The sequence below is a fragment of the Vigna unguiculata genome, chromosome 8 (assembly GCF_004118075.2).
Source record: "Vigna unguiculata cultivar IT97K-499-35 chromosome 8, ASM411807v1, whole genome shotgun sequence".
Classification (NCBI taxonomy): domain Eukaryota; kingdom Viridiplantae; phylum Streptophyta; class Magnoliopsida; order Fabales; family Fabaceae; genus Vigna; species Vigna unguiculata.
Genome location: NC_040286.1, coordinates 30,764,442 through 30,908,620, shown reverse-complemented (window position 1 = coordinate 30,908,620; position 144,179 = coordinate 30,764,442). Strand labels below are relative to the sequence as shown.

General features: G+C 30.0%; 9 protein-coding genes, 1 long non-coding RNA gene, 3 other non-coding genes and 1 pseudogene across 19 annotated transcripts in view; 9 read left to right on the top strand and 5 right to left on the bottom strand.

Moving 5' to 3' along the window:
- Positions 1-4,708, bottom strand: part of LOC114193853 (probable LRR receptor-like serine/threonine-protein kinase At1g06840) — an 11,693-nt gene extending 6,985 nt beyond the window's left edge. Inside the window, exons 1-8 of the mRNA XM_028083813.1 lie at positions 4,621-4,708; positions 4,256-4,438; positions 1,562-1,712; positions 1,375-1,446; positions 1,158-1,229; positions 859-1,002; positions 660-731; positions 472-543 (exon numbers count right to left, since the gene is read on the bottom strand). Coding sequence (XP_027939614.1) covers positions 472-543; positions 660-731; positions 859-1,002; positions 1,158-1,229; positions 1,375-1,446; positions 1,562-1,712; positions 4,256-4,364 — 692 coding nt within the window. The 5' untranslated portion in view covers positions 4,365-4,438; positions 4,621-4,708. The remainder of the gene's footprint in view (positions 1-471; positions 544-659; positions 732-858; positions 1,003-1,157; positions 1,230-1,374; positions 1,447-1,561; positions 1,713-4,255; positions 4,439-4,620) is intronic.
- A 13,136-nt stretch (positions 4,709-17,844) lies between these two features.
- LOC114194154 (disease resistance protein At4g27190-like) lies at positions 17,845-23,002 on the top strand. 2 transcript variants are annotated; one of them, XR_003606347.1, is made up of 4 exons: positions 17,845-20,943; positions 21,298-22,090; positions 22,263-22,407; positions 22,792-23,002. XR_003606347.1 is itself a non-coding variant. In XM_028084243.1 (3 exons), the coding sequence occupies exons 1-3, from the start codon at positions 17,845-17,847 to the stop codon at positions 22,800-22,802; spliced, it is 3,903 nt and encodes a 1,300-aa protein (XP_027940044.1). In that variant the 3' UTR covers positions 22,803-23,002. The 2 variants fall into 2 exon arrangements, 1 of the variants encoding a protein (XP_027940044.1); XM_028084243.1 differs by lacking the exon at positions 22,263-22,407.
- A 262-nt stretch (positions 23,003-23,264) lies between these two features.
- LOC114194155 (probable LRR receptor-like serine/threonine-protein kinase At1g06840) lies at positions 23,265-27,167 on the bottom strand. Its single transcript, XM_028084244.1, has 11 exons — positions 27,124-27,167; positions 26,933-27,004; positions 26,724-26,810; positions 26,444-26,512; positions 25,764-26,245; positions 25,295-25,453; positions 24,809-25,092; positions 24,536-24,587; positions 24,127-24,377; positions 23,911-24,045; positions 23,265-23,808 (listed from the first exon to the last, which is right to left on the bottom strand). Exons 1-11 carry the CDS (start codon positions 27,132-27,134, stop codon positions 23,461-23,463), a joined length of 1,950 nt encoding a protein of 649 aa, XP_027940045.1. The 5' UTR covers positions 27,135-27,167; the 3' UTR covers positions 23,265-23,460.
- Positions 27,168-40,290: 13,123 nt separating this feature from the next.
- On the top strand, positions 40,291-40,378 carry LOC114195697. The gene has a single exon (XR_003606531.1). It is a non-coding gene; the product is annotated as a small nucleolar RNA snoR114 (small nucleolar RNA).
- A 9,313-nt stretch (positions 40,379-49,691) lies between these two features.
- Positions 49,692-55,047, top strand: LOC114194153 (disease resistance protein At4g27190-like). Of its 2 annotated transcripts, XR_003606346.1 has the most exons (4): positions 49,692-52,805; positions 53,290-54,082; positions 54,255-54,400; positions 54,795-55,047. XR_003606346.1 is itself a non-coding variant. In XM_028084242.1 (3 exons), exons 1-3 carry the CDS (start codon positions 49,698-49,700, stop codon positions 54,803-54,805), a joined length of 3,912 nt encoding a protein of 1,303 aa, XP_027940043.1. In that variant the 5' UTR covers positions 49,692-49,697; the 3' UTR covers positions 54,806-55,047. The 2 variants fall into 2 exon arrangements, 1 of the variants encoding a protein (XP_027940043.1); XM_028084242.1 differs by lacking the exon at positions 54,255-54,400.
- A 1,550-nt stretch (positions 55,048-56,597) lies between these two features.
- Positions 56,598-59,314, bottom strand: LOC114195098 (probable LRR receptor-like serine/threonine-protein kinase At1g06840). Its single transcript, XM_028085493.1, has 7 exons — positions 59,129-59,314; positions 58,477-58,544; positions 57,615-57,686; positions 57,375-57,446; positions 56,996-57,139; positions 56,785-56,856; positions 56,598-56,679 (listed from the first exon to the last, which is right to left on the bottom strand). The coding sequence occupies exons 1-7, from the start codon at positions 59,312-59,314 to the stop codon at positions 56,598-56,600; spliced, it is 696 nt and encodes a 231-aa protein (XP_027941294.1).
- A 7,899-nt stretch (positions 59,315-67,213) lies between these two features.
- LOC114195097 lies at positions 67,214-70,984 on the top strand (annotated as a pseudogene).
- Positions 70,985-84,159: 13,175 nt separating this feature from the next.
- On the top strand, positions 84,160-84,230 carry TRNAG-GCC. The gene has a single exon. It is a non-coding gene; the product is annotated as a tRNA-Gly (tRNA).
- A 10-nt stretch (positions 84,231-84,240) lies between these two features.
- LOC114195696 lies at positions 84,241-84,328 on the top strand. The gene has a single exon (XR_003606530.1). It is a non-coding gene; the product is annotated as a small nucleolar RNA snoR114 (small nucleolar RNA).
- Positions 84,329-87,719: 3,391 nt separating this feature from the next.
- Positions 87,720-95,766, bottom strand: LOC114194158. The gene is made up of 3 exons (XR_003606348.1): positions 95,660-95,766; positions 89,467-89,631; positions 87,720-87,913 (listed from the first exon to the last, which is right to left on the bottom strand). It is a non-coding gene; the product is annotated as an uncharacterized LOC114194158 (long non-coding RNA).
- A 12,139-nt stretch (positions 95,767-107,905) lies between these two features.
- On the top strand, positions 107,906-115,276 carry LOC114194156 (disease resistance protein At4g27190-like). The gene is made up of 4 exons (XM_028084245.1): positions 107,906-110,627; positions 112,836-113,216; positions 113,571-114,363; positions 115,066-115,276. The coding sequence occupies exons 1-4, from the start codon at positions 107,910-107,912 to the stop codon at positions 115,074-115,076; spliced, it is 3,903 nt and encodes a 1,300-aa protein (XP_027940046.1). The 5' UTR covers positions 107,906-107,909; the 3' UTR covers positions 115,077-115,276.
- Positions 115,277-115,538: 262 nt separating this feature from the next.
- On the bottom strand, positions 115,539-123,010 carry LOC114195655 (probable LRR receptor-like serine/threonine-protein kinase At1g06840). Of its 3 annotated transcripts, none has more exons than XM_028086197.1 (21): positions 122,750-122,917; positions 122,451-122,623; positions 121,891-122,041; positions 121,360-121,431; positions 121,113-121,184; positions 120,786-120,929; positions 120,574-120,645; positions 120,397-120,468; positions 119,871-119,945; positions 119,645-119,713; positions 119,398-119,466; positions 119,207-119,278; positions 118,998-119,084; positions 118,718-118,786; positions 118,038-118,519; positions 117,569-117,727; positions 117,083-117,366; positions 116,810-116,861; positions 116,401-116,651; positions 116,185-116,319; positions 115,539-116,082 (listed from the first exon to the last, which is right to left on the bottom strand). In XM_028086197.1, the coding sequence occupies exons 1-21, from the start codon at positions 122,752-122,754 to the stop codon at positions 115,735-115,737; spliced, it is 2,913 nt and encodes a 970-aa protein (XP_027941998.1). In that variant the 5' UTR covers positions 122,755-122,917; the 3' UTR covers positions 115,539-115,734. The 3 variants fall into 3 exon arrangements, with proteins under 3 accessions (XP_027941998.1, XP_027942000.1, XP_027941999.1); XM_028086199.1 differs by having other exon boundaries at positions 115,735-116,082; positions 122,917-123,010; XM_028086198.1 differs by having other exon boundaries at positions 115,735-116,082; positions 122,734-122,908.
- Positions 123,011-140,007: 16,997 nt separating this feature from the next.
- LOC114195416 (root phototropism protein 2-like) lies at positions 140,008-142,935 on the top strand. The gene is made up of 4 exons (XM_028085882.1): positions 140,008-140,198; positions 140,316-140,385; positions 140,486-141,607; positions 142,152-142,935. Exons 1-4 carry the CDS (start codon positions 140,143-140,145, stop codon positions 142,650-142,652), a joined length of 1,749 nt encoding a protein of 582 aa, XP_027941683.1. The 5' UTR covers positions 140,008-140,142; the 3' UTR covers positions 142,653-142,935.
- Positions 142,936-143,650: 715 nt separating this feature from the next.
- LOC114194322 (zinc finger CCHC domain-containing protein 10-like) overlaps positions 143,651-144,179 on the top strand; it is a 4,082-nt gene continuing 3,553 nt past the window's right edge. For 2 of the 3 annotated variants that reach the window (XM_028084464.1, XM_028084463.1), the window contains exon 1: positions 143,651-144,179. This exon is cut by the window's right edge. In XM_028084464.1, coding sequence (XP_027940265.1) covers positions 143,833-144,179 — 347 coding nt within the window. In that variant the 5' untranslated portion in view covers positions 143,651-143,832. The other variant, XM_028084462.1, reaches the window with a different exon arrangement.

Sequence of the window (144,179 nt, the reverse complement as noted above, 5' to 3'; positions counted from 1 at the left end):
AGAAGATCCATGAAATACATTAAATAAAATGATAAAGTACATACTGATCCTAGTCAATGTAATTCTCTGCCCCCGCCCTGTTCTGCCACCCACATGAAATTGAATATTATACATCACAAGGTCAGTTTTTAAGGATTACATATTATGGATGGGAGGGAGCAGCATAACATAAATTCATGGAAATTAATATCTGAAGAATATGTTACAAAGGAAATAACTGATCCAATGGTACCTTATATTTGAAATAAGATTATATATAATTTATAGAGCCTGACATGTTAACTAATAAGGTTATATAATCAGATATAAGAAAAGAAAAGTGGAACAACCGACAGAGATTCAAACCAAGTGAAAGCAAACTGAGATGTCATCAACTTTATGAAGAACATACGTCTTATTCAACCAAAACAAAACGAAAACCAGATGAGGTTAAAGACATGCATACACCATACAACACATAATAAATCATACAGAATCTTTAAGCTTGGCATCTCAGAGAGCTCAGAGGGAAGATGTCCTGTAAAGTTGTTGTTGTCAAGAAGACTGAAAGTCCAGAAATATACATCTTGTCAAAACATATATAGGCTTGTCTGTGAACGATTAAATAAAACCAAGAAAAAATATGTGAATAACTGCAATCATGTCACCAAATAACTTACAGGTGAAGAAGGCTTCCTAAGCTGGAGAGTTGTGCTGGTATTTGCCCACTGAGTGAATTGTTGTTCATGTGACTGCTCAAGTAGGGGAAAACACTATTTTTATTGCGTTTCTTGAGAAAGAAAAACAAAGGTAGAAGAGAAACAAAAAAAATTCAGGTAACAAGTTTTTAATGTAAAGAATCATTGTAGAGAACCTTACAAATGTATAGTGGTGTTCAGTTTTGCAAATGATAAAGGTATAGGTCCTGTGATATTGTTCTGATCTATTTGCAATCGAATCAGGAATGGAAGAAACCCAAGCTCTTCTGGTAACTCACCAGTTAGTTGATTTCCATTCAGAAGTCTGCAAAATTACAGACAGAAACTAGTAATTTAACTTCAACTTACTAAGACAACACTGTTTCGTGCACTAATGTGAGTAAAAGGACTCAGAACAACTAAGGTGACAAAAACTACAGAGTTACTACCGGCCAAGAAGAAAAATTTATTTCAACTTACAACAGTTTCAAAGGATTGATAAAGCCAATTTCCTTCGGTATACTCCCAGTTATGTGATTCCACATAAAGTCCCTTCCAAGAATATAAAGTAAAAGCTTTATTATTAGAAGAAAGTAATTAGAAGCTATTATAATCTTGAAAAACTGTGAAATCTAGAAATTGCAAAATTGACAATGTTCATATGTGATTAGAAACATGAATGCAGCTACAGCCTTACAAGACTTCCAGATAAGATAAGCGTCCAATCTCTGGTGCCAAAGTTCCAGACAAGTTCATGTTCAGTAAATGCCTACAGACAGGAAAATATAAAAGTGAAAACTATTATGAATGTGTTTGAAGCAAGAAAACGAGTTAACATGGCTTATACAGAAGAATAAGTTTAGAGTGAAGAATTAAAGTGATACAGTTGTTTAACATGTAGATAGCCATCCACTAATGTTGTATCGGAGCACATAACTCCTGTCCAGTTAGATGTACATGGATCTCTGCGATCCCAGTTGCTCAAATTTCCATTAATATCTATCAAACTTCCTTTTATGATTCTTAATGCGTCAACTGCAAGATAATGCATATGAAATCATATATTGTCAATAAAAATCTATGAAAACACATTAAACATCGTGTCAAGTGATTATTCTACTCTTAAAATTTACACCTGTCTTTCTTAACATTTCTTAAATTTTTAATAGTTTTGAATTAATTATGTATATATTTTTTCAGAGGTGAAAATCTACTTGGGGAAAGTCTTGTCATACTTACCCTGTTTATTCACAGAATCTGTAGAAAGAGGGAGATGAAAAACAATTTGGAATGTTCTTTTGGATATGTTTAAAATTTTTAAGCTATGAAACAAATGGCTAAGTGCTCTTACTGAAAAGTGCACTGCAATATAATACAAAGGAAACTAACAGAGGATTCAATTAATCAATTATAAAAATTTTAAAAAATAGTAAGTAATGTTAAAATTTCTGTACATTTTATTTTCCAACTTAATTATCCTTAACACTAACCAATCATATAATGTTGTTATTTTTTAAATGTTTTTATTAATTTTAATTCTTTTACTCTCTCAACTAATGTGTATTGTTTCAATTTTATTGCTTCCTAAATGCTTTTATTATTTTTAGTTCTTTTAATCTCTCTCATTTCTTTTAGAATAGATAAAGTTAGACTCTCAAAAGCATACAATTTAAGAAACTCCGATAAATATAATTCAAAATTAAGAGTATATTTGTAAAACAAACCATTAATGAAAGAGCTAGTTTGGCTTTTTATAAAAATATCAAAACTATTAAATTATTTATTCAAATTCCATGGCATCATGTCCTTATAAGTATTTTTTTCTTTGTTTAAAATATTTTGTAATTCATAGTTTTAAACTAATTATGACCATATAATTTGAATTTGTTTATGTGATGATTAGGGATATAACATGTGCACATGTTGTTTAATATAACTACTAAATAACATGTTCATATAGATAAACTTGTAAGTTTAAGAGTTATCTGAAATTAAGAGAATCTTTTAATAATTTTCCCTACTTATTAATTTTTTATAATAAGCATTGAATTCATTTAACTAATCACCTGTCAAAAGAAATAAAGTATTAGGTTTAAAATTTTCATTAAGTCTATAAGTGAATAAAATATCATAGTTCAATTCTATAAATTGATACTTTATTGCACAAGAGTATTTTATTTTCACCTTATTACACAATTTTATTTCTATGCGCGTGAGGGCCAATCGATTTTCATATTATTAATCTGAATCCTGATAAGTGGAGACTTTTTTGTCCCCTCGTGACAGTTGACTTCACCACTCAATAAATAAACTTAACTTGACCATTATTTAATTTTAATTCTTCTAGAAAAAAATGCTCAAATAATTAATCAGTTTTAAAACTTCTGTTCATATTGATATTTCTCCTTTTCCCCCTTAAATCTCAATTTTAATGTACAAATATATGCTTATTTTCTAACTTTAACTTGAGGATTAAACCCACGCGTTCATTAGATATATTTTGTTATAAGCGTGTTATGTTTTCTTTTCTTTTCATTCTACAAAGGAGATTTTGTTTTTATGATTGAATATGTTTAGTGAGTGAATCTGAATATTACTATTTATAAAGCCATAAATAGACATGATGTTTGCGAAAACATACATGAAAATTATATTATTATTTCACTAGTGTAAACACAGGCGCTATCGCGCCTGTGTGTACACATTTTTTTGAATTATATTAATAATTGATGATGTTGTAATGTTATTAAGTTAATAAATAAAATAAAAGTATATTTATAAAAAATAAAATAAAATGTACGGAGAAAATAAGAGAAAAATAACTGTTGATGAATAGTAAGAGAAAAAAAGAAAAAGGAGATAAGTAAATAATTTTATAAAAACTTATACAAATAACCATTAATTTTTAAAAATTTAATAAATAATTAAATTATAAAGGGTAAAGTTGGAATTATGAAATGTGGACACAAAAGAGGGAATCCCCTTTATATATAGTTATAGATTAATTAAAATTTGATAAAAAAAAACATAAAATTTGGTTGATACAGTTTTTTCTTCTCTAGCATTGGGTAATTTTGAATCAATTTTCATTAATAAAGAATAAAAGAATGTTATTAGAAGAATTGTTGGTATGCATAGTTGAAGAAAATAAATCTTGTTGTAGCACACACCTTGAAACCCTACACCATATACTAAAAAAACTCATATTTCCTGCCAATTTTGTTTTGATTTTTTTTTTTGTAAAAAATACATATAAATTTTGTTATGAAAAAAAAATTGCAGAAAATTGCTACCAATTTTTTTGTAAAATATTTTGTATAAAACATTTTTCACAACAAATTTTGTAGAAAATAATTATCCACAAAAACATTACCTGCCAATTAAGATTTTTTAAAAAAATGATAAAAAAAAATCTTTTTTCACAAATTTTTATAATAAATTTATAAAAAGAATTTCATATAATATGATTTTCTAGTAATCACTTCTAGAATCGCTAATGAATCATTAAAAAGATATTAGTAGAATAGAAACTTGAAAAAATGGGGAAATTGAAAAACAGGAAAAGTAAAAAGGTATACCTTCAGTTGGATCGGTGATCAAACCAGTAGCCAATAGAAAGTAGCAGTATAAACACAAAAACAGCAGAAGAACTTCTTCACACTTACAACATCCCTTTGAAAGATACATCTTATTAGCTGAAACGGCCACAACTTATTCAATATTTTTCCCTTAATAAACTTTGCTAAGTGTTTTTTCTTGCCCTGGCAACAACAAAACCAGTTAGAGACATTCATGGATTTCTGACTCTTCTTTAGTTGAAAAGCTCAGAAGCTGTAATAAAACTAAACTAGAATTTATATGAATACCCTTTCAAGATATGTATATGTTCAAAATGACATGCACATGCAGCAGCTACAAAACCACACTGGTTTGATGGTTTTACCTTAGAACGGGAAACAGATCATAAGCTGTTGCTGGAAGAACACAACAACAGGTCAAATGAAAAATGTTTGTTATAATAACTTGCAAATAAATGTTACGAATCATGAGAAGCAACATGTGGATTATAATATAATATATAAGTGTATCAGCATTGAAAACTTCGTACAGTAGATAGTGTGGTAAAGCTAAACTTCTGACTTGGTCGCCATGGCAACGAGGAATTGTGAGTGTAGTTGTCGAAGAAGGCCATCAATTTCGTCACTGTCGCTTGCTCTTCAACAAGTAACTTGCATGAGAAAAACAGCAAAAATTAATAACGAAAAAAATTAGAAAAAGTAACACCACAGCTAATTTAATAGCTCTTCAAATTAAAAGAAGTATTCAATGTCAACTAATTTCAATTTTATAAATATTTGTATAAACTGAAATTAGTTTATAATAAGTTAGTTTCTAAAACAATCTCATAAATTTTTCTAAAATTTAATTTTTTTTGGGAGACTGAGAAAATATACTTGTCTCTTACATTAATATGCATTCTCGCTCGTTAGAAAATGTTCATTTCATTTAACCATTTATCCTATAGTTATTGAACCAATTTCTTCCAATTAATTGGAGTTTTAATTATTCCCTCTGGGCTTTCAGTACTTTTGTACGTGTAGTTTTGTTTAATTATGTTTCTCAAGTTATATATTATCGAATCACATGATTATTAATATGAAAAAAAAAACGTCAGCATGTACCAGCATATACGTACCAAGTACCAAATGAAGAGTACAAAAAGAAAATTCAATGAAAACTAAAGATATTCACTTTTCTTAAAAAAGAAAGAAAGATTTAAACAAAAGTAATCTACTTCAAGTTGACGAATATATATTTCAAATAATACATCCAATTTTCCACTTGATAATTATTATATTTATAGTTGAGACAAATCTATATTAATTAATACATATTCAATGTTTGACTTGATCCATGAAGTTATTAACTAGCTTCAAACCTGATTTAATTTAAACTAAAAAAAGGCCAATCGCACATTTTAAATGAACAAGAGGTTGGGAGGAGAATTGGCTACGAAGATGGAAGTCTTTTTGCTGAAAAACAAAGTTTATTTCTTAATGAAATCACTCATAACTGCAATGGGTTATAATTGTAACATCTCATTTAATTAATAAACGTAATTAAAAGAAACGCTACACATAAATAGTACAACAACGCAGTCCTGGGATTCTTAACACCACCTCTAAAAAACTAGGCACACCACGATGCCAACAGAAACAGTTGAAAAGTCTAACAGATGGAAGTAGAGTAATAAAACATAAAGCAATACATGGGCCATAGCCCTAAAGAAAAACCCATTAAGAAATAAGATCCAGTCCACGCGGACTATGCAGCAGAACCGTCACCTCCCTGTTGTCCACGGGTGTTCCTCGCATCTGCTCACACCAACAAGTTGATGATCATCGCAAAAGAGAGTACCACACAGCAGAACACACAATAACGAAAGTAAGTAGGGTAAGCTAGAGCACAAAAGATTCCATCCATACAATCAAATATATTTTCACAATCCCATATACACATATCAACTAAGCATGTTATGACTTTCCAAATAATACACTGAGACACGACTCGACTCATCCGGATACATATAACCTGGTCGGATTCAGCGGATGCTCGCACTTGTGGTGGATACCTCTGCTCACCCCCGAGCTATGTGTTACAAGTGTTACAATGAATCAATTTCCCTCACCACAAGGTTAGCCCTTAATGAATTTCAGGCCTCCTGCTACTCTCACCACAGGAGTCAGTCCGCTCTAGGTGAGACTAACCGACTCCTTAGAGTGTCAGGATGCAACCTTACCTTGAATCCTTACCTAGTTATACAGATGGGGCACTACCATGGACACCCACTAACAGGAGCCATTGAATTACGTCCCGACCACCGAAGCGCGACCCTGAAAGTCTCACCTAGAGACTCCAAGGAATTACGCACTGACACGGACTAAACATGCTCAACCAATCAAGAAAGATTCATCATACAGATTTATACATACATATCGCACACTAGTTCTTCATAATCCATCTCTTTCATTTTTCCAGTGAATTCATACCAACTCATCATTCTCAACCAAACATAGTGGAATCTCATCTCATGCCAATGCCGTGTCAATTTAATACCAACCACCTCATTCATTTCACATGCGAAGGTTCCCACCCAAAACCATCATTTACAATTCATGAATCACATCACTCATGCATATTTATTTGTCACATGCATTTAACACAATAATCAATATCCAACAAAGCATAAAGCATTTTAGGATTTCAGAAACAACCACACAATCACACTGCCTTGCCCAGCCCCTCGCTCAGGCTGAAGGGTATCGCTCAGGCGAGAGGCTCTTGCTCAAGCGAGCCCCCCTTCGCCTAGGCGAGGGCTCGAAAAAGGGAAACAGTAGCCCAGGCGGGATCTCGCTTAGGAGAGACCCCTCTCGCTTGGGCGAGACGCTCGCTCGTTCAAAAACTGAGCTGGTCGCCTGAGCGACCTCTCGCGTACAAAGGGTTTGGACGAGTCCCTGTCCATCTCGCCTAGGCGAGACTGGCTTGCTTGGGCGAGATTATCAGGTCTCGCCACTGTTTTCCTGCAATAGCCACCCACACCAGTCCAAAACAACATACTCAAACGTTCATAGTTAACATAACATCACATCAATCACACAACCTCGAAATGACAGCCAAACAACATGGAAAAACGGAATATAGGAGTAATCCATAGCTTCCCTACCTGTAAATGGCTAGTACGAGACCTCGACCCTAAACAGCGAAAAACGACAGCTCAAGGAGCGACTTAAGTGCTGGAAAGAAATGAGAGACAACGGGAAATGAGTTACCCAGCGTAACAGTAGCAGAACTGTGAGCACAGATGAAAGGATACTTACGTAGAGGAAGAAAGTTGGTTTGAACTTGCGTGCCTATGGTGGTACCAAACCCTAGCAGAGATTGAGAGACGGCTGCGGCTCTAGGACAAGGAACAATTTTCTGAAAAGTGAGAAGGAGAATTGGGGTTAGGGCAATTTTAGAGTTTGAATTCGTTTTGGGCCAGCCCTTGGACCCATTCGATTTGGGACAGTCCTTATAAAAATAAGGCAGCAGAAAACTAGGCCTTACAATAATCAATTGAATATTGGATAATTATGTTATTGAAATACGCGTGTATATTATATTATATTATATATATATATATATATATATATATATATATATATATATATATATATATATATATATATATATATATATATATATATATATATATATATATATATATATATATATATATATATATATATATATATATATATATATATATATATATATATATATATATATATATATCACAATTGTTGGTGCTATAAAGAGGAATTAGTTGAGAAGTTTGCATCACTCAGCCTCATCTTCGTGAAAAAAGAAAAGAAAAGGAGATACTACTTTTGTTGAAAGCATTTCATGCATGGTAACGTTTATATAATTTTTATAAACTCGTACCAAGTAAAAATGACTTTTTTTATTAGTTAAAATTAAATAATGTTTAAAATATTATAAGTTTAAATAGGAATTTTTTTATGTAAAAATGTAAAAGAATTTAAATATTTAGGTGGAATGCTTTGATAAATATTTTATATATATATATATATATATATATATAAAAGTTGTAATTACATTAAATTACTAATTTGGTTTTAAATGTAAGTGAGACTTAATTGCTTCATTTAAAAAAAATAGAAGACCAAATTGAACCAAAATAAAAAAAATAAAGGGATTAGATTGAAAACAAACAGTGTCATATAACAATAACATGACATATAGCACTGTACGGATAAGGTATCAACGTCTAATGGAAAAGACCAAATTGAATATTTTAAAAAAATTAAAGATTAAATTGAACAAATAAAAAATTATGAATTTTTTAAAAATTCGAATAAAATTAAAGGACCAAATTAGATATAAAAAAAAACTATTTTTGTTGAAAGCATTTCATGGTAACGTTTATATAATTTTTATAAACTCGTACCAAGTAAAAATGACTTTTTTTTATTAGTTAAAATTAAATCATGTTTAAAATGACTTCTGGAAGCTTATGAAGCAAGACAAGGAGCCTGCAATGGCTACCAACTTATCTTATATGTGATTAAATTTGGGTTATCCTCAACTTGAGAACACGATCAATGATGTCTTGAATGACTTTGTAATTTACCATTTTTTGCAAAGAGAAAGTAGATTATAATGGAACTCATGTAAAACAATACTTTAACTTTGGGATAAATTTCTTCGTAAATATTTTCTTTACTTAAAAGAAAATTAAACTTTTCTTATCAATTCAAATTTTCAACCTTTCAATTTTCTAAAATTTCACTGACACAATTTGATCCCAAATGTTATATGTTGACCCTGTTCATATTATATAACCTTGTGAACACTATCCTACCACAAAGAACCAAGTACAGACCTATTTTTAAAACCAAAAAAAGCTCTATTTTTAGATTATATAGTCTAGAATATAAAATTTGTATTTTAAATTGTATATTATTAAATAAGATAAATAGATTTTAGATTCTTAATTTTTGTATAGAGTTAAGTTTCATTTTAGTTCTGAACTATGAATTATTTTCGTTCTAAACTTTGGATAGCCCTAATGGATAGCCCACGCTGTTCAATCTTCAGACTAATTGATACACACCCAAACTTATCTAACTTTCCATATTGTGTTCTAAAATAAATTTTGAATGTGATTATTTTACTACTAATTTAAATCTGTTTAAACTCTCAATTAATTCTCGTTTTTGTTTAAAAATCCTCGATTAGATTTTTAAATTTTAACTTTGTCTCATATTTTTTTAAATTATATATCAATTAGGTTATTTCTATTAATATTATACTAATAATATTAAATATGTATTACATATCAGTATGTAATTTTTTCTATTTCTTTTATAAATCTTTTTAATTTTATTTGATTTAAAATTTATATATTTCAAAAATGTATATTTTTATTGAATTTATTATTTCATATTTTAATCTTATTTTTATTTAAATTTATGTTTCAAATAATTATATATAAAATTATTTGAATTATTAATTATTTGAAATATAAATTTCAAATATATTTGAAATAAATTTTAAATTTATAATTTTAACAGAAAAATTAGATACAATTCAATGTAAAATATAAATTTAATTTTATTAAAGATGCTTTTAAATAAAGTTAGTTTAAAAGTAATTTTAGAAATATTATTATAATATTTACATAAAAATATCAAGTTTAATTTCAGTATTAGTATAATATTTATATAAAATTTAAATTTGTTAAATTTGGAAAAAGACCGTATTAATTCAATTTTAATAAAAATTAAAATTAAATTGAGATTAAGTTATAATAAATACAGAAATCAAGACTAATAATAACGTAACGCTAATAATAATATTATTACTTTTAAATCGTACTAACATTATCATGTAACAAATTATTTTCTTAACATGTGACAAATTATTTATAAAAAAAATTAAAAGAAATTAAAAAAATACAAGTGACATGCTGTTAACATATTACTAACCAAAAGTGCACATTTAAAAAAATTCAAAAATAAAATTCTAATTAAGACAAATCAAAATTTGAAAATCTAATTAAGATTTTAAACAAAATCGAGAATAAATAGGAGAGTTTAATGCAATTAAATTAACGTTACAAATCCTTTTTCAGTATTGAGAATGCGTTTCTGTAATCAAACATTTTGTTCTCATTTCTTGCATATTCCTAACTTGTGCAGAGGCGAAAGCACAAACATGACAGATCTGGAAAAAGAATTTGTTGTTATTCATAAACCCAGCCAAAGTTAAGGAATGAGTTGCATCTTTATCAATTCTATACCTTACTTATAAACTCAGGAACTTCATACTTCTTTTTTTCTGCTTATATGCCATTTTTTCCCTTCTCAATTTTTTTTTCATTCTTCAAAATTACAACACCACACCTTCCAATCAATATTGTGTTTCGCAGCGAAGTTGCTCCTAAATTCTTCTTCTTCTTCTTCATATTTATCTGCACAAATCTTCAGGTAAGTTTCTCAGTTCACATCTTCAATAGATTACAATCATAAAGTTGCTTATGAAATATATTATATATTATCTTTCCTTATATTTCTTAAATTAATCTTATATCTAATTTCAATTAAAATAATATTTTAAATTAATCTTGTCTCTAATTTCAGCTAGAAAAGACTCCTAATTATTCTCATATATTATATTAAAGGTTTTAAATCTAGTTTAATCTCATAAAACTAAATTACTAAAGGGAAATTTATTTCCAATCAATGAAAAATATAAATATAAACATCAAAATTTTATAATAGTAGATAAAATTAGTGGTTTAAAATAAGATTTATAATAATTTAATTTAAAAAATTATTCTGTAACAAAGGTTATATATATGACAAATTTTCTTCAATAAGAACACTGATTTGAAATTTTATGCTGGTCAATATATTTAATATTTTAAAAAGCAAATAAATATAATTTAATACATTATAAGAATAACCTAATACAAAAAATATAATTATTTATATTTACTTAAATCAAATTGAAGCCTAAAATAATTTTCTAAATTACCTAATTTGAACTTTATAATCAAATAAGATCTCATAGAAGTGCCTAATCCATTTTTCCCCCAAAAAAACCAAATATATATGTAAACTAGGCAAATTGGCTTCAGCTGATGGCCATATCCATTTTCATCCCTTATCTAAATCAAGTACAAAAAGTATTGTAGTATCAATTTCATGAATATATAGAGATGGAAGATCAACCTACAGCCAATTAATTTAAAGAGAACTATTTTGTATCATTTTGATTAGTTTATTTAACTATTAAATATGCATTACTTATTATAATTGCTTCTCATATGATATCATATTTGATTCTCAAAATATCACTAGTTCTCCTCATTAATCGTTAATGTTTTGATACATTTATCCTATTAGTCTCACGATATAAATTAAATTGTTTCCAAGTTTATTTAATTTCCTGTGAACTGTCAAATTAAAGTGTCTCATCCAATTTCACTTTCATTCCTACCTCCAATGTTTCACATCATTATGTTGTGAAATTTTGATTTACGACTCAATTTTACTAAAAGAAATTGTGTGTTTTAATGCTCTAAAACTTTATTATTGCTTTCACTATAAATTTTATGGCGTTGGCCATCATAAAAAAGATTTTAGGCTGCAATTTGACAAGTGCATCAAATCTTCATGGATCAAAAAGTCTAAGTATCTTGTTTTTAAGGGATTTGTACAATACTAATTAATTGTGTAATTAATAACTAGACTACACAATATTTCTATAATGTGTGATGTGTCCAAGAAATAAAAGCTATGCATAAACAATTAAAACAACTTTAGAAGATAATCGACAATGACAAAATTAGGAATGATATGAAATGTTATTGTCAAGGTTAGATTTTATCGACCTCACTCTCACGCACTTAATCATTGAACTTCTCTCTATTTTAATGCCAAAGTTAACCCACAAGTTTACTAAAATCATAATCCCTTAGTAGAATGAACATAATTTTTCTTTTTAAGAGTCAATTCCTTGAACTTCTTAGCAAACAAACCTACTTTAACAACTAAGGTTTAAAGACAACTAATTAGTCAAACTCTACTGGATACAAGCTTCATTAGGTATTTTGTTCCAATACCTAATGAACCCAATACCCAACTAAGGATGATCAACTCACAACAAGAATTAAACAATGAAACAAGAATACTAATATTTAATGGATATATATATATATATATATATATATATATATATATAATCAATGCAAGATAAATGAGATTTCAATGGTTACATCTAGACATGGCAAATAAATTCGTCCCCGTGGGTATTGCTCAAACCCATCTCAGTTTTGATGGAGAATCCCCGTATTGACTGGGTATGGGTATGGAGAATCCCCGACTTTTTCTGATGGGTATGGGGATGTACATATCCCCGCCATAATACCCATCCCCGCCATATCTTCATTCTCGTTTAAATTATTAAAATATTCACAATTAATTAAGTAACCCTATATATATATATATATATATATATATATATATATTTCTATTTTTTATTTCTTTTAATTATTTGATTTGTCATGAAACTCATTCGCATCTCCAATATTTCTTTTATCTTATCATAACCTTTATGTAATTATGTTAAAATGATATATGTTAATTAAAAAAAATTTTATGCCTCACATTTGAATATTTCTATTATTTTTTAATATTTTAATTTATTATATATTTTCCTTTCACATGAGAATGTTTATACTCTCAATTTAAGGTAATATAATTTTTTTTTACTTATTATTATTATTATTATTATTAATTTTTGTTTAATTTGAAGAACTCTTTTGTTTCATTAAAATAATTTTCGTTATTTTTCAACCATTGAGTATATATGTTGATATTTAAAAAGTTTTCTTAGTTCTCTAAGATATTTTTTATCTTAATCTACCTTAATTATACATTTGATTTACTTTGTGTGATTTCTTTCGATAGTCTCTCAAATTATTTCTAAAACACACATTTGTTAGTTTTTTAATATTTTTATTTATTGTTTTTATTTTCATCATGTAGAATAATATTTTGATATATTCTATTTAATTATTTTTTAATTTATAACTCATTATTAATCATACTATAATTTTTTCACTTTAAATTATGTTTGATATTTAGGAATAGTATATGATAATAGTGACTGATTAGTCAATAACCTATATCAGTCACTATTTTTCGTCATTGGTGGTAGTAGTTGATTTATTGTCTGAATCAATGATTAAATTAGTGACTGATTCAATGATCGAATCGGTACTTGATTTAGTAACCAATTTAATTACTAATTTATTTGTAATTTAATGACATATTTTTTGGTCACTAATGATATTTCTATTTAATTTTAACCACTTCGAACATAATTTAATAATTAGTTTTCTAAGGTATTTTTCATCTTATTATACCTTAATTATACATTTGATTTTCTTTGTGCGATTTCTTTCAATAGTCTCTCAAATTATTTCTAAAACACACATTTGTTAGTTTTTTAATATTTTTATTTATTGTTTATTTTCATCATGTAGAATAATATTTCGATATATTCTATCTAATTATTTGTTATTTTATAACTCATTATTAATCATACTGTAAATTTTTCACTTTAATTTTATAAATAACTTTTATTTACTATAATATAAAAATTTAATGTAATTGCTATGAATATTTTTTTGTCACTATTCAACATATATTAAAGTTCAAAAGATACAAAATCTATGTCAAAATTTTATTATTATGTTTATTATTTGTTCTTTGTGTCATTTTGATCAAGTGATGTATTATAACTTTTATTAGTTTATAAAAAAGAGATTCATTAAAATCTTAAAAATTGAAGTAAGCAAACATTTAAAATATATTTTAATTTGAATATTTTTTTCCTTTTATATTTTTTGAAACATTTTTTTATTTTATCAACTAAGTTCATCAATGTTGTAGTTTGTAAATTTAATAAATGTTTTGGTTCTCATGAAATTTTATTTGGTATTCTCATATAAAATGTAAACAATTATAATTTATTTCAAATTATTTGATATGGAAGAAACAATTATCTTCCTAATATTGAATATTTGATAATATTATGTTTTCTTACCGTAATTTTTTTTTTTTTATAAAAATTAATATTGAAGTAGTTAGAACACGGGTATGGGTATGGCTACGAGATTATACCCATTACCCGGTGGAGATGGGAATGGGATAAAAGTTTGATACCAGTTGGATTTGGGTATGGAGATGGGAATGAATTTTTTATGCAGGGATAGGTATGAGATAGCGAAAATCGTCCCCGCCCCACCCCGTTGCCATCCCTAGTTACATCTATCCCAACAAAATGGTTTAGCTCTCTATGATAATGGAGAGCCTAAGAATACAAATTCAATAAAGGAAGAAGATGAAGGATGAAGAGATGTTCTCGAAAGCCCTATAGCAAGCAACCTACTTTTCTCCAAAAGTGTTTCGTGCTTTAAACCTCTGAAAGTTGGTTCTTTCTCGAGCAAACAAGAATAAATAAGGAAAAAGTGTCACATCAACAAAACTTGCGCCTAACGTAGTCCTCTCCCTGTTGGGCACCCAATGAAGCCCAAGTCTCAATTATGTCGACACCTCATAGCCTCCTAATGGCGCGCCCAACACCAATCATCATTGGGATTGGTTTTGCTCTCTGTTTTGGTGGCATTGGACTTATATAAAACAATGGCAATGATGGGTAAACTTTAGTTGATAATTTTAGTCCATTGGGCTTAAGCTCCCAAAAGCCTTAACATCCACACAGTATCAAGTTTTAAAAGAGTTATCCAACTATATGACCTATTGGCAAGTGCACCAAGTCAGTTGTAGTACAACCGATTGAGAATTATCGTATCCATAGGAATTTAACAAGTATATTGGTAGTTAGTTTTTTGGTTTTTGGATTTCGATAAAAAATACATATAAATATATATAGATTAAATTGAGTGAAGACAATGATTGGGTTTCATATCTTCTTCTTCTACGCCACTACTACAAATCTTGTTTATTCAATATGCAAATCATTCAATATCTTGGAAGTACTCTATGGTAGATCTATACCTATTCCTGCAATCTAGAACTTAAGGACTTCATACCCAAACCCAGTACAATTCCTCCATTCCTAGTTGAACATGTGGGAGCCTCTACCAAAAGTGTGATGGTTTGATTGGACCATAGTTTAAGACCAATCTTCCAACTCAATCCAAATTATTGAAATAAGATAAGTGATCAAGTCATCCAAGCAATAAAGCATAAATCAAACCACAAAAATTTGAATAAAAACATAAATAAATACCTAAGAAGTAGAAGTACAAATAATTAGAATTGATTATATCTAACCTCAACATGATTATAGCTACTCATAGAATGATGCAATACAATTCCAACAACATCTACACATAGGATTTGCAATAAGAGTATCTCTCTCTTGCCTCACAAACTTATTCCTAATCTACTATTACATATTTGATCCTCCACTCAATACCTAAAATGAAGACATGAGATCTTTATATATAGAAATTTTTGGGTGGTGCTCAACTAAACTTTTAGCGCTCAGGAACAAAGGTTTCCTTCTATGGAGGGTTTTCTTCTATGGAGGATTCCTAATTTACCTTCCAAGAATTACTCTACTAATAGAAAAATAAGATTAACACAAGAATATAAGGTGAAACTCCAAAAGTGGAGAAAAACCACGACCATTGTCTAATAACAAGAGAATAACACTATGTGAAAATTTGTACAACACATAAATAACTATCTGATACCCTTTGACCCCAAGTACACCCACACCCTTTAAGGAAAGAATTTGACCCAAACCATACAACACTCTTGTAAAAGAGTATAAGAAAAGTCAAATACAAGCTTAGAAGTGTTTTTGATTTAGGGTGACTAAAACCACAAACTTAGAATTCATTATATAACCACTAACACTCACTTTATAACTTATCCTAGGCAAAATATAACTTTACAATATGTATTATTTTCATTCACCCAATAGAAATTTATCAAATACTTGAGTCAGTAGCTAAAATAGGAACAATTTGGTGATAAGAGTCGAAAAACATATTCTTGATATGATAAATTACAAATAGCAGAAGATGAATTCACAAAGTTAATCATGCTCCTTTTAGTGTCAATATTGATGAGTCATATAGTTGTTACCCAACAATTTTCACTCTTATCACATGATGTAAGAAAATATATTTAATAATATTGCACAGGATCCATGAGAAAAATGTGGGATTTCACATTGCTATATTTCTCATCAAAGTTCGTAAGAATTGCATGACTTGGTTTTTGAGTTTATGATGCGAAACCTTACTCACAAGGAAACTAGAAATAAAAAATGATAGAGAAAAGTTTAGAGTAAATGTGAACTCCAAAACAAAATTTGATCAAATATACAAGATCTTAATAGGTAAAGAAAATATGTAAATTTGAAAACTCATAAAATATAGAGAAAATTTAGAAAAAAAGAGATTAAAGAGAGAGTGAGTTTTATCAACGAATATATAGTTAAAATTTTAATTTATATTCTTAAACATAACTTTAAATTTTAACATTATTATTTTAAAATATCCCTTCCACACTAAAAAACCAGGTAAGACTTACCATTAATATATAAAATGTACTAATTTTTTTAAATTTTCATTTAGTTTTAAACTATAACAGTTATATCATATTTAAATTTATGTTTAAATTTTTTTATATCCTATAATACATTACAAGAAAAACATTTGGTCTTTAATTAAAACATTTTAGAACATTTTTGTTTCTAAAACTTTTCATTTAAATTTTTTTTCCTGAAAAGTATTATCTAAATCATCACTGATGAAAATACTATATGTATTTTTCGAGACAAATGAAAATTCAAGATTTATTAGGGAAAAACACTTAAGTTTAAATTTGCTTTAATTATAAGCATCGCCATTATATTATTTTTAATTTCAAATTAACTTCTTTTCTATGATAACTAGTGAAAATCTTCAATTATTATACTATCGTCTTCGTATTTAAGTCATATCACATGAAAAAATATAACAAAATTATTTTTATTGATATATTTAAATAATTATAAATAAAAATTATTTGTCACATAACATTTGAAAGGTTAGAATTCAAGTTTCTTTTGAAAAATAAAGACAAGTAACTATAATAAAGAAATATGAAAATAATAAATGTGTCAAAATATATATATATATATATATATATATATATATATATATATAACTTTTCTTATGACGCTTAACTTTTCTCAAAGGTCAGTAGTTTCAATTATTTCTTATGATGTTTGTGCAACCTAGTCTTTAGACATTAATATATATGATTATTAATTTATATTTTACATAATACTAGTTTTTATTTAAATAAAAATAAGGTATTCAATTTGCAACCACTGTTTTGACTTTTTGTTAGTCATATAACATATATCAAAGGGATGTACGACACATATTTTTATTTATTGTTTTCTTTTAACTGCATAATGTATGACTAGAATACATGACATAATAATATTTTGTAATTAACTAAAGAGTGATGAACTTATTCATGTTCAGGAACTATATTAATTCAAAATGGAGGATTTTTTTCTTTCAATCGCATCAAAGATTGCAGAATATGCGGTGCATCCCATTATTCATCATGCTCAATACTTATGTTGTTTCAAAAACTTTGCTTCGAGTCTTCCAAATACCAAAGAACAATTGGAATTGACTCGAGACAAAGTGAAGGATCGAATTAGAGAAGCCATAAATAAAGTTGAAAAAGTTGAGCCAGCCGTTGAGAAGTGGCTGAAAGACGTTGAAAAAGTATTAGAAGAAGTGAAAATACTGGAAGAAAAAATATTGAGTGTGAATAAAAGCGTTTTCAGAAGGAAATGTCAATATTCTCTTGCAAAAGAAATAGAAAGAAAAACAATTGAAATGATTGAGCTTGATCATAATAGCAAGTTTGAGCCATTTTCAAGGATTACTGAACTTCCAGGCATGAAGTACTATTCTTCTAATAATTTCTTTATGTTCAATTCTACAGAAGCATCTTGCAACAAGCTTCTTGAAGAATTAAAGAACAAAAGTGTTTTGATGATCGGATTAGTTGGATTAGGTGGTTCAGGTAAAACTACTTTGGCAAAAGAAGTGGGTAAAAAAGCTGAAGAGATGAGAATCTTTGAGAAGGTTGTCTTTGCAACAGTGTCTCAACCTCTAAATATCAGAAGCATCCAAGATCAGATTGTTGATCAATTGGGATTCAAGTTAATGGAAGAATCAGATATAGGTAGAGCCCAGAGACTATCAGAGAGATTAAGAAAAGGTACAACTCTTGTAATCTTGGATGATGTATGGGAAAAAATAAACTTCCAAGCTTTAGGTATTCCACTTGATGAAAGTGGAAAGGGTTGTTGCGTATTCATAACAACTCGGAGTAAAGAAGTATGCACTTATATGCAATGTCAATGTACAATTGAACTTGATCTCTTGAGTGACGAGGAAGCTTGGACCTTGTTCACACATTATTCAAACATAAGTGACGACTCCTCAGAAGCTTTGAAAGGTGTTGCAAGAAAAATTGTTAATGAATGTAAGGGGTTGCCCATTGCAATTGTGACAGTGGGAAGCACCCTAAAGGAGAAAAGTATTGAAGATTTTGAGTTAGCATTGTCAAGGCTAGAAAATTCTAAGCCACTAGATATTCCACAAGGCTTAAGAAGTCCTTATGTTTGTCTTGAATTAAGTTACACTAATTTGACAAACCAATTATCTCAATCCTTATTATTATTGTGTTCTATGTTTCCAGAGGATTGTGAAATAGATTTGGAAGATTTATTTCGATTTGGAAGAGGATTTGGCACAATTGGGACATTTGGAACAATGGAGAACGCAAGGAGAGAGATGCATGTAGCTATAAAGTTGCTCATGAATTGTTGTTTGTTAATGCATGGAAAAGAAAAACAAAGGGTAAAACTGCATGATTTGGTTCGTGATGTAGCCTTGTGGATTGCGTCTAAAAGTGGTCAAGCAATTTTCACACGTACTGAAGTGGATCCAAAGGAGTTGGCAGATGATGACGTCATGAAAGATATGAAAGCAATAGCCATATGGGGTTTGAATAGTTATCATCTACTCAATTATAAATTAAATTATCCAATACTTGAAATTCTCTTGCTTTCTTTTGAAGTGAGTGGTGTAAAAGTATCAGATGGGTGTCTTCAAAGCTTGGCAAAGCTTAAAACCTTGGCAATCATAAACGAATGGAATGAAGGTGCCTTGCCTTTGCAAGAGTCATTGAATTCATTAAAAAATATTCGAACACTATGCTTGAGGGGTCATGATTTAGGTGACATATCTTTTGTGGAACGACTGCAAGCACTTGAGATTCTTGACTTGCGTGGCTCTTATTTTGATGATTTGCCTGTTGGGATCGTAGAATTAAAGAAGTTGAAGCTTTTGGATTTGTACAAATGTGTGATTAAGAAAAATAAAAATGTTGAAGCTTATGAAGTTGTAAAGAAATGTTTGCAGCTGGAGGAATTGTATTTATGCTTAATCGAATATGAAAAGGCCTTTCCACATGATGTCTCTTTCTCCAGATTACAGAGGTATGTTATAATGAGCGGTTATCTTTTTTCTCATAAACATTACTTATGTCGTGGTGATCTTATGGTTATGAAAAAATACGCACAATCTAGAAGTTTATTAATAGATGAGTTTAATGTTGGCGCTCAGAGTTTTATATCATCACCAATAAAGGATCTCTTTATAAGAGCAGAGTACCTTAATTTGAGAAACCTTAAGGGAGATTATAAAAATATAATCCCATCTATGGATCCACAAGGCATGAATCAGTTGGTTGCTCTATCACTCAAATATTGTTCAAAGATAGAATGTCTGATTGATAGCACTATCAATAGCAACACCAGTTTTGGTTTGCTTCAAACTGAAGTTGTGTTCTCCACCATTGTTTACTTGAGTTTGGTAGACTTAGATAATCTTCGAGAGGTGTTTTGTGATCCCTCTTCTCGATGTTCTCTGAAAAATTTACAAGAGCTCGAGATAGAAAGATGTTACAAATTGATCAGCGTATCATTTCCTATGAGCTCAAAGCTATGCAATCTGAAGGTCCTTACAATATCAGAATGCCCAATGCTATCTTCTCTCTTCACGCCATCCGTTGTCCAAACTCTAGAGCTGTTAGAGGTTCTAAGAATATATAGATGCAAATCATTGAGACACATAATAGAAGAAGAGAATGACGTTCTTTCAAGCACTCAAAGTCATTCTTCTTTGACGCTCCAGAAATTAAGGACTCTTCAAATTTCTTCATGTGACAATTTGGAGTATATATTCTCTGTGTTTTTAGTGGAAGGGCTAGTAAGTTTGGAAAGTGTGGAGATTTCATGCAATGAGAAGTTGAAGTATGTATTTGGCAATGAAAAGGAGCATAATCTTGCAGGGTACCCAAGTTTCCAACAGACTAATAGTGAAAGAAATTTGCCTAATTTGAAATCTATGGAGTTGAGGAGTTTACCAAATTTAATTGACTTTTGGCCTGAATATTGTCGTGCACATCTCCCAAGTCTTAATGGTTTATATTGCGAGGAATGTCCAAAATTATCTAATTCTTCCATACATAAGGTGATGACTGCTTCAGATATCCAGCAACAGACAACTCCAGTGGTAATATATTAATTATTTTTCATCAAATTGATTAAAAATAGTAAGTTTTAAACATGAAGTAACATTTTTAATATATGTGATTAGAAATCAGTATAGTTTCTCAGGTAATATTTAAATGTACTAAGAATAACAATCGTATCGAGTAGTTTTCTTCATCATTACTTTTACCCGATAATTATCAAGATTATAATTTATATTCTAAGTTTGAGTTGAAAAATATATTTATAAATTAATCATAATCATGTGAAATGGAATAAACAAGTATTTATCTATTTAATCAATTATATTTGTATGACTTATATCGTGGAATAAAAGTGTAGCGTATTAACAATGAATTGCGTTGTGTATACACAGGAGAATGATATCCTATGGTTGATTAGCAACACATTGAAGCAATTGGACGATGATCCATTGTCTCACCCACAACTCAAAGTTTTCCTCAAATTTAGAATCCTATGGTTGAGTGATCTTAAGATAAAAGGTATCTTCGAATTCCAAATGGGAGAAGAAGGGGGCACTGCACAACTGCTTCCCCTAAACTTGGATATGGCTTGGCTACAATTGTTGAATCTACCTGAGCTCAATTTCATATGGAAAGGCCCCACAGCTTTTCTAAGCTTCCAAAACCTTCGTGATATTGATGTGGTAAGCTGTCCAAAATTGAAAACCATCTTCTCCACCGCCGTTGTTACAAGTTTACCAATGTTGGAGCATTTGAGAATATATAATTGTGATGAATTGGAACAAATATTTGATTTAGGTGATGCGCAACAACTCAAAACCCTATCTTCTTCCCAACAACTCTGCTTCCCAAAACTCTCTTCCATTCGAGTTACAAACTGCAATATGTTGAAATATCTTTTTTATAATATCCCAGCCAGTCATTTTACCAGTGTGATACAACTGGAAATAAGTAATTGTTCTCAGTTACACAAGGCTTTTGGTTTTGAACACGAAGCTGATGATGATGGTTGGGAAGAGATGGGTAAGGATGGAAAACAACTACTATTACACAACTTGAAATTTATAACACTCACAGATCTGCCAAACTTCCAAGAGATTCACCACGGATTTAAGTTAAAAGAAGTTGTTCAACATATCATAAGGGAATGTCCCGTGTATTCTCCAAGTTTATATCTACATCCAGGTAAAATTCACATGGCATTTTTCTAAACACAATTACAATGTCCTTGGATTATGATGTTGTTAAATGAAATATTATTTTATTAACAAGTTTTTGGTTAAACTTTGCTCCATCATGAAATCTTGTCACCAGGCACAAAGGGTGGTATTAATTAAATATATTTTTTGTTTATCAGATATGTAAATAGATGCTACAATTAAGCACGAAAAAACAAAACAAATTGGCTACATACAAGCTGGTCTTGATTTTAAAAAGGAAGTAATAGTTATATGGAAAATGTATCACTCAACTCATCTCCATGCGTTCAATAAATTGGTCAGGTGACATTTTCTTTCCTGCTTACATCTGTCTTGTTAAATTATGCAAATTTCATCATATTTTAAATTAATACAAGATTTTTTTTAAATGAAGAAAACCACTTTATGTTCTTCCTTATATAGTGTTCTACTTCTTTATTTCTGCTCACTGTAAGACTTAGACTCATACTTAGATTTTACTTGAATCTTTCAAGCCCCTGTACAAAACATTATCAGAACTTCACCTTCCTATCAAAAGAAGAGTAGAAAGAGGTGTAACAGTCTTGCACCAGATAAACATGAACATGCTGTGCTTGTTTGTTTAAATAATATGATGACTTTTCTGTCATCTTGCTGTATTTTTCAAATCTCTAAAACTGCAAATGTAATGAAATTCTTTATTTTCAGGTGACACTTGAGACCATATGTTGATTCATTCTACAGTGTGATGTGTTGCCGATAAAGTTAAACGGGGTGCTAAATTCTCCACTACTCTACCCTACTTTTCTACCTTACTTTCATATTTTATTTTCCTGTATGACTCATTATTTTATAAATTCATCGGGATTGTTACTCTTACATAATCCATTCTAAGTACAAGTTTTTAATATAACTTTGTTTCTTCTAGCTACCTCTGTTTTTTTGCCATCTGTTAGTCCTTGCATTAACACCTTTTAATTTTTCTAACTCAATAGTCTTTTTTCCTTCTGCTACCATACACATTATCGTATCTCGTTGTATATTTATCTCTGTGAGTGTTTAATGTCTTGTTTTAGGATCAAAGAATTTGATAGGGAATTAATATTATGAGAAGTCTCAGTCTTATATCGTGTATCGTTAATATGATATGATTCGTTATGTATTTAAGTGCTTTGGTAAAATTCAGCATCATAAACCAATCTCCGTCACTGTTATAAAATACATTATTTATAACTTACAAACCAATCCTGTGTCAATTTATGATACAACAAGCAGCACAAAAAGAATAAATGAAAGTTAGTAAATTTGGTTTCATAGTCCAGTTCACAAGGTACTAATTAACATTCTCAGATTCAATCAACTATATTTTTTGAACTTCTATCTTGGCTTGATGGTTGGTATGGTTCCACTGACAAGGTCACTACCTGACACATCTCCGGAAATAAAAGGAGTCTTTATAATAGATGATGAAGGTTGTGAACTGAATATTGTGCCAGAAGAATCACTTGTAACATATTCAACTCCCTTGGTATCTGAATCGGGTAACATAGAATAGATGTATTCAAGCTCTCTAGCCACTTCTGCCATTTTAGGTCTCTCATCTGGTGAATCTTTGCAACACTTTAAGGCTAAAGTCAAAAATCTCTCTGCATACTCAGATGGATAAGACTCGATACGTTTATCAACTACTCGAGATATTCCACCTGATTGGTATGTCATATTAACCTGAAATAAAATAAAAAAAGGAAGAAAAGAAAATATTTAGGTCATTCTAAGATAAACTTTTTTCAATAAGCACTTATATGAAGAAGAAAAACCATAACATACCTGTCTAATAATATTTTCACCGTGAAAGATTGGTGGCCTCGCAGTCAAAAGTTCCAGAAATACAACACCCAAACTATAAACATCACTTTTGTCGGTCAAATTACGAGTTAAGAAGTACTCTGGATCAAGATAACCCTGCAGGAGCAGAACAACGTTAACAACGTACAAGCAAATGCTGAATTATAGTGAAAGCAAATCCAGTTATGAAAACCATACCGGGGTGCCCTTTACTACTGTGGATACATGAGCAGGTACATTTCCTTCAATATCTGGAACTGGAGCAAGCCGTGAAAGACCAAAATCAGCAACTTTTGCTGTGTACCTTGTGTCCAGTAATATATTGCTGGCTTTCACGTCTCGGTGGAATATCGGAGGATTAGCTTCTGTGTGCAGATATAGAAGACCTTTTGCTGATCCCAGACCAATCTTTAACCTCAGAGAAAAACTAAGAGCATCTTTTGAATGAGCTGTCATAAAACATTAAAGTAAAGGAGGTTTTTTCATTAAATTAAAAGTAAATTATAACATTAGTCTCTTTGTACTTGAAACCAAAATGGAACCAGAAAGAACAAAGAAACCTTATACAGGAAATACAGAAAATCATATAATCAAAGTTTAAATATACCAGAAAGATGATCCCTTAGGGTTCCATTTGGCATATATTCATAAACCAACATCTGCAAGCACAAAAAAATAAACAAACAGAACAAATAAACTAGTCAGAAAAGGACTCCTTGTAATTTTAATATCAGTTTTAGTCAACATCTTACTTTAGTACTAGCCACGTTCTAGTGAAATCAAATCAATAGATGTGAGACAGTATAACAGGACTCGTTGAAAATAATTCTCTTAAGAAATTATTTGAGTTTACATTTTTGAACTGTGAAACAAACGCTACCTGTTCACCCTCTTCATCACAGTATCCAATGAGAGACACAAGGTTGCGATGGTGTAACCTTGACAGCAATTCTATTTCTGTAAAGAACTCCCTCTCACCTTGCAGTGAACCCTCCTGTGCACGTTTTATGGCTACAACAGTGCCATCAGGAAGACGACCTTTATAAACCTTCCCATAGCCCCCTTCTCCTATCTGAGCAGACTGGCTAAAATTGTTTGTGGCCAAGGCCATTTCTTTGTAATCAAATGATCTTACACCTTCAACTCTTATCGAGATCCTAGATGCTGTGAAAAATTTTGAAGCCTTTGTTTAATATATATACAATCAACCATTCTTCATGGTAAGAGAAAATTAGCTTTATAATATAGTTATGCCAAAATAAAACATGTGCAATAACATCTAGACATCAGATTATAGAAGAGCCAAAGCCTTGCAGACATTTCTAAAAGGAAGAAATAATAGGCTAACTCATTATAAGGTACTCACCGTTACGCCTTTTGGAAAGTGCATGATAATCTCTCATGCGTACTCTCAAAATAAGAATGGAAACAATTGCCGATAATGTAACTGCACAGGCAATTGCACCTAAGATTATTCCAGCCAGTGCACCTTTGCTTATCCCTGAACTTGAAGACGGAGTAATCGCTGCATAATAAGCAGTAGTATATCAGCACAAGTGATCAACCTTAAAACAGTATCATATTCCATACATGGGATCAACCTTAAACATAATTTCAGAACACTTGTTTGACATGCGAAACATGAACTATACTATAAAAGGCTGATTTATTAATAGAATCTTGACTCGATCTGCATAAACTATAAACAATTCAATTTGAAGTTTTCATGATCACTATTCAACCACCTGACTGAGATTCAACTTCAGTTTCCTTGTTAACATTGTCCAAGTACTTCTACACACTCTATCACGTCATCAAAAGTTTCTGTAACTCACCTTCGCTATAAATATCCAGTAGAACGAAGTCCAAGAGTTCATAAGGACCAAACAGGTCACTGTCACTAATATCCCATTCTCTGAACATGTCTCTAATCCGAACAACCTCATTTTTACTGAACTGACGAGAACTTGTATTGTCAATATATTCTGGGAAAAGCTTCAGGTTCATTCTCAATCGCCCTTCTTCCCACGTAAAACGCTCAATGAACAGCTGATTAGTATGCACACTAAGACCATTTGTCAGGAAGCTCTCAAATTCTGTCACATATTCACGGAAATCTGAAAAACCTGGACTTTTCAACCGATAATGAACAATCAATGGGGCAGCACAGATACACTCCACAGTGTATTCATAAGGAGGGGGACATCCTTGACTTGGACACAGAACACTGGAGCCTCCATCCATGTTATTGTCACTTTCACCTCCACAAAGCTGAACTAGGGAGTTGTTATTCAAACATACACGATTTCCCTGAAGCCTGAAAAACAGTAATTTCAATAATAATGTGACAAGTTACCAAGAAAGATGGAATTCATGTCAATCAATGTTCAACGATATTTGACCTTTGTCATAAGGTTTGTATTATTGTTTTGAACATGCTTGACAAAGAAAGAAGATAAAAATCTCCACCTTACTCTTACTTTAGTACGTCTGAAAAATCAATTTAGAAGCTTACATAAGTGTGACATTTGGAGGAAGATTTGTAGTGCCTGATATGCTTGTAAGTTGATTATTTTGCATGTTCCTGTTGCAAATCAAAAACAAAAGAATTAAAAGGCATCTAAGCTAACAAAACACTTGTATGGATACAGGATGCCTTGGGAACGTACGGACATCTGCATGTTCTCACACATGGTATCACTCAATGAAGAACAAAAATAGAGGACACATAAATTCATGTTGCAAGATATAAATCTACAACAGCAAAATTTCGCAATTATAATTTCATGTCTTACAAGATAAGTTGCTCTGTTGCATTTAAAGTCCTGTTCTGCCAAATGGTAGAAGGAACAGTACCACTGATTGCATTGTTGGCAATTGACCTGTAATAGGGAAAGATACGTCTTGACAAATCGTTGATTTTATAGCAGTGTTTGATATGTGTGTGGAAATACATTACGGTTTGATGTAGAAGAAGAAATGGTGAAACAAAAGACAAACTTACAATTTCTGAAGACGTGGAAGACCAGAAAAGTAGGATGGAATTGTTCCATTGAGCTTGTTGTTTGATAAATCACTGCACAAGTCCTTGTAGTAAGACAATAATATCACATGCAATCCATGTAATCGTATTTAGGATATTTTCTCCAACCACTTAACATGAGGAGAATATCCATAAGCAATAGAAGTTCTTACATGGTTGTCATATTGTCTGATAGCTTATTGGTAGGAATTGATTCATTCAACTGATTCAAACTGAGGTCACTGGAACATACACAAATAGAAATCAGTTGAAACACTTACCAACAGTATTGTACGGATTTTTAAACGTGTGCATTGTCTAACTCAGGTGCAGACACTTCTTTTGATAACAATCCAATAAAGTCAATGAATAAACTAATTTGAAAGAAAATGAAATAACTAAACTAAACTTACATGTAAGCAAGGTGTGGTATCCTGCTGAAATCAGGAATTGATCCTGTCAAGTTGCAGTTCCTAAGACTTCTGATAAAGCCAAGAAAAAACCAATAAGAACGTATTGACCATCAACCTTACACTCTGGTCATTTCTCTTCATAGAACTAAATATTTTGTTTGAGACAAGAGCTCGAGATAGAAAGATGTTACAAATTGATCAGCGTATCATTTCCTATGAGCTCAAAGCTATGCAATTTGAAGGTCCTTACAATATTTGGGTGCCCAATGCTAACTTCTCTCTTCACGCCATCCGTTGTCCAAACTCTAGAGCTGTTAGAGGTTCTAAAAATATATAGATGCAATTCATTGAGGCATATAATAGAAGAAGAGAATGATGTTCTTTCGAGCACTCAAGCTCATTCTTCTTTGGCGCTCCAGAAATTAAGGACTCTTGATATTTCTTCATGCGACAATTTGGAGTATATATTCTCTGTGTTTTTAGTGGAAGGGCTAGTAAGTTTGGAAAGTGTGGATATTTCATTCAATGAGAAGTTGAAGTATGTATTTGGCAGTGAAAAGGAGCATAATCTTGCAGGGTACCCAAGTTTCCAACAGACTAATAGTGAAAGAAATTTGCCTAATTTGAAATCTATGGAGTTGAGGAGTTTACCAAATTTAATTGACTTTTGGCCTGAATATTGTCGTGCACATCTCCCAAGTCTTAATGTTTTACATTGCAAGGGATGTCCAAAATTATCTAATTCTTCCATACATAAGGTGATGACTGCTTCAAATATCCAGCAACACACAACTCCAGCGGTAATATATTAATTATTATTTCATTAAATTTAAAAATAGTAAGTTTTAAACATGAAGTAACATTTTTAATAGATGTGATTAGAAATCAGTATATTTTCTTAGGTAATGTTTAAATGCAGTAAGAATAACAATCGTATCGAGTAGTTTTCCTTCATCATTACTTTTATCCTGATAATTATCAAGATTATAATTTATATTCTTATTAAGTTTGAGTTGAAAAATATATTTATAAATTAATCATAATCATGTGAAATGGATAGTCTTTTATGTAATGGAATAAACAAGTATTTATCTATTTAATCAATTATATTTTTATGATTTATATTCAGACCCATTGAGGAGCAATCTTCTAACTCCTACGTTAATTATATCAAAACAATGAAAAACAAAAAACACAAAGTAGGTGTTTGTTAAATAAACTTGGTTGCGTTGAATGATAAAGTGTAACGTATTAACAATGAATTGTGTTGTGTATACACAGGAGAATGATATCCTATGGTTGATTAGCAACACATTGAAGCAATTGGAGGATGATCCATTGTCTCACCCCAAACTCAAACTTGTCCTCAAATTTAGAAGCCTATGGTTGAGTGATCTTAGAATAAAAGGTATCTTCGAATTCCAAATGGGAGAAGAAGGGGGCACTACACAACTGCTTCCCCTAAACTTTGATATAAGTTCTCTATTATTGTCGAATCTAGCTGAGCTCAACTTCATATGGAAAGGCCCCACAGCTTTTCTATGCTTCCAAAACCTGTTGGTGTTTTTAGGAGAAAATAAAACAGAGGAGTACGTTTCTGAACAAAAACAATATTTCTGATTGAAGTGAATTCTCACATATTATTGAATTGAAGGAGACTTTTAAATACAGAATAAAATGAAACTGTTAAGCTAAATAATAGGAGCTGCACAGAACTGCACGGGTCACAATCTCATGTTTAACAACTTCCTAAAATATCTCCACTACTAAGTTTGTTTGAAAAACTGTCAAACAACTTTTAATTAAAAAATTAAAACAAATAAATTATTTTAAAGTAAATGAAACAGGCAGCAACTGAAGTATAATCTTTAACACTCCTCCTTACTTTGGTTGCTGCAGACTCCCAGTTTTTCTCTAAGAAACTCAAACTTGCTTCTTGGTAAAGGCTTGGTAAATATATCAGCAAGTTGCAATTCAGATTTGCAATAAATCAAGCTGACAGTTCCTTCCTTTTGCACTTCTCTGATAAAAAATAATTTGATGTTGAAGTGTTTGGTTTTTCCGTGAAAAACAGGATTGTTTGAAATAGAGATCGCGGCTTGATTATCAACAAATAATTCAGTGCATCTCTCTTGCTTCATGTTCAAATCTACTAACACTTTTCTCAACCATAAAGCTTGGTTTACAGTAGTACTAGTTGCAGTGAATTCAGCTTCTGCTGTAGACTGTGCCACAGTATTCTGTTTTTTGCAGCACCATGAGAATGCACATGTTCCAAACAAGAAGCAATACCCTGAAGTGCTTTTTAAATCATCAAGAGAACCTCCCCAGTCACTGTCAGAATATCCTTGCAATGAATAATCTTGACTTGGGCAGAATTTGATACCAAAATTTAAAGTCCCTTTCACGTACCTTAGGACTCTTTTAGCTGCAATAAGATGTGTTTCAGTAGCACAATTGGTAAATCTAGATAATAGACTTACAGAGTATAAAATATCAGGTCTAGTAGCTGTTAAGTACATTAAACAACCAATTATACTTCTGTAGAAAGTTTCATCAACAGGTTCAGCTTCATCTCTTTTACTCAGCTTCCCCTTTTGGCACATTGGAGTATCTACACTCTTGCATTCATCCATTCTGAATTTTTTCAGAATTTCCTTAGCATATTTCTTTTGACAGATGAACACTTCTCCATTTTTCTGCTTTATTTCCATTCCTAGAAAATAAGCCATTTCTCCCAAATCTGTCATCTCAAAAATTTTCTTCATATCTTCTTTGAATTTTCTCACAAGCTCTTCATTGCTTCCTGTAACCAGCAAATCATCCACATATAATGAGACAACAATGAAATTGATTTCATCACCTTTAATGTAGAGGGTTGCTTCATTAAGACTTTTTTTGAAACCCAACTGCATCAAGTGCTCATCGATTCTGCTGTACCATGCTCTTGGAGCTTGTTTGAGGCCATACAAGGCCTTCTTGAGCAAGTACACATCATCTTCTTGTCCTTTCATAGCAAAGCCTTCAGGTTGCTCAACATAAATCTCCTCCTCCAAAAAACCATTTAAAAATGCTGACTTCACGTCAAGTTGGTAAACTTTCCAACCCTTTTGTGCAGCTATAGCTAGCAACAATCTAATTGTATCTAATCTGGCAACAGGAGCAAAAGTGTCAAAAAAATCAACACCAAAAATTTGAGCGTACCCTTTTACAACAAGTCTGGCTTTATGCTTGTTGATTGAGCCATCAGGATTCAACTTGGTTCTAAATACCCACTTCACACCAATCACTTTTCTATTTGTGGGTCTTTTCACCAACTTCCATGTTTCATTTTTTTCAATCATTCGAAGTTCTTCTTTCATTGCTGTAATTCATTTTGGATCCTTTTCTGCTTCCCAGAAATCTGTTGGTTCAAGAATAGCCACATTACACCTTTGATAAATATCGGAAAGTGATCTCATACCTCTAACTGGAAAGTCATCTATAAGCTCATTTTCATCCAGTTGAGATTTTGAAACTTGATCAGGAAATTTTACAGCTTGTTTTTCATCCCAATCTCACTCATCATTCTCCATGAAATGCACATCTCTGCTTATCAACATTTTCCTTGTGTTTGGCTGAAAAATTCTGTAAGCTTTAGAAATTAAGCTATACCCGACAAAAATCCCAGCTTCTGCCTTTTTGTCCAACTTATCACGTTTTGCCTGAGGAACATAAACAAAACACAAAGAACCAAATACTTTAAGATTTTTCAAAGAAGGTTTAAAACCATACCAGACTTCATATGGAGTTTTTCTTATGACAGCTTTTGTAGGAAGCCGATTAAGAAGGAAAACTGCAGTATGTGCGGCTTCTGCCCAATATTCTCTTGGCAAATTTTTCTCAAACATTAAACATCTAGCCATCTCTATAATGGTACGGTTCTTTCTCTCACTCACTCTATTTTGTTGCGGAGTGTATGGAGCGGTGAGCTGATGTTCAATCCCTGCTTCTTCACAAAAATGATTAAATTGTTTGGAGGTGTACTCCTTGCCGTTGTCAGATCTCAAAGCTTGTATTTTATGACTACTTTGTGTTTCAATCCATTTCTTGAATTTCAAAAAAACACCAGCAACTTCTGATTTGAATTTAAGAAAATATATCCAACACATTCTGGAGTAGTCATCAATAAAAATCAAAAAATACCTGCTACCATTAAGTGACAGAGTGCTATGAGGTCCAGCCACATCCGTATGTATTAATTGCAGCTTCTCAGTTGCCCTCCAAGTTGATTGCTTGAAAGGAAGTCTTGATTGCTTTCCTTGTTGACAAGCTCTACATTCTGGAATTTTTAATTCAAGACAAGGGAGATCTTGAACCACTTCCATTCTTTGCAAATTCACAACTGCTGTATGGTTGAAGTGTCCAAGCCTTTTGTGCCAAACTTCAGTTTGGACATTTGCTGCAGGGAGTGCTATTTGTTCCTCCTTCATTGGATCAAGTGCAAAGCTTTTTCCTTTCATTTTTACTTTGAACACATCGTTGTCATTTGCATCTTTGATTAAACATTGATCACTTTCAAAGATAACTTTGAAACCTTTTTGAATCAACTGGCCAACACTCAACAAATTTTGACTGATATTAGGTACAAATAACACATCTTTGATAAGTTTTGTACTTGACATACTTTCAATGGCTACTGTGCCTTTTCCTTTCACTGCAATGTGTTCTCCATTGCCAATCTTCACTTTGGATGCTACACATGTATCCAGTTCCTTAAAGAGCTCACGATCAAATGACATATGATTAGTGCAACCACTATCAATAAGCCACTTATCGCTTGAATTTGAAATAGCAAAGCAAGTGGCCACAAAAAGTTGCTCCTCTTCTTCATCAGCAACTTTAGCATCATTTTTCTGATGAAAATTGCTCTTGCAAATTCTCACATGATGTCCAAGTTTGTTGCATTTTTCACATCTAACATCAGGTCTTCTCCAACATTTGAAAGGAGGATGACCCATTTTGCCACAATGCTTACAAGGAGGAAACTCTTTCTTTTTTTCATTACCTTTACTGGTGTTGGCAGCTTCTGAACCTTTGAAATTTTTCTTGTAATTCTTCACTTTTTTCTTTTCTGCTTGGCTAACCTGCAGTTTGGCTTGCAGTGCTCCTTCCACCAAAACTTCATCTCTCATTTTGCTCCTTTGTTCTTGGGCCTGCATAGCACTTAGGAGTTCTACCAAGGTAATATTTGATAGATCCTTAGTATTTTCCAATGTAGTAATGGAAGCCTCAAACTTTTCAGGAACTGTTACTAATATTTTCTGAACTATTCTTGAATCAGAAAATTTAGTACCTAGCAATCTTATCTTGTTTGCAATGCCAAGAAGCTTGTTTGCATACTCCTTGATTGTTTCTGACTCCTTCATTTTTTGCATCTCAAATTCTCTAACCAGATTCATTACTTGCATTCCCTTAATCCTTTCATCTCCTTCATATTCATCCTTGAGAAACTTCCAGATTTCAAATGCAGATTTAATTGTCATGATTCTGGTGAAAACATCTTGTGAGACAGCAGCTAACAACGTAGCTCTTGCCTTTGACTTCCTTACTTTCTTCTCCTTTTGAGTTTTAATCTGAGCAATAGTTGGATTTATTGGTAATGGAAGAATTTCGTAGTCTTCCTCAATAGCCTCCCAAAGATCATTTGCCTCTAAGTGTGCCTCCATTCGTGCTGCCCAGATGTGATAATTATCACCATCAAACACAGATGGTGCTAGTGCTGTGAAAGGAGTTTCAGAATCCATTTAATGGATTGAAGCAAGGTGGGTTTAAATATTCACTCACAGAGAGAAAATAAAACAGAGGAGTACGTTTCTGAACAAAAACAATATTTCTGATTGAAGTGAATTCTCACATATTATTGAATTGAAGGAGACTTTTAAATACATAATGAAATGAAACTGTTAAGCTAAATAATAGGAGCTGCATAGAACTGCACGGGTCACAATCCCATGTTTAACAACTTCCTAAAATATCTCCACTACTAAGTTTGTTTGAAAAACTGTCAAACAACTTTTAATTAAAAAATTAAAACAAATAAATTATTTTAATGTAAATGAAACAGGCAGCAACTGAAGTATAATCTTTAACAAAACCTTTCCGATATTTGGGTGAAAGAATGTCCAAAATTGAAAACCATCTTCTCCACCACCGTTGTTATAAGTTTACCAATGTTGAAGGATATGAATATAAGTACCTGTGATGAATTGGAACAAATATTTGATTCAGGTGATGCGCAACAACTCAAAACCCTACATTCTTCCCAACAACTCTGCTTCCCAAAACTCTCTTCCATTGTAGTTACAAACTGCAATAAGTTGAAGTGTCTATTTTATAATATCTCGGCCAGTCATTTTACCAATCTGAGATATTTGGAAATAACAAATTGCTCTGAGTTACACAAGGCTTTTGATTTTGAAGATGAAGCTGATGATGGTGGTTTAGAAGAGATGGGTAAGGATGGAAAACAACTACTATTACACAACTTGGAAGATATAACACTCACAGATCTGCCAAACTTCCAAGAGATTCACCACGGATTTAAGTTAACAGAAGATGTTCGACATACTATAAGGGAATGTCCTAAGTATTCCCCATGTTTATATCTACATCCAGGTAAACTTCACATGCCCTTTTTCTAAACACAATCAGAACGTCTTTGGATTATGATGTTGCTAAGTGAAATATTATTTTGTTTGACAAGTTTTTGGTTTAACTTTGCTCCATCATGAAATATTGTCACTACTCACTAAGGTCGGTATTAATTAACATATTTAATAAAAATACTCCTGTTTTCTCTGCTCTTTCTATTTTCATCAATCTTAGGGACATATCCTTTTAGCCACAATTGATGGATGACATAGTTGTTCACACATTTTAAATATACTTTTTGTTGATCAGATAGTAAATAGATTTAACAATTAAGCCTGAAAAAAAGTAGGTTACAATTAAGTATGGAAGTCTGGTCTTTATTTAAGAAAGAAAGTAGTGTTATGGACAATGTATCATCAACCTCATCTCCATGCGCTGCAATAAATTGGTCAGATCACATTTTTTTTCGCTATGTGGATGGCAAAAAGAGGTAGTGCTTCTTACATCTGTGTTGTAAAATTATGCAATTTTAATCATATTTCAAATTAATACAAGACATTTTTTCAAACCTAGAAAACCACTTTAATGAGTACAACTTTGAATCTTTCGAGCCCCTGTTCAAAGTTAGTCGTAGATACATAAAAAGAAACAATCAATCAACTTGTGTTTCTCTTAGCTGTAATTTAGGCTTGTAAATAACATTTGTCAAGCATTGGCTCCTATGCTTTATTCAATTTTAATGTTCAATAATGTGTTGTTGTTGTTATATGTGTGTTATCATAAGTCATATATAATATAATATGGCTGCTTTTATTTTTTACTCTTATAGCATCAAAATTACTTTTTCAATCTATACATACTCAATACTGCAGAAGTAAAAATAGAAAATAAAAGCACAGAGTCATTTAGTATCAAAATTGTTTTTTCTGTCGTTCTAAATTTTCTGCACAAGTTGCATTGGCTATTAAAAAATTAAGTTTTTTCAAGTTACTTACTAACTTGACCTTAAGAATAGCACCAACATTATCGCATAAACAACAAGAATGGTTTGACGTCCCATTGCCACACTCAACAAAAGTGTTCTAAAAAGTGGATTTTAAATCTATCTCGACTCTACAAAGTGGGTCTCCAACATATATACTCTAAATTACTCTAAATTATTCTAAATTACTCTTATTTCTAGTCGATGTAGGACCTCCAACGTAACAGCATGCATGAGATAAACATGCTCCTCAATTACTTCTCACCGGTTTAAACTCTTACTCGTTTCTTGGAGATAATATAATGACTTTTCTGTCGTCTTGCTATTCTTTTCAAATCTCCAAAATTGCAAATGTAATGAAATTCATGATTTTCAGGTGACACTTGAGACATGTGTTGATTCATTCTGGAAACAGCTGTCTACTGTACTATGTGTTGCCAATAAAGTTAAACGGAGTACTAAATTGTCCACTAACGTGTGACTCGTGTGAAACTGTTTACTTTGTATATGTAATTCTCCATCAAGTTAATACACTTACTTTCATATTTTATTTTCCTGTATGATTCATTTGGTTTGTTACTTGTACATAATCCATTCTAAGTACATGTTTTTAATATAACTCTGTTTTTTGTGGTTACCTCTGTTTTTTTGCCATTTGCTAGTCCTACTTGCATTAACACCTTTTAATTTTTCTAATTCAGTGTTTTTTCCTCTGCATATTTTTAAGTTATTCAAATAAAATAATTGTCTTTAAAGTGACTAATGCTAAGTCAGTGGCCTCATTAGTCTCATGTCCCTGCGTATGGATAATATGAAAACATTGATACCATATAATTACTTTGTGGTATATATAAGTGTTTGATTTTTCCCTCTTCGAATAGGTTTTGAGTGTGATTCTCCAAATATTTATCAATTCATATCATCATAGCTACTTAGCAATTCTCTGTAAGAACCATAGAAGTCAAGAACTTGAAGAACTTGAAATACTGATTGCCTAAAAGACACGTGATTAGTACTTCAAAAGTACCTTCAATGCAACATCATATAAAAATAATTGAAAAACTTCAAAAACTTTAAGGCCAACTTCAAAAACTTCTCAATGTATTATGAAGGATAAGAGCCGATACGTTTATCAATAACTGAAAACAATCCACCAGATTCGTATGCCATATTAACCTGAAAAAAAATAAAATTCAAAGTATGTCAACATTATGTTATCTCTCTCTCTATATATATATTAGAGATGGGAAATTGTTATAAGGAACTATTATGACTAGTGATACAAATCATTTGGACCTTGATCATGTTAGATTATTAAATAAATATTAGCATTTACACCTTATAAATTAGAATGTAATGTACAATATATTGTGTTGACTAGTGATAGGCTGTAAGTTAGTCATGATAATTCTAAACAACCCCTAATTATTACTTCATCACTTCATCGATTCATTGCAATCAAACCCTAAATTACAGAGCAAGGTGCTGCCCACCAATACTATTTCTCTCAATAATATCTCTTCAAACATGGGAAGTCGGCTGGACCAAAACCTTTGATTAATCTTTGACCAAAAATAAAGCAGACATATACCTTTTGTTTCATTTAGAATGTGTCTGAAAAATATAGAAATATAATGTTGAAGGGAAAGCAAACCATACCTCTCTAATAATGTTTTCTACATGAAAGATTGGTGGCCTCCCAGTCACAAGTTCTAGAAATACAACACCAAGACTGTAAACATCGCTCTTCTCAGTGAATTTGCGAGTTGAGAAGTAATCTGGATCAACATAACCCTACATGATTAAAACAGTGAACAAAAAACGCAGAGATTAAATTGCTTCAACACAAACTCAACCTAACTGTCATATAAAAATATTTGTAATTGTTTAGTTGCTTCTTCTAATTTTTATTTAGAAATCCGAAAGTCAATTTTATTTTGTAATTCTCTCAAGAAGTATAGAGCATATTATGAACTACTAAGATGTACGTGACTTAATCTATGTATTGGTAGATTGGTGATAAACCAAATGATAACGAAAATCACTAAGAGCTGTTCAAAACCACCAGAAAGTGATAGTGTTGTTGCATGGGATTTAATGAAGATATGATGGGTGTAAAATGTCCAGAAAAACTAGGGAATGAAATTCGAAAAATTTGATACCTTGGTGGTAAAGAGTGAAATTAAACCAAAAGAATAATAAACTATTCTTTCATATTTGTTCATGTTACAGCTAAGGACTATTAGAGGTAACACTCACAATCTTCTAAGAGAACAAAAGAGAGATATTATATTATTTAAAAAAAAAAACTATTTGTCAACTCAACATCATGCCACATGTTAATATCATTCTCACATATCAACCAGTTCGTGATTGTATCATTTTATTTTATTCAATTTAATCCATATATTCATTATATTTGATCAGTTAAGTCTCAATTTTTATTAAAATGTAACAATTTTATCCTTTTCAAATTAAATTCAAATTTAATTTTTATATAAATACTAATATTTTTATTAAAATTGACATTTTTATTAATTATTTCTAAAATTCAATTATAAATAATTAGAATTAATTATAAATTGAATAATTAGATTTAATTATATTCAATTTATTAAATAGAATATAATTATTAGTGAAACATAAATTTAATATTTTTAAAATATTTCTAATAGTTTTAGATGTCAAGTAAATTATAAATTTAATATTTCTAAAATATTTTTAATATTTTAAAATATTATAAATTTAATATTTGTAAAATATTTATAATATTTATAATATTTTTAAATGTTAATTTTAGAAATTTTAGTATATTTAGAGTATAATTATTAGAAGAAAATATTTATAATTGTATTCTAATAATATTATAATAATTATATTTTTTAATAATTAAATTTTAAAATTATATTTAAATTTAATAATTTATAATTAAATTTTAAAAATAATAAATAAAAATATTAATATTTTATAATATTTATATAAAAGTTAAATTTGGTTTTAATTTAGAAGGGATAAAATTATTCTATTTTAACAAAACAAAATAAAAATATCAAGCTAAATTGAAGTAAAAGAGATTATAATTCGTTTGGCGTATTTCACTTCCAGAAAAGCTAATGAATCATTAAAGAGATGCTACTATTGAATACAAACTTTGAAAAAAATGGGAAAAAATGAAAAACAGAAAAAATAAAAAGATATACCTTCGGTGAGATCAGTGAGTGATCAAAGCAGTAGCAAAAAGAAAATAGCAGTAGAAAGACAAGAACAGCAGAACAAAACCCTTTGAGAGATACATCCCAACGCTTATAACTCAGAACAGTGTTTTTCTTGCCCTGCTATCAACAACACCAGTTAGAGACATTCATCAATTTTTTTTCTTCTAATTCTTTTGTTTAAAAACTCAGCAACTATATATCAAACTAAACGAATTTTTATGAATACCCTTTTAAAAAAATTACCCCAAATATGTATGCATAATGGTTTCATGGTTTTACCTTAGAACGGGAAACAGATTTTAAGCTCTTGCTGGAAGAACACAACAACAGGTCAAATGAAAAATGTTTGTTATAATAACTTGCAAATAAATGTTAGGATTCATATATAAAACAACGTGTGGATTATGTTAGAATTAATTCACGAATTAATTCTGTTAGTGATTCATTTGAAATAATATTATGATGGGTCCGATTGTAATTTAATAAAATCTAAAAATTTGTTGGTTATTATTATGGAGAGTGATAATAAAATAAAATAAAGATAAAGATAAATAAAAACCAACTTGATGAACATTGATTTATAAAAGGGATTCGGGTTCTCTCTGGCCATAAGGTTCTTTTCACAATAATCCATCAAGAACGTGTGAGAAGAGAAAGAAAGGCAAAAAGATATATTGAGAAACGGTGATTGAAGAGCACACAAGATTATAGATTTTTAAAGAACGTAAATTCACATGATCTCCCATGGATCAAGGTTGGTACTCTATTATAGTTTGTCGTGTGAGAATCATTAAAGATCCTTTATTAGTTTTTTAGTTTTATAGATTAAGAAGAGTGTATGAGCATTGAAAACTTGGTATATTAGAAAACTGAAACAATTACTAAACAAATTAGAAAAACTATACCTCACTTCATTTAATACCTCTTAAAATTAATAAAAGTAATCAATGTTAATTAATTTTATTTATTTTTATTTTATAATTTCAAAATTAAAATAATAAAGGAATTATTTATAATATTAAGAATAAAATTATTATTCTTTGACAACAAGTAATCAAAAAATGGTATTAGGAAAGAGGATTTTTTTTTCTCTAATGGAATTTGTCTCTTGACTTAGGTTTGTCAAGTTGGCGAATATTTATTTTAAATAATATATCCAATTATCCACTTGATAATTATTATATTTAAGATTGAGACAAATATATATTCTATGTTTGACTATATCCATGAAGTTATTAACTAGCTTCAAACTTGATTTAGTTTAAACTAGAAAAATCCAATCCAACATTTTAAATGAAATCACTTACAACTACAATGTTTTTAACCAATTGAGTATTTGGTAATTATTTTATTTGATGTCCCAAGAAATACGTATGAATATTTTTAGCACAATGGGTGATGTTATAAAGAGGAACTAGTTCAGAAGTTTGCATCACTAGCCTCACCTAATTTATGAAAAAAAAAATATTCTTGAAAGCATTGCATGCAAGGTAACGCTTTTATAATTTAGAAGAAGTTTCATACACTCTTAAGGCAGACCTGATCTTCATTAATGCAGAAAAGAGTTTTAGTAGCGATTATTTTAAATCTTCAGCTTCGGTTACTGAACTGAAGCATATTCATATAAGGTATAAAAAGGTGCCCTTTTGATTTTGGTTAAATTTTACAAAAATATATTTTATTTGTATAATTCTTTTTCTTCAATATTATAACTCAAATATCCTTTTAAAAAATGTAAACAAAGGAATATGTTCTCTAATAAGATAAGATGTTATCATATTTATATTATATTCACCAAGTAGTTAATGTAATAATGATGAAAAGATAATTATATAAAGGTATGTAGTGCTTTGACTTATTTTTAACTTATAGCTAATATTTCATTAATTTGTACTCTAGGGATTCTTAAATTGTGATTAGGTGCCAATTAGGTGCACTACCAATTACTAGCACTACCAACTAGGTGCACATTACAACTACCGAATAAATGCCACCATGTTGTGTAACTACAACATATTCCGAAAAAATATGCACCAGTGGTCTAGTGGTAGAATAGTACCCTGCCACTTCGATGCCCGGCTGGTGCAGTCTGTGGGTTTGCTATGATGAAACTGTGTCCACTGTGATGGTTAGAGCCTATCACTCTTCTCTGACCTTTCAGACGAACTGGGACACATCTGAGCTCTCTCTTTTGTTTTTTTCTGTGATTATTCTTTTTATTTGATGCTAATAACGACCTAAGTTGGAATTAATAATATGGTTTTAAGTAATCAAATATTATTTTCTCCTATATTCCTAACTTGAAGAGGTGACACAGAAAAATTGAAAAAGAATTTATAGTTGTTGATAAAGCCCCACAAAAATTAAAGAATGAGTTTTGATAGAGTTTTTTGTTTTTATTTTGCAATACGTTTTAGTTCTGCTTGGGCATATTAAGTTTATTTAAAAATAATTTATGTTCTTTTCAAAGATGCAACTAGAGATGTTAAAATGGGTTTCAACTTGTGAGTCAACCCAGTTCACCACGAGTAACATTTACCGTAAATTATTCAAGTAACCGTCTTATAAATAATTTTTTCTAAATTAGCATGAAAAAAATGTATAGTTTTTTATTTATATTTTGTTGAATATAATTTTTCTAAATTAGCATGAAAAAATGTATAGTTTTTTATTTATATTTTGTTGAATAGCATGACAAAAAATTTGTAATATTAGTCATGTTTTCTTAGACTAATGAATACTTTCTTAGAAATAATTCTTCATATATTGGTGGTGAGCATGATCAAAACATTGGTTCTTTATTTTACTATGATTGTCATCTCATGGGTTACTTAAATATTTATTTAAATATTTGAATACTAAAAATAAATAAATAAATAATTTTTTTAGGTGGATTGCCAACCCACTTAACCCACCAACCCGTGGTGGGTTTAGCCGAGTTACAAAATTTTTGACTCACCAAAAAGTGAGCCGGGTTGCCTCACTTTGACATATCTGATGCAACAAATTCAATTCAACCAATTTAGAAAGCTTACATTTTATGATGTTAGAGTATACAATTATAACATGTCAAAGAATTCAATCCATTCTAAGTACATGTTTTAATATAACTCTGTTTATCATTTTCAGATTCATTCAACTATATTTTCTAAACAGTGTGTATCTTTGAGAGATGAAAATTAGAGTTCATATAAGATTTTGATCACTGTACACTACGGTGGCCGATGATATTGTCAATTTAAACACGCGTATTAGATTCAATTAGGAAAAATGATAGGTTTCATTCAAACCCAATTTTGGAAAAAGTAAAAGCTCAAATGAAGAAAAACCTTGTTGCAAATTGTAGAAGAAAAAAAGAAAAAAAGAAAAAAAAACTTTGAGCAGAAGAAAGCAAGGATAACACCTACAATGATGAAAGATGAAAGACAAAAAGAGAAAAGGAAAAGAAGAAAAAAAAAATCACGGCTAAAAAATATTTATTATTATTATTATTAGTTTCAAAATTTATAATATTTAAATAAATTTAATTAAAAAAACTAAATTTAATTAAAAGAACTAAATTTAAATACTTTTAAATTTAGACGTTAAAATTTTAATGAGCGACTAATATCAATTTTTAGTGAAAAATTAAACAATAAAAGACATTATTATCTTTATATTATATTATATTATATGTTTCGGTGATCACAAAGTTTTGACTTTTAAACTAAGTGTACCTAAATATAAAAAATTCATATATATATATATATATATATATATTTTTTTTTTTTTTGATTCTCGTATTTGTTTGGTTGGTTTAATTAACTCCTTTTATTTTGTTTGTTTCAATTGATATTTTTTAAAATGGTTTAATTTGGTCATTTTCTTTTAGATTGAAGTTAACGTCGTGTCTTTCCATGTCACATATTAATGGGATAATTTTTTATTTTATTTTTTGTAATATATTTTTAAACAAAAATTGTTATGTGTCAAGTCATGGTTGAGTCACGTATCACTCTTAATGCCACATGATAGTGTTTGTTTTTAATTTAGTCTTTATATCTATAACTTTGATTCAATTTAGTCATCTTTTTTACTAAAATTGAGCAATTTTATTCCTTTCAAATTTAAGAGCAAATTAATAATTAAGCTTAATTACAATTTATATATACATGTTAACTAATTTTAGTTACAATTTAGTGACTATTTTAATTACTATTTCAAAGACCAATTATAATTTTGTATTCATAGTAATCTCTATTTTAGTAATATAATATCTTATCATTCATAATAATATTCAACAATATCGTAATAACATATTAGCACTAATATTGTAATACTATATAAAATATGGTTTAAAATAATAAATAAATAATTGAATAATGACATTTTTACTAAACTAAAAATAAATAATTATTGTATTTAATGCAATTGTATTTTCAACTAAAATAAAATATTAAGCTATTTATACTATTTACAATTTGTAAATTCAAAGCAAAATTTATAGATAATATTATATTCTTTATTTTCCGGTCTCCATGTTCATTGTAGATCATCTTTTTAAATAAGTTCTTTTTTGTTACTCTCTCCTTAAGCATTTGGAAGTTTGCGCAAAGGGTGATATGATAAATTGTTCTACTACTTTTTCAGAGTTATTGATCGACTTTTGAAAGTTTAATTCATCAAAAATTAAATATTTTTTAATGTTTTTGAACAATTGTCACATATTTTTCACCTTTCAGAAAAACTTAAACATTAATTTAAAAAATAATTTTGACAAAACATTGTTTACAGGAAAAAACATTGGTGACAAAATATTTATCCGAATAGTGAATTTAGTTACTTTTGATTTAGGTTTGCCGTTTAAATTTTAAAGAAGACAATTTTCAATATCAATACGTTTTGCATTGACAATTAACAAAAGTCAAGGTTAGTCTCTTTCTAGAATTAGACTTTATCTTTCACGTACAATATTCGCACATGAACAACTGTGTTTTCATTTCTAGAGTAAAAACAAAAAAAAATCACTCAAAATACTTATTTTAGATGAAGATGGAAATGTGATCAATACAACTAAAAATCAGTCTACAAAAAAACTTTCGAAAGTCTTTATCAAAGACGAAACTATAGGTATGTCACTCCTTATTTATCGATCTTTTTCAAACTTATTTCATCGTTCAATGATATATCTATTATCTGAAATTAACTACAATAATCATAAATGCATATCTTACTAATGATGTTGATTCTCTTATTCGAATTACACATTACGAATAATGAACTTCAATTTCATTACAAATGATGATATACAAAATTTATCATATGTTTTTAAAGAGTTATTTCTTTTAGAATATATTCTAAATTTATTACATACAATACATATAATTGTATAACAATCATCAATAATAAATTTTATTATTTTTATTATTAGTAACTTTATTTTTTAATAATATTTAAAACTTAGATTAATTTAAAACCAATGAAAATGTATTAAAATAAATCCTGTGGGATGCACAAGTAGAAAGACTAGTAGATATAAATATTAGCGTATATCCATATCCATTACCCATTGGGAAATGAAAGAGATAAAAATATTATATCCTTGGATATGAGTATGAAGATGAATTTATTTATTTGAAAATGAGTATGAGATAATGAACCTAATCCCTTCCACTCCAATGTCATCCCTAATAGTGATTTAGTGGTGTTATAGTCTCGCATTGTGGAACTTGGGGATGGTGTTGGAGAAGATGGTAAAGTTATCCATTTGAGCATGGAAGTCGTATTGTGGAGTAAAAAAAATGAACCTTTTAAGTCGAATTTCAGGACTCTTATTCAATTTCTCAACAAAATGCAAATTGGTGTTAGACTTTGGAGTCAAGATTAGTAAAATACCAAATTGGTAAATATTTATGAGAGGTTATAGAAGAGAAATGAGGGGTGGAATAAGAGAAGACTTTAAAAATGAGTTATGGAAATAATAAAAGAAAGAGGGAAACTTATTAGGGGTTAGTAAAAGAAAAATGAGAGATAATTCTTTAAATATTCTGACTTATTTGATTGTAGTGATTAGTTAGAACACTTTGTATAAATACATACCATATAAACCGTACCATCGAAAGCACCAGTTGTGAGGAGCTGTGACGAAACTGTGTGCACTGTAGTGGTTGGGTCTATCACACTCCTCTCATCTTTTTTGAATGTCATTATTCTTTTTATTTGATGCTAATGGTCAATGCCTAATTATTAATAACATGATTTCAAGTAATCGAATATTTTTGTCCTCCTTTGTTGTATATTCCTAACTTGTGCAGAGGTGACCCCACAGACACAACGGAATTGGAAAAGAATGTGTTGTTATTCAAAAACCCCACAAAAATCAAGGAATAAGTTGCATCTTTATCAATTCTATACCTTACTTATATGTCTATCTTATCCCTTTTCAGTTTTTTTCATTCTCTAAAATTGCAACTCCACACCTTTCGATCAATATTCTGTTTCGCAGCAAGGTTGCTCTTCTTCACATCGTATCTGCACAAATCTTCTCTTCGGGTAAGTTTCTCAATCCAAATCTTCAATTTGGTTTGATTTTAATCTTCTCACTTCTATTTTATATTGATGTGAATGATATTGATATGATATCAAATTACTTTCCAAATCTTCAATTATTTTATATTAATCGCCACCACCACGCTCTTCCCCCTTTTCTTCCCCTTTTTGTCACGTTCTATGTCTTCTGTTTATCCCTCTCATAACCAAAACGTTGTTTCTTCTTGCTCCTTTCTTCTTCGAGCCATTGAGTGCGGAAATTCAGGATTTGGGAACTGGATTATTTTGTCTAATTGCAAGGTATTGAAGTCGAAGGGGATGGTGATGGTGACTACAGAATACAAATCTATGTCCATGGATCTGAATATAAATAATATTCGATTTTTTCATAATATATATAAATAATTGTTTGGTTTGTTTAATATTCATAAAATTCATTCACGTAAAGATAACTTCTTCAAATAGTGTATTATTAGTTATCGTTAATAAAATAATATCGTATTTGAATAATTTTATTTTTTTTATATTTTTATTTGTTATGCAAACCTTTCCTTCAATAATTTCAAATGTTCTTTTGCTCAGTAGATAATATAAAAAACTAATCATTTTTAGTTCTTTAATCTTTGTTTTATTTGAAAAACTTTTATTTTTCTAAAACAATTTTGATTACTCTTATAACACTTTGACTACTTTGAGATATGAAAAGTTTTTCTTAGGTTTCGAAGATAATTTTCATATTTTTAATTATACATTTATTTTTTTGTTCGTGCAATTTTATTGAATGATGTATCAAATTGTTTTTAAAATGGTCATTCAATCATTTTTACTCATTTTTTAATATTTTTATCTTTTACTTACTCTTATCATGTAAAAAATTGTTCTAATCAAATTTTATATAATTATTTTTATTTTCTAAATGATTTTATAAGTGTAATTTTATCATTAAAATTGTATAAAAATATTTTATTTATTATAATATAATAAATTAATGTACTATGAATGTTGTTTATTATCATCTAACAAATACGAAGTTCAGAAGACAAAAAATTTGTGCTAAGTTTCAACTTTGATTGGTTTAATATTTGTTTTTTTTACGATTTCGTTAGTGTATTATAAATTTTTATTACGGAAGATTTAACTAGAATTTAGAGAAAAGGAATTAAAAAGACATTTAAAATATTTTTAAACTTTGGTTTTTTTATAGTTTTCAAAAGATATTTTCTAATTTTATTAATATTATCAATTTTGGTTCCAAAAAGATTTTATTTTGTATTTTCATTTTAAAATACATATAATTATAATTTTTTTCTAAATAAATTATATTAAAAGAATAGGAATACATCTATTTAATATTAAATATATGATAATATCATGTTTTATTTGCTGTGATTTTTTATTTTTTAATAAAAATTAATTAATTAATATTGAAATGGAAAGAAAATAAATATAAACATGTCTATGAGTGTATACCCATATTCAATACCCATTGAGGGAGGGGATAAAATAAAAGTGTTATATGCCTTCAATATGAGTATGGAGATAAATTTGTTTCTTTGAAGACAAGTGCGGGATAATGAAATTTATCCCTTCCACCCGGTTCTCATCCCTAATAGTAGTTTAGTGGGTGTTTTAGCCTCGCATTACGAAACTTGGTGATGATGTTGGAGAAGATGGTAAAGTTACCCCAGTTGAACATGGAAGTAGTATTGTGGAGGTAAAACATGAACCTTTTGGACATGTGAAATTGGGGAGAGGATGATAGCACATGTGGATTTGGAGTATTGTGGTGCCTTTCTGCACTTGCAGTAGGTGCTAACAGTGGGAATGGATGACGAGGGTAGGTGGTGGCTATTGTTGGACTGATGGTAGGGATGAAGAGTGTTGAAAATATTACTTAATTTTTTTTATTTAAATTATTTTTTAGAAAATATTTCAATTTTAGATATATGTTTCAGTTTTAAAAATTAATTATTATTTTAGATTAAAAGTGAGATATTCTAAATATTGTATACTTGATATTTGTTATATTCTGTTCTATATATAGGATATATCAATAAAATACAATATATTCTCCTGTATAATATATATCATCGAAGTGACGGTGGAGTTATGTCGACGGATAAGATGAGGAGGAAAAGAGGGTTTAACTTGATATATGATCAGGCTTAATGACAAAAACCACATTAATATTTTAAAATAAATTAGAAACTAAATTGAGGATAAAATAAATTAAGGAATCATGTTCGATTAAACCCTAAAATATTAATATTAAAATATTAATTAAGCAAAGGTTTTAATACTAGCCACCGGCATATTTTACATGTGTACATGCATTCACACAAAAAAAAAAAATCTTTCTTTAGAGGCTTTAGACAATGAAATTAAGAAAGAAGGCTTAATAAAAAGTCCATGGACACATAAAAACTTAATATTCACTAATTTTTTACATAATTGTGCAATAAAAACAACATCTTTTCTTTTTCCATTTTTTCTTTTTCACTTACTAATATATTTATATGTCCTAAGTAGGGATGCTTCCTTTACTAAAATTTGCAGCAACATGAAAAATACGACTCAATTGATTGTTGCATTTTGAAACAATTTAATTACGAATAAAAATCTGTTTTGGACTTTTTTATTAGTTTACAATACTGTGAAAGAGATTAAGTACGAGAAAAAAACTAAAAATTAGCACTTTTTATTGTCAGAACATTTCAAAATATTTAACTTCAAGTTTTATAAAATATAAAATTAGATATTATCTTCTCACTTAATATGTTTATTGTAGCATGAATGTATATAGTCTAAGTAAGACACCAAATACAAGAGTGTTTTGGAAAGTCAACAAATTCATTTTAGTTTTAGGTGAGTTTAACCACAATTAATGCAAAGTAACAATTGAACCATGGTGAGCTTAGGTGATAAAGTATCGAGAAAATCCTACCCATTCACTTTACGTATAACCATTTAAAACAAAACCAACTTTGTGGAACTCGATGGATCCATTAAATTTGTATAACTTTATACACTTAGTGACATGGTAGTTTTGTGAGGTGGTAACGATGTAAGATTGTAAATGTGATTCATTTGAAGAGGGCAATTTGGATAATTTTAATCCCAGATTATGTCGTGAAGCCTCAACGTAATGTAGGAAATGATTTCGGTGGTGGAAGATTAAGGCATGATAAAATGATGATAAGATGGAAAGATGCGACAATAAAAGAAAACAAAATGAAGGGGGAAAATGATAATGAGAGGATGATAACAATTGATGTAAAAGAATTATGGTAATCCTGAAGGTAAGAGAAAGGCTGTCAAATATGTGTTGATACATAAGTTTAGAAAGAGAGGTAGCATTGATAGATATTAAGGTAGGAGGAGGGGGAGGTGAAGCATTGGAAGGAAGTTTAGTATCATACAATAATGTAAGATGAGAAAATGAGAAGAAAGTAGTGATGTCAATATTTACAAATGGGTATGGGAAAATATTCATAAAAACGATGTTTTTTTAGATAGTGAGAGTGAGAATAGGATTGACAAAGTGGGTTGGACTCAAGAGGCCGATCCACCAACCCAACTTAATTGAGCTGGGCCAAATCAAAATAAACATGAATCTTTTGACTAGTCAACTCGTCACACGAGTCAAAATAAACATGTTGTCCGTATTGTCATTCCAAAGTGTGATGATGAAAAGAAAACACACGATATCCTTTTGTATTGGTTTGAAACTAACAAAAAAGACAAAGAAATGATTTCTTTGAAGCTAAAAAAAATAACATTCAAGTTCAACAAAATAACACATTCCACAAAACAACAATAATTCCAATATCAACAATAAAATTGAGATCTCTCATAACTAGCTGACACTTAAAAAAAAAAAAAAACTCATTTAATCAACCAAAATCCTTACTAGAAAATGGAGTTTTAAAAATAATGAATAATTAAAATTTTAATTTATATTCTTAAACATAACTTAAAGTTTTAAGATTATATTTAAAATCACCCCACTTACCTGTGTATAAAATATACCTTTTTTATTTAGTTTTAAATTGTGTTAATTATTTCATATTTTTCATATATAAATTTATGTTTAAAATTATTTTTACCCTATAATAAATTACCAGAAAAATAATTGGTCTTTAATTAAAACCTTCTAGAACTTTTTTGACTCTAAAAGTTTTCATTTAATTTTTTTCCCCAAAAATATTATCTATGTTGAAAATATAATATATGTTTTTGAGGCAAATAAAAATTAATGATTTATTAGGGAGAAAAATAATTTTAAAATTTAAATTAATTTACTTTCATTAATAGCATCAACATTATGTTATATTTAATTTCAAGTTAAATCCTTTTCATATCACATGAAAGAATATCATAAAATCATATATAAAAAAATATTTCTCTCAATACATTTTAAAGGCGAGAATTCTAATTTCTTTTGGAAAATGAAGACAAGCAATTACAGTAATGAAATATGAAAATAATAAATACGTCATTATATACGTATTTTTATATATGTTTTACTTACTTTTGAAAGGTCAAAATGTACATAGTTTTTTATTGATTTTTTAGCATGTTTGTGCAAGTCTTTAGATATTAAGACATGCTTATTAATTTATATTTTGTCATAATTACTAAGTACATGTACAAATTATATATATATATATATATATATATATATATATATATATATATATATATATATATATATATATATATATATATATATATATATATATATATATATATATATATATATATATATATATATATATATATATATATATATATATATATATATAGATAGATAGATAGATAAAAGACAAACAGTTCTATGTGCACATCGCTAAAATTAAGATATTCAATTTGCAAGTGTAATTGTATAATCTCTTACTACATTACATGAGATTATATTATTTGTAGTTAACTCAGAGTGATTATCTAATTCATGTTTAGGAACCGTGTCAACTCAAATGGAGGACTTTTTTCTTTCCATTGCAACAAAGATTGCAGAATATGCAGTGTTTCCAATTTTAGATCATGCTCAATACTTATGTTGTTTCAACAAGTTTGCTTTGAAACTTCCAATTGCCAAAGAACAATTGGAATTGACTCGAGATAGTGTGAAGGAGCGAATTAAAGAAGCCATCAATAAGACTGAAAAAGTTGAACCAAGTGTTGAGAAGTGGGTGAAAGATGTTGAGAAAGTCTTAGAAGAAGTGAAAATGCTGGAAGAAAGAATATCGAGTGTGAGCAAGAGCTATTTCAGAAGGCAATGTAAATATTCTCTTGTAAAAGAAATAGAAACAAAAACAACTGAAATGATTCAACTCGTTGGTAATAGCAAGTTTGAACCATTTTCGAGGATTACGGAACTTCCAGGCATGAAGTACTATTCTTCTGATGATTTCTTTATGTTCAACTCTACAGAAGAATCTTACAAGCAGCTTATAGAAGCATTAAAGAATAAAAGTGTTTCCATGATTGGATTAGTTGGATTAGGAGGCTCGGGGAAAACTACTTTGGCAACAGAAGTGGGTAAAAAAGCTGAAGAGATGAAACTCTTTGAGAAGGTTGTCATGGCAACAGTGTCTCAACCTCTAAAAATCAGAAGTATCCAAGATCAAATTGTTGATCAATTGGGCTTCAAGTTAATTGAGGAATCTGATATAGGTAGAGCACAGAGACTATCAGAGAGATTAAGAAAAGGTACAACTCTTGTAATCTTGGATGATGTATGGGAAAAAGTAAACTTCCAAGCTTTAGGTATTCCACTTGATGCAAGCAATAAGACTTGTTGCATATTCATAACTACTCGAACTAGAGAAGTATGCACTTTTATGCAATGCCAAAGTATAGTTGAACTTAATCTTCTGAGTGACGAGGAAGCTTGGACTTTGTTCAGAAATTATGCAAACATAACTGATGACTCCTCAGAAGGTTTGAAAGGTGTGGCAAGAAAAATTGTTAATGAATGTAAGGGATTGCCCATTGCAATTGTGACCGTGGGAAGCACGCTAAAAGACAAAACTATTGCTAATTTTGAGTTAGCATTGTCAAGGCTAGAAAATTCTAAGCCACTAGATGTTACAAAAGGCTTTACAAGTCCTTATGATTGTCTTGAATTAAGTTACAATAATTTGACAAACCCATTGGCACAATCCTTATTATTGTTGTGTTCTATGTTTCCAGAGGATTGTGAAATAGATTTGGAAGATTTATTTCGATTTGGAAGGGGATTTGATACAATTGGGAGATTTGGAACGATGGAGAATGCAAGGAGAGAGATGGATGAAGCTATTGACATGCTCAAGAATTGCTTTTTGTTAATGCATGTAAAAGAAAAGAAAAGGGTAAAGATGCATGATTTGGTTCGTGATGTAGCCTTGTGGATTGCGTCTAAAAGTGGTCAAGCAATTTTCACACGTACTGAAGTGGATCCAAAGGAGTTGGCAGATGATGAAGTCATGAAAGATATGAAAGCAATAGTCGTATGGGGTTTGAATAGTTACCATCTTCTCAATTATAAAATAAATTGTCAAATACTTGAAATTCTCTTGCTTTCTTTTAATGTGAGTGGTGGTGTAAAAGTATTAGATGGGTGTCTTCAAAGCTTGGAAAAGCTTAAAACCTTGGCAATCATAAATTTAGCCGAGTGGAATAAAGGTCCATTGCCTTTGCAAGAGTCATTGAAGTCATTAAAAAATATTCGAACACTATGCTTGAGGGGTCATGATTTAGGTGACATATCTTTTGTGGAACGACTGCAAGCACTTGAGATTCTTGACTTGCGTGGCTCTTATTTTGATGATTTGCCTGTTGGGATGGTAGAATTAAAGAAGTTGAAGCTTTTGGATTTGTACAAATGTGTGATTAAGAAAAATAAAAATGTTGAAGCTTATGAAGTTGTAAAGAAATGTTTGCAGCTGGAGGAATTGTATTTGTGTTTGATCGAATATGAAAAGGCCTTTCCACATGATGTCCCTTTCTCCAGATTACAAAGGTATGTTATAATGAGCGGTTATTTTTTTTCTCATAAGCATCACTTTTGTCGTGGTGATCTTATGATTATGAAAAAATATGCACAATCTAGAAGTTTATTAATAGATGGGTTTGATGTTGGCGCTCAGAATTTTATATCATCACCAATCAAGGATCTCTTTATAAGAGCAGAGTACCTTAATTTGAGAAACCTTGAGGGAGATTATAAAAATATAATCCCATCCATGGATCCGCAAGGCATGAATGAGTTGATTGCTCTATCACTCAAATATTGTTCAAAGATAGAATGTCTGATTGATAGCACTATCAATAGCAACACCAGTTTTGGTTTGCTTCAAACTGAAGTTGTGTTCTCCACCCTTGTTTACTTAAGTTTGGTAGGCTTAGATAACCTTCGAGAGGTGTTTTGTGATCCCTCTTCACGATGTTCTCTGAAAAATTTACAAGAGCTCGAGATAGAAAGATGTTACAAATTGATCAGCGTATCCTTTCCTATGAGGTCAAAGCTATGCAATCTGAAGGTCCTTACAATATCAGAATGCCCAATGCTAACTTCTCTCTTCACGCCATCCGTTGTCCAAACTCTAGAGCTGTTAGAGGTTCTACAAATTGATGAATGCAATTCATTGAGACACATAATAGAAGAAGAGAATGATGTTCTTCCGAGCACTCAAAGTCATTTTTCTTTGACGCTCCAGAAATTAAGGACTCTTAAAATTTCTTCATGTCACAATTTGGAGTATATATTCTCTGTGTTTTTAGTGGAAGGGCTAGTAAGTTTGGAAAGAGTGAGGATTCAATGGAATGAAAAATTGAAGTATGTATTTGGCAGTGAAAAGGAGCATAATCTTGCAGGGTACCCAAGTTTCCAACACACTAATAGTGAAAGAAATTTGCCTAATTTGAAATCTATGGAGTTGAGGAGTTTACCAAATTTAATTGACATTTGGCCTGAATATTGTCGTGCACATCTCCCAAGTCTTAATGATTTATATTTCAAGGGATGTCCAAAATTATCTAATTCTTCCATACATAAGGTGATGACTGTTTCAGATATCCAGCAACACAAAACTCCAACGGTAATATATTAATTATTATTTCATTAAATTGATTAAAAATAGTAAGTTTTAAACATGAAGTAACATTTTTAATAGATGTGATTAGAAATCAGTATATTTTCTCAGGTAATGTTTAAATGCAGTAAGAATAACAATCGTATCGAGTAGTTTTCCTTCATCATTACTTTTATCCTGATAACTATCAAGATTATAATTTATATTCTTATTAAGTTTGAGTTGAAAAATATATTTATAAATTAATCAATATCATGTGAAATGGATAGTCTTTGATGTCGTGGAATAAACAAGTATTTATCTATTTAATTAATTATATTTTTATGATTTATATTCAGACCCATTGGGGAGCAGTCTTCTAACTCCTACGTTAATTATATCAAAACAATGAAAAACCAAAAACACATAGTAGGTGTTTGTTAAATAAACTTGGTTAAGTAGAATGATAAAGTGTAACGTATTAACAATGAATTGTGTTGTGTATACACAGGAGAATGATATACTATGGTTGATTAGCAACACATTGAAGCAATTGGAGGATGATCCATTGTCTAACCCCCAACTCAAAGTTTTCCTCAAATTTAGAAGCCTATGGTTGAGTGATCTTAGAATAAAAGGTATCTTCAAATTCCAAATGGGAGAAGAAGGGGGCACTACACAACCGCTTCCCCTAAACTTGGATATGACTTGGCTAAAATTGTTGAATCTAGCTGAGCTCAACTTCATATGGAAAGGCCCCACAGCTTTTCTAAGCTTCCAAAACCTTCGGTATATTACGGTGAAAGAATGTCCAAAATTGATAACCATCTTCTCCTCCACCGTTGTTACAAGTTTACCACAGCTAACATATCTGGATATAAGTACCTGTGATGAATTGGAACAAATATTTGATTTAGGTGATGGGCAACAACTCAAAACCCTATCTTCTACCCAACAACTCTGCTTCCCAACACTCTCTTCCATTACACTTGAACACTGCCATAAGTTGAAATACATTTTTTATAATCTCTCAGTTAGCCATTTTACCAGTGTGAAAAAACTGGTAATAAAAAATTGTTCTCAGTTACACAAGGCTTTTGGTTTTGAACACGAAGCTGATGATGATGGTTTGGAAGAGATGGGTAAGGATGGAAAACAACTACTATTACACAACTTGAAAGATATAACACTCTTGTTTTTGCCAAACTTCCAAGAGATTCACCACGGATTTAAGTTAAAAGAAGATGTTAAACAAATCATAGCCGAATGTCCCAAGTATTCTCCAAGTTTATATCTACATCCAGGTAAAATTCACATGCCATTTTCCTACACACAATTACAATGTCCTTGGATTATGATGTGGTTAAATGAAACATTATTTTATTAACAAGTTTTTGGTTAAACTTTGCTCCATCATGAAATCTTGTCACCAGGCACAAAGGGTGGTATTAATTAAATTTATTTTTTGTTTATCAGATATGTAAATAGATGCTACAATTAAGCACGAAAAAAACAAATTGGCTACATACAAGCTGGTCTTGATTTTAAAAAGGAAGTAATAGTTAGTTATATGGAAAATGTATCACTCAACTCATCTCCATGCGCTGCAATAAATTGGTCAGGTGACATTTTCTTTGCTGCTTACATCTGTGTAGTAAAACTATGCAAGTTTTTCATCATATTTTAAATTAATGCAAGATATTTTTTTAAACGAAGAAAACCACTTTATGGTCTTCATCCTTACTTTATATAATGTTCTATTTCCTTATTTTAAATTACTTTGAATCTTTTGAGCCCCTGTTCAAAACATTATAAGAACTTCACCTTCCCATCAAAAGAAGTGTAGAAAGAGGTTTAACAGTCTTGCACCAGATAAACATGAACATGCTCCTCAATTACTTCTCACCACTTTCAACTTTCACGCGTTTGTTTAAATAATATGATGACTTTTCTGTCATCTTGTTGTGCTTTTCAAATCTCTAAAACTGCAAATGTAATGAAATTCTTTATTTTCAGGTGACACTTGAGACCATGTGTTGATGCATTTTACAGTGTGATGTGTTGCCGATAAAGTTAAACGGGGTGCTAAATTCTCCACTACTCAGCCCTACTTTTCTAGCTATCTAAATAAATCAATTGATCTTTCATGTAACATGTGTGACTCGTGTGACGCTGTTTAGTTTAGACACGTAATTCTCCATCAAGTTATTAAACTTACTTTCATATTTTCTTTTCCTGTATATGTGACTCATGATTTTATAAATTTTAATGCAATATCATCAAAATGCTCTCAAACTCCTAGTTCAGGGGAGCCCACAAACTTGTCTTTATATGCTGAGATTTTTGTTTTATGGCTTTAGTTTACGACGCAATTTTTATAATCCAAGCACAAAAGCAGGAAATAAATACTTTGGTACAGAATATACACGTCAATTATAACATCTAGAAAAATTCATTGGGTTTTTTTACTCATACATAATCCATTCTAAGTACATGTTTTTAATATAACTTTGTTTCTTCTAGCTACCTCTGTTTTTATGCCATCTGTTAGTCCTTGCAATAACACCTGGTTTTTCTAATTCACAGTCTTTTTTCCTTGTGCTACCATACACACTGTCGTATCTCGGTATATATTTATCTGTGAGTGTTTATTCTCTTGTTTAATTTGATAGGAGATTGTTCCATTGAGCTTGTTGTTTGATAAATCACTGCACAAGTTCTCGTAGTAAGACAATAATATCACATGCAATCCATGTAATCGTATTTAGGATATTTTCTCCAACCACTTCACATGAGGAGAATATCCATAAGCAATAGAAGTTCTTACATGGTTGTCATATTGTCTGATAGCTTATTGGTAGGAATTGATTCATTCAACTGATTCAAACTGAGGTCACTGGAATATACACAAACAGAAATCAGTTGAAACACTTACCAACAGTATTGTACGGATTTTTAAACATGTGCATTGTCTAACTCATTATTTTGTTAGGTGCAGACACTTCTTTTGATAACAATCCAATAAATTCAATGAATAAACTAATTTGAAAGAAAATGAAATAACTAAACTAAACTTACTGGTAAGCAAGGTGTGGTATCCTGCTGAAATCAGGAATTGATCCTGTCAAGTTGCAGTTCCTAAGGCTTCTTATAAAGCCAAGAAAAAAACAGTAAGAACGTATGGACCATCAACCTTACACTCTGGTCATTTCTCTTCATAGAACTAAATATTTTGTTTGAGACAAGAAATTTTGTTAAGCATGATGGTGATGTACATGCAAACACAAAATCACAATGCACTTACAATTTCAACAATTTTGGCATGTTGGCATAAGATTCTGGTATGCTACTTCCTTCGAAGTTATTGTTATCGAGTTGACTGCAATAACAAGAAGATCCAAAAGTTACTTAAAATATTTATTTATTCAGAAGACGTATTTATTGATTCAAGTTCAGCTAACACTGTAGAAACAAAAACATTATAAAACAAAAGGGTCTAAAAGTACAATAACAGAAATTGGAACTTTCCAATATTATGATTTTAGAAATTTTCTTCTGAGGTTTTTAGTATCAACTTTAGAATTTCTCTTCTTGCAATTCTGATTTAAAATAATAGTTTGGAATCACTTCACAGTGAATGAAATAAATAAAACATTTTTGTCAGAAAGAATGAAAGTATCTAATGAGAGATTAAAAACCAGAGGAAGAGAAGCAAGATGTGCATGAACATACATAAAGAATATGCGCTCTATTCATCCAAAACAAATTGATAACTAAATGAACTCAAAGACATGAATGCAACCTTATTTAACACAATAATCAATCATACAGTATCGTTAAGCTTGGCATCTCAGAGAGCTCGGATGGGAGATTTCCTGTCAAGTTATTGATGTCAAGAAGACTGCATTCCAAAGATACATCTTGTTAACAAAGGTGAAAATGAAGGATGAAATAAAAGTCAGAAAAATATGTCAGTGACTTCAATCATGTCACCAATAACACTGACAGGTGAATAAGGCTTCCTAATTGGGAAAGCTGTGCTGGGATTTGTCCACTAAGTGAATTGTTGTTCATGTGGCTGCTCCATTGGGAAAAAAGAGAAGGCATTATTTTCTTTCATTTTCTTGCTAAGAAAGTAAAAGGTAGATAAATCAAAGAGTTCAAGTTGCAAGAGTGGTAGTTTTTAAAACTGTAGTAATAATCATAAAGAATGTTACAAGTGTTTTTTGCTGTTCAGGTTTGCAAATGATAGTGGTATGGATCCTGTAATAATGTTCTCATCAATTTGCATTCTCTCCAGCGCTGGAAGATGGCCAAGCTCATCAGGCAGATCATTTGTTAGTTTATTTTCACTCAGGAGTCTGCAAAAATTTTATTTGATAAGAAAGAGAGCAGAAATATTGTAGCTCTGTGTCAAAATACCAGCCTTTTACTTATGCAACCAATTGAATTCAATTTCAGTCCTATAGAAACAGGTGTTTGACTTCAACTTCCTAAGAAACACTACTCTCATTTTATTCAAGATGTGTTTGATCATGCACTAATGTTTATTAACCATGGTCCTGCATGCTGGCCAAGATAGATGAGTAAACTTACAAGAGTTTCAAAGTTTTGATATTGCCAATCTCCTTCGGTATACTCCCAGTAATGTCATTCCACATAAAGTCCCTTTCAAAAATGAAAATTAAAACCAGTACTAGAGGAAGCAATTGCAAGCAGAATGGAAATATTCAAAAGAATCTATATATTTTACAAAAGTTGAAGCTAGAAATTGCAAAATTGAAGAGTTCATATGTGACAGGTTGCATTAGAAACATAATGCAGCTACTGCCTTACACTATTTCCAAATAAGACAAGTTGCCGATCTCTGGTGCCAAAGTTCCAGAAAGGTTCAAATTCAGTAGTTGCCTACAGACAAAAATAAAAGGTTCTCAAACAAATGTGTCGGTAGTAGCAAAAGCTGTTCCAAGTGATGTGTCAAAAGAAAATCAAGAAAATATAATCTGTATACTACTTGACACTTTACTATTGTGCAGAGCATTAAATTATTAGTATTGGTTCTGGAAGTAAAAGATAATTGATGAAAAGATAGAAAGGTGGTTAAACAGAAATTTTGCTTTGATTTCAAGATATATGAATTTGTCAAGATACAACGAATTGTGAACTTATAGCTAACAGCCATATTTTACTAAATCTGCAATTTTCTTCATTTCCCTTAACCATAACTTACACTTAACTTTGAGGAATTATTAAGTATGCTTAGCTCAATATAACTTGAAAAAGAAATTAATAATTATTTTCATTTATTCAAATATAAAATCAAACTAATACAAAAATTATTAATAGATATTTTTAATTTGTATTTGTTTTATTTTATTTTTACATTTTAATTAAAATATTTATTAAGTTAGATTTTATGTTATCAAGGCAAAGACAATTAGTCAATCAACATTAAGTAAATAGTGAACATCTAAAAACTGAGAATTGAATTAAAAAATGAATAAAAATTAAAACCAAAATTACTGGAAAAAAAATCGAAATTACAAAGACCAAAATTTTGATTAAACATAGAAGTTAAAATTTAAGTTGAGCATATAGACGAAAAGTCTTCTCATTCCTAAAGTTAAGGTGAATGATAAAGTTTAAAGTGCAATAAGCTGAAATACGTTTTTTATAATCTCTCGGCTAGCCATTTTACCAGTGTGGAAGAATTGGAAATAGAAAATTGCTCTCAGTTACACAAAGCTTTTGGTTTCGAACATGAACCTGAAGATGGTGGTTTACAAGAGATGGATAAGGATGGAAAACAAGTTCTATTACAGAACTTGAAAGAAATAAGACTCACAAATTTGCCACACTTCGAAGAGATTCATCACGGATTTATGTTAAAAGAAGATGTTGAACAATATACAAGGGAATGTCCTAAACACAATTACAATGTCCTTGGATTATGATGTTGTTAAATGATGAAATGTTATTTTATTATGTTTTTGGTTAAACTTTGCTCCATCATGAAATCCTATCACTAGGCACTAAGGGTGGTATTAATTAACATAATAATAAACATATTTAATAAAAATAATCTGATTTTATCTGCTCTTTATTTTATTGTAAGAATTTTGATCAATCCTAGTGAGAGTTCCTTTTAGCCACAACAGATGGATGAGATAGTTCGAGTCCTGTTTCAACTTCCACTCGTTTTTTTTTTTTTTTAAATAATATGATGACTTTTCTGTCATCTTGCTGTGCTTTTCAAATCTCTAAAACTGCAAATGTAATGAAATTCTTTATTTTCAGGTGACAATTGAGACACAATTCTTTACATTTCTGAACTTAAAACTAAAAATTACCTGTTCACCCTTTTCATCACAGTATCCAATAAGAGACACAAGGTTGCGGTGATGTAGCCTTGACAGCAATTCTATTTCTGTAAGAAACTCCTTCTCACCTTGCAGGGAACCCTCTTGTGCACGCTTTATGGCAACAACTTGTCCAATTCGAGCAGAGTCACTAAAATTGTTCGTAGCGCCTGCCATTTCTTCGTAATTAAATGATCTTATACCTTCAATTTTTATTGAGATCCTAGTTGCTGTGGAACAAATAGAAGAAGTCTATGTTTAACATGTATCTTGATCACCTCATTCTTGACTTGTTAACAACAAAGTAGAAATGGTTTGCATTTGTAAATTCATAGTAAGATCTAGACTTCTAATTGTGACAGAGCAAAGCACCGGAGACAAGTCAAAGAGAAGAAATAATCATAGGTAAAGGCAAAGTCATGCTTGTTCGCAGGTGCTTCACAGATGATTATATGATCAGTATAATGACTCTAAAGTCTCTCAAAGAAATTTGGTGAGAATACTTGAAATTTGAATATGAAGGGAACGAGAAGATTCGAGGCATGAAAGTTTTGAACTTGATAAGGAAGTTCAAGATGCAAACGATGAAAGAGTCAAAGACAATTAAAGAATACTCAAACAAATGGTTGGGTATTGCCAACAAAATAAAATTGCTGAGAAAAGAGTTTCCAGATTCCAAACTCGTTGAGAAAAGTCTGGTGACGGTGCCAAAAAGATATGAGAAATCTATTACTTCCTTAGAAAACACAAAAGATTTGTCTACAATTACCTTGATATATGCATTGCAAGACAATGAAGATTGATGAGAGAAGATCATGAAACGGTTGGGGGTAATTTAAATTACACATAAGAGAATGCTCTCATAGTCAAGAGCAACAAAAGAAGCAAATACAACAACACACAGGGTTTTTTTCCCTCCTGTCCTTGTTGCAAGAAAAAAGGTCAGCAACCCAACTGGTGTTGGTGGAGGCCAGATGTCAAATGTCACAAATGCAGTCAATTGGGACATGTGGAAAAGGTATGCAAATCTTAAGATTCTGAAGAAGATGTTAAGATTGTGGAGGATAAATCAGAGGAAGAACTACTCCTTACAACATCATATGTCACAACCAACAAATCTACAAAGGATTGGATTATAGATATTGGTTGTACAAACCACATGACTCATGATAGAGAACTTCAAAGAGCTCAACAAATCAAATATTTCCAAGATAAGAATTGGGAAGGAAGAACAACTTTATGTGAAAGGTACAGGAACAATTTCAATTAAAACTCATTGGTATCAAATTAATTTTTGATATATGTTCTTAAGATTACTCAGAATATATTAAGTGTTGGTCAAATGTTAGAGAAAGGTTATAAGGTCTCCTTTGAAAATAAAGTATGTTTGATTAAAGATGCTAACAACCTCGAAGTATTCAAAGTCCATATGAAAGACAAAAGATTTGCGTTGAATTTGATGAATGAGGAATTTGCTATAAATAAAGAGAGTATTCTAATATTCATAAAAGGTTCGATGTCACTACCACAATTCACAAAAAAGAAGATGTTGATAGAAGAAAAAAAATACAAAGAAGAATATCAATTTGGAGAAAGATGTGATGCCATAGAAGAAAGAAAAAAGCAATAATAACAAGAACAAACAGAAGAGAAAATCAAATATCAACAAATGGAGAAGAATCAAATATGAAGATATAAAATTTAAATAAACATATATTAAACAAGTAGGAAGGTTGAGAATATTATTTAATATCTTTTTTATTTAAATTAATTTTGAGGAAATATTTCAGTTTTAGAAATATGTTTCAATTTTAAAAATTAGTTATTATTTAATATTAGGAATGAGATATTGTAAATATTTTATAGTTGATATTCTATTACATTCTACTCTATATATAAGATATATCAATAAAATACAAAAATATATTCCATCCTATAACATATTCTATATATCTTTCGTGTATATATATATATATATATATATCGTTTCTAAATGTCCTAAAAATCCAAACTCTTGTCTTATTTGTGATTAAATTTGGGTTCCTCAACTCGGGACCACGAATCCACGATCAATGATGTCTTTAATTGCTTTGATTCAGTAATGTACCATTTTTTATAAAGAGAAAGTAGATTATAATGGAACTCATGTAAAAAAAAATAGTTTAACTTTGGGATAAATTTCTTCGTAAATATTTTCTTAAATTAAAAGAAAATTAAACTTTTCTTATACTAAGATAAACGTACAAGGTCGGAATCAAATCAATTCAATTTTTCAACCAATTATCTGAAATATCACTAACACAATCTAATTCCAACAGTTAGGAAGAAACTTCTTTGCATATGTTGATCCTGTTCATATTATATAACCTTCTGAACAAAATCCTACCGCAAAGAACCAAGTACAGACCTATTTTTAAAACGAAAAAATAGACATTTTAAACAAAATCCTAATTAAGATTTTAAACAAAATCGAGAATAAATAGGAGAGTTTAATGCAATTAAATTAACGTTACAAATCCTTTTTCAGTATTGAGAATGCGTTTCTGTAATCAAACATTTTGTTCTCATTTATTGCATATTCCTAACTTGGGCAGAGGCGAAAGCACTAACATGGAAAAAGAATTTGTTATTCATAAACCTCGCATAAGTTAAGGAATGAGTAGCATCTTTATCAATTCTATACCTTACTTATAAACTCAGGAACTTCATTCTTCTTTTTTGCTTATATGTCATCTTTTCCCTTCTCAATTTTTTTTCATTCTTTAAAATTACACCACCACACCTTCCAATCAATATTGTGTTTCGCAGCGAAGTTGCTCCTAAATTCTTCTTCTTCTTCACATTTATCTGCACAAATCTTCAGGTAAGTTTCTCAGTTCACATCTTCAATAGATTACAATCATAAAGTTGCTTATAAAATATATTATATATTATCTTTCCTGATATTTCTTTAAACTAAATTATGTTAAATTTTTTTGATGTGTCGAACAATTTTCATATTAATATTGAAGTTTTTTGTACTGTTTGATACATTCTTGGTTCAATATCTATTGAAAAATGCGATCGACACCTCAAAAGAAGTTGAGTTAACGTAATTGAGTTTAAAGAATTATATTCATTCATTTTTAAAGTTTAGGGACCAAAATGTATTGAAGTTTCAGACAGGAACGAATTCTAATTTTGGATCAAAGTTCAGGGACTAAAACATACTTAACCCAATTTTATAATAGTAGATAAAATTACTAGTTTAAAATAAGATTTACAATAATTTAATTTAAAAAATTATTCTGTAACAAAGGTTGTATATATGACAATTTTTCTTCAATGAGAACACTGGTTTTTGAAATTTTATGTTGGTCAACATATTTAATATTTTAGAAAGCAAATAAATATAATTTAATACATTATAAGAATAACCTAATACCAAAAATATAATTATTTATATTTACTTAAATCAAATTTGAAGCCTAAAATACTTTTCTAAATTACCTAATTTCAACTTTATAATCAAATAAGATCTCATGCAAGTGCCTAATTCATTTTCCAAATATATATATATATATACACGTAAACTAGGCAAATTGGCTTCAGCTGATAGCCATATTCATTTTCATCCCTTATCTAAATCAAGTACAAAAAGTATTGTAGTATTTCATGAATATATAGAGATGGAAGATAAACTTACAGCCAAACAATTTAAAGAGAACTATTTTGTATGATTTTGATCTTAATTAATTTAACCATTAAATATGAATTACTTATTATAACTGCTTCTCATATGAGATCATATTTGATTCTCAAAATATCACTAGTTCTCCTCATTAATCGTTAATGTTTTGATACATTTATCCTATTAGTCTCATCATGATAAATATAAATTGTTTCCAAGTTTATTTAATTTCCTGTGAACTGTCAAATTAAAGTATCTCATCCAATTTCACTTTCATTCCTACCTCCAATGTTTCACATCATTATGTTGTGAAATTTTGATTTATGACTCAATTTTACTAAAAGAAATTGTGTGTTTTAATGCTCTAAAACTTTATTATTGCTTTCACTATAAATTTTATGGTGTTGGCCATCATAAAAAAGATTTTAGGGTGCAATTTGACAAGTGCATCAAATCTTCATGGATCAAAAAGTCTAAGGATCGTGTTTTTAAGGGAATTGTACAAAACTAATTAATTGTGTACAATTCCCTTAAAAACACGATATTTCTATAATGTGTGATGTGTACAAGAAATAAAAGCTATGCATAAACAATTAAAACAACTTTAGAAGATAATCGACAATGACAAAATTAGGAATGATATGAAATGTTATTGCCAAGGTTAGATTTCACCGACCTCACTCTCATGCATTTAATCACTGAACTTCTCTCTATTCTAATGCCAAAGTTAACCCACAAGTTTACTAAAACCATAATCCCTTAGTAGAATGAACATAATTTTTTTTATTGAGAGTCAATTCCTTGAATTTATTAATAAACAAACTTACTTTAACAACTAAGGTTTAAAGACAACTAATTAGTCAAACTCTACTGGATACAAGCTTCATTAGGTATTTTGTTCCAATACCTAATGAACCCAATACCCAACTATGGATGATCAACTCACAACAAGAATTAAACAATGAAACAAGAATACTAATATTTAATGGATATACATATATATGTATATATATATATATATATGTATATATATGTATATACATATGTATATGTATATATATACATATATATACATATATATATATATATATATATATATTTAAAATCAATGCAAGATAAAATGAGATTTTAATGGTTACATCTATCCCAACAAAATGGTTTAGCTCTCTATGATAGTGGAGAGCCTAAGAATACAAATTCAATAAAGGAAGAAGATGGAGATACAAGAAGGATGAAGAGATGTTCTCGAAAGCCACCTATAGCAACCTACTTTTCTCCAAAAGTGTTTCGTGCTTTAAACCTCTCAGAGTTGGTTCTTTCTCGAGGAAACAAGAATAAATAAGGAAAAAGTGTCACATCAACAAAACTTGCGCCTAATGTAATCCTCTCAATTATGTGGACACCTCACAGCCTTCTAATGGCGTGCCCAACACCAATCATCATTGGGATTGGTTTTGCTCTTTGCTTTGGTGGCATTGGAATTGTATAAAACAATGGCAATGATGGGGTAAACTTTAGTTGATAATTTTAGTCCATTGGGCTTAAGCTTCCAAAAGCCCCAACATTCACACAATATCAAGTTTTAAAAGAGTTATCCAACTATATGACCTATTGGCAAGTGCACCAAGTTAGTTGTAGTACAACCGATTGAGAATTATCGTATCCATAGGAATTTAACAAGTATATTGGTAGTTAGTTTTTGGGTTTTTTGATTTCGATAAAAAATACATATAAATATATATAGATTAAATGGAGTGAAGACAATGATTGGGTTTCATATCTTCTTCTTCTACGCCACTACTACAAATCTTGTTTATTCAATATGCAAATCATTCAATATCTTGGAAGTACTCTATGGTAGATCTATACCTATTGCTGCAATCTAGAACTTAAGGACTTCAGACCCAAACCCAGTACAATTCCTCCATTCCTAGTTGAACATGTGGGAGCCTCTACCAAAAGTGTGATGGTTTGATTGGACCATAGTTTAAGACCAATCTTCCAACTCAATCCAAATTATTGAAATAAGATAAGTGATCAAGTCATCCAAGCAATAAAGCATAAATCAAACCACAAAAAATTGAATAAAAACATAAATAAATACCTAAGAAGTAGAAGTACAAATAATTAGAATTGATTATATCTAACCTCAACATGAGAGAGTTTAACTACTCATAGAATGATGCAATACAATTCCAACAACATATGCACATAGGATTTATAATAAGAATATCTCTCTCCTGCCTCACAGACTTATTCCTAATCTACTATTACATATTTGATCCTCCACTCAACACCTAAAATGAAAACATGAGATCTTTATTTATAGAAATTTTTGGGTGGTGCTCAGTTAAACATTTAGCGCTCAGGAACATAGGTTTCCTTCTATGAAGGGTTTTCTTCTATGGAGGATTCCTAATTTACCTTCCAAGAATCACTCTACTAATAGAAAAATAAGATTAACACAAGAATATAAGGTGAAACTCCAAAAGTGGAGAAAAACCACGACAATTGTCTAATAACAAGAGAATAACACTATATGAAAATTTGTACAATACATAAATAACTATCTGATACCCTTTGATTCCAAGTACACCTACACCCTTTAAGGAAAGAATTTGACCCAAACCATACAACACTCTTATACAAGAGTATAAAAGAAAATTCAAATACAAGCTTAGAAGTGTTTTTGATTTAGGGTGACTAAAACCATAAACTTAGAATTCATTATATAACCACTAACACTCACTTTATAACTTATCCCAGGCAAAATATAACTTTACAATATGTATTATTTTCATCCACCCAATAGAATTTATCAAATACTTGAGTCAGTAGCTAAAATAGGAACAATTTGGTGATAAGAGTCCAAAAACATATATTCTTGATATGATAAATTACAGATAGCAGAAGATGAATTCACAAAGTTAATAATGCTCCTTTTAGTGTCAATATTGATGAGTCATATAGTTGTTACCCAATAATTTTCACTCTTATCACATGATGTAAGAAAATATATTTAATAATATTGCACAGGATCCATGAGAAAAATGTGGGATTTCACATTGCTATATTTCTCATCAAACTTCGTAAGAATTGCATGACTTGGTTTTTGAGTTTATGATGCGAAACCTTATTCACAAGGAAACTAGAAATAAAAAATGCTAGAGAAAAGTTTAGAGTAAATGTGAACTCCAAAACAAAATTTGATCAAATATACAAGATCTTAATAGGTAAAGAAAATATGCAAATTTGAAAACTCATAAAATATAGAGAAAATTTAGAAAAAAAAAGAGATTAAAGAGAGAGTGAGTTTTATCAACGAATATATAGTTAAAATTTTAATTTATATTCTTAAACATAACTTGAAATTTTAACATTATTATTTTAAAATATCCCTTCCACACTAAAAAACAAGGTAAGGCTTACCATTAATATATAAAATGTACTAAGTTTTTTAAATTTTCATTTAGTTTTAAACTATAACAGTTATATCATATTTAAATTTATGTTTAAATTTTTTTATCCTATAATACATTACTAGAAAAACATTTGGTCTTTAATTAAAACATTTTAGAACATTTTTGTTTCTAAAACTTTTCATTTAAATTTTGTTCCTGAAAAGTATTATCTAAATCATTACTGATGAAAATACTATATGTATTTTTCGAGACAAATGAAAATTCAAGATTTATTAGGGAAAAACACTTAAGTTTAAATTTGCTTTAATTATTAGCATCACCATTCTATTATTTTTAATTTCAAATTAACTTCTTTTTTGTGATAACTAGTGAAAATCTTCAATTATTATACTATTGTCTTCGTATTTAAGTCATATCACATGAAAAAATATAACCGAATTATTTTTATTGATATATTTAAATAATTATAAATAAAAATTATTTGTCACATAACATTTGAAAGGTTAGAATTCAAGTTTCTTTTGAAAAATAAAGACAAGTAACTATAATAAAGAAATATGAAAATAATAAATGTGTCTTAAAAATGTATATAACTTTTCTTACGACGCTTAACTTTTCTCAAAGGTCAGTAGTTTCAATTATTTCTTATGATGTTTGTGCAACCTAGTCTTTGGACATTAATATATATATATATATATATATATATATATATATATATATATATATATATATATGATTATTAATTTATATTTTACATAATACTAGTTTTTATTTAAATAAAAATAAGGTATTCAATTTGCAACCACTGTTTTTACTTTTTGTTAGTCATATAACATATATAAAAGGTATGTACGACACGTATTTTTATTTATTGTTTTCTTTTAACTGCATAGTGTATGGCTAGAATATATGAGATGATAATATTTTATAATTAACTGAAGAGTGATGAACTCATTCATGTTCAGGGAACTATATTAATTCAAAATGGAGGATTTTTTTCTTTCAATCGCATCAAAGATTGCATAATATGCAGTGCATCCCATTATACATCATGCTCAATACTTATGTTGTTTCAAAAACTTTGCTTCGAGTCTTCCAAATGCCAAAGAACAATTGGAATTGACTCGAGACAGAGTAAAGGATCGAATTAGAGAAGCCATAAATAAAGTTGAAAAAGTTGAGCCAGCCGTTGAGAAGTGGCTGAAAGATGTTGAAAAAGTATTAGAAGAAGTGCAAATGCTAGAAGAAAAAATATTGAGCGTGAACAAAAGTTATTTCAGAAGGAAATGTCAATATTCTCTTGCAAAAGAAATAGAAAGAAAAACAATTGAAATGATTGAGCTTGATCATAATAGCAAGTTTGAGCCATTTTCAAGGATTACTGAACTTCCAGGCATGAAGTACTATTCTTCTAATAATTTTTTATGTTCAATTCTACAGAAGCATCTTACAACAAGCTTCTTGAAGAATTAAAGAACAAAAGTGTTTTGATGATCGGATTAGTTGGATTAGGTGGTTCAGGTAAAACTACTTTGGCAAAAGAAGTGGGTAAAAAAGCTGAAGAGATGAAAATCTTTGAGAAGGTTGTCTTTGCAACAGTGTCTCAACCTATAAATATCAGAAGCATCCAAGATCAAATTGCTGATCAATTGGACTTCAAGTTAAAGGAAGAATCAGATATAGGTAGAGCACAAAGACTGTCAGAGAGGTTAAGAAAAGGTACAACTTTTCTAATCTTGGATGATGTATGGGAAAAATTAACTTTGAAGCTTTAGGTATTCCACTTAATGAAATTAGTAAAGCTTGTTGCATACTCCTAACAACTCGAAGTAGAGAAGTATGCACTTTTATGCAATGCCAAAGTATAATTGAACTTAATCTTTTGAGTGACGAGGAAGCTTGGACTTTGTTCAGACATTATGCAAACATAAGTGATGACTCCTCAGAAGGTTTGAAAGGTGTGGCAAGAAAAATTGTTAATGAATGTAAGGGATTGCCCATTGCAATTGTGACCGTGGGAAGCACGCTAAAGGAGAAAACTATTGCAAATTTTGAGTTAGCATTGTCAAGGCTAGAAAATTCTAAGCCATTAGATGTTCCAAAAGGCTTTACAAGTCCTTATGTTTGTCTTGAATTAAGTTACAATAATTTGACAAACCCATTAGCTCAATCCTTATTATTGTTGTGTTCTATGTTTCCAGAGGATTGCGAAATAGATTTGGAAGATTTATTTCGATTTGGAAGGGGATTTGATAGAATTGGGAGATTTGGAACGATGGAGAATGCAAGGAGAGAGATGGATGAAGCTATTGACATGCTGAAGAATTGCTTTTTGTTAATGCATGTAAAAGAAAAACAAAGGGTAAAAATGCATGATTTGGTTCGTGATGTAGCCTTGTGGATTGCTCGTAAAAGTGGTAAAGCAATTTTCACACGTACTAAAGTGGACCCAAGAGCGTTGGCAGATGATGAAACACTGAAAGATATGAAAGCAATAGCCCTATGGGGTTTGGAGAGTTATGATGTTCTCAATTATAAAATAAATTTTCCAACACTTGAAATTCTCCTATTTTGTTCTAGACTAGGGGGCATAGAAGTATCAGATGGGTGTCTTCAAAGCCTTGAAAAGCTTAAAACTTTAGCAATCTTAAAGTTAGATCGGTGGTATGGAAGTGTTTTGCCTTTGCAAGAGTCATTGAAGTCATTAAAAAATATTGGAACACTATGCTTGAGGGGTCATGATTTAGGTGACATATCTTTTGTGGAACAACTGCAAGAACTGGAGATTCTTGGCTTGCGTGACTCTTATTTTGATGATTTGCCTGTTGGGATTGTAGAATTAAAGAAGTTGAGGCTTTTGGATTTGTACAGATGTGTGATTAAGAAAAATGAAAATCTTAAAGCTTACGAAGTTATGGGGAAATGTTTGCGGCTTGAAGAATTATATTTGTATTTGATCGTTTATGAAAAGGCCTTTCCACATGATGTCTCTTTCTCCAAATTACAAAGGTATGTTATAAGAAGTGGTAAGGATTATTCTTTTGATGATGAGATTAGGAAAAAATATGCACAATCTAGAAGTTTATCAATAAATAGGTTTGATGTTGTTGTTCAAAGTTTTATATCATCACCAATCAAGGATTTCTTTATAAAAGCAGAATACCTTAATTTAACATACCTCGAGGGAGATTATAAAAATATAGTCCCATCCATGGATCCACAAGGCATGAATCAGTTGATTGCCCTGAAACTCGTAGGTTGTGGAAAGATAGAATGTCTGATTGATAGCACTATCAATAGCAACACCAGTTTCGGTTTGCTTCAAACAAAAGTTGTGTTCTCCACTCTTGCTTACTTAAGTTTGGAAAACTTATACAACCTTCGAGAGGTGTTTTGCGATCCCTCTTCACGATGTTCTCTAAAAAATTTAGAAGAGCTCGAGATAGAAGATTGTTGTAAATTGAATAGCATATCTTTTCCAAGGAACTCAACGCTTTGCAATCTGAAGGTCCTTACAATATCAGAATGCCCAATGCTAACTTCTCTCTTCTCGACATCCATTGTCCAAAATCTAGAGCTGTTAGAGGTTCTAAGAATATATAGATGCAAATCATTGAGACATTCTTTCAAGCACTCAAAGTCATTCTTCTTTGACGCTCCAGAAATTAAGGACTCTTGAAATTGATCATTGTGACAATTTGGAGTATATATTCTCTGTGTTTTTATTTGAAGGGCTAGTAAGTTTGGAAAGAGTGAGGATTGGATGGAATGAAAAATTGAAGTATGTATTTGGCAGTGAAAAAGAACATAATCTTGCAGAGTACTCGAGTTTCCAGCAGACTAATATTGGAATAAATTTGTCTAATTTGGCTACTCTGACGTTGTTGTATTTACCAAATGTAATTGACATTTGGCCTGAATATTGTCATGTACATCTCCCAAGTCTTAATTATTTATGTTGTGGTGCATGTCCAAAATTATCTAACTCTTTCATACATAAGGTGACTACTGCTTCATATATCCAACAACAAACAACTCCAAGGGTAATACATTTATTATTTTATTAAATTGATTAAGTCAATGATATAAGATTTTGAAGTGTGTTATATGCATCCATTGTCAATTTGAAGTATATTTGAAATACGTTAGGTTTAAGAATTGAAGTATATTTGAAATACGTTAGGTTTAAGAATTGAAGTATTTGCACCGAGCCCTATATTTAGAAAAACACTTTATTCATTACAAATTAAATATGTAAAATTCCATGCTTTTGTATTTATCTTTTTATTATGCCGTATATAAAATGATAATTAACAATCAACGGGATGTGTGTAGAACATGAATGTATAACTTACAAACCAGTTCACTTTCAATTAACCTTAAAATAGGTAGTATAGAAAAACATCAACAAATAAGACTGTGATGTACAATACATATGTGGTGGTTTCATTGTTGAAGATAGGTGATATATTTTTGAAGTTTTATCTAGGCCTAATGGTGGGTATCTTTCCACTGATAAGGTCACTACCAGACACATCTTCTGAAACAAAAGGAGTCCTGCTAGTCGATGATGATGATGAAGGTTGTGAACTGAATTTTGTTCCAGAACCACTTGTCCCATATTCTGCTTCCACAGCCTTTGTCTCGGGTAACATTGAATATATGTTTTCTAGCTCTCTGGCCACTTCTGCCATTTTAGGTCGCCAACACTTTAAGGCCAACTTCAAAAACTTCTCAATGTATTATGAAGGATAAGAGCCGATACGTTTATCAATAACCAAAAACAATCCACCAGATTCGTATGCCATATTAACCTGAAAAAAAAATTAAAAGTATGTCAACATTATGTTATCTCTCTCTATATATATATATTAGAGATGGGAAATTGTTATAAGGAACTATTATGACTAGTGATACAAATCATTTGGACCTTGATCATGTTAGATTATTAAATAAATATTAGCATTTACACCTTATAAATTAGAATGTAATGTACAATATATTGTGTTGACTAGTGATAGGCTGTAAGTTAGTCATGATAATTCTAAACAACCCCTAATTATTACTTCATCACTTCATCGATTCATTGCAATCAAACCCTAAATTACAGAGCAAGGTGCTGCCCACCAATACTATTTCTCTCAATAATATCTCTTCAAACATGGGAAGTCGGCTGGACCAAAACCTTTGATTAATCTTTGACCAAAAATAAAGCAGACATATACCTTTTGTTTCATTTAGAATGTGTCTGAAAAATATAGAAATATAATGTTGAAGGGAAAGCAAACCATACCTCTCTAATAATGTTTTCTCCACGAAAGATTGGTGGCCTCCCAGTCACAAGTTCTAGAAATACAACATTCTCTGAAATCTATAGAGAACCTTCTTCCCAATAAAATTTGTTAATATAGAGCTGATTAATATCTATTTTAAGACCGCTTGACAGCATTCTCTAAAATCTATCCATGTACGTGCGAAAATCAGAAAATCCTGGAATTTTTAATCGATAATTAACAATCAACGGGACAACGCAGAAACAGTCCACATTGTATTCATAGGAAGGAGGGCATCCTTTGACGGGACAGCTAACACTGAAGTTACCATTGATGCTACTGTCACTTTTGGATCCACACACCTGAACTAAGGTGTTATTATTTGGGCACATAGGATTTCCCTCAAGCCTGAAAAACATTTACCTTCAAAGTACAGTTATTGAATCGCAATTCAAATTTTTTGAATTGCCAAAATTCAAATTTGAATTTCGAATCATGTGAACCTAGCAACAAGTGTACCAATAATAATGCGATGCGTAAACCATAAAAGAAGGAATTTGTGTCAAATGCAATGCTCAGTAAGTATTGAACTTTATCATAAGAATACTAATTACATTATTAATTTTAATTTTAATATGCATAGAAAACTCAACAATTTTCATGTCTCCACTACCATAATAACATTAGTGTAACTGCAAAATAGTGAATCTAGAAGCATACCAGAGGGTGACATTTGGAGGAAGATTTGTACTGCCTGATATGCTTGTAAGTTGATTATTTTGCATGTCCCTGAAATATGAGAAGAACATCAAAATGAAAAGGAAAAAGGACACACATACGCATGCTTCCACGTAAGTATAAACTGAGTTTAATGCAAATGATAAAACTTACACATAAGTAAGTTGTGGTATCGTGCTCAAATCAGGAATTGGTCCTTGCAAGTTGCAATTCCTAAGACTCCTGATAAAACCAAGTAACCAATAACAACATATAATCAACCTTACACTCTGTACATTTCTCCACTTTACATTTCTGACAACAAATTTTATTAAGTGATGCAAGCGTAAAACATAATGGTTTCATAATGTTGTGTTCAACTTGGATTCAGATAAATGCAATAGTAGCATAGCATCACTGTGAGTGATACTGTTAGGAAACAAAAAACAGAGTTTAGAGAAAAAATTTCAGAACAATGGAGACAAGTCTCTCCTCCAATTAAGGGTTTTCCCTTCACAAAGGATTTCTCCTTTTACTCGGAGACTATCAAATTTCGTAGAATGAATCCCTGGAACATAATCTCCTCCCATTTATAACCAGGATCAAATTTCACGGAAGGATTTCCCCTTCTATCTGAGGGACTGATTGACTGTATATCCTAACATTCACTCTCATATACCCTAACATTTTCATATTGAATGTGTCAAGACGAAGAAAACAAGATAAAAAATATCATATTTGGTAGTTGATTAAAAAAACTACATGTATGTGTATGACATTCCTTTTCGTTTTCAGTATTCAACCAGTTAATCGACTTTCTAACTATCATTTTTCCACTAAACAATATCCATAATTTAAAAAAAAAAAAAAGTGTTGGACCTTTATACTTAAATTCATTGCAAATGTTTAACTGAAATTCCTTTGTGTACATGGGATCACAAAGATTCCCAGCTCCTTAGGTCCTTTGCAGTGTTAACATACTTAACAAGGATAAAAAATGAACTTACAGTTTTATCAATGTTGATATGTTTGCATATGAACCTGGGATGCTATTTCCACCAAAGTTGTTGTTATCAAGTTGACTACAAGAACAAGAAGATCTGTGAAATACTTTAAATATATGGAATACTTATTAATTCAGTTCATACGGTAAACGCAACAAAAATTAAGAGAATCTAAAACTTTTATAATGACATTAACTAATAGAATTGACAAACTGAACTTTCAAGTGCTTATTAGAATTTCATTAGTCGTAGGGACTAATGTGACAGCACTATGCACATTCAAGGACTGAAATATGGTTCACTCCACATACGAGATCATTTGGTAAGGATTGCATATTGTTGCTCTAAGTAAAACAATTCTCCTTACCACTTCAGGAAAATGACCAATGGCTAAATTGTTTATGGATGGCAAGGAATAGCATAACATAAATTTTCCCTTTGCATAGGAGTGAAATCAACGGAGATAATAAATCATACAGAATCTTCAGGCTTGTAAAGTGAATATCATTGTAAAGGACCTTACAAATGTTGAGTGGTGTTCAGTTTTGCAAATGATAAAGGTATAGGTCCTGTGATATTGTTCTGATCTATTTGCAATCGATTCAGTTTTGGCAGAAAGCCAAGCTCTTCTGGTAACTCACCTGTTAATTGATTTCCATCATCCCAGTTGCTCAAATTTCCATTAATATCAATCAAACTTCCCCTTATCAGTCTTAATGCGTCAACTGCAACATAGTTCAAATGAAATCATATATTTTCAATGGAAACCTGTGAAAACACATTACACATTGTTCACTCCTACATATTAAACATCATCAGAAAATTACTCTACTCTTAAAAAATTACACCTGTCTTTCTTAGCATTTCTTGTTTTAAATTCTAATTTTAAATAATTTTGAATTAATTTCAGAAGTAAAAATCTACTTGGGGAAAGTCTTATCGTACTTACTCTTTATTAAACTTGTATGCAGGGGTGAAAGTTTTAGTCCATCTAAAGTGGTAACATTAATATTCTTTCAAGTTCAAAATAAAAGAATGATGAAATCACAGTATCTAAGTAAATTTCATTTTTAAATATTTTTGTTAATTTAATCTTTCAACTAATGTATATTGTTTCAATTTTATATTACTTTCTAAATGGTTTTACTAATTTTAGTTCTTTTAATCTCTCTCAATTTTTTTTACAAAAGATAAAGTTAAGTTAGACTCTCAAAAAGCATACTATTTGCGATAAATAATTCATAATTCAGAGTATTTTCGTAAAAAGAAAAAATCATTAATGTAAGAGATATTATAGTTTGGCTTTTAATAAAAAATCAAATCAAACCTCTAATTACATTTTTATTTCACTTAATTAAAATTTGATAAAATTCATAAAAGAATGTTATTAAAAATCATAAAAGAATGTTGTTAAAAAAATAAAATAATTTTGTTAAAAAAATAAAATAATTTTATCGAAAGAATTTGTTGCTATGAATAGTTGAAGCAAAGAAAAAAAAGAAAAACAATGACTTAAATATTTTTACCGTCCCTATTTTTGTCACGTTTGTTTATTCAATTTGATCGTCATTTAGTTTCAATATTCAATTAGTTCTAATTTTCATTAATTTAGTCATTTTTCTTACAGTGTTTAAAAGAAAACTATCAAATAATGACAAATTTTATGACCAAAAAATTTGTTTAGAGATCAATTTAGTAACCAATTTTCTAATTAGAAACTAATGTAGAAGTCAATTATAATGGTAGTCAAAATCTTGGTATGTACATACCAGATTATAATAAAAACTATTTTAGTTACTAATTTAGAAACCAGATATAATTTGTTGAAAATATAAATTGGTCACTATAGTGACCAATTACTTTTTGTTACTGGAATTGGTCATTAATTAAGATTTTCCTGTAGTATGTGTAGAGATGGCAAATAAACTCGTGCCCGTGGGTATCACCCGAACCCATCCCCGTTTTGACGGGAATCCCCGCTTTGACTGGGTATGGGTATGGGTATGGGTAATACCCGAAATTTTCAACTGGAGATGGGGATGGGGATGGGGATATATATATACCCGCCCAAATACCCGTCCCCGCTTAAATTACTAAACTATTTATAATTTATTAAATAATCTAAAAAATATATATAAATAAATAATATATTTACACATAAAATATAATATAATATAATATAATATAATATAATATAGTATATATACATATAAATAAAATATACTTTTATATATATATATATATATATATATATATATATATTTACACATATACATGTAATATAATATAATATAATATACATATAATATATATACATAATAATATAATATAATATATATAATATATACGTATAAAACAAATTAATCATTTAACTAGTGAGATCTTTTATAAACAAATTTATAACATTACAAATTTATAAAAATTTAAAAGAAATATATATATATATATATATATATATATATATATATATATAAAAGCATAAAATATCTACGCATATACATATAATATATATACATAATAATATAATATATATTATTATATTTATATTATTATATAATATAATATAATATATACTTAAAATAAATATATATCTATAAAATATATATATATATATATATAAACATAAGATATCCACACATATAATATATATACATAGTAATAATAATATAATATATAATATAATATAATATATATAAATAATTATATATATATATATATAAACATAAGATATCCACACATATAATATATATATACATAGTAATATAATATATAATATATATATATATATATATATAACATATTTCTCATTCTCTTTATTTTTTGTTATATAACATATTGGCAATTGCTTCAGTTTTAGATCCAAGGTACAAGATGGACATGTTAGAATATTATTTTTATAAATTGTATGGTAATGATTTTGATCTGAAACTTAGTAGGGTTCGTCAAATGTGCTATGATTTGGTTTTGGAATATCAATCAAAAAAGAATGAAACTTCTTCTTATAGAGCTACATCATTGGAGTTGGGAAAGGATGTTGATAATGATGCGAATGAATTTTTAGAGTTTATGGCAAAAAAGAAAAAATCTAGAACTACAGTTATGAAAACAGAGTTGGATTATTACTTGGAAGAAGATAATTTGCCGGTTACACAAGAATTTGATATCCTATCATGGTGGAAAACAAATGGGTTAAAGTTTCCAACCCTTCAAGCAATTGCAAGGATGTTTTAGCTATTCCAATAACAACTGTAGCTTCTGAATCTGCTTTTAGTACTGGTGGTAAGATATTAACTTCTCACCGTAGTCGACTTCATCATATTACTATAGAGGCTTTGATGTGTACAAGAAGTTGGATATGGAACTCAAACCATCTAGGTAAGTTACTCAAATTTATTAATATTTTTTGTTAGTATTTTTTGTGAATTCTCATCTAATATTCTACATTTGGTGTTTGTAGGTGTTAAAAAATTAAAAGGAAAAGATGTTCTCATGAGTGAAAATGAATCTGATGAAGAAGGTACATTATATTCTAGTAATTAAAATTTTCAATTTCAATTATTATATCATATCTAATTTTTCATTTTTTTTCTATGTGTAGGTGGATCGAATGCAAATGAAACCACTGATCATTTATAAAATTAATAAATATTTTGGTTATTATAAAATTTTAGTAATGTGTAATTTTTTAGCTTTTATATAATTATTTGAATTTTATTTAGTTGTTATTTGATACTTTAATTTGAGATTTATACTATTATAATATTTTTCTTAATATTTGACATCATGAAAATCAAAAAGAGTATGTTATTTTAATATTGAATATTTTGATAGTATCATGATTCCGTTGGTGTGATTTTTAAATTATTTTTATAAAAAATATTTAATTGATATATGGAACAATAAAAAAATGGGTATGGGTATGGGTATAAGAAAATACCCGTTACCCGGTGGGGATGGGGATGGGTCAAAAGTTATATACCCGTTGGGTTTGGGGATGGGGATGGGGATGAATTTTTATTATGGGGATGGGGATGGGATCATGATACCCGTACCCGCCCCGCCCCGTTGCCATCCCTAAGTATGTGCATATCACGGGTCAGTTCGTCATTTTTCTTATTTTTATTTTTAATTTTTTAAACTTTTTTAAATTTTTTTAATTTAAAAAAAATTACGTGTCAAATCAACATGATGTCACATGTCAATATCATTCTCACGTGCTAGTTCGTGGTTGTATCATTTTATTTTATTCAATTTAATCCCTGTATCCATTACCTTTGATCAGTTTAGTCCCAATTTTTATTAAAATGTAACAATTTTATCCTTTTCGAATTAAATTCAAATTTAATTTTTATATAAATGTTATACTAATATTTTTATTAAAATTGACATTTTTTATTAACTATTTCTAAAATTCAATTATAAATAATTACAATTAGTTATAAATTAAATAATTATATTTAATTATATTCAATTATTAAATAGAATATAATTATTAGTGAAACATAAATTTGATATTTCTAAAATATTTCTAATATTTTTAGATGTCAAGTAAATTATAAATTTAAAATTTCTAAAATATTTTTAATATTTTTAAATATTAAGTAAAACATAAATTTAATATCTCTAAAATATTTATAATATTTTTAAATGTTAATTTTATAAATTTTAGTATATTTAAAGTATAATTATTAGAAGAAAATATTTATAATTGTATTATAATAATATTATAATAATTATATTTTATTTAATAATTTAATTTTAAAATATTAAATTTATATTTAAATTTAATAATTTATAATTAAATTTTAAAAATAATTAATAAAAATATTAATATTTTATAAAATTTATATAAAAATTAAATTAGATTTTAATTTAGAATGGACAAAATTGTTCTATTTTAACAAAAATTAAACCAAATTAAACAAAATAAAAATATCAAGCTAAATCGAACTAAAAGAGATTATAATTCTTTTGGCATATTTCAGTTCCAGAAAAGCTAATGAATCATTAAAGAGATGCTACTATAGAATACAAACTTTGAAAAACAGAAAAAATAAAAAGGTATACCTTCGGTGAGATCAGTGAGTGATGAAAGCAGTAGCAAAAAGAAAATAGCAGTAGAAAGACAAGAACAGCAGAACAAAACCCTTTGAGAGATACATCCCAACGCTTATAACTCAGAACAGTGTTTTTCTTGCCCTGCTATCAACAACACCAGTTAGAGACATTCATCAATTTTTTTTCTTCTAATTCTTTTGTTTAAAAGCTCAGCAACTATATATCAAACTAAACTAGAATTTATATGAATACCCTTTTAAAAAAATTACCCCATATAGAGTTAATATTTTTAGAGACTGAGCATAATATATTTATCTCTTACATTAATATACATTCTCGTTAGAAAATGTTCATTTTAAACGAAGTAACCTACTTCAAGTTGGCGAATATTTATTTTAAATAATATATCCAATTATCCACTTGATAATTATTATATTTAAGATTGAGACAAATCTATATTAAATATATATTCTATGTTTGACTATATCCATGAAGTTATTAACTAGCTTCAAACTTGATTTAGTTTAAACTAGAAAAATCCAATCCAACATTTTAAATGAACAAGAGGTATTGTGGAAAATTAGCTCTCATAGCTCAAGAATAAAGTCTTTTCTTAATGAAATCACTTACAACTACAATGTTTTTAACCAATTGAGTATTTGGTAATTATTTTATTTGATGTCCCAAGAAATACGTATGAATATTTTTAGCACAATGGGTGATGTTATAAAGAGGAACTAGTTCAGAAGTTTGCATCACTAGCCTCACCTAATTTATGAAAAAAAAAATATTCTTGAAAGCATTGCATGCAAGGTAACGCTTTTATAATTTAGAAGAAGTTTCATACACTCTTAAGGCAGACCTGATCTTCATTAATGCAGAAAAGAGTTTTAGTAGCGATTATTTTAAATCTTCAGCTTCGGTTACTGAACTGAAGCATATTCATATAAGGTATAAAAAGGTGCCCTTTTGATTTTGGTTAAATTTTACAAAAATATATTTTATTTGTATAATTCTTTTTCTTCAATATTATAACTCAAATATCCTTTTAAAAAATGTAAACAAAGGAATATGTTCTCTAATAAGATAAGATGTTATCATATTTATATTATATTCACCAAGTAGTTAATGTAATAATGATGAAAAGATAATTATATAAAGGTATGTAGTGCTTTGACTTATTTTTAACTTATAGCTAATATTTCATTAATTTGTACTCTAGGGATTCTTAAATTGTGATTAGGTGCCAATTAGGTGCACTACCAATTACTAGCACTACCAACTAGGTGCACATTACAACTACCGAATAAATGCCACCATGTTGTGTAACTACAACAATTCCAAAAATGCCAAAACATGAGTTGGTTTTACAGACCCGAGGTATATAAGTCGGTTTAAAATGCCAAAAATGCATTAGTGCTTGATCAGGCTAGGACCCATATGAGCCTAGCCCACCTCAGGAAAAACATAAGTCATCCTTGACTTAGATGAATGTTGACCTACCCCAACTCGACTTGAGGTGGGATCGAGTCTAGGCCTAAACCAACTTGACTCGCTTTGGGCAACTCAACTTGTTTTGGTTCACTTAACTCTACTTGACCTAGGTAGACTCAGATAAACTCAACTTGACTTGGTCTTGATTGGGGTTAAGACTGCCTTGGTCTTGATCAATTTAGGATTAACTTGGTCTAGCTCAACTCGATTGAATGTGGACCTTCCCACTATATTGAATGTGGACTTTCCTTTACTTAAATTGATTCGGGCTTTGGTCGAGTCAACTCATCTCAACCTTTGTCTAAGACAACTCGACTAAATTTAATTGGCTAAAATACCTTTTTGATCCCAATTTTCGTCAAGTTTTGTCAAATAAGTCCTAATTTTGTTTTTGTGTTCAAATAGGTACCAATTTTCGTCAATTTTGTTCAATTGGGTCTTTTTTTCTAACACCGTTTAAATCATTAACGGTCATGAACAATGACTGTCGTGTGGTTTTTCTATTTATTTTAGTTTTTTTTAATTTTTTTAATTGTCCACGTGTCAACTCAGTAGCGTGCCACGTATCAAAGTCAATGTTCTATATTCAATTTGGTCCCTATATTTGTTATTTTTATTCACTTTAGTCCCAATTTTTGTTAACATGATTCAATTTGGTCCATCTCCAAATTGAAACCAAATTTAATTTTTATATTAAAATTTACATTTTTTATTAAATATTTTTATATAATATATTAAAATTCACATCATTATAACTTTTATATAGAAATTAAATTTGTTCACATCTTCGATAGGGACCAAATTGGTCAATTTTAAATAAAATTGTGACTAAATTGAACAAAAATAACAAATATAGGGACCAAATTGAATATAGAACATTGACTTTGACACATGACATGTTGTTGGGTTGACACATTAACATTTAAAAAGAATTAAAAAAAAAAAACCACGAAGTGATACACATGGCAGTCAGTGTTCATGGCCATTAATGATTTTAACATTGTTAGTAAAAAAAGAACCCAATTGAACAAAATTGATGAGAATTATGACCTATTTGAGCTAAAAAACAAAAGACTTATTTAACAAAACTTACGAAAATTGAAATCAAAAAGGTATTTTAACCAATTTAATTCGTCCAAGCCAACTTGGCTTGATTTGATTGAGTCTAAGTTATCTGACCTTAGACTTAACAAACTCAGTTCGACTTGAAATGACTTATTTAGGCCAGACCTTGTCTTTATTATGGAAACAAAGATCAACCTTATAATTAAGATCTATGATGTACTAATACTTCAACTTGGGTCACGTATCCGTGTCTGACGTGTTTGTGTCCGATATTTTAGGATACTTTATCAATACTTAGTGAAGTAGTGAAATATCTAATTTATAAAGTCATAGTACAATATAAGAAAATCTTTGAATAATGACACATTTTAGTGACAAAAAATAATTAATCATTATATAGTGACCATTTTAAGTACCAATTTAAAAACTATAAATTATTTGCAACTAAAATAGTTCAAAAAAATTATAATTGGTGTCTAAATTGATAATTAAAATAGCTTTTATTATGAATTGATTTCTAAATTGGTCTCTAACATTAGCTATTAAGATTTTGACTATTAAAATAATTAATCTCTAATTAGAAAATTGGTCTCTAACATATTTTTTGTTACTAAAATTGGTCATTATTTGAAATTTTCTTATTGTGGTATTTTTACAATGACAATGATTTTTATTTTTTTATGTTGACAACTTTAGTACATATGATAATGTTAATTTTTACCATTATCCAAGCTATATTTCATTAGCAAAATCATCTCTTCCAAAGCTTTTAACCTACTTAATCCTCAATTTTACCTTACTTTTGTAAATAAATACATTTTGGGTTATATTTATCTAAATATACCACTAATCCCCTTTTTTGTGTCCTTTTTGTAGATGAGAAGCTTTGTTCCAAAAATCTAGACTAATGAGTGACCCGAAATAGCAAGGAGAAGAAGAAAAATGTCAATAGGAAGAGCGCCTGGCGACACGAAGCAAGCGTCTGGCGACACGAAGCAAGCGCCAGGCGAAACAAACCGCCAGTCAAGCGCCAGCCAGGCGCCCCTGTTACGAACCGCCTGGCGGTAACTGGACACCGCCCGGCGGTAGCTGTTAGTTTTGCCCCCTGTTTGCTCGATACCGCCTGGCGGTGAGACCCTTCCGTCAAGCGCCAGTGTTCGCTGATGTGGCAAGTTGGCTCTTTTTCTTCTGTTTTCGCGAGGGGAAACGGATCTTTGGCATTTTCGAGGCACGAAGAACGTATTTTGAGAGCTTGGAGGAGTGCTAGGGCTTGTGGGAACAACTCCATCTTCCTCTTTGTATCTCTTTCTCTTCCATCTCTTTCATTTGCAAGCTTGAGCTATCCATGACAATGGAGAGCTAAACCCATTTTTGTTGGGGTTAGATGTAGCCACGAAACTCTTATATAAATGCAAATGTTTTGATTATATATATGACTCTTTCATTAATTGCTAGTCTTCTTATTTCTTCACTTAATGCTTGTATTGATTTAGCCATCTATTGCATGATTTTTGGTTCATTGGGTGTGGAAATATCTTTTGAAACCTATATTTGAAATAAGAAAACTCAATGGAGCTTGTACCTAGGAATGGGGCTTGACCCATTGGTTGTCTTAAACCTTAGTGCATAAAGCAAAATTTGCTTATTAAGAGTTCAAGGAATTGACTTTTAATAGGGAAATTTAGGCTCAATTCATTAAGGAATTAGGGTTTGAGTAAAATTGTGGGTTGACATTAGCATATTAATGAAGAGGATGTTATATTGTAGTTGCATGAGAGCATAGTTGGTGAATTCTTACCCCGACAATATCAACTCATTTCATTTCTAATCTTTTTCATTCACTAAGTGCCTTTAACTTCCAAAGTTCAATTTTAATTATTTATGCAAAATTTAATTTCATACAAAGAACCAAATTATGAATTTATTCATTAGTTTAAATTAGTCACTAATTACGCAAATATTTAGTATACACGAGTCTCTTGGGAAACGATATCCCGGTCTTACCGGTTACTACTTGCGCGACTTGGTACACTTGCCAAAGTCTTAACAACATATAGTTTTAATTTGGATTTACACAATAACAATCATACATTTATTATGTTTTTAAGAATTATTGTACATTTTTCAATATTCATATATCGTGTATCTATCACGTATCGTACCCTATTATTTTCAAAATAAATATATCGACGTGTCAGATATGTATCGTATCCATGCATCATAGGTTAAGATGTTTATAAAAAGATATTTTATTAAACAATATAATTATAATAAGTATTAAATATGTTTTTGGTCCCTTAACTTTCAGTGAATTTTGGAATTAGTCAATTTCAAAACTTTGAACCAATTTGGTCTTTCATCTTTCAAAATACATGGATTTAGTCTTTTTAATCAAATTTTGTGAAGTTTATTTGACATTTTAAGCATGTTTCATAATAGTATTTGACTTAACATTAAAGCAAAAATGTGTCAAATAGTATAAACAACTCAAATACAATCTTGAAATGTGTACGAAACATCAAATAAATTTAACAAAATTTGATTAAAAGGACTAAATCCACATATTTCAAAAGATGAAAGACTAAATTGGTCTAAAGTTTCGAAATGAACTAATTCCAAAATTCACTGAAAGTTTAGGGATCAAAAACATATTTAACCCTTATAAAGATTTACTTTATGATAAATATAAAAATGTTCTCGGTAGAATCTTATATAGACCTATATATTTCTATCTGATTTGTGATCTAGAATTTGCATTTGCTTTTACAAATGGAGTTGTCACAAAACTCAACGGTTAAAATTATAAATAATAGAAAGTTTAGAAAATTTTGGATGTTGCAATGTGTGTATAAATATTTTTTTTAAAGTTAATTATTTTATAAGTTAACTATTGTATGAATTGAAAATTCAAATTCAAATGTTAAAAAGTTTATAACTTACACAAAAAATAAATTATACATAATTGGTTACTCATCTAATTAGTTAAGATTATGCTTGGATCATGAATTTTACGGAGTGATTTACATATTTTTTTAGAAAATTTAAAATAAATTATAATGAAATGTTTTTTTTATATATTTTAAAAGGAATAAGTTATAACTTTGTTAATATTTAACCAAAAAATCATAATTTAAAATTATTTGTATTCTGTCTCATTTTCATTTCTCTTATTTTGAGTTTTAAATTTTGAAATACAGTGAACATAATTTAATCCAATATCCGAGGAGCTTTTTTCACAAATGTTGAACCTGTTCAATTCAAACCAAGTTATAATAAGATCCACTTTCTAGTATTAAGAGAAAGATCAATAAGAAAAAATGCACCAGTGGTCTAGTGGTAGAATAGTACCCTGCCACGGTACAGACCCGGGTTCGATTCCCGGCTGGTGCAGTCTGTGGGTTTGCTATGATGAAACTGTGTCCACTGTGATGGTTAGAGCCTATCACTCTTCTCTGACCTTTCAGACGAACTGGGACACATCTGAGCTCTCTCTTTTGTTTTTTTCTGTGATTATTCTTTTTATTTGATGCTAATAACGACCTAAGTTGGAATTATTAATTAATAATATGGTTTTAAGTAATCAAATATTATTTTCTCCTATATTCCTAACTTGAAGAGGTGACACAGAAAAATTGAAAAAGAATTTATAGTTGTTGATAAAGCCCCATAAAATTAAAGAATGAGTTTTGATAGAGTTTTTTGTTTTTATTTTGCAATACGTTTTAGTTCTGCTTGGGCATATTAAGTTTATTTAAAAATAATCTATGTTCTTTTCAAAGATGCAACTAGAGATGTCAAAATGAGTTTCAACCTGTGAGCCAACCTGGCTCACCACGGGTTCGAGCTGGGTTGAGTTGAGAAAAATTCAAGTTTTTTAAAAGTGGGTTGAACTCAACCCGGCTCACTTAACCCACAGGTTAAACGGGTTCGAGCCGGGTTGAAGGTGGGTTGACCCATTTAACTCACCAACATTTTTTTTTCAATTTTTTTATTTTTTTTTTAATTTTCTTTTAATTTTTTTAATAATTATTTACTACTCCTATTATATTTGTTCACAATTTCATATTTTTAAATACTAAAATGTTGCTTAATTATATTTGAATAGTTTGAATGTTTAATTAATTTGATTGTCAAGTTATATATATGTTGATACTTTCATCTTTAACTATAACATTTACAGTAAATTACTCAAGTAACCGTCTTATAAATAATCTTATAAATAATTTTTTCTAAATTAACATGAAAAAAATGTATAGTTTTTTTATTTATATTTTGTTGAATAACATGACAGAAAATTTGTAATATTAGCCATGTTTTCTTAGACTAATGAATACTTTCTTAGAAATAATTCTTCATATATTGGTGGTGAGCATGATCAAAACATTGGTTCTTGATTTTACTATGATTGTCATCTCATGGGTTACTTAAACATTTATTTAAATATTTGAATACTAAAAATAAATAAATAAATAATTTTTTTAGGTGGGTTGGTAAGCCAACCCACTTAACCCACCAACCCGTAGTGGGTTGAGCCGAGTTACAAAATTTTTGACTCACCAGAAAGTGAGTCAGGTTGGCTCACTTTGACATGTCTGATGCAACACATTCGATTCAACCAATTTAGAAAGCTTACATTTTATGATGTTAGAGTATACACATCAATTATAACATGTCAAAGAATTCAATCCATTCTAAGTACATGTTTTAATATAACTCTGTTTATCATTTTCAGATTTATTCAACTATATTTTCTAAACAGTGTGTATCTTTGAGAGATGAAAATTAGAGTTCATGTAAGATTTTGATCACTGTCTTATAAATACCAATTGAAATCTCAAACTCATACCAATTGAAGTTCACGGTACACTACGGTGGCCGGTGATATTGTCAATTTAAACACGCGTATTAGATTCAATTAGGAAAAATCATTCGTTTCATTCAAACCCAATTTTGGAAAAAGTAAAAGCACAATAAAATGAAATGAAGAAATGAAGAAAAACCTTGTTGCAAATTGTAGAAGAAAAACAACAGAAAAAAAAGAAGAAGAAAATATAAACTTTGAGCAGAAGAAGTCGTAGAAGAAAGCAAGGATAACACCTACGATGATGAAAGATGAAAGGGAAAAAGAGAAAAAACACAAAGAGAAAGGACACAAAGAGAAAAGGAAAAGAGGAAACAAAATAAATCACGGCTAAAAGATATTTTTTTATTATTATTATATTCAAAAATTTTAATATCTAACCAAATCTAATTAACAAGACTAAATTGAAGAATTTCTAAATTTAAGCGTCAAAATTTTAAAGAGTAATTAATATAAATTTTTAATGAAAAATTAAGCAATTAAAAACATATTTAACTTTATATTATATTATATCATACTATATGTTTCGGTGGTTACAAAGTTTCAACTTTTAAACTAAGTGTACCTAAATTTAAAATACATCTATATATTCATTTGATCCTCCTATTTGTTTGATTGGTTTAATTATCTCCTTTTATTTTGTTTGTTTCAGTTGATATTTTTTAAAACGATTCAATTTGGTTCTTTTAGATTGAGGTTAACACCGTGTTTATCCATGTCACATATTAATGGGGGAATTTTAATTTTTTTAATTTTTTTCTAATATTTGTTTAAAACAAAAATTGTTACGTGTCAAGTCATGGTTGAGTCACGTATCACTCTTAATGCCACATGATAGTGTTTGTTTTTAATTTAGTCTCTATATCTATAATTTTTATTTAATTTAGTCGTCTTTTTTTCTAAAATTAAGCAATTTCATCCTTTTCCAATTTGAGACCAAATTAATAATTAAGCTTAATTACAATTTATATATACATGTTAACCAATTTTAGTTACTATTTAGTGACTATTTTAGTTACTATTTCAAAGGCCAATTATAATTTTTTATTCATAATAGTCACTATTTTAGTAATCAATATTTTTTTACTTTGTAAATGAGTATCTAAATTGGTCACTATAGTGACTAATAACTTTTAGTCACTGAAATTGGTTACTAATAAGATATTTTCTTGTAGTGTTGCCTTCTTTTTGCAGTGAAAGATTGTTCTTAATGCTACAACGTTTCTCCATTGAATCGAAATGGGTAATCTCTTAAGATACCCCCAAGTTTGGTCAAGCATTAGTCTCCTAGAGAATTTGGTCGAGCATTATCCTTTCAAAAGGAAATTGGTCATTAGACTCCCAATATAAAAAACTAGTCAAGAAATTAAATCTCCCAAAAGATGATTTTTTGAGTGTTAGACTCTCAAATAAAAGATTAGAAGAGAAAATAAATTTCCCAAGAGGGGATTGGTTGAGTGTTAGACCCTCAAGTCGATAAATTCAATCTCTCAAAAAGCGAATGGTTAAGCGTTACACTCCCAATATAAAAATTTAGTCGAGAATTAAATCTCTCAAGAGACGATTGCTTGAGCATTATTTTTGAATTTCTAAACCACTTTTTCAAAATTTAAAATAAATATTAACATAATTGAAATACTAATAAATGATGCACACCTATTTATTAAAATTATTCAAGGAATTTGTTGGACCTTCTCATTTCCTCTGTTGGATTTAGGTTTAGGGAGTGATTATGTCGTTACTTTATAATTTCAAATGTCATTATTTTTTTCATATTTACTATTTATTTATTTGTTGATTCATTCATTTATTCGTTATTTATTATTTATTATTTATATTTATATTTATTTGTACTTACTGTTTCAACTTTTTGAACAACTTTTTAGATTATAAATCTTCTGTTCATTATTCAATCACATAGGAATATTGTAACGTTCCATTTAATTAATAAGCGTAATTAAAAGAAACGCCACACACACATAGTACAACAGCGCAGTCTTGGGGCCCTTAACACAACCCCTACAAAGTTAGGCACACCACAATGCCAACAGGAAACTAGAAAAAAAGTTTAACAGATGAAGGTAGAGTAGTAAAACATATCGAAATACATGGGACAAAGCCCTAAAGAAAGCCCAAAGAAACTAAGATCCAGCCCATGCAGATTATGCAGCAGAACCATCACCTCCCTGTTGTCCGCAGGTGTTCCTCACAACTGCTCACACCAATAAGTTAATGATCATCGCAAGAGAGAGTACCACACAGCAGAACACACAACAACAAAAGTAGGGTAAGCTAGAGTAGAAAACAATATATCATGCAGTCACATACTATCACCCAAACCAAGTAGTATTTATAAATCATCCAACATGTTATGACTTTCTCAAGCAATACACTAGACTCTGACTTGACTCATCCGGATACATATAATCTGGTCGGATTCAGCGGAAGCTTGCACTTGTGGTGGATACCTCTGCTCACCCCCGAGCTATGTGTTACAAGTGTTACAAGTGTTACAGTGAATCAATCCCCCCACAAGGTTAGCCCTTAATGAGTTTCAGGCCTCCTGCTACTCTCACCACAAGAGTTAGTCCGCTCTAAGTGAGACTAACTGACCCCTTAGAGTGTCAGGATGCAATCCTTACCTTGAATCCTTACCAAATTATATAGATGGGGCACCACCATGGACACCCACTAACAGGGGCTTACGTCTCGACCACTGAAGCACGACCCTGAAATCCCACCAAGAGATTTCAAGGAATTACGCACTGACCACAGACCAATCATGTTCAATCAATCAAGTAATGTTTACCATACACAATATCTCATGCCAACCTTCACAACCCATTCTCATTCATAACCAAATGTTGAATCCATACCAACTCATCCTTCCCAAACAGTGAATATATATTTGTATTTCATATCAACATGTCTCCTTGATACCAACCCTCTCATTTAAATCACGTGCCAAGTTCGTACAAAACCCATCATCCACAATCCATGAATCACATCACTCATGCATAATCATTTATCACATGCTCTTAGTATAACAATTAGATTTGAGCCAGTAATAACCATTCAAGATCAGAGAAACAATCAAACTACAGTGATCTTGCGATAAAAACTGCTCTAACTACAGAGCTCTGATTCAAGATCGAATCGGTCAAAGTCAAAAGCTATGTGTTAAGGATCAGCTGTTAAAATATCAGCTCGATCCAACAGTTAACGAAGTAGAAATCTTCATTTTACAAAAAGTGTGTAGTGCTGTCAACAACACAAATTCAGTGACCTTGCGATAAAAACTGCTCTCACTACAGAGCTCTGATTAGAGATCCGACCAGTCAAAGTCAAGAATTATGTGTTAGGGACCAGCTGTTAAAATATCAGCTCGATCCAACGGTTAACAAATTAGAAATCTTCATTTTACGACAAGTGTGCAATGTTGTCAACAACACAAATTCAGTGACTTTGCGATAAAAACTGCTCTCACTAAAGAGCTCCGATTAAAGATCGGACCGGTCAAAGTCAAGCATTATATGTTAGGGACCAGCTGTTAAAATATCAGCTCGATACAATGATTAAAGAAGTAGAAATCTTCATTTTACGAAAGGTGTGCAGTGTTGAAAAAGAGTAGCGCCACATCAATCAAACATACTTGCACACCATACATTTTTATTCGACCAACAACCTCATTCAAGTATCACAACCATACAACAGACCAAAAATCGGCAAAATAACTTTAAAAGCGTAAACCCTAGCTTCCCTTACCTGAGAAATGTTAGCTAGAGTTCCGATACTCGAACGGTGAAGGACAGTAGCTTAAGGAACAGCTTCGCGAAGCAGAATGGAAGAATGAGGCCGAGCTTGCTAGGCTATGACGACTCCAAACCCTAGCAGAGGATGACGACAGCTACTCTAAGAGATGTGTGGAATCTGTTTTTACAAAGAGTGGTTACAAGTTAGGGTTTTGGGGTACCTTAGGTCAGAAATTGAATTGGGTCAACCCCATTTAGGCCCAAAAGATTGGGCAGCCTTTAAAATAAGATGGGCAGAAACAATTGGGCCTTACAAATATTGTATGTTTATTTTAAATTTTAAATTTATATTTTAAATTAATAAGATAATTTAAATAATTGTAAATCACTTACACATATATTTATTAAATGTAATATTACCTACAATATATAAATTTCTAAACTTACAAACCATAAAAGTCGTCATTTGTGAATTTCAATATCAATATCAAAATCAAAATAAGAATCATATACAAAATCAAAATTATATTGAATTTAAATATGCAAATCTATACAACATTCACAACATACAAATCCAAATTTATTAGTTTATAATTTTTGCACTAAGGATTCATTTGCTGCATAATAAATTGGTAATATTCTTCATATATTCACACCATATTATAAATAAGTATATTAAAAACAAGAAACCTTACAATATTTCATTTCAACTTTCTAAAATGATGTTATAATTCATTGTAAAGGGTTTTTTAAAAATAAATTTTAAAATTAGTTCATTGAAAACCAAGATGTTCTATGCTTTTTTAATTGAGAGTGATAAATCTTTTTTATATATAAAATAATAAAGTTTCGATTTAAAATTTGAAATCGTAAAAAGACTGTAAACAAAATTAAATTTAACATTTAAAATATAAGACTGATAAGTGTGATAATTACCTATTGTTTACACTTCTTAGAACCTCTTAATTGTCTTTTATTCATGTATTTTTGTGTTAATCTCATGAAAGAATTTAAGATTTTGTTATTTTATTTCAAAAACATGTTTACTTTGATGTTTGTGGACTTTTGTAGAAAAGAATGGAAGATTGGAGAAAAATCACTAGTTGCTGCTTGGAGCCACTCGCCCAGCTACCCAGACTCACTAGCCCAGCGAGGAAGGCTTGCTAGCCCAGCGAGAATGAATGTTGGCCCAGCGATTTTCACTTTTTGCTTAAACATTAAAAGTGTCGAGACTCGAATGAAAAGACAGTTTTTGGTGGGAGGAACACTACTAGAACTCAAGACGAAGGCAGAAACGCTTCTAGAGCTAAAAGGATTCATCCTTCTTCTTCCATTCTACCATTCAAACTCCATTTGTGCTCTAGATGTATAGGAGTAGCTAAACTCCATTTCATTGGGGTTGGATGTAATGTACCTAAACTCATTATAGTTTCATCTATGCAATAGAATCTCTTTCACTACTTTTGTGTTCTATCCACATTATTTTCGTGCATGATGGAATATTTATGCGTTTTGGGTGGTATCCATGCATGGCAACGGGGCGGGGCGGGTACGAGTTTCGCTATCCCATACCCATCCCCGTAAAAAAAATTCATCCCCATCCTCATACCCAAATCCAACGGGTATCAAACTTGTGTCCCATCCCCATCCCCACCGGGTAACGGGTATAATCTTGTACCCATACCCATACCCATTTTCTTACTACTTCAATATTAATTTTAATTAATTTTATAAAGTAATAAAAAATTATGGTAAAGGAAACATAATATTATCAAATATTCAATATTAGAAGGATGGTTGTTCCTTCGATATCAAATACTTTAAAATAAATTATAATTGTTTACGTTTTAGATTATAATACTAAATAAAATTTCATGAGAACCAAAACAATTATTAAATTTGCAAATATTAATGAAACATAGTTGATAAAATTTTTAAAAAATATAAAAGGAAAACAAATATTCAAATTAAAATATATTTTAAATGTTTGTTTACTTCAATCTTTTAAATTCTAATAAATCTCTTTTTTATACACTAATAAAAGTTATAATACATCATTGGATCAAAATGATACAAAGAACAAAAATATCACAATAAAAGTTTAAAGTAAATTATAATTGATTACATTTTAGATTATAATACCAAATAAAATTTCATGAGAACCAACACATTTATTAAATTTGCAAACATTAATGAAATCTAGTTAATAAAATTTAAAAATATTTTTTTAAAAACATAAAACAAATATTCAAATTAAAATATATTTTAAATGTTTGTTTACTTCAATCTTTTAAATTCTAATTAATCTCTTTTTTATACACTAATTAAAGTTATAATACATTACTTGATCAAAATAATACAAAGAACAAATAATAATCATAATAATAAAATTTTAACATAGATCTTGTATCTTTTGAACTTCAATTATGTTGGATGGTGATAAAAAAATATTCATGACAATTACATTAAATTTTTATATTGTAGTAAATAAAAGTTATTTATACAATTATAGTAAAAAAAATTACAGTATGATTGATAATGAGTTAGAAGAAAAAAATTAGATAAAATATATCGAAATAGTATTCTATATAATGAAAATAAACAACAAATAAAAATATTTAAAAATTAACAAATGTTTACAAACAATTTAAGAGACTATTGAAAGAAATCGCACAAAGAAAAACAAATGTATAATTAAAGATATGATAAGTTGAAAAATATCTTAGAGATCTAAGAAAACTTTTCAAATATTAACATATATACTCAATAGTTGAGAAATAACAAAAATTGTTTTAGTAAAACAAAAGAGTTCTTCAAATGAAACAAAAACTAATAATAATAAGTAAATGTTTTTTATATATTACCTATTAAATGAAAGGTTTGTGCTATTAAATACTTAAATTGAGCGTATTAATCATTCTCATGTGAAAGGAAAATATACAATAAATAAAAATATTAAAAAATAATAGAAATATTCAAATGTGAGACAAAAAAAAATTTTAATTGACATACATCTTTTTAACATGATTACACAAATGTTATGATAAGATGAAAAATATAATTGAGATGTGAATGAGTGTCATGACAAACCAGATAATTAAAAGAAATAAAAAATTATATATATATATATATATATATATATTATATGGTTACTTAATTAATTGTGAATATTTTAATAATTTAAACGGGGACGAGTATTATGGCGGGGATATGTACATCCCCATACCCAATTGAAAAAGTCAGGAATTTCCCATACCCACACCCATACCCAATCAACGCAGGGATTCCTCGTCGAAACGGGGACGGGTTCGGGCAATACCCACGGGGACGGGTTTATTTGCCATCTCTAGTGGTATCTAATCATTGGAAAGTGTTTTGGAACCCTAGACATGGATAGAACAACCTAAAGGTTTGGTTCTAGACATAGACCAAAGCTTTTGGTCATTCTAGACATCGTTTTTAATGTGTCTTTTATGTTTAAACATCTAAGGAATTAGTATTTTTACATAAAAGTTCAAGACATACCCCTAAGGGATTAGGGATTGCGTACCTTTGATGTCAATGCTTGAGTAGATGAGAGATATATATTGTGAGATGCTTGCTTAGAGTTTTGGTCATGAAGTCCAACCCCAATGAGTCTTTGCTTGGTATTTTATCACTTTAAAGTTTAGAAATCTTTATGTTTTCACTTGTTTCAAATTAATCTATGGTTATATTCGACGCTTAAATTAGTAAATACACCTAGTTAACTAAACAAACGCAATTCCCGTGAAAAAACGACACTTGGACTTACCATTTTTATTACTTGCACGACTTGGTACACTTGCTAAAGTCTTAACAAAGACATATACAAAAATTTAAAATCCTTTTAATAAATATTTTTAATGTTTCTGATAAAAAAATATGAAAATTCAAAACTTCAAAAGATTTGGTCATTCATAACGATATAATAATTATTATAAAATATAATCATATTTAATAACAATATAATCATGAAATAACATAATAATAATTAAAATATAATGTAAAAAATAAAATTTATAAATTTTGTAAACTTTTAAAGATATGAAAATACCTACCATTTCAATTTCAATCTTATTTCGAAGATTTATATTATGAAATTTGAAATATACATAGTAATAAAGTTTGAGTTTTAAAGTTGAAATTTCAAAAATCTATAAAAATATCCTACTTATGTTTGAATTTGAAATTCAAATTCCAAAAAAATTGTAAAAGAGTGAAATCTTTTTAATGGATATTTTTAATGCCTCTAAACAACTCTTGGATATTTTTAATTTATAAGATAAGTTCGTATTAAGGATATGAAAAACTCTGGAGATGAAAAATTAAAAAAAGCTTTGATGGTTATTAATAATATAATATGTTATCATTCATAATAATATTCAACACTATCGTAATAACATATTAACACTAATATAATAATAATAGTAATACTATATAAAATATGGTTTAAAATAATAAATAAATAATTAAATAATGACATTTTTATTAAACTAAAAATAAATAATTACATACGATTGTATTTTCAACTAAAATAAAATATTAAGCTATTTATACTATTTACAATTTATTATTTCAAAGAAATATTTATAAATAATATTATATTGTTTGTTTTCTAGTCTCTATGTTCATTGTGGATCATCTTTTTAAATAAGTTCTTTTTTACTACTCTCTTCTTAAGCATTTGGAATGTTGCGCAAAGGGTGATATGGTAAATTGTTCTACTACTTTTTCAGAGTTATTGATTGACTTTTGAAATTTTAATTCATCAAAAATTAAATATTTTTTAAGGTTTTTGAACAATTGTCACATATTTTTCACTTTTCAGAAAAACTTAAACATTAATTTAAAAAATAATTTTGACAAAACATTGTTTGCAGGAAAAAACATTGGTGACAAAATATTTATCCGAATAATGAATTTAGTTACTTTTGATTTAGGTTTGTCGTTTAAATTTCAAAGAAGACAATTTTCAATATCAATATGTTTTGCATTGACAATTAACAAAAGTCAATGTCAGTCTCTTTCTAGAATTAGACTTTATCTTCCACGTACAATATTCGCACATGAACAACTATATGTTGTCATTTCTAGAGTAAAAACAAAGAAATCACTCAAAATACTTATTTTAGATGAAGATGGAAACATGACCAATACAACTAAAAATGTTGTCTACAAAAAAACTTTCAAAAGTCTTTAACAAAGACGAAACTATAGGTATGTCACTCCTTATTTATCGATCTTTTTCAAACTTATTTCATTATTCAATGATATATCTATTATCTGAAATTAACTACAATGATCATAAATGCATATCTTACTAATGATGTTGTTCTCTTATTCGAATTACACATTACCAATAATGAACTTCAATTTCTTTACAAATGATGATATACAAAATTCATCATATGTTTTTAAAGAGTTATTTCCTTTACAATATATTCTGAATTTATTACATACAATACATATAATTGTATAACAATCATCAATAATAACTTTTATTATTTTTATTATTAGTAACTTTATTTTTTAATAATATTTAAAACTTAGATTAATTTAAAACCAATGAAAATGTATTAAAATAAATCTCGTGGGATGCACAGGTTGAAAGACTAGTAGATATACGTATTAGCGTATACCCATATCCATTATCCATTGGGAAGGGAAAGAGATAAAAATATTATGTCCTTGGGTATGAGTATGAAGATAAATTTGTTTATTTGAAGATGAGTATGAGATAATGAACCTAATCCCTTCCACTCCAATGTCATCCCTAATAGTGATTTAGTGGTGTTATAGTCTCGTATTGTGGAACTTGGGGATGGTGTTGGAGAAGATGGTAAAGTGATCCCATTTGAGCATGGAAGTCGTATTGTGGAGTAAAAAAATGAACCTTTTAAGTCGAATTTCAGGACTCTTATTCAATTTCTCAACAAAATGCAAATTGGTGTTAGACTTTGGAGTCAAGATTAGTAAAATACCAAATTGGTAAATATTTATGAGAGGTTATAGAAGAGAAATGAGGGGTGGAATAAGAGAAGACTTTAAAAATGAGTTATGGAAATAATAAAAGAAAGAGGGAAACTTATTAGGGGTTAGTAAAAGAAAAATGAGAGATAATTCTTTAAATATTCTGACTTATTTGATTGTAGTGATTAGTTAGAACACTTTGTATAAATACATACCATATAAACCGTACCATCGAAAGCACCAGTTGTGAGGAGCTGTGACGAAACTGTGTGCACTGTAGTGGTTGGGTCTATCACACTCCTCTCATCTTTTTTGAATGTCATTATTCTTTTTATTTGATGCTAATGGTCAATGCCTAAGTATTAATAACATGATTTCAAGTAATCGAATATTTTTGTCCTCCTTTGTTGTATATTCCTAACTTGTGCAGAGGTGACACCACAGACACAACGGAATTGGAAAAGAATGTGTTGTTATTCAAAAACCCCACAAAAATAAAGGAATAAGTTGCATCTTTATCAATTCTATACTTTACTTGGAAACTCAGAAATTTCATACTTTCTTATTTACTTATATGTCTATCTTATCCCTTTTCAGTTTTTTTCATTCTCTAAAATTGCAACTCCACACCTTTCGATCAATAATCTGTTTCGCAGCAAGGTTGCTCTTCTTCACATCGTATCTGCACAAATCTTCTCTCCAGGTAAGTTTCTCAATCCAAATCTTCAATTTGGTTAGATTTTAATCTTCTCACTTCTATTTAATATTGATGTGAATGATATTGATATCAAATTACTTTCCAAATCTTCAATTATTTTATATTAATCACCACCACCACCACCACGCTCTTCCCCTTTTGTTCCCCTTTTTGTCACGTTGTATGTCTTCTGTTTATCCCTCTCATAACCAAAACGTTGTGTCTTCTTGCTCCTATCTTCTTTGAGCCATTGAAAAGCTCAATAAATATATATATATATATATATATATATATATATATATATATATATATATAATATTGTTTGTTTTATTTAATATTTATAAAATTCATTCATATCAAGATAATTTCTCTCTTATCATAAGTCTACAAAGCCCTTATAAAGTTATATAGAAGCCGATCTTGTTAATCGCGAACCCTTCGTCTATAAAGGATAGGCAATTGAGAGAGAATAGGGTGATATTCCAATTTTGATTGAATATCCGTTCCTGTGCTTGTCTTATTGATGTATACCTAATATATAAGTCAAAGTAGGTAACATAAGGTTCGATGTAATTGAACTCGACCTATAGGTAGTAGACTGATATAGTGCCTGTGCTAAGGAATATGAATATGGTACGAATGGGAAACTAAGGCAGCTAAATACACTAGTACGAAGGAGCAAGCTCTGCCCGTTCTATCTACTAAGTAAAAGAATGATGGGTGCGGTTAAGTTTAAATAGTGTATTATTAGTTAGAGTCAATCAAATAGTCTCACATTTAAATATTTTTACTATTTTTTTATATTTTTATTTATTTACTATTAAAAATTCTTATATTACATAAGATTTTTTTTTATAAATTTATTAAAAAATTTGCAAGAATTTTCTTGTTATTTTTTATAAGAATCTTAATTGGCAAGTAATTCCTTCGTAAATAATTATTTCATACAAAACTATAAAATTCGTAAGTATTTCCTACAAAATTTGTTGTGAAAAGTGTTTTATACAAAATATTTTACAAAAAAATGACAACAATTTCCTGCAATTTTTTTTTTCATAACAAATTTATAAATATTTCCTACAAAAAAAAAATCAAAGCAAAATTGACATGAAATATGAGTTTTTTTAGTAGTGATTCTTCTTTTGATATATAAATATTTGACTTTCAATTTCAAATGTTCAATCATATAAACCCTTTATTCAATAGGTAATATAAAAGAACTAATCTTGTTTATTTTATATGATCCTTAATCTTTGTTTCATATGAAAAACTTTTATTTTTTCTAAAACAATTTTGATTATCACTTATAACACTTCAACTACTTTGAGGTATGAAAAGTTCTTTTAGATTTTGAGATACTTTTTCATGTTCTTAATTATACATTTTTTTTTCTTGCAATTTCATCGAATGATGTATCAAATAATTTTTAAGATGGGCATTTAATCATTTTTACTTCTTTTTTAATATTCTTATCTTTTATTTATTCTTATTATGTAGAATATTGTTTTGATAAATTTTCATATAATTAATTTTATTTTCTTGAGTGTAATTTTATTGCTACAATTGTATGAAAACATTTTATTTACTATAATATAATAAGTTATTGTCTTTGAATCTCATTTATTACCATCCAATAGGGATTGAAATTCAGATGAAGATATGTGATAAGTTTCGATTATTATTGTTTTTTGTAATTTCGTTCAAGTACTATATTATAAATTTTTAATATGGTATAGAAAAGATTTAACTAGAATATTTAGGAAGGAAGTAAAGAGAATTTAAAATATTTTTTAAATTTGATATATTTTTTTTTGTTTTTAAAACATGTATTTTTTTATTTTATCAACTTTTTTTTATTAATGTTTACAACTTTAATAAATATTTTGGTTTTCAAGAAAATCTTATTTTGTACTTTAATTTGAAATATATATAATTATAATTTCATTCTAAATAATTTATATTAAAAGAACAAGAATCCATCTCTTTGATATTGAATATGTGATAATATCATGTTTTTTTGCCGTGATTTTTTATTTTTTAATAGAAAATAATTAATTAATATTGAAATAGTAAAAAAGTAGATATGAACATAAGTATAAGTGTATGCCCATATCCATTACCCATTAGGGAGGGTAAGAGATAAAAATATTATATCCTTGATTATAAGTATGGAGATAAATTTGTTTCTTTGAAGATGAGTATGAGATAATGAACCTCATTTCTTCCACTCCATTGTCATCCCTACTAACGATTTAGTGAGTGTTTTAGCCTCACATTGTAGAACTTGGTGATGGTGCTTGAGAAGATGGTAAAGTTACCCCATTTGAGCATGGAAGTCGTATTGTGGAGTAAAACATGAACCTTTTGAGCATGTGAAATTGGGAAGAAGATGATGTCGTGGGTGGATTTGGGGTATTGTGATGCCTCTACAGTAGGTGTTGACAGTGGGAATGGATGACGAGGGTAGGTGGTGGTCGATGTTGTTGAACTTGTGATGGTGGTGGAGAGTGTTATCAAGGTGGGTGGTTGTAAGTATCATCGAAATGGTGGTGGAGTTGTATTGACGAACAAGAAGAGGATGAAGAGACGATTTATCTTAATACATGGTTTAATAAAAGGAACCACATTAAATATTTTTAAATAATACAAAAACTAAATTTGAGGATAAAATAAATTAAAGAATCACGTTCAATTAAACCCTCAAATATTAATATTAAAATAATTTAAGCAAAGGTTTAATACTAGCCATCAACAAATTTTACAAAGGAATATTGACACAGAAAAAAAGAAAAACTTGAAAGCACAAACGCAGAATATGATCCTAATATTGATTCTAATAATCAATCATAAACTCATAAACAATATCTCATACCCATACTGATAATCATGTTGTAAATAGTAAACGGAAGCATACCTGAATTGGCCATAACGATAATATTAGAGCACTCCTATATGCGCAGTGATCTTCCTCCTGTAGAGCACCTTGATTTCACTTTGGTTTTCTCTCTTGATGGGGATAGAGGGAAAGGAACAGGAAAAGTACGTTATGACTCTGTGTGTGCTCTCAGAAGGGGACCACGACCATTTATAAACTGAATTACTTAAGTTTTAGTATTTCTAATTTGGCCCCTCATCAAATTAGAAATTACTAAGTGGTCTCTACACAATATTTATTTTTATGACATATGCCTTTAGCCAAATCTTTAATTTAGTCAGATCAATTTATTATTTATAAATAATGGCCCTAACACATTTAATTATGTGTCATATATATGCATGACCCAAAATTACTAACAATCTCCCATTGGTCACAAATATATATGTCCTTACAACCTTATAAATGTGTTAGACTTTATGAGCTCAAAATTGTTATTATATTACTCGAGCATACTCCAAAAGTCTCGTCCATTGATTATATCAGTATGTAGAACCAAACCAGTTTTTCATTGCATCAATCGGAACTAAAACCAACAATGATCATTAATCCTGACACAACCAAATGACATGGATTCATCATGAAATGTGTAGCATGAAAAATTATGTGAAGGTGATATGTATATACATATCTATTTTCAATTGGTCCATACTTTAACTTAATGAGATCGATATAAAAACTTAATATACAAAGTGTAAAATTAAAACCACATATATAAATAACAAAATATGTCTGAAAGTTCAATGTATGCATACAAGAAATTAAACATAAAACATATGAAAATGACTATCTCCCACTAAACCTCAGATTCCTCAAACTGTAAAACACCCATGTGAGCAACATGCTCATGAAAGACCTTGGGTGGAATTTTTTTGTTAGAGGATCTGCAATCATGGAGTTTGTCCCTGAATGTTCTATGGAAATCTATCCACTCTGTACTCTTTCTTTAACAACTAGGAACTTAATGTCGATGTGCTTCGACTTAGTCGAGCTCCTATTGTTGTTGGAATACAATACAGCTGATTTATTGTCACAATATAACTTAAGTGGTCTTTCAATGCTTTCCACAATTTTCAGCCCTGTGAAAAAATTTCTCAGCCATATCCCGTGATTAGTTTCCTCATAGCATGCTACAAATTCTGGTGCCATGGTGGATGAAGCTGTAAGGGTTTGCTTGACACTGCGCCAAGAAACCGCACCACCTGCCAACATAAAAATGTAACATGAAGTAGATTTTAAGCTATCTTGACATCATGCAAAATCTGAGTCAAAAAACCCAGTGATCTCCAACTGGTCTGACCTCTTGTATGTGAGCATATAACCTCTTGTTCTCTTTAAATATCTCATGACCCTTTTTGCTACTTTCAATGGTCCATTCTTGGATTGCTTAAGTATCTGCCTAGAACCCCAACTATGTATGCTATGTCTGGACGCGTACATACTTGAGCATACATCAAACTCCCTACGGCTGATGCATAAGGAATCTTCTGCATTTCCTCAATTTCTAAATTTCCTTTTCGGCACTGATTGAGACTGAACTTGTCTCCCTTAGCAACTGGAGTATCCCCGGATTTATATTCATGCATGCTAAACCTTTTAAGAACTTTATCGATATAACTCCTTTGTGATAATCCTAGAATACCCCGAGATCGATCTCGATGTATCTGAATTCCTAATACAAAGGAGACGTCACCAAGATCTTTAATTTCAAAATTCTTTGACAAAAATTTCTTAGTTTCGTGCAATATGCCTATATCATTAGTGGCAAGCAGAATGTCATCAACATACAAGATCAGGAAAATAAACTTGCTCCCCTTAAACTTGTGATACACACAATCATCAACAAGATTCATCTCGAAGCCAAATGAGAGAATTACTTGATGAAATTTATGGTACCATTGACGGGATGCTTGTTTTAGTCCATAAATGGATTTAGTCAATTTGCAAACCATATTCTTTGGGTCTCCCGACACAAAATTTTCTGGTTGCATCATATAGATCGTCTCGTCAATGTCACCATTGAGAAACGTCGTTTTGACATCCATTTGATGAAGCTCCAAATCATAATGTGAACAAGAGCCATAATTGTCCTAAAAGAGTTTTTTTATGAAACTGGAGAAAAAGTCTCTTTAAAGTCAATCCCTTCTTTTTGAGTAAATCCCTTAGCTACAAGACGAGCCTTATACCTCTCCACATTACCGTTAGAATCTCGTTTGGTCTTAAATAACCATTTACAGCCAATGGGTTTCACACCTTCTGGTAATGGGACAAGTTCCCAAACCTTATTATCTTGCATGGATTTATACTCTTTCCTCATTGCTTCAATCCATTTTTTTGAATTAGGATCCTGTATGGCTTGACGGACGGTGATTGGATCATCTTCCATCACACCATTGTTAGGATCTTCATTTTCTTGGAGAAATACAACATAATCATCTGAAATGGCACTTCTCCTTTCTCTCATCGATCTCCGCAAAAGGTGTTGGCTCATGAAGCATAGGTTGTTGAGGATCTTGAGTTTGTTCTTCACGAACAACCAAATCATCTTGAGTATGGGGTTCATCAGCAATGTTTTGTGGAGGTTCCGAACTTACTTCATCAAAAGTAATTATTTGAATCAGTTCTGGAATTATTACCGATTCTTCCTCCAAAACAAATTTCCTAATCTGATTCTTCCCCCTAAACTTAATATCCTCAAAGAATGTAGCAGTCCCTGTCTCAAAAATTGTCTTTAATATGGGATCATAAAATTTATATCCCCTGGATCTCTCAGAATAACCAATAAAGTAACTACTTACTGTTCGGGAGTCCAATTTCTTTTCATTTGGCTTATAAGGCCTTGCCTCAGTTGGACAACCCCACACATGGAAATGGTTTAGACTAGGCTTTCGCCCAATCCAAAGCTCATAAGGTGTTTTAGTAGCTGCTTTAGTTGGTACTCTGTTTAGAATATAAGTTGTCGTCTTTAGTGTCTCTCCCCAGAGTGACTCTGGTAAGGTGGAATGACAAATCATACTCCTTACCATATCCTTAAGAGTCTGGTTTCGTCTCTCACCTACACCATTCATACTGGGTGATCCCGGCATGGTGTACTGTGGGACAATTCCACACTCTTCTAGGTACCTGGCAAAAGGTCCTGGACGTTGTTCACCTGATCCATCATACCTGTCATAGTACTCACCACCACGGTCAGATCTAACAGACTTAATTCTTTTGTTGAGTTGATTTTCAACTTCAACTTTAAAAGATTTGAACACATCCAAAGACTGTGACTTTTCATGAATAAGAAATAAGTATGCATATCTTGAGTAATCGTCTATGAATGATATAAAGTATTGTTGACCATTCCAAGAAGGTGTAGGAAATAGCCCACAAATATCTGTATGAATCAACTCTAAGACGTCTGAAGCTCTATATGCACCTAATCTCTTCGCTGTGGTCTGTTTGCCCTTAATGCATTCAACACAAACATCAAAGTTTGTGAAGTCAATGGACTCTAAGATTCCATTTGACACAAGTCGTTCAACTCTATTTTTAGAGATGTGACCTAAGCGCTTGTGCCATAATGCTCCTGATTAAGTATTGTCAATTTTACGTTTAGTACCATGAGATTCTGTATTGAGGGTTTCATTATAGGTGGTCACAGTATCAAGCAAATATAGATTATCATAAGCCAAAAGTGAACTAGTTCCAACAATATTTGAATTAAAAGACAAACTAAATTCATTGTTTCCAAATGAACAAGAATAACCGGATTTGTCAAAATAAGAAACTGAAATTAAATTCCGTCTAAATGACGACACAACAAAAGTGTCTTTCAAATCCAAATAAAAACCAGTACATAATAATAATCTAAAATGCCAAATAGCCTCCACCTCCACCGATTTGTCATCTCCAACATATATCCATTTTTCAGAATCAATTGGCTTCCGGTAGTTTAGGCAACCCTTCATAGAAACACTGATGTTAGTAGTTGCACCTGAGTCTAACCACCAAGTGTTACTAGGTACTGACGCTAAATTGACCTCAGAACAAACCATAGCAAGACTATGCTTTAGACTTATGTAGTTGAGAACAATTTCCATGTTCCTTTTCCAGTCCTTAAAATTTGTTCCGTTGAGGATCGGAACAGAATTCATATTAGCAGATACAGAAGCAATTGTAGTTGTATATAAAACAAGAGGAATTAACTAATTATGCTCACATAATAAAATAACTCATTATAAAAATATTCAAATAATGGTTTAACCCATCCCAAAAACACCCAATGCACCATTAATATCAAGTCTTTGGACAATAATATCAACTGCTAAAGGTATATGGTTGTAATGATCAAACATTGATAATAAAGCACGTCCAACAACAAACTAATCTTTGGATTAATTTATCATCGACAAAGCAAATCCTTATAATTATCACATGTTTATCATCACAAGTGTATATGCAATCCGGCCAAATATTAATCTTCATTTGGGCCGATCAATACTCGCATGAACGTACATAAACACCAACATTTAACATTTTTTCATGAACTATCTACTCAAGAGAGGTCACTTTGGTGACTTCTTGATTCAATTAATTCATTTAAAATATTAAACAAAACCAAAATTTGATTATATATTTATTCCAAAACCAAATATATTTATTTTATATATTAAACAACCAAAAATATATATAAAATAAATAAAATTATTTATATTCTAAAATATAAATCCTTATGTTCAAATGTCTTGAACCCAAAATTCAAAATTAATTAAAATAATTTACTTCAATTAGGGTTTTAAGAAACCCTAAGATTCTCAATTTGGGGTTTTTATTTATTTCAAAACTAAATATATTTATTTTATATATTAAACAACCAAAAAATATATATAAAATAAATAAATAAAATTATTTATATTCTAAAATATAAATCCTTATGTTCAAATGTCTTGAACCCAAAATTCAAAATTAATTAAAATAATTTACTTCAATTAGGGTTTTAATAAATCCTAGGATTCTCAATTTGGGGTTTTTCTCCCAAAAACAAAATTGGGATTAAGGGTTTCAGAATTAGGGATTTAGGGTTCTGAATAGAAATTAATTAAATTAACCAAATACAAACATGAATCAAGTATAGGTGGCTCTGATACCACATGTAAGCACAAACGCAGAATATGATCCTAATATTGATTCTAATAATCAATCATAAACTCATAAACAATATCTCATACCCATACTATACCCATACTGATAATCATGTTGTAAATAGTAAATGGAAGCGTACCTGAATTGGCTATAACAATAATATTAGAGCACTCGTATATGCGAAGTGATCTTCCTCCTGTAGAGCACATTGATTTCCCTTTGGTTTTCTCTCTTGATGTGGATAGAGGGAAAGGAACAGGAAAAGTATGTTATGACTCTGTGTGTGCTCTCAGAAGGGGACCACGACCATTTATAAACTGAATTATTTAAATTTTAGTATTTCTAATTTGGCCCCTCATCAAATTAGAAATTACTAAGTGGTCTCTACATACTAATTATTTTCATGACATATGTCTTTAGCCAAATCTTTAATTTAGTCATATCACTTTATTATTTGGCTTTATAAATAATGGCCCTAACACATTTAATTATGTGTCATATATATACATGACCCAAAATTACTAACAAAACTTTATTGAGAGGCTTTAGACAATGTAATTAAGAAAAAAACAAAGGCTTATTAAAAGGTCTACGGACACATAAAAGCTTTATATTCACTAATTTTTTACAAAATTGTGCAATAAAAACAACATCTTTTCTTTTACCATTTTTATTTTTTACTTAGTAATATATTTATATGTCATACCTTTCCTAAAATTTGCAGCAACATGAAAAATACGACTCAATTGATTGTTGCATTTGAAACAATTTAATTACGCTTAAATATCTATTTTGGACTTTTATTAATTTTCAATACGTGAAAAAGATTAAGTATGAGAAAAAACTAAAAATTAACACTTTTTAACGTGAAAAAGATTACGAAACAATTGAACGATGGTGAGCTTAGGTGATATATCCAGAAAATCCTACCCATTCCCTTTACGTATAACCTTTACAACTAAAGTAGCTTTGTGGAACTCGATGGATCCATTAAATTTGTATAACCTTTTATATCTAGCGACATGGTAGTTTTGTGAGGTGATAACTTTGTAAGATTGTAAATGTGATTCATTTGAAAAGGGCAATTTGGATAATTTTAATCCAAGATTATGTCATGAAGCCTTAACATAATGTAGGAAGTGAGTTCGGTGGTGGAAAATTAAGGCATGATAAAATGATGATGAGATGGAAAGAGGTGACAATAAAAAAAATAAAGTAGAAAAATACTAATGAAAGGATGATAACAATTGATGTAAAAAAGATTATAATAATCTTGAAGTTAAGAGAAAGGTTGTGAAATATGTGTTTATCGATATAAGTTTAGAAAGAGGGGCAGCATTAAGGTGGGAGGAGGGAGAGGTGAAGCATTGGAAGGAAGTTTAGTATCATACAATAATAGAAGAGGAGAAAATGAGAAGAAAGTATAGTGATGTCATTATTTACAAATGGTTATGGAAAATTATTCATAAAAAAATATGTTTCTTGGTGAGTGAGATTAGGGTTGGCAAAGTAGGTTGTGCTCGAGAGGTCTGTATGTCTGTTAACCCGACTTAATTGAGTTAGACAAAATTAAACTTTTGAACCCCAGCCTAAATTAACTTAGTTTGCCAAGTCTACCAACCCTTTAGGCTACACACAAGATGAGACAATCCTTTTGTGTTGGTTTGAAGCTAAAAAAAAGACAAAGGGATAATCTCTAGGAATGGCAATGCGGGCTGGCCTGACCCGTTTAGGTCCGGCCCGCATAAGGCCCACACATCGCGGGCTGGCCCACCCCACCCCGCACTTGGCCTGGGTTATTTTTTTATTTTTTATTTAATTTTTTTTTAATTTTTATGATAAAAATTTCAATGTTTAAAAATTGAGAAACTTTAAGAAGTTCACAAAATTAAGTAAAGAGTTTGGGGAGTTGGATGATAAATTGATAATTCAACATTTTCATCATATTCATATTCATACTATGATATACACAATGTATTCTTTAAATTTTAGCACATTAAAAAATACATAATATTTGTCTTTTCCAGTTATCTCCGTTAGTGCAAGTTTTTTTTTATGCGAGCTTGTGGGCCGGTCGTGTGGTGCGGACCGCGTGACAACCCGCACAGGTTACGGACTGCGTGCCAGCCCACACAGGCTGCGGGTTGGACCACTGCGGGTTATTTACCCTGGCCCGTCCCACGTTTTCTTCGCAGGCCTACGGGCCGACCCGAGGGCCAGACCCTAATTGACATCCCTAATAATCTCATAGGTTTGAAGCTAAAAAAAAGTAACATTCAAATTCAACAAAATTACACATTCCACCTAAATGAATTAAAACTCAACCCCAACAATAAAATTGAGATTTCTCATAATTAACTTACACTTAATATATATATATATATATATATATATATATATATATATATATATATATATAATCAGCCAAAATGCTTACCAGAAAATGGACTAACGGAGATAACGAATTTCTTATCTTAATGAACATGTGAAACCTTAGTAGAAACTAGAAATAGAAAAGAGAGAAAAAGTTTAGAGTGAACGACAATTCCAAATAAAAAGATCTTAGTAGAAAAAAGTAATCATATGTAACTTCAAAATCTTAAAAAGTATAGAGAGACTTTAGAGAATGGAGTTTTAAAAATTGAATTTTAGAAATGAATAAATAATTAAAATTTATATTTATATTCTTAAACATAACTTAAAATTTCAAGATTATATTTAAAATCACCCCACTTACCTGTGCATAATATATATATATATATATATATATATATATATATATATATATATATATATATATTATTTGTTTAGTTTTAAATTGTATTAATTATTTCATATTTAAATTTATGTTTAAAATTATTTTTATCCTATAATACATTACCAGAAAAATATTTGGTCTTTAATTAAAACCTTCTAGAACTTTTTTGACTCTAAAAGTTTTCATTGATTTTTTTTCCTCAAAAATATTATCTAAATCATTACTGTTGAAATATAATATATGTTTTCGAGGCAAATAAAAATTCATGATTTATTAGGGAGAGAAATTTAAGTTTAAAATTTAAATTAATTTACTTTAATTATTAGCCTCAACATTATGTTATATTTAATTTCAAGTTAAATCCTTTTCTATGATAACTTGAGAAAAATCTTGAATCGTTATACTATTGTCTTCATATTTAAGTCATATATCATAAAATCATATAATTTTTTTTTCTCTCAATACATTTCAAAGGTGAGAATTCTAATTTCTTTGGAAAAATGAAGACAAGCAATTACAGTAATGAAATATGAAAATAATAAATACGTCATTATATACGTATTTTTATATATGTTTTACTTACTTTTTTTAAAGGTCAAAATGTACATGATAGTTTTTTTATTGATTTTTTAGCATGTTTGTGCAAGTCTTTAGATATTAAGACATGATTATTAATTTATATTTTACCATAAATACTAATTACATGTACAAATGATATATATATATATATATATATATATATATATATATATATATATATATATATATATATAAAAGACAGACATTTCAGTGTGCACATCGCTAATACTAGTCTTTGTTAAATAAAATTAAGATATTCAATTTGCAAGTTTAATTGTATAATCTCTTACTACATTACATGAGATAATATTATTTGTAGTTAACTCAGAGTGATTATCTAATTCATGTTTAGGAACCGTGTCAATTCAAATGGAGGACTTTTTTCTTTGCATCGCAACAAAAATCGCAGAATATGCAGTGTTTCCAATTTTAGATCATGCTCAATACTTATGTTGTTTCAACAAGTTTGCTTTGAAACTTCCAATTGCCAAAGAACAATTGGAATTGACTCGAGATAGTGTGAAGGAGCGAATTAAAGAAGCCATCAATAAGACTGAAAAAGTTGAACCAAGTGTTGAGAAGTGGGTGAAAGATGTTGAGAAAGTCTTAGAAGAAGTGAAAATGCTGGAAGAAAGAATATCGAGTGTGAGCAAGAGCTATTTCAGAAGGCAATGTAAATATTCTCTTGTAAAAGAAATAGAAACAAAAACAACTGAAATGATTCAACTCGTTTGTAATAGCAAGTTTGAACCATTTTCGAAGATTACTGAACTTCCAGGCATGAAGTACTATTCTTCTGATGATTTCTTTATGTTCAACTCTACAGAAGCATCTTACAACAAGCTTCTTGAAGAATTAAAGAACAAAAGTGTTTTCATGATCGGATTAGTTGGATTAGGTGGTTCAGGTAAAACTACTTTGGCAAAAGAAGTGGGTAAAAAAGTTGAAGAGATGAAAATCTTTGAGAAGGTTGTCTTTGCAACAGTGTCTCAACCTCTAAATATCAGAAGCATCCAAGATCAGATTGCTGATCAATTGGGCTTCAAGTTAATGGAAGAATCAGATATAGGTAGAGCCCAGAGACTATCAGAGAGATTAAGAAAAGGTACAACTCTTGTAATCTTGGATGATGTATGGGAAAAAATAAACTTCCAAGCTTTAGGTATTCCACTTGATGAAAGTGGAAAGGGTTGTTGCGTATTCATAACAACTCGGAGTAAAGAAGTATGCACTTATATGCAATGTCAATGTACAATTGAACTTGATCTCTTGAGTGACGAGGAAGCTTGGACCTTGTTCACACATTATTCAAACATAAGTGACGACTCCTCAGAAGCTTTGAAAGGCGTGGCAAGAAAAATTGTTAATGAATGTAAGGGGTTGCCCATTGCAATTGTGACAGTGGGAAGCACACTAAAGGAGAAAAGTATTGAAGATTTTGAGTTAGCATTGTCAAGGCTAGAAAATTCTAAGCCACTAGATATTCCACAAGGCTTAAGAAGTCCTTATGTTTGTCTTGAATTAAGTTACACTAATTTGACAAACCAATTATCTCAATCCTTATTATTATTGTGTTCTATGTTTCCAGAGGATTGTGAAATAGGTTTGGAAGATTTATTTCGATTTGGAAGAGGATTTGGCACAATTGGGACATTTGGAACAATGGAGAACGCAAGGAGAGAGATGCATGTAGCTATAAAGTTGCTCATGAATTGTTGTTTGTTAATGCATGGTAAAGAAAAACAAAGGGTAAAAATGCATGATTTGGTTCGTGATGTAGCCTTGTGGATTGCGTCTAAAAGTGGTCAAGCAATTTTCACACGTACTGAAGTGGATCCAAAGGAGTTGGCAGATGATGACGTCATGAAAGATAAGAAAGCAATAGCCATATGGGGTTTGAATAGTTATCATCTACTCAATTATAAATTAAATTATCCAATACTTGAAATTCTCTTGCTTTCTTTTGAAGTGAGTGGTGTAAAAGTATCAGATGGGTGTCTTCAAAGCTTGGCAAAGCTTAAAACCTTGGCAATCATAAACAAATGGAATGAAGGTGCCTTGCCTTTGCAAGAGTCATTGAATTCATTAAAAAATATTCGAACACTATGCTTGAGGGGTCATGATTTAGGTGACATATCTTTTGTGGAACGACTGCAAGCACTTGAGATTCTTGACTTGCGTGGCTCTTATTTTGATGATTTGCCTGTTGGGATCGTAGAATTAAAGAAGTTGAAGCTTTTGGATTTGTACAAATGTGTGATTAAGAAAAATAAAAATGTTGAAGCTTATGAAGTTGTAAAGAAATGTTTGCAGCTGGAGGAATTGTATTTGTGTTTGATCAAATATGAAAAGGCCTTTCCAGATGATGTCTCTTTCTCCAGATTACAAAGGTATGTTATAATGAGCGGTTATCTTTTTTCTCATAAACATTACTTATGTCGTGGTGATCTTGTGGTTATTGAAAAATACGCACAATCTAGAAGTTTATTAATAGATGAGTTTAATGTTGGCGCTCAGAGTTTTATATCATCACCAATAAAGGATCTCTTTATAAGAGCAGAGTACCTTAGTTTGAGCAACCTTAAGGGAGATTATAAAAATATAATCCCATCCATGGATCCACAAGGCATGAATCAGTTGGTTGCTCTATCACTCAAATATTGTTCAAAGATAGAATGTCTGATTGATAGCACTATCAATAGCAACACCAGTTTTGGTTTGCTTCAAACTGAAGTTGTGTTCTCCACCCTTGTTTACTTAAGTTTGGTAGACTTAGATAATCTTCGAGAGGTGTTTTGTGATCCCTCTTCTCGATGTTCTCTGAAAAATTTACAAGAGCTCGAGATAGAAAGATGTTACAAATTGATCAGCGTATCATTTCCTATGAGCTCAAAGCTATGCAATCTGAAGGTCTTTACAATATCAAAATGCCCAATGCTATCTTCTCTCTTCACGCCATCCGTTGTCCAAACTCTAGAGCTGTTAGAGGTTCTAAGAATATATAGATGCAAATCATTGAGACACATAATAGAAGAAGAGAATGATGTTCTTTCGAGCACTCAAACTCATTCTTCTTTGACGCTCCATGTTGAGAATATTACTTAATATCTTTTTTATTTAAATTAGTTTTTAGAAAATATTTCAGTTTTAGAGATATGTGTCAGTTTTAGAAATTTGTTATTATTTTAGATTAGGAGTGAGATATTATAAATATTTTATACTTGATATTTGTTATATTTTGCTCTATATATAGAGTATATCAATAAAATACAAAAACATGTTCCTCCGTATAACATATCACATATATCTCTTATATCTCTCATATTATCAAAAGCCCTAAAATTCCCAACAACTGGTATCAAGAGCCATTGTTCTTACTGCCGATAGAATGGAAGGAAATATGTCGCACGTCGCTATTCCACTCTTTGATGGTGAAAGCTATGATCTATGGGCGGTAAGGATGCAAACATATCTAGAGGGGCTAGATCTATGGGAAGTTGTGGAGGAAGATGATGTTCCCTTGTCTGAAAATCCCACCATGGCTCAAATGAAAGCGCATAAAGAAAAGAAAACGAGAAAGGCAAAGGCAAAATCATGCTTGTTCGCAGGTGTTTCACAAATGATTATGACCAGGATCATGACTTTAAAGTCTCCCAAAGAAATATGGGAATACTTGAAAGCAGAATATGAAGGGAACGAGAAGATTCGAGGCATGAAAGTTTTGAACTTGATAAGGGAGTTTGAGATGCAAAGAATGAAAGAGTCAGAGACGATTAAAGAATACTCAAACAAATTGTTGGGTATTGCCAACAAGATAAAATTGTTGGGAAAGGAGTTTTCAGATTCCAGACTCGTTGAGAAAATTCTGGTGACGGTGCCGGAAAGATATGAGGCATCTATTGCTTCCTTAGAAAACACAAAAGATTTGTCTACAATCACCTTTACAGAGGTGATACATGCCTTGCAAGCACAAGAACAACGAAGATTGATGAGAGAAGATCATGAGGCGGTTGAAGGTAATTTAAATTACACGGAAGATAATGCTCTCATAGTCAAGAAAAATATAAGGAGCAAATACAACAACACACAGGTTTTTCCATCTTGTCCCCATTGCAAGAGAAAAGGTCATCAACCCAATTGGTGTTGGTGGAGGCCAGATGTCAAATGTCACAAATGCGGTCAATTGGGACATGTGGAAAAGGTATGCAAATCTAAAGATTCTGAAGAAGATGTTCAAATTGTGGAGAATAAATCAGATGAGGATAAATCAGAGGAAGATCTACTTTTTACAACATCATGTGTCACAACCAACCAATCTTCAAAAGATTGGATTATAGATAGTGGTTGCACAAACCATATGACTCATGATAGAGAAATTTTCAAGGAGCTGAATAAATCAAATATTTCCAAGGTAAGAATTGGGAATGGAGAACAACTTGCTGTGAAAGGTACAGGAACAGTTTCAATTAAAACTCATTCAGGTATCAAATTAATTTTTGATGTCTTATATGTTCCTGAGATTACCCAGAATTTGTTAAGTGTTGCTCAATTGTTAGAGAAAGGTTATAAGGTCTCCTTTGAAAATAAAGTATGTGTGATCAAAAATGCAAACAACATAGAGGTATTTAAAGTCCACATGAAAGACAAAAGATTTGCGCTGGATTTTATGAAGGAGGAATTTGATACAAAGAAAGTGAACATGAAAGAAGGATCAAAATTAGAAGATAAATATCTTTGGAAGAAAGTAGATGTCCAAGTGAAGAAAGTAGATGGAGGTTCACATTTTAATATTCACAAAAGGTCCAATGCCACTCCAATGAAATCCACACCGAACAAAGAAAAAGAAGATGATGCTGATATAAGAAGAAATATGAAGGATGATGCCAAATTGAAGAAAGATGTGATGCCATGGAAGAAGGAGAAAAACAAATATTGCAAACACAAAAAGAGGAGAAAATCAAGCATCAAAAGATGGAGAATCAAATCTGAAGATATAAAATAAACAGATATTAAGCAAGGAGGAATGTTGAGAATATTACTTAATATCTTTTTTATTTAAATTAGTTTTTAGAAAATATTTCAGTTTTAGAGATATGTGTCAGTTTTAGAAATTTGTTATTATTTTAGATTAGGAGTGAGATATTATAAATATTTTATACTTGATATTTGTTATATTTTGCTCTATATATAGAGTATATCAATAAAATACAAAAACATGTTCCTCCGTATAACATATCACATATATCTCTTATATCTCTCATATTATCAAAAGCCCTAAAATTCCCAACACTCCAGAAATTAAGGACTCTTCAAATTTTTTCATGTGACAATTTGGAGTATATATTCTCTGTGTTTTTAGTGGAAGGGCTAGTAAGTTTGAAAAGTTTGGATATTTCATGGAACCCAAAGTTGAAGTATGTATTTGGCAGTGAAAAGGAGCATAATCTTGCAGGGTACCCAAGTTTCCAACACACTAATAGTGAAAGAAATTTGCCTAATTTGAAATCTATGAAGTTGAGGAGTTTACCAAATTTAATTGACATTTGGCCTGAATATTGTCGTGCACATCTCCCAAGTCTTAATGATTTACATTGCAAGAGATGTCCAAAATTATCTAATTCTTCCATACATAAGGTGATGACTGTTTCAGATATCCAGCAACAGACAACTCCAGTGGTAATATATTAATTATTTTTCATCAAATTGATTAAAAATAGTAAGTTTTAAACATGAAGTAACATTTTTAATATATGTGATTAGAAATCAGTATAGTTTCTCAGGTAATGTTTAAATGTACTAAGAATAACAATCGTATCGAGTAGTTTTCTTCATCATTACTTTTACCCGATAATTATCAAGATTATAATTTATATTCTAAGTTTGAGTTGAAAAATATATTTATAAATTAATCATAATCATGTGAAATGGAATAAACAAGTATTTATCTATTTAATCAATTATATTTGTATGACTTATATCGTGGAATAAAAGTGTAGCGTATTAACAATGAATTGTGTTGTGTATACACAGGAGAATGATATCCTATGGTTGATTAGCAACACATTGAAGCAATTGGACGATGATCCATTGTCTCACCCACAACTCAAAGTTTTCCTCAAATTTAGAATCCTATGCTTGAATGATCTTAAGATAAAAGGTATCTTCGAATTCCAAATGGGAGAAGAAGGGGACACTACACAACTGCTTCCCCTAAACTTGGATATAAGTTATCTATCATTGTCGAATCTAGCTGAGCTCAACTTCATATGGAAAGGCCCCACAGCTTTTCTAAGCCTCCAAAACCTTGAAACTGTTTATGTGGATGGATGTCCAAAGTTGAAAACCATCTTCTCCACCACCGTTGTTACAAGTTTACCAATGTTGCAGTATCTGCATATATATTACTGTGATGAATTGGAACAAATATTTGATTTAGGTGATGCGCAACAACTCAAAACCCTATCTTCTTCCCAACAACTCTGCTTCCCAAAACTCTCTTCCATTGTAGTTACAAACTGCAATAAGTTGAAGTGTCTATTTTATAATATCTCGGCCAGTCATTTTACCAATCTGAGATATTTGGAAATAACAAATTGCTCTCGGTTACACAAGGCTTTTGATTTTGAAGATGAAGCTGATGATGGTGGTTTAGAAAGAATGGGTAAGGATGGAAAACAACTACTATTACACAACTTGAAATTTATAACACTCACAGATCTGCCAAACTTCCAAGAGATTCACCACGGATTTAAGTTAAAAGAAGATGTTCAACATACCATAAGGGAATGTCCCGTGTATTCTCCAAGTTTATATCTACATCCAGGTAAAATTCACATGACATTTTTCTAAACACAATTACAATGTCCTTGGATTATGATGTTGTTAAATGAAATATTATTTTATTAACAAGTTTTTGGTTAAACTTTGCTCCATCATGAAATCTTGTCACCAGGCACAAAGGGTGGTATTAATTAAATATATTTTTTGTTTATCAGATATGTAAATAGATGCTACAATTAAGCACGAAAAAACAAAACAAATTGGCTACATACAAGCTGGTCTTGATTTTAAAAAGGAAGTAATAGTTATATGGAAAATGTATCACTCAACTCATCTCCATGCGTTCAATAAATTGGTCAGGTGACATTTTCTTTCCTGCTTACATCTGTCTTGTTAAATTATGCAAATTTCATCATATTTTAAATTAATACAAGATTTTTTTTTAAATGAAGAAAACCACTTTATGTTCTTCCTTATATAGTGTTCTACTTCTTTATTTCTGCTCACTGTAAGACTTAGACTCATACTTAGATTTTACTTGAATCTTTCAAGCCCCTGTACAAAACATTATCAGAACTTCACCTTCCTATCAAAAGAAGAGTAGAAAGAGGTGTAACAGTCTTGCACCAGATAAACATGAACATGCTGTGCTTGTTTGTTTAAATAATATGATGACTTTTCTGTCATCTTGCTGTATTTTTCAAATCTCTAAAACTGCAAATGTAATGAAATTCTTTATTTTCAGGTGACACTTGAGACCATATGTTGATTCATTCTACAGTGTGATGTGTTGCCGATAAAGTTAAACGGGGTGCTAAATTCTCCACTACTCTACCCTACTTTTCTACCTTACTTTCATATTTTATTTTCCTGTATGACTCATTATTTTATAAATTCATCGGGATTGTTACTCTTACATAATCCATTCTAAGTACAAGTTTTTAATATAACTTTGTTTCTTCTAGCTACCTCTGTTTTTTTGCCATCTGTTAGTCCTTGCATTAACACCTTTTAATTTTTCTAACTCAATAGTCTTTTTTCCTTCTGCTACCATACACATTATCGTATCTCGTTGTATATTTATCTCTGTGAGTGTTTAATGTCTTGTTTTAGGATCAAAGAATTTGATAGGGAATTAATATTATGAGAAGTCTCAGTCTTATATCGTGTATCGTTAATATGATATGATTCGTTATGTATTTAAGTGCTTTGGTAAAATTCAGCATCATAAACCAATCTCCGTCACTGTTATAAAATACATTATTTATAACTTACAAACCAATCCTGTGTCAATTTATGATACAACAAGCAGCACAAAAAGAATAAATGAAAGTTAGTAAATTTGGTTTCATAGTCCAGTTCACAAGGTACTAATTAACATTCTCAGATTCAATCAACTATATTTTTTGAACTTCTATCTTGGCTTGATGGTTGGTATGGTTCCACTGACAAGGTCACTACCTGACACATCTCCGGAAATAAAAGGAGTCTTTATAATAGATGATGAAGGTTGTGAACTGAATATTGTGCCAGAAGAATCACTTGTAACATATTCAACTCCCTTGGTATCTGAATCGGGTAACATAGAATAGATGTATTCAAGCTCTCTAGCCACTTCTGCCATTTTAGGTCTCTCATCTGGTGAATCTTTGCAACACTTTAAGGCTAAAGTCAAAAATCTCTCTGCATACTCAGATGGATAAGACTCGATACGTTTATCAACTACTCGAGATATTCCACCTGATTGGTATGTCATATTAACCTGAAATAAAATAAAAAAAGGAAGAAAAGAAAATATTTAGGTCATTCTAAGATAAACTTTTTTCAATAAGCACTTATATGAAGAAGAAAAACCATAACATACCTGTCTAATAATATTTTCACCGTGAAAGATTGGTGGCCTCGCAGTCAAAAGTTCCAGAAATACAACACCCAAACTATAAACATCACTTTTGTCGGTCAAATTACGAGTTAAGAAGTACTCTGGATCAAGATAACCCTGCAGGAGCAGAACAACGTTAACAACGTACAAGCAAATGCTGAATTATAGTGAAAGCAAATCCAGTTATGAAAACCATACCGGGGTGCCCTTTACTACTGTGGATACATGAGCAGGTACATTTCCTTCAATATCTGGAACTGGAGCAAGCCGTGAAAGACCAAAATCAGCAACTTTTGCTGTGTACCTTGTGTCCAGTAATATATTGCTGGCTTTCACGTCTCGGTGGAATATCGGAGGATTAGCTTCTGTGTGCAGATATAGAAGACCTTTTGCTGATCCCAGACCAATCTTTAACCTCAGAGAAAAACTAAGAGCATCTTTTGAATGAGCTGTCATAAAACATTAAAGTAAAGGAGGTTTTTTCATTAAATTAAAAGTAAATTATAACATTAGTCTCTTTGTACTTGAAACCAAAATGGAACCAGAAAGAACAAAGAAACCTTATACAGGAAATACAGAAAATCATATAATCAAAGTTTAAATATACCAGAAAGATGATCCCTTAGGGTTCCATTTGGCATATATTCATAAACCAACATCTGCAAGCACAAAAAAATAAACAAACAGAACAAATAAACTAGTCAGAAAAGGACTCCTTGTAATTTTAATATCAGTTTTAGTCAACATCTTACTTTAGTACTAGCCACGTTCTAGTGAAATCAAATCAATAGATGTGAGACAGTATAACAGGACTCGTTGAAAATAATTCTCTTAAGAAATTATTTGAGTTTACATTTTTGAACTGTGAAACAAACGCTACCTGTTCACCCTCTTCATCACAGTATCCAATGAGAGACACAAGGTTGCGATGGTGTAACCTTGACAGCAATTCTATTTCTGTAAAGAACTCCCTCTCACCTTGCAGTGAACCCTCCTGTGCACGTTTTATGGCTACAACAGTGCCATCAGGAAGACGACCTTTATAAACCTTCCCATAGCCCCCTTCTCCTATCTGAGCAGACTGGCTAAAATTGTTTGTGGCCAAGGCCATTTCTTTGTAATCAAATGATCTTACACCTTCAACTCTTATCGAGATCCTAGATGCTGTGAAAAATTTTGAAGCCTTTGTTTAATATATATACAATCAACCATTCTTCATGGTAAGAGAAAATTAGCTTTATAATATAGTTATGCCAAAATAAAACATGTGCAATAACATCTAGACATCAGATTATAGAAGAGCCAAAGCCTTGCAGACATTTCTAAAAGGAAGAAATAATAGGCTAACTCATTATAAGGTACTCACCGTTACGCCTTTTGGAAAGTGCATGATAATCTCTCATGCGTACTCTCAAAATAAGAATGGAAACAATTGCCGATAATGTAACTGCACAGGCAATTGCACCTAAGATTATTCCAGCCAGTGCACCTTTGCTTATCCCTGAACTTGAAGACGGAGTAATCGCTGCATAATAAGCAGTAGTATATCAGCACAAGTGATCAACCTTAAAACAGTATCATATTCCATACATGGGATCAACCTTAAACATAATTTCAGAACACTTGTTTGACATGCGAAACATGAACTATACTATAAAAGGCTGATTTATTAATAGAATCTTGACTCGATCTGCATAAACTATAAACAATTCAATTTGAAGTTTTCATGATCACTATTCAACCACCTGACTGAGATTCAACTTCAGTTTCCTTGTTAACATTGTCCAAGTACTTCTACACACTCTATCACGTCATCAAAAGTTTCTGTAACTCACCTTCGCTATAAATATCCAGTAGAACGAAGTCCAAGAGTTCATAAGGACCAAACAGGTCACTGTCACTAATATCCCATTCTCTGAACATGTCTCTAATCCGAACAACCTCATTTTTACTGAACTGACGAGAACTTGTATTGTCAATATATTCTGGGAAAAGCTTCAGGTTCATTCTCAATCGCCCTTCTTCCCACGTAAAACGCTCAATGAACAGCTGATTAGTATGCACACTAAGACCATTTGTCAGGAAGCTCTCAAATTCTGTCACATATTCACGGAAATCTGAAAAACCTGGACTTTTCAACCGATAATGAACAATCAATGGGGCAGCACAGATACACTCCACAGTGTATTCATAAGGAGGGGGACATCCTTGACTTGGACACAGAACACTGGAGCCTCCATCCATGTTATTGTCACTTTCACCTCCACAAAGCTGAACTAGGGAGTTGTTATTCAAACATACACGATTTCCCTGAAGCCTGAAAAACAGTAATTTCAATAATAATGTGACAAGTTACCAAGAAAGATGGAATTCATGTCAATCAATGTTCAACGATATTTGACCTTTGTCATAAGGTTTGTATTATTGTTTTGAACATGCTTGACAAAGAAAGAAGATAAAAATCTCCACCTTACTCTTACTTTAGTACGTCTGAAAAATCAATTTAGAAGCTTACATAAGTGTGACATTTGGAGGAAGATTTGTAGTGCCTGATATGCTTGTAAGTTGATTATTTTGCATGTTCCTGTTGCAAATCAAAAACAAAAGAATTAAAAGGCATCTAAGCTAACAAAACACTTGTATGGATACAGGATGCCTTGGGAACGTACGGACATCTGCATGTTCTCACACATGGTATCACTCAATGAAGAACAAAAATAGAGGACACATAAATTCATGTTGCAAGATATAAATCTACAACAGCAAAATTTCGCAATTATAATTTCATGTCTTACAAGATAAGTTGCTCTGTTGCATTTAAAGTCCTGTTCTGCCAAATGGTAGAAGGAACAGTACCACTGATTGCATTGTTGGCAATTGACCTGTAATAGGGAAAGATACGTCTTGACAAATCGTTGATTTTATAGCAGTGTTTGATATGTGTGTGGAAATACATTACGGTTTGATGTAGAAGAAGAAATGGTGAAACAAAAGACAAACTTACAATTTCTGAAGACGTGGAAGACCAGAAAAGTAGGATGGAATTGTTCCATTGAGCTTGTTGTTTGATAAATCACTGCACAAGTCCTCGTAGTAAGACAATAATATCATATGCAATCCATGTAATCGTATTCAGGATATGTTCTCCAACCACTTAACATGAGGAGAATATCCATAAGCAATAGAAGTTCTTACATGGTTGTCATATTGTCTGATAGCTTATTGGTAGGAATTGATTCATTCAATTGATTGAAACTGAGGTCACTGGAACATACACAAACAGAAATCAGTTGAAACACTTACCAACAGTTACGGATTTTTAAGCATGTGCGTTGTCTAACTCATTATTTTGTCAGGTGCAGACACTTCTTTTGATAACAATCCAATGAAGTCAATGAATAAACTAATTTGAAAGAAAATGAAATAACTAAACTAAACTTACAGGTAAGCAAGGTGTGGTATCCTGCTGAAATCAGGAATTGATCCTGTCAAGTTGCAGTTCCTAAGGCTTCTGATAAAGCCAAGAAAAAAACAGTAAGAACGTATGGACCATCAACCTTACACTCTGGTCATTTCTCTTCATAGAACTAAATATTTTGTTTGAGACAAGAAATTTTGTTAAGCATGATGGTGATGTACATGCAAACACAAAATCACAATGCACTTACAATTTCAACAATTTTGGCATGTTGGCATAAGATTCTGGTATGCTACTTCCTTCGAAGTTATTGTTATCGAGTTGACTGCAATAACAAGAAGATCCAAAAGTTACTTAAAATATTTATTTATTCAGAAGACGTATTTATTGATTCAAGTTCAGCTAACACTGTAGAAATAAAAACATTATAAAACAAAAGGGTCTAAAAGTACAATGACAGAAATTGTAACTTTCCAATAATGACTTTAGAATTTTTCTTCTGAGGTTTTTAGTATCAACTTTAGAATTTCTCTTCTTGCAATTCTGATTTAAAAAAATAGGTTGGCATCACTTCACAGTGTATGAAATAAATAACAGAACATTTTTGTCAGAAAGAATGAAAGTATCTAATGAGAGATTAAAAACCAGAGGAAGAGAAGCAAGATGTGCATGAACATACATAAAGAATATGCGCTCTATTCATCCAAAACAAATTGATAACTAAATGAACTCAAAGACATGAATGCAAGCTTATTTAACACAATAATAAATCATACAGTATTGTTAAGCTTGGCATCTCAGAGAGCTCGGATGGGAGATTTCCTGTCAAGTTATTGTTGTCAAGAAGACTGCATTCGAAAGATACATCTTGTTAACAAACGTGAAAATGAAGGATGAAATAAAAGTCAGAAAAATATGTCAGTGACTTCAATCATGTCACCAATAACACTGACAGGTGAATAAGGCTTCCTAATTGGGAAAGCTGTGCTGGGATTTGTCCACTAAGTGAATTGTTGTTCATGTGGCTGCTCCATTGGGAAAAAAGAGAAGGCATTATTTTCTTTCACTTTCTTGCTAAGAAAGTAAAAGGTAGATAAATCAAAGAATTCAAGCAGCAAGAGTGGTAGTTTTTTAAAACTGTAGTAATAATCATAAAGAATGTTACAAGTGTTTTGTGCTGTTCAGGTTTGCAAATGATAGTGGTATGGGTCCTGTAATCTTGTTCTCATCAATTTGCATTCTCTCCAGCGCTGGAAGATGGCCAAGCTCATCAGGCAGATCATTTGTTAGTTTATTTCCACTCAGGAGTCTGCAAAACTTTATTTGATAAGAAAGAGAGCAGAAATATTGTAGCTCTGTGTCAAAATACCAGCCTTTTACTTATGCAACCAATTGAATTCAATTTCAGTCCTATAGAAACAGGTGTTTGATCATACACTAATGTTTATTAACCATGGTCCTGCATGCTGGCCAGGTAGATGAGTAAACTTACAAGAGTTTCAAAGTTTTGATATTGCCAATCTCCTTCGGTATACTCCCAGTAATGTCATTCCACATAAAGTCCCTTTCAAAAATGAAAATTAAAACCAGTACTAGAGGAAGCAATTGCAAGCTGCTACAGAATGGACATATTCAACAGAATCTATATATTTTACAAAATTTGAAGCTAGAATTTGCAAAATTGAAGAGTTCATATGTGACAGGTTTGCATTAGAAACATAATGCAGCTACTGCCTTACACTATTTCCAAATAAGACAAGTTGCCGATCTCAGGTGCCAAAGTTCCAGACAGGTTCAAATTCAGTAGTTGCCTACAGACAAAAATAAAAGGTTCTCAAACAAATGTGTCGGTAGTAGCAAAAGCTGTTCCAAGTGATGTGTCAAAAGAAAATCAAGAAAATATAATCTGTATACTACTTGACACTTTACTATTGTGCAGAGCATTAAATTATTAGTATTGGTTCTGGAAGTAAAAGATAATTGATGAAAAGATAGAAAGGTGGTTAAACAGAAATTTTGCTTTGATTTCAAGATATATGAATTTGTCAAGATACAACGAATTGTGAACTTAAAGCTAACAGCCATTGTTGTAGTCAGTTTAACTTTTTCAATCTAAACAGTTTCTGATTGATAAACTTTGGACTCACAACAACCATTGAGAATCTATATACGAAACTGAGCATATTAAAGGGAGAAAAATTAATAAAACATAGACCAAAAAATGGAAGGTTATACAAAAAGAAAATTTAAGTGGAAGATCAAAGTCATACAATTGTAGAACATGTAAATTGCCATCGGCTAATGTTGTATTGGAGCACATAACCCCTATCCAGTTGGATGTACATGGATCTCCACGATCCCAGTTGCTCAAATTTCCATTAATATCAAACAAACTTCTCTTTATGGTTCTTAATGCCTCAACTGCATGTTCAAGTAAATGAAACAATCATACTGTCAAGAGAGCCAAATGAAAACAACATTGACATTATAAACATATTATTTTTGAAATAAATGAAAAGAAACTGTAGCAGCACCGTTTGATGTTTTTGGCAGAAAACAAGCAATGAATATTTCTATTGAATCTAAATATTACTTCCTCGATCTCATTTTGTCTGTTAAGATAATGCACAAATCATAAGAAACTTTTACTTATTCCCATTTCTGAGATAACATAATATTATTTTACTAAAACACCCATATTTCCATAAAAGATCGATTACTCTCGACAGTTGTAACTGTGCATCTACTAGCTCATATTTCTTGAGGGCATTATTGGGAAAAAATGCAAATCTTGGAATACAAATAAAAGACAAAAGGGAGGGGAATATACCTTCTGTAGGGTCAGTGACCTGACTAGCAGCCAATAAGAAATAGCAGAAAAACCAGAAACAGAGAACAACCTCACACCTACAACCCTTTGAAAGATACATCCCAGAAAACCCAGAAAACACAAGGCCTTTAGATTGTCTCTCCTGAACTGAACAGGGTTTTGCTTTTCTTTCCCTACCAGCAATAACACCAGTCAGAAACATTCATTTGCGTGCACTTAAAAACCACCCTATATATGCTTCTAAATCCAAAACAAAGATAGCTATCAAATCAAAGGAGAATACCCTTTTCAAAACAAACCTCATGCATGCATATCCAAGTGAAAAAAATCCCAGAAACCTCGCAAACCTTATAGGAATAACCTTTTTTCACTGAAAGCTTAGAACAAGAAAATAATGAACCCCACTTGCGGGAACAACACAGTAGAACCTATCCCAGAACGCAAAAGGATTGTATATATAACTAACCTCTGGAAGTAAATATTACATGAGAGAAGCAACACGTGGACTATAACTTTATATGTCAACAAAGAAGATTAACATTGAAAACTGAGTACACAGGTGAATGCAAACTTCTGACCAAGTCTCCAATGCAACGTGGAATTGCAGGTGTAGTTTAGGAGTGGTGGTGACGAAGGCCATCACTTTCATTACTGTAGCTAATTTAATTTTCAACGTAGGTGCATGCGTAAATATCAATTAAAGTAATTAAAAAGAGGGAGAGAACTTTTCATAGTGGAGTTGGTCATTCTTAACTTGTGGAACCAAACACTAAAGGTTCATGTTATACAATTAATCAGATTTATTTATGTAGCTGGTGGTGTTGACTTTCTGGAATCAAAATTAAGAACGGGTTAATTATATAGAATTGGTCCTTTCTTTTAAAATACTATTTTCAAGAGGTGTTGTATGAAGATACCTACATATTTTTTCATTGACGGCTGAATTGGACAAGAAAGAGACAACTGTTGAGGCAACAGAGAGGGGGAACATGTGTGCTTTTGAATGTTCCAATTTCAAAGATCAAACGAAAAATTATAAAAAAAAAGAAAACTACTTTAGGAATAATAACAATTTTTTATGAATATGAAAATAAAAGTTAGTATAAGTAATATTTGAAACATGCTATAATAGCATAAAATTCAAATTAAAAATAATTGAAGTATATATATATATATATATATATATATATATATATATATATATATAAAAGCTTAGCAGACTATAATATAACGTAAGAAAAGTATTTTTTTAATTTTTTAATAAATAAATATTAGCATCATTGTTGGCTTAATATATGTTAAATAAAATAAATTTAAAAATAAATAAAATTAGTATTAATTTAGTTGATAATTTTATTTATATTTATTAGTGTCGACTAAAAATATGTTAACCATAAAAAAAGAAATTAAAATAAATATCAAAAATAGATAATTAACTTTATTTATTTTTAATATTTATAATTATTTAAATTATTATTGACTAAGCAAATCATTAATAAATAAAATAAAATAAATATAGTTAGCATCAACTTAAGAGAAGCTAATCTTATTTACTTTTAGTATTTTATTTATTAAGTTTGCATTGTTAAGTGAATGCTAATTATAAATAAATAAGATTAGTATCATCTTAGCAAATTCAAACCTCATTTATTATAATTTGGAGAGATGAGAGATGGAGTTCTAAGGAGCACTCGTGAAAAAAGAATAATTTAACCAAGATAAAGGAAGTTAATTATTTAAAATTGAATTATTTTTTATATGGATTTGTGGTATAAATTTGAACTATGATTGATCGTTATTGATGAATATGATGAATTTGATTAGTCGGAGGATTAATGGGTTGTGTTATTTAAATGTTTGAGGTGGAACACATTTTAGTTTATTAGATTGACAGATCGATATTAAAGGTTAGCAATTGCCATATGCACTTAAAATGGTTCTTTTGTGTTGCTTTAATCGTTGATAAGGAATTTTTAGGTAAACCTTAAATTGATAATATTAGTGCTTCTTGAACTAAGAGAAAGTTAAATTGTAATTTTATAAGACATATTTAGTAGTGATAACTTTGGAAAAGTCAAATTGATCAATTTAAGCTCATAAAGAAATCTCAAATTTTTGATGCAGTACTAGGTGCCTCTGTAGTAACATTGAGCGCAACAAAGTGAGTTCATTGACTTGTTCGCCCTAGGCATCCCTCAAATCAATGATTTTTTCAGGTTTTTTGCATTCGGTGCCACTTACCCAACATCGGACACCGAAATTTTCGATTCGTTAATTATTAGATTGAGCTAAAATTTTGGCAACTAATTCTAGACATATGACTCTTCATTTTAACCATTTGGATTGTCTATTAGAGATTTGTAATTAGAAAAATATATCTCACGATTTTGATATACCTAATGAAAATATTGTAATTGAACATTATACTAATATAATAGAAATAATGATGTATTATTTATATTTCAATCGAATTAAATGCTATGTGAAGTAGATTTTGGAAAAAAATATGATACATATGTATGATATTGATGAATTATAGATGAACAGAAAGAGGTGTGAGAAAGAGGTGTGAGATATGTGAATTATATATATATATATATATATATATATATATATATATATATATATATATATATATATATATATATATATATATATATATATACTTTATTTTAGTTCAAATTCTCTTTGGTTTGATTTGCGAATGACAGTGTAGTGATTTGGAATGGTTCTTTTTTTCCTTTAAGTATTGTGTTTTTAAAAACTTTCTTTTGAAGAATAATATAATACGTAGGACATGTCTATATAGCTTTTATGCTTAATTTAATATAAATTATGAGATGTTTTTATCAATAGAGAAATTTACTAATTTGGAGTGATACAGAATAGGTCTTGTTATGCCTAGTGGTCTAGAATTTAGTGTTTTACAAGTCTCGGTGTGAGTTTAACATTTTCCTGTGTAAAGAAAAGCTTCCTCGAGAAAATAAGTACAATAGTTTTACATTTCTTTTGTATATATTTTGTTTTATAATTTAAAACTAAAAATGATATTATTTCTTTAAATCATAATTATCTCCTACAAACAATATCCGTTTTATATTTCTTTACCACCGATTCCGATTAAGTAATGGAGAAATTTCATTTTTATGGGGCGAAATAAACTAATCATACAAACGATAAAAAGAAAATTGCGTATTAGCTTGAAGGGAGTGAATTTGTACGAATAAGAAGTTGAAGAAATATTGGTACATAGTAAAACAATGTTACCTAGAATTAAAAATGATAATATATTGGTAAACATTTTCACTATGAGCTAGGAATGTTATTATGTCTTCGGTTTAAAAAAAAAATGAGCGTTGCTCGAAGAATTTTATAACATATTATATAATATAGTTTAAAATAAATATCTTTTTTATATTTATATATGAAAGTCACATGTACAAACAAAAGTTGATTATGTGTATAAGCAAACACAGAAAAAACCAACAGGTATCCGATTTCTTTTTCATCGTATTAAAAAATGTTTGAAGCAAATTCAACTTTGAGATGATAAATATAGGGTTAAATATGTTTTTGGTCCCTTAACTTTTAGTGAATTTTGGAATTAGTCTATTTTGAAACTTTGAATCAATTTAGTCTTTTATCTTTTCGAAATACGTGGATTTAGTCCTTTTGTTCAAATTTTGTTAAGTTTATTTGATGTTTCATACGCATTTCAGAGTTGTATTTGAGTTATTTATATTGTTTGACACATTTTTGTTTTAATGTTAAGTTAAATACTATTATGAAACGCGTTTGAAATGTCAAATAAATTTAACAAAATTTGATTAGAATGAATAAATTCACGTATTTTGAAATATGAATGACTAAATTGGTATAAAGTTTCATAATAGACTAATTCTAAAATTTACTAAAAATTAAGGGACGAAAAACATATTTAACCCATAAATATATATATAAAAGGAATAACGGTCAACTAATATTCTACAAGATACAGGTTAACTTTATCAAATTCCATATATTCAAGTAAAGTTTGAGTGAGAAATTTGGATGTGTTAGATATACAATTCAATACGATTTTATTTTTCACATTATGTTAATATACCTAACATTTTTAACTAAAATGTATAACAAAATACGTTTTTTTAATTTTAATTCTCAAAGCAAGTCATTTTTTTAATTATTATTCAAATACATTAAACTATCGGGTGATTTCACACTGTTCAAGCTATCCAATCTTAAGAAAAGTCTAAAATCAATATTTAAATTGAATTTACCATAATTTTTTAAACTTTTAAAACTTATTTATGAAATAAATTTTAAGTCATGGTAAATAATTAGATTAGAGATGATAACGTGGGTTGTCTTGTTCCATTTTGGCAAGAAAAAAATAAATCAAGTCAGTCTATCTCATATGATAAATATATATGAATATTTTTAGCTCGTTCCACATAACATCTAGTTTGCATATACGTAAATAGTCCTCATAAGAATTATTAATATTCGTTCAAATCAAAATAACAATTATAATTTTTAAGGTTAAAATACTCCATTCATCCATGTTTTTGTTGAAAAATCTCAAATAGGTCCTAAGATTTTTTTTAGTCTCAATTAGGTCCATATTTTTGAAAATGTGTAACAATTAGGCCCATTCCGTTAGTATGATGTTAACGGTGTTAAGGACATGCCACGTGTCAGCTCCTCATTTTTTTGAATTTTTAATTTTTAATTTTTAATTTTTTTAATTTTTTTTAATTTTTTTTTAATTTTTTAATTTTTTTTTTTTGAAAATTATTCATGCCACGTGTCACATCAATATTGTGTCACGTGTCAAGTCAGTAAGATGACACGTGTCCATATATTTGTTATTTTAATTATATTTTAGTCCAATTTTTTTTTAATTTTCAATTTCATCTTCTCCAAATTGAGATCAAATTTAACTTTTATATAAATTTTATAATGATATTTTTATTAAACAATTTTAATAATATTAAGTTTATTTTATATTTTGTTTTAAAATTTTAAAATATTTATTTTAACTTGTTACAAAATTGTTTTAAATAATTTATATACAAATGTTAGAGTTGGTTTAAAAATAAAAAATTTATAAATTTAAATATAAAATTTTAAAACAATTTTGTAAAAGGTTAAAATAAATATATTTAAAAAATTTTAAATATATGGACTAAAATGTAATAAAAATAACAAATATATGGACCAAATTGAGATTCAAACAATAATTTGACACGTGTCACCTTACTGACGTGACACGTGGCACAATATTGACGTGACACGTGGCATGAATAATTTTTAAAAAAATAAAATAAAATTTTAAAAAAAATTTAAAAAAAAATCAAAAAAATGTGGAGCTGACACGTGGCATATCCTTAACACCGTTAAGGTCATACTAACGGAATGGGCCTAATTGTTACACATTTTCAAAAATATGGACCTAATTGAGACTAAAAAAAATCTTATGACTTATTTGAGATTTTTCAACAAAAACATGGATGAAGGGAGTATTTTAACCAATTTTTAAATATGAATTTTTCAATTTTGGCTATTTAAGATTTTTTTTTATTAAATTATGAGCATTATTGATTATAATGGTTACATTCATGCATTTATGTGAATGTTTGATTAACAACCTTATACTTATTCATATCTAATTATTACAAATCATCATGTTTCATGTATTTACCTTTCCATCTAATATTAAAAACATGTAACTTTTTGTAATTTAAATTTATGCAGCTACGGGGTAGGCTATTCCGTCCTATCATTGGTTCAAGTGAGCTACGAAGTGGATCAAAGCGGATCAATCGACTTAAAAACTCAATTTGTCCTGCACTTTTCTTCACGAGTATGCAAGTCAGTCCACATAATTCATCCCACATTATCCTTCCTATAAATAATATTATACTTTTTTTATTTTAAAATAAAACTTTTTGTAGTTTCAAATAAAATAATATCTATATTCTTTTCAACTTTTAAATCTATATTTACCTCAATTATATTTTTTTAATCAATAATATTCATCTTTTTAAACTTTTATAAAATAACACTTATCTTTTGTATTTTATTTAGAAACTAGTTTTTAACATATGCCTACACTCGGATTGATACGTGTTTGTGTCTTTATTAAAATAAAATTAGAGAGCGAAGAAAAATAATAAATATTTTTAAGTTTATAATTAAGTTTTGAATGTAATCAACTTAAAATATACCCTGTAGGTTTAGAAAGTCAATTTGTTTATAATCTCAAATATTTAGATTTAAATTTTAAAAAAATCAAAACTAATTTTACAACAAATATATGGATCAAAAATCGATTCAATTATTTAAATTTAGATTGAATATTTAAAAATTGAATCTATGCTCCCCCACGTTATCATTATATTTAAACTTGTTTTTCAAAAAGCTTTTATTTCCAAAAAAAAGTGAATACATACTATACTTATTTCACCTAAAAGATAATGATATTTTGACCTATTTATTTTCATTTACTTTCATCTACCACTCCAATCACTTTAAATAATGATATGACACCACTAAAAATTATCTAAGAGTAATGAGTTTAAAATAGGTAAAAAAAAAAGTGGATCAAAATATTATACTTTCACCCAATCCATTTCCCTTCCACACATTCGTGTGAAAACAACATCGTCTTAATACATTTGAAAACAATGTTTTGCTCACTTAGCCTTTATGTAACACTCATCAATTACTTTTGACGGAGGTAAACTACATTGAATCTGTCAAAATAGTATAAAAATGGCGCATATCATATCCATTTTGACCATTTATGATTTTGAAAAGCCAACAATAGAAATCTTGGATTGAACCTAATGCACTTTGTGTTCATCGTTTTCTCCTATGCTGACACAAGACAAGCTAGCTACTACAATTTCGTCTGTCTATAAACTTTGCAGACATTTTGGTAGATCAGTAGTAACCTGAGTACATAAAATTAGTGGCTGCAGAACAAGCCACAGTCCATAAAATGATTAGCCAAATTCAAAACTTACCACCAGGCTGGTGGATACGATAAGCTTTTCTAAGTTCTGAGCACCATTTGTAAGAGAAGCTATGCTAATATGACCAATGTTTCGACATTTGGCCAAGTTAAGCATCTGTCAACAAAAGAGAGAGCATGAGTGTTATCAAACCGGTAAAGTTAATTCATCCCTCTCCTTTCCGTAGAGCATAATTAAACTAGTTCCATAAATGCTTATCATAGAGAAAATTTTCACTTACGAAAGGGAAAACCAAAAGGAATACCTTCATTGCCTTGCAGTTTGCTTGGAGGGTTGCAAGTCAAGGAACATCGTAGATTACTTTGTTTAGGAAAATAATCATTTGAATACTAAATTTTTATAACTTTCTTTTATAATTTTAAATATTATTTTTTAAATATTTTTTTATTTTTTTATTTTTAATATTTTAAAATCATTTAAAAAATATATTTCATATTATAAAAAAAAATTGTCAAAATTTAAAATTCAAAATATCATTATTTTTTTATTTACTTTACAGATAATAATTCCAAGATGTTAGAAAATTTCTGATATATCTTGGAAATTTCTGCAATATACCTACCTCCAGTTGAATTCCTAAAATTTCATAATTCAACGCATTATCAAAATCAAATATCTAATATTTAAAATATTTTTAATAAATTTATAAAAAAAAAAACTAAAAAAACATGATTTTACAAAACAATTTAAAAGATTGATACTATATTTATTTTATATAGAGAGACATACTTCCATTAGAAGTTATAGATATACTTAGTACGGTATAACGTTTTCTTTCAAATTCAAGTCGTAGGCTAAAGAAAATTAGATTTTTGGATAAAAAGGTATAAAGTATTATAATAAGTCGTCATATTTCACTTTTGTTATATATTGTTTGTTAAGTTGATAGGATGAATAATTTGATTATACTATTGTATCATTGTAATCAGACTTATTTTACATAAATTGAATTACATTTATCTCATATGAATATACAATGATTTTATAAAAATTAAACTAAAATATGTACATTATTTGAAATAAATTTGAAAAATAGTCTAATAAATTTTAATACAACTAAGACTAAATCTTAAAAATAAGAAAATAATTGATAAAATGAGATTGAATCTGCATCTTAATCTGAAAAAAAAAATTTACAAGTTCAAAAAAACATTTTATTACAAATAAAGTCAATAAAATTAAAAGTATGTCTTATTTTTAAAGTAATTATTATATTGTAAAGTTGATTATGGGTTCAAAAACTTAACCAAGAAGAGTTAGATTAAGAATAGAAAAAGGTAGAGCTTACATATACAACTTGGGTCTTTCTTTCTGCACCTTTAAAATTTCTTCTACACATCAAATAAAATTTTAAACCACAAAACTACTTTTTGACCATTTAATTAAAACTACAAACATCACACTCCAAAATTATTTCTGGAAGCTGAAAGTCAAAATATATAATCGGAAGTCGTTTTTCGGAAGTCAAAATATATAACCAGAAGTTGATTTCTGGAAGTCAAAAATATAATAAGAAATTAACTTTGAAAGTCAAAATATATTACCGGAAGTCGACTTCCGAAAGTCAAAATATATTACCGAAAGTCGATTTTTGAAAATCAAAATATATTACCGGAAATCAACTTCCGGAGGTCAAAATATTATTTTTAAATTTTATCTTTTAGTTTAATTATTTTTAATAGATTGTATAAAAAAAATTTATATATATATATATATATATATATATACACATTTATATATATAATCTTATTTTTTAAATATATATTAAAAATACTTAAGAAATAAAAAAATTAAAAATACTTAAACTTTATATTAAAAAAATATTAATTTTGTTTTGAATATTTTAAATTTTATTTAAAGTTTATGTTTTCTAAATTTTAAATGTTTTTTAGTTTTTATTTTATTTATTTTTTATGTTTTCATACTTCTTAATATATATTTGAAAAATAAAATAAAATATTAATATCTATGTATATAATTTTATTTTTATTTAATGTACTGAAAAATAAATATAAATATAAAAAGTAAATAAAACAAAAATATTATTAAACTTTAAATAAAAAAATGAAAATGAAAAATATATTGTTTTTGACTTTCGGAAATCGACTTCCGGTAATATATTTTGACTTTCGGAAATCAACTTCTGGTAATATATTTTGACTTCCGGAAGTCGATTTCCGGTAATATATTTTGACTTTCGAAAGTCGATTTCCGTAATGTATTTTGACTTCTTAAAGTCGACTTTCGGTAATATATTTTGACTTCCGGAAGTCGAATTCCGATTATATATTTTAATTTCCGAAAATCGACTTTCAGTTAAATATTTTTACTTTTGAAAATTGATTTCTAATTATATTTTGACTTTCAGAAGTATTTTTCACCGGAAGTCGACATTCAAAAACAAATTTGGGATGTGAAGAAATACTTGGAGGTGCAGAAAGCCCCGTACAACTTCTTTTTTTCAATCACCACCATTATATAATAAACATGTGTGTACGAGGTATGGGCCTTATTTATCTTATTGGTCATATCTCAACACCGGGTCTTTCTTTCTACACCCCTTCTTTTCTTCCTTTCCCATAAAAACAATAATTCTCAAATTATACTTCATTAAAATTATAATAAAAATATTTATATCTTATTATTTTTAATATTTTTTAATTAAATGTTTCAAAACATATTTTTAAATCTAAAATTATCTTTTAAAATATTTATTTCAAAAAATAAAAAATATATTTTGAAAATTATTTTCAAATACGGAAATACTTCCGAAACATCAAATCCAAAATATAATTTGAGAAGTGAGAAGTGCAGGAAGAAGCAACCTCAACAATCCGATTGTCGATCCAAATAGATTTTAGGAATTTTCATAATTCGTGTTTAATTCGTGTAGAAGGAATCAGAGTATCATTTCCGAATATAAGAGCATTATATACTTTTAAAAATAATATCAAAAGAAAATATTTTGTCTAGCTTTTTAATTAGTATAATTATCTTAGTTCTTTCTTCTTCTTATTTTCTTTTAGTTGTAATTCTAAAATTGAGAAATAATTTTAATAAATCCAATGTTTAAAAGTATCTTAATACAAGTTCCTTTTATAAAACCCCTAACCTACCCAAGAACACTTTGCAAAGTAACCTCTGTATCAATAAATTAATTACTTTGGATTTCTTAAATAAGACTTGGGTATCAATAAAATTAGTAATGATTTAATTCCTTAAATATGGTGTAATGAGTTTCGTTTGTTATTGTATACATTTGTATGAAGAAAATTGTACTGCGAGCCGTAAAACTCATTGAAATTATCTTGGCAAATTTAATCTTCTAAATTGAAAAATATAATTAGAAAATGAAATTTACTAAAAAAAGTTATTCAGACTTTTTAGCAAAAATTGATTATTAATAAAAATCTATAGATATTTTACGCTTTTAGATATAAAAAAGGAGCGTATAGAACTTATTTTTCTAATTTTTGGTATAAAGTCTTAAAAAGAAACTTTTGCTACTCAAAAAAATTAAAGGATAAGGTGAATTAAAAAGGTGCATTATCAATCTCTGTCCAACTTGGTTAGGAAAAAAAAAATGAAAGACCCAATTTAGTTTCCGAAAGCAACCTAGTATGTGAACAAAAGACAAAAATTCGTGGTCTCCAACTTTATAAATAGTTTCCTTCAATTAAACTCGGTTAAAGAATAATAAAAAAGTATTAACCTAAATAAATCTCAATAGCATTTGATTAATGTGTTCCTATATTTACTATTACAACCACAAAGCCTGCTATGCCATTTCATTTACAAAACATTTCTCGATCAAAACACGTCTCATCCCGTGCGTTGCATCCATTCATTTAACATTAATTCATCCAATAATTTCATATAGCTGGCGTGAACGGCACTGGATTACTCTTGAGTAAAATGAAAAATCATGTACTCTAAATCTTTTATGCTAATTCAACTAAAAGGATAAAATACTCGTTACTCATTTTTATACCAAAATCTCAAATAGATTTATCAGTATTTTAGTCTCAATTAAGTTGATATTTTTAAGATGCACAATATTTATGTTCATTATGTTAATATGGTATTAATAACGTTAAGGATGTGTCACGTGTCAATTAATTTTTTCAATTTTTTATATTTTAATTTTTGAATTTTATTTTTTAATATTTTTTTAATTATTATGTCACGTGTTTCGTAAGTATTGTGTCACGTGTCTGAATCTCAATTTTGTTTACATATTTGTTATTTTGATTCTATTTTAGTTCTAAATTTTTTAAAAATTTTTCAATTTCATCTCTTTCAAATTGAAACCAAATTTAAATTTTACATAAATATTATAATGATATTTTTATTAAAATTAATATTTTATTAAATATTTTAACAATATTAAATTTATTTAAATTTATATTTTACATTAATATTTACTTATATTTTGTTTTAAAATTTAAAATATATTTATTTTAACTTGTTACAAAATTGTTTTAAAAAAATTTTATATACAAATATTAGAGTTGTTTTAAAAATAAAAGTTTTATAGATTCAAATATAAAATTTTAAAAATATTTTATAACAAGTTAAAATAAATATATTTAAAATTTTAAAACTAAATTAAATAAATTTTAATATAAAATATAAATTTAAATAAACTTAATATTATTAAAAATATATAATAAAAATATCACTTACAATAAAAATATTATTATAACATTTATATAAAATTTAAATTTTGTCACAATTTAGAAGGGGTAAAATTGAAACTTAAATAAAAATGAGACTGAAATGTAATCAAAATAACAAATATATAAACCAAATTTTCGGACAATAACTTAATACATGTTACTATACTGACTTGACATGTGACATAAATAATTTTGAAAAAATAATTTAGAAAACAAAGAACTGCGTGACATTTTTTTTACAATCTAGAATTTTTTTCCATAAATAATCAAATCACATTTCTTTTAATTAAATTAAACAAAACAACATGTTAAAACGGAATATTCAATAACAAAATTCATATATCACTACCAAAATTAGATCAAAATAACATTTGTAGAATTAATTCAAACTAATAAAATATAACAATACAAAGTCTTCACAACCCAATAAAATCATAAATTGCATACAAGTGTATATGATTTAATATCATTATTAGATAACTCCTAGTAATAATTGACTTCTCACATCATAATTAAAATCCAATAACTCACCAAATCTCAAATCTAACAACACCACAAATCAAATGTTTTACATTGTGTTTTGGATGCAAAATTTTAACAATCACAAGAAATTGAAATATCTCGTACCTATATTACTTATAATTGAATTCACTTCATTTATTAAATAATTAATTTGTTTATAATAATTAAAATATTATAAATTTCATTTTTTTTGAATAAAATAATTTAATTTCTATTTTATGGTAAACTTAACTTTACTTTAGAATCTAACCTAACTTAACTCACTTAACTTATACTTGATTCAATTTTTTCTAGTGTGAATCCATCTTGACTTGGCTTAAAGTAAACCTTAGTCGAATCAATTCCATCCAATATGAATATAGACTATCTTAGATTGAGGTGGACCAAAATTTAATGAGCCTAAACTGGACCTTATCTTAATCAACACAACATGACTAGTCTTCCTAATTTAGGTTTATTTTGACATAGATTATTCCAACTCATCTTAAGATGATAGATTGGACTAACTAAGCCCAATGTGACATATAAAATAAACTTAAAATATTTTAATTAACCTCTTCAATATCGGTTAAAATTAACTTAGCTTAATATGCACATTAGAGATGACTCAATTAAACTTAAAATAAATCCACCAAATAAATATATATATATATATATATATATATATATATATATATATATATATATATATATAACAGTTAATAAATCAAACTTAATATAGCAATATTTACGGTTATAATATTACAAATTGAATAATCATTTAAATTTTTAATAATAACATACACATTTTTCAAATTCATAAAATTAATAAAAGTGATTAATTGTATTATAAACTAATAATTTGTTATCACAGTTCAAAAATTATAACCTTTATGTTACCAACATCTTCAGTTTTTTACAATGCTATTTCAATATATTTTAAAATTTAAACATTATTAGAAAAATATCATAACTTGACTTGACACATTAATTATTTAAACTTTGTAAAACTAAGAATCAAACGATTCACTTCCAACAAAAAAAAAAAAGAGTAACCATTTCTTAAAAATAATTTTAAAAAATAAATTGTAGGCCAAAAAAGCAGTTCTCTCCAACCCATTATTTAACATGAATGGTAATTTATATTATTTAGGTACGTAATATAAGGAAAATATATTATTAAAGAAAAAAGTCTAAGGATAAGAAAGATGGTGGATCCATGGCGGATGAGAAGGAGACAATGTGAAGTGTAGGGCTGACGTGGCGCATCTGTATCCTAGTATCATGCTGCTGTCGCTGTCGTGGCGTCACAGCCACTCGTTTTTTTGTGTGGAGGAGACAAGCTGCCCTAATTTGCTGAATTCAAATACATGCATGTGCATGTTCCAGTTTCAATTTCTCCCATGCACTTCACGTCCCATCGCCATCTTCCACCAATTCTTCAATAATTGGTTTTTTCTCAAACATGTATAAGAAATTATTCTCAAATTCTTTACCTAGTAAGCATAAATTTTTATATGATTTTAGTTACATTATTTAATGTTATATATATATATATATATATATATATAAAATTAAAAAATTGGATGTTAGAAATAATTTAAAATTAAATTAATTTAAATATACTGATAGTATAAAATAATTATATTGTCGTCTAATTGCATATTCTATCCTTGATCTTAAATTGTTACCGTTCTCTTAGTTTAGTTTTAATAACTTATGGAGTGTTGTCACTCTTAAAAATTAATGACTTTTGTTTTCTTTAATAAATGTTATATCATTCAGGAATTTTAACGTATTCATTTCGATTTCAACTTGATAAATATTTGTTAGAAGAGCGAGTTTCATTAAATATTTGTTATAGGCAAAAGTGACAAGCTAGGATTTGGACCGAGCAAAATCTAGACCGAGCAAGGAATCCAAACAAAATTTTGACTAACTAAAGAATCTGGACGAAGATTTGGACCGAGTTTTTTGACAAAAAGTTAGGATATGATTACTGGATATTTTTTGTAATAGGAATATTTTCGATTTTGGGAAAGAGTGAAGATCATGTATAATTTTTCTTTTCTATAAATAAAACACTCACTCGTCTAATCAAGGGAGAAAATTATTTTGACTTTAGTGCTCTTAAGTTTACCTAGATTAAGAAAGTTCTTCTTACATTTTAATTTCGATAACACATGAGTTTTTGGTCGAAACATATGCAATCTCACTTCCTTGTATATATATATTGTCTTGCGGAGTTTTAAATTTGTCTTTTATATATATATATATATATATATATATATATATATATATATATATATATATATATATATATATATATATATATATATATATATATATAATTATAGTTGTAGTTGTTTCAAACCGAACTATATAACATTTTTTATTTTATAAATCAATGAGATCTTTATGTTTGCTGAGACTAAGGAATATGATATTCTCCTCGTGACAAAACTTCATATGTTACTTTCAAAAGGTATATTGTTACCAACAATATTTGCTATTCAAATTAAGAATATAGTAATGAGAAGTAACTTTTCTCTCAATACTTTTTATTTGTAAATTCCAATATACTAATGAATTAAACTTTATCAATTTTTAAGGGTCGTATGGAGGAAGTATGTTGTTAGTATCATTAAAATTATTATTTTTTAAATCTAATTAGTAATTTGATTTTTATATTTAAATTTTTATTTGTCACTATATATACCATCGTTTTTTTAAGTATAAGAAAACACATTTAATTGAATTCTAAAGTCTTGTACGACAACTTTCTTTTCTCTGCATATTTACATAACTAATTAGTATGTATTAGTATATACGATCGACCGACAAAATGTTAAGTTTCAAGAAGTAATATATTTTTTTTATTATTTTCTGTTTATTTTAAAGAAAATGTTTACTGAATATTATATATATATATATATATATATATATATATTGTATTATATATCCCTTCTTAGTTTCCTAGTTAATTAAGCTATTTTTATGCTGATATTATTTTCTTAGAATTGAATTTTACAGTGCTGAATTTCATAGATAAAATTACCTATCAGTTTAATACTTACGAAATTTGTTTCATAAATAATTCGTAAATAATAATATATTATCTACGAAAAAAGAACATTACGTACGAAAAATTGGTGTAAATAATTAGTTGATTTCTAATAGTGGAATAATGTGCTTTTTCTTTCTTTTTATGATTGAGCCATTAGATTTGAACATATGACATCAAGCACCAGTGCCTTCCTGCATTTAATTGGTTTTGGTACACATCTTTTCTTTTTAACGCTTTTGATACTTCATCTACTTAGGATCATTAGCTAGAGGCACATTTTGTCACACTCAAATATTTGAAATTGAGGTACATATCATTTTAATGTTACATTACTGTACTCGCAAGTCCATGACCGACGACGCATGATTATAATTAAGGTCAACTCGTGTTTTGTTATTATTTGTCTCTCTCAATGATTAGTTTAACGCTTGACCACACAAAAACATATGAGAAATATAATTGAGGAGGCGAAATACTGAAGCATAATAACAGAGTACGAATGACAAAATTCTAACAACCTGGATATGGTAACACGAAATAGATCATGTTGTCGCTAGGAGATCATGAATGAATGACTTGCCCAAATATGATACTATGCCAGAGTTTTTTCTTTCATCTTCTAGATTTTTTCTTCTATTGCTATTTACAGGATTAACTACGATTGAAATAACACGTTAAGTAGTATAGAACATGTTATTAATTATGAGACTCATAAATTTTTTACATTTAGTTAATATTTTACTTTTTTATTTATTTTACAAGTAAAAAAGTTTACCTTTTTAATAATTTTTTACTCTTAAAAATAGGTTGTGAGTAACTCTTGGAAGTTAAATGAATTTTTATATTTATAAAAAAAGTAAAATAATAAATATAATGTGAATTTAAAAAATTTATGGGCGTTAATATAAAAATTTTATGGATATCGACGGTAACATGGTCCCAAATAGTATATAACTCTATCCCCTCTTTATGATAGCATAGCAGAGTTGAATGTTATTTTGCTGGTATTGTTTATGTTTTGGTATTGTTTTAACACGGATAATATTTTAGGGTAATAATAATATGTTTTCAATTTACAAATTAAAAAATAAGATATTAGTTTATAACTTTTAAGAATTTTATTTTATTTTATTCATATTTTCCTGTCATAAAAATTCTTAAAAAGAATTATTAAAACACAGTCTCCTCTCTTATATATGTATTGGAAGTTCTTAAGTGGCCTTTTAGATATAAGTCTTTTTCTCGTGGGAAAAGAAAGAAAGATATTTTTTTACTATCTCCTAGTAATATTCTTTCGTCGTGAGGGGCAAATGGGTATTGGTATAACAGTTAGCCTTTAATTAAAGACATTAAATAGACAAACACCGACTTCGAGCTTTGAATCAATAACCAGTAAACCAGTCCGTGTGGACTGTAATTTAGGCAAGTAGTATTGAACAAACCGCATAACTTTCCAGAAATTAAGTGTGAAGAAAAGTACACGCCAGAAATCCTAAACTTTAAAGAATAAATTCTTGAAAGTGAAAAAACAGAAAACTTAGGCTGAGAAAAAGGAAACAGAATAAGATAACCTCAGACAAAAAAATGAAAAGAAAAGAAATAGTAGCAAATACAGGTCGTGTAGCAACCAAAAGTTTTTCAATGCTGAAGGTCAATTTCAAACTTCCCACTTGTCTGGAAGCAGCTAGCGGATTAACCGTGAGTCTGGTGCGAATAGCCTCTGAACATGAATTTGAGTAGAAAGAATCAAAAGCAAAATAGTTGCTTTTCAGAAGCAACCGCATTTGACTTGGTGCTGCGAATATTGTGTTATTGACAGTGACTGTTAACCAATGAAAAATTATTCTGTAGTCTCTGAACTCGTGTAAAATAGTTCTTTTATAATGTATATTCAATTTTTATATCATTAACTAAGAGTTAACACAGTTTATGCTGCCCGCAGAGACATGGATTATCATTAACTAAGAGTAATGATACATATATGATAAATTTTATCATACATAATTAGTTAACTTTTGTCCTAATCTATCAAATTACCTACCTATCGTATTGTTATTCACTTTCCCTTTTCTCTTCATATCTATCAACTGTCCCACTCCCTTTTGGAATAAAAAAATCTACGAACTTTCTTAAAAATAACTTATGAAGAGTGTGATACTCTCAGCTTAAAAAGGAACCCCTTTAATGAAAGGATAAATAAGATAACAACAAGTGAGTGAAAAGAAAGCATGCCAGACATGGACCACAGTGATAAACTCAACTCATTACTAGACAACAATTACAATAATGAAATGAATGAACAGGAATCAAAAATCTCCTTATAGAAGCAACTAAACACGGCATATAACCAGCTGTTACTCTCAAACTCCTAATCCTATTCAGACCACGAAAAACCAACTACATCATCCATGGCAATCCCCAGCCCCACCAGATTATCCCTTGCCATGGAGAGAACCGGGCAATGGTAAACACCACTCCACTCCTTCATTCTCCAATGAACAATTTCATGAATCAGTTAGGGATATGTGTTAATGTTAGTTGTTATTGGAATAAATTTCACATGAATCAATTGTTATTGCAGGATTTTCTCCCCAGAAATCCCAACCGATGTAATTGTTACAGTGGGGGAAGCCGATTTTTCTCTACACAAGGTACCAAAATTTTGCACTTTTGCAAGGAACTTCAAAAAGTCGTCATCATCTATCTGTGATTTTGTGTATTGAAATTATAAGTGCTGGATTTTTTACGCAGTTTATTCTGGCGGCAAAGAGCAACTACATCAGAAAGGTGATAATGGAATCAGAGGAGAGTGACCTAACAAGAATAGACCTCACGAACATACCTGGAGGCCAAGAAGCTTTCGAGAAAGTAGCCAAGTTTTGTTACGGCGTCAATTTCGAGATCACCGTTCACAACGTCGCTCCGTTGCACTGCGCCGCCGTTTTCCTGGAGATGACCGACGAATATTGCAACGGAAACCTCGCTGGAAGAACGGAGGATTTCCTTTCTCAGGTCGGCGTCTCTACTCTCCACAGCGCCGTCGCGGTCCTCAAGTCCTGCCGGCAGCTTCTCCCCTTCGCCGCTGAAGTCAACCTAGTTGAGCGCTGCGTTGACGTAATCAGCTCCAAGGCTTGCAGCGAAGCGAACTTTCCGAGCCAGTCCCCGCCGAATTGGTGGACGGAGGAGCTCGCCGTGCTGGAAGTAGATTCCTTCGCGAAGGTGATTTCCGCCATGAAACAGCGCGGCGCTAAGTATCTAACCATCGCCGGAGCGTTGATCACCTACACCGAACGCACGCTGCGGGAGCTCGTTCGCGACCACAGCGGCGGCGGAAGAGGAATCATGTCGTCAAATTCCGGCGATTCGGATTCGGAGTCGAGAAGAAGCGAACAACGCGAGATTCTGCAGTCTATTGTCCCGCTCTTCCCGAAGGAGAAAGCGGCGTTTCCAATCAACTTCCTCTGCTGTCTCCTGCGGTGCGCGATCTATCTCCGCGCGTCGAGTTCGTGCAAGCGCGAACTCGAGAAGCGCGTCACAGAGATCCTGGAGCACGTGACGGTGGACGACCTCCTCGTGCTTACGTTCTCCTACGACGGCGAGAGGCTCTTGGATCTGGACAGCGTGAGGAGGATCGTCTCCGGCTTCGTGGAAAAGGAGAAGAGTACGACAGTGTTCAACGCAGGCGTCAACTTCAACGAACACTTCTCCGCCGCGATGCAGCGCGTGGCCAAAACCGTTGACGCGTACCTCGCTGAGATCGCTGCTTACGGCGAGCTCTCCATCTCTAAGTTCAACGGCATATCCATCCTCATTCCCGGAGGCGCTAGAAAATCCGACGACGATCTATATCGCGCCGTTGATGTCTACCTCAAGGTACACAGATTACGTAATCAAGTTCCCAAAAAAACGGATTAACTAAAGAAAACGACACCTTTTGGAATTAAACTGATTGGCTAAATAGTCAGAAAGTTTTTTTAATCACTACTTAATTGCTTGATTATCTTAATAACCCTAAATTTCAATTGGTTTGGCCAATAACAGAATAACTACCAGTGTATAACACTTAAAATTGAGGTTAAATTATTTGAATTAATCATTAATTTAGTATTTGAATTTTCCTTTTTTTTTCTTTGACTGAGTATTTTTATTTCTCTTTATAAACTATTAAAGTAATTAAATTGTAGAACTGGCACTTAAAATTATAGGTTCAATTGTTAAGTTATGTTACTGACGTTCAACTGTGAAGTTAAGTTATTAATTTTGACTGTTAAAATTTGTCTAAAATATCATTTACCATACAATTTCTTTCGTACAACAATGACAAAATGGAATCTAGCAAAAGGCACTGTGTAACCCAGACCTAACCAGTGATCAAGTAAGAAACTAACTCCACACGCGCTCACGCGTGTTGTTGCAGGTGCACCCGGACCTGGACGAGATAGAGAAGGAGAAGGTGTGCAGTGTAATGGACCCACTGAAACTATCATACGAGGCGCGTGTGCACGCGTCGAAGAACAAGCGATTGCCGTTGCAGATCGTGCTTCACGCGCTGTATTACGACCAACTACACCTAAGGAGTGGTATGGCGGAGGACAAGGAGGCGGTGGCGGTGGCAGCTGCAGTGGAGAAGAAACAGCTTCAAGCTGACGTGTCGCTGGTGAGGGAGAACGAGGAGTTGCGATCGGAGCTGATGAAGATGAAAATGTACATTACCGATTTGCAGAAAAATGTGCAAGGAACGTCGTCGTCTGGGAAGGAAACTACTGGGCCTGTAAAAAGGCCCACATTTTTCTCTTCCATGTCGAAGAAACTGAGCAAGTTGAACCCGTTCAAGAATGGGTCTAAGGACACGTCACACATTGACGATGCCCCGGTGGACTTGACCAAGCCCAGAAGGAGAAGGTTCTCCATTTCCTAGATGATTTCTTCCGTTCAGCCATCGTCACTGTTCTTAGTAAATTCAAATTTCCATGTTTTTTAGTCAAAATATATCCCTCTTCGTTAAAAGTATTTTTTTTAAAATTAGTTACGTTTCTTTTTGTCTTTATTGTTATTTTTTTTGTAATGAAGGTGTCAATTTGTAATTAATAAAAAGAGTGAAGTGTGATTGGATTTCTTATACTAGATTTGATCATATTTGTATCTATAATGGGGATAGGAGCTACTAGTTTCTGTGTGAATTAATAATAATTATCATACAATGTTCTGATTGATGCTAACTTCCCATCTTCTTTCGTTCTAGCATCATATTTTGACTCGCTTGTATTTTTTAAACTTAACAAATACGTTAATTAATCAATATTAGTCTAGTTACGTTCAGTTTTGAAAACTTAACATAAAACATAAATATAATTTGTTCTTGATAAAAATCGTATCAAAGTATTCAAGAAAATCATAAAAAAATATAACATAAAATATTGATAGATACAAAATTATTAGATAAAGCTTAGATGAGATTTGGATGTCAAATCGCTCTCATAAACCTTTTGATCTAACTGTATTAAACAAATCGAATTCTCACTCCTAACTCACTCACCTCAATAGAAGTTTTATAAATAGAATGTTGCTTTCCAACAACACCACTAGTAAGAGATTAGTGATAACTACTTTTGCATGTTTCTAAGGATTTTGTTAATTTCTTGCATTTGGATTTGGATTTGGATTTCGTATCATAAAAGGGGTCTCTATAAAGCAATGTATTTCATTTTAGCCTATTTTCTTATGACTCTGGTCAGAGGTTAGTCGCTTGAGGTGATGGTTTATTTTTATTTATAAAATGGGGAGTGCACATTCAAGAAAATAAAATTTAAAAAGGGAGTGTAATGGTGTAAATAGCAACTTGCTGAGCTGTTTTCGGTTGAATAGTGGGCCAATTTATTTGAGTGCTGGCCCAACACCCAGCCTTTTCAGACAAGAAATAACCTTTGTCATTTCCATTTTGTAATTTCACTATCCCGTTTTGAGCAAGAAATTGCAAAACCTAACCTCTGCGTATGTATGCGTTGCCGGAATTTACCGAAGAACGGGCAAAACAGAGAGCTATTCCAATATTTATCGCTGATAAGATACAAATTTGAAGATAGATAGCGATATTGAATATGTCTTCGAATAAGAGTGAGGAGAAATCTCAGGCCGCGGCGGAGAGAATTAAGGCAGCGGCGTTGACTGCGGCGAAGGGGTTGAGCCGTGCGCAGGCGGAGCGGGCAGCGGCGGCGGCTGCGCGGAACGTGAACGCGTACGGGCAGAAGGAGGAGGGGCCGAGCCGATGGCAGGAAAAGAGGGAGGCGAAGCGTCAGATGTATCTGATGAGCACCGAGAAGGCCGTGAAATTGGGCGAAAGGAAGGATCTCAAGCCTTCGAGATCCGCTTCCGGCGGCGCCGCGCAGTGCCAGAAGTGCTTCCAAAGTGGACACTGGACTTACGAGTGCAAGAACGAGAGGGTTTA

Bases quoted from the DNA above. Each gene is read 5' to 3' on its own strand.
- LOC114195655 (XM_028086197.1), bottom strand. The intron at 116,652-116,809 runs GTATATTTAAAC...GTTTTATGACAG, and splicing joins CCTAAGGGATCATCTTTCTG to CTCATTCAAAAGATGCTCTT. The intron at 116,083-116,184 runs GTATGTTATGGT...ATTTTATTTCAG, and splicing joins GTGAAAATATTATTAGACAG to GTTAATATGACATACCAATC.
- LOC114195416 (XM_028085882.1), top strand. From the start codon at position 140,143: ATGGCAATCCCCAGCCCCACCAGATTATCCCTTGCCATGGAGAGAACC. The intron at 140,199-140,315 runs GTAAACACCACT...TTGTTATTGCAG, and splicing joins ATGGAGAGAACCGGGCAATG to GATTTTCTCCCCAGAAATCC. The intron at 140,386-140,485 runs GTACCAAAATTT...TTTTTTACGCAG, and splicing joins CCGATTTTTCTCTACACAAG to TTTATTCTGGCGGCAAAGAG.
- LOC114195098 (XM_028085493.1), bottom strand. From the start codon at position 59,314: ATGGCAGGCGCTACGAACAATTTTAGTGACTCTGCTCGAATTGGACAA. The intron at 57,687-58,476 runs GTAAAATGGCTA...TTTTGTCTGTAG, and splicing joins TTTCCAATTCTTCCACACTG to GCAACTACTGAATTTGAACC. The intron at 56,857-56,995 runs GTAACATTCTTT...CCAATGGAGCAG, and splicing joins CTGAACAGCAAAAAACACTT to CCACATGAACAACAATTCAC.
- LOC114194156 (XM_028084245.1), top strand. From the start codon at position 107,910: ATGGAGGACTTTTTTCTTTGCATCGCAACAAAAATCGCAGAATATGCA. The intron at 110,628-112,835 runs GTTGAGAATATT...CCAACACTCCAG, and splicing joins ATTCTTCTTTGACGCTCCAT to AAATTAAGGACTCTTCAAAT. The intron at 113,217-113,570 runs GTAATATATTAA...GTGTATACACAG, and splicing joins AGCAACAGACAACTCCAGTG to GAGAATGATATCCTATGGTT.
- LOC114194153 (XM_028084242.1), top strand. From the start codon at position 49,698: ATGGAGGACTTTTTTCTTTCCATTGCAACAAAGATTGCAGAATATGCA. The intron at 52,806-53,289 runs GTAATATATTAA...GTGTATACACAG, and splicing joins AGCAACACAAAACTCCAACG to GAGAATGATATACTATGGTT.
- LOC114194155 (XM_028084244.1), bottom strand. The intron at 26,246-26,443 runs GTAAGCTTCTAA...ACTGTTTTTCAG, and splicing joins CCTCCAAATGTCACACTTAT to GCTTCAGGGAAATCGTGTAT. The intron at 24,378-24,535 runs GTATATTTAAAC...GTTTTATGACAG, and splicing joins CCTAAGGGATCATCTTTCTG to CTCATTCAAAAGATGCTCTT.
- LOC114194154 (XM_028084243.1), top strand. From the start codon at position 17,845: ATGGAGGATTTTTTTCTTTCAATCGCATCAAAGATTGCAGAATATGCG. The intron at 20,944-21,297 runs GTAATATATTAA...GTGTATACACAG, and splicing joins AGCAACAGACAACTCCAGTG to GAGAATGATATCCTATGGTT.